The 114,442-nt window shown below is 55.4% G+C and overlaps 4 protein-coding genes and 1 pseudogene across 14 annotated transcripts; 3 read left to right on the forward strand and 2 right to left on the reverse strand.

Annotated features, from left to right (window-relative positions):
- Positions 1-1,449: 1,449 nt before the first annotated feature.
- ADD1 (adducin 1) lies at positions 1,450-57,339 on the forward strand. Of its 8 annotated transcripts, none has more exons than XM_075544623.1 (16): positions 1,450-1,610; positions 32,094-32,308; positions 34,241-34,403; positions 35,469-35,620; positions 40,096-40,176; positions 42,004-42,153; positions 43,561-43,704; positions 43,804-43,902; positions 44,537-44,716; positions 46,608-46,952; positions 49,000-49,101; positions 49,223-49,312; positions 49,778-49,870; positions 53,024-53,183; positions 53,836-53,934; positions 55,620-57,339. In XM_075544623.1, exons 2-16 carry the CDS (start codon positions 32,114-32,116, stop codon positions 55,979-55,981), a joined length of 2,415 nt encoding a protein of 804 aa, XP_075400738.1. In that variant the 5' UTR covers positions 1,450-1,610; positions 32,094-32,113; the 3' UTR covers positions 55,982-57,339. The 8 variants fall into 8 exon arrangements, with proteins under 8 accessions (XP_075400738.1, XP_075400740.1, XP_075400742.1 ...); XM_075544625.1 differs by having other exon boundaries at positions 46,608-46,859; XM_075544627.1 differs by lacking the exon at positions 55,620-57,339 and adding an exon at positions 54,475-54,524.
- Positions 57,340-57,672: 333 nt separating this feature from the next.
- Positions 57,673-60,928, reverse strand: SLC75A1 (solute carrier family 75 member 1). 2 transcript variants are annotated; one of them, XM_075544631.1, is made up of 12 exons: positions 60,855-60,928; positions 60,169-60,354; positions 59,985-60,081; positions 59,726-59,829; positions 59,391-59,549; positions 59,154-59,315; positions 58,778-59,022; positions 58,577-58,685; positions 58,397-58,487; positions 58,247-58,294; positions 58,075-58,164; positions 57,673-57,999 (listed from the first exon to the last, which is right to left on the reverse strand). In XM_075544631.1, the coding sequence occupies exons 2-12, from the start codon at positions 60,340-60,342 to the stop codon at positions 57,890-57,892; spliced, it is 1,389 nt and encodes a 462-aa protein (XP_075400746.1). In that variant the 5' UTR covers positions 60,343-60,354; positions 60,855-60,928; the 3' UTR covers positions 57,673-57,889. The 2 variants fall into 2 exon arrangements, with proteins under 2 accessions (XP_075400746.1, XP_075400747.1); XM_075544632.1 differs by lacking the exon at positions 60,855-60,928 and having other exon boundaries at positions 58,778-59,047; positions 59,391-59,508; positions 60,169-60,308.
- Positions 60,929-67,378: 6,450 nt separating this feature from the next.
- NOP14 (NOP14 nucleolar protein) lies at positions 67,379-77,735 on the reverse strand. Its single transcript, XM_075544633.1, has 18 exons — positions 77,391-77,735; positions 76,655-76,789; positions 75,192-75,333; positions 73,989-74,128; positions 73,555-73,689; positions 72,862-72,984; positions 72,091-72,216; positions 71,447-71,732; positions 71,129-71,259; positions 70,951-71,036; positions 70,458-70,593; positions 69,953-70,054; positions 69,597-69,750; positions 69,162-69,321; positions 68,706-68,850; positions 68,216-68,334; positions 67,982-68,137; positions 67,379-67,872 (listed from the first exon to the last, which is right to left on the reverse strand). The coding sequence occupies exons 1-18, from the start codon at positions 77,568-77,570 to the stop codon at positions 67,773-67,775; spliced, it is 2,556 nt and encodes an 851-aa protein (XP_075400748.1). The 5' UTR covers positions 77,571-77,735; the 3' UTR covers positions 67,379-67,772.
- Positions 77,736-77,878: 143 nt separating this feature from the next.
- GRK4 (G protein-coupled receptor kinase 4) lies at positions 77,879-113,996 on the forward strand. Of its 3 annotated transcripts, XM_075544634.1 has the most exons (16): positions 77,882-78,431; positions 84,880-84,975; positions 94,645-94,757; positions 97,465-97,539; positions 100,146-100,249; positions 101,732-101,824; positions 103,206-103,269; positions 104,099-104,239; positions 105,109-105,299; positions 106,794-106,831; positions 107,379-107,468; positions 107,947-108,155; positions 109,443-109,580; positions 110,456-110,593; positions 110,936-111,070; positions 113,077-113,995. In XM_075544634.1, exons 1-16 carry the CDS (start codon positions 78,380-78,382, stop codon positions 113,128-113,130), a joined length of 1,731 nt encoding a protein of 576 aa, XP_075400749.1. In that variant the 5' UTR covers positions 77,882-78,379; the 3' UTR covers positions 113,131-113,995. The 3 variants fall into 3 exon arrangements, with proteins under 3 accessions (XP_075400750.1, XP_075400749.1, XP_075400751.1); XM_075544635.1 differs by lacking the exon at positions 101,732-101,824 and having other exon boundaries at positions 77,879-78,431; positions 113,077-113,996; XM_075544636.1 differs by lacking the exons at positions 77,882-78,431; positions 84,880-84,975; positions 94,645-94,757; ... (1 more) ...; positions 100,146-100,249; positions 101,732-101,824 and adding an exon at positions 101,853-102,086.
- On the forward strand, positions 86,439-87,200 carry LOC142443758 (proteasome activator complex subunit 1 pseudogene; annotated as a pseudogene).
- Positions 113,997-114,442: the final 446 nt, after the last annotated feature.

A 114,442-nucleotide genomic window follows, 5' to 3' on the forward strand; every position in this document is an offset into this window, starting at 1 on the left:
TCTCCCTCCCTTTTTTAAAAACTGGCATTCGACTCTACTAAGCAGAATGTCTTTCTCCAGGGACCCATCTCTCCTGATGTCCATATGTGCATATGTGCATGCTCCTACTGCCGCCAAGCCAAGTCCATTCCGATTCGATTCATAGGACCAAACAGAACCCCCAGGGGTTCTGAGGAGCTGACTGCTTCAACTTGCTCCCCAAGATGAGCTGCTGGACCCGAACCACCGACGGCCTTCTCAGTAGCCCAGCACTTGACACCCTGCACCACCGGGCTCCTATGGGCATAGGAGCCCCTTTGAAGTCCTGCATCACCCTCCTTTGCTTTTTGCACCTTCTCTACTGCCTCTATTCCGCATGCTTAGTGCTACTTTTCTCCTCCCTGCTCCACCTTCCTTCAGCCAGTCCCCCACTGCTACCCTCTGAGAGCCAGACCAGTGCTAAGCGGGAGCAGACGTGAAGGAGACAGAACATGCTGTTTTATGAGTAAAACCAGTGACCTGGAGACATTTCCTCAAGCGGAAAGCCCACAGAGTTCCATCCAGAGCAATCATCCGTGCCCTCCTGGGGCTGGCGCCCTGCCTCTCCCTGGGCCTCAGTCTCCTGTGGAGCGTGCGAGCAGGGTGTCCTGCCACGGCACAGGATCCCTAGGGGGATATGGGGACTTAGATAGGACAATGGAGAAGGTGCTGGTCTGGACTCTGAAGATAGCTTCCAGGTCATTAACTTGCTGCCATCACACCTATTCCAACCCACGGTGGCCCTACAGTACAGCTGCCCCTTGGGTTTCAGAGGCGGTAACTCTTTACAGGAGCAGAGAACATCCGCGGCTGTGCGGTTGATGGTTTCAAACTGCAACCAACCCACTTTGGTTGCAATTCATTCTGACTCTGCAGAGGTGCCCCAGCATCAGGGCGTCCACCCCATCTGTGCGGTCTTATCAGGGCCCACAGGCCCCTCCTGCCCTGGCCCCACCCTGCCTGTCAGCCCTGCCCCCACACTCTGCTGGCCTACGGAGGGTAGCCAGCCCCTTCCTGCCTGAAATGAGGCCCGGTGGCCCCCAAACGAGGGCGTTTGGCTTGGGTGCACCTACTGACGCCCCAGGGCGACGGGGAGGCAGGCTTGCGTAGCCCATCAATCCCGTGGCTGCTTCAGTGACAGTCAGTAGATCTCAGCCCCAAATCCCAAAGTCGCCGCCCAATCGATTAGCTGGCTGGTCACCCCGGGAACCCTACGGCGGGAGGCGGAGACGTCCGCTTGGCCCCGCCTACAAGCCCCCGCCTCCACCAGGCCCCGCCCACCAGCCCCGCCTCTCTTCCGCCCCGCGCCACCGCCTGCAGCCAATGGCTGTGCGCGTTGCTCAGGGGGTTCTTGAGGCGGGAGACCAATGGGGCGGCGCGGCGTTGGGCTGCGGTGCTGCAGGCCGCACCCAGCCCGGCGGAGGGGGCGAGCGCTGAGGGGGCGGAGTGGCCGGCGGCTCCGGGGCGCGGGGCCGAGGTGCGCGCAGCGGGCAGGAGGCGGAGCCGGCCGGAGCGGAGCCCAAGAGCGAGCGGACGGGCGCGGCGGCCGCAGTGGGACTGAGCTCCGCGCGCTGCTTACGATTCGCCCTGAGGTGAGGCCCGCGCTGCGCTGGGACGGCCGAAAGGAGCGGGCGCCGGCGGGGCCTGGGGCGCGGAGAGGGCCCCCCCGCGAGGCAAGGCCGCGGGGCCGGTCTCCGGGCCCGAGGGGGCCGCGGAGGGGCCGGGCAGGCCGCCGGGGCTGGGCACCGAGGCAGCGAACGCCCCTCTGGCCTGCAGGCCAGCGACCCTAGGGCCGACTTCGCCGATCGGCGGGACGGCGTTCGCCCCCAAGGCGGGCCGCTGAACTCGGTGGTCAGGGCGCCGCCGCCTTTCGAGGAGGGGGCTGTTGGTGACCTTTGCCCTGCACCTGTCCTTTTAGCCATTTGTTGATCTTTCGTTTGCGGGGGACCGGGGTGGCACAGGGCGTCACCTTTCCAAACCACTGGCGCTCTTCCTCCGGGAATTCGGGGTCCAAGATATTTTGTCAGGGGACGTAGGTTCAGGTTTGTGCAATAAAATCCCCCACGAAACCCACCGCCGTCTGGGCTTCCGAGGGCCTTCTTTCTCGGCTGGAGCAGACGGCCTCGCCGTTGCCCTCGAACGCGGCGGGTGGGTTTGAACCCCCGCGGAGCCTGCTATGAAGTAGAATCTTTTGGGTTCGTCTGAAGTCGCCGTTGGCGTGACCCCACGATCCCGTGCCTAAGAAGACACACCGCAGCGCACGTTGTTGCCGAGAGATGTTTGCGTGTGTGCAAGAGGAATTTTGCATTCTTACCGAGGATGCGAGAGAAGGTGCTGCCCGGTGTCTTCGCCAAACGTGTGCGTGGGAGGCCTCCACTGAAACTAGACCTCGCGTGGAGCAGGCCCAGCAGGGGGGACATTGGACATTTCAGGCCCAGGGGGTGAGTTCTGCCACCATGGGGGTCTTTGCTTATGACCAAAGGGCTCAAGCCAAAAAGAAACTCAACTGCCACTGACCCATAGCGAACTGAGCACAACTGAGGAACCATGACTTTGTGGACAGCAGCGCCGAGACGCCAAATGCTAGCCGTTTAGAAGTTAATTTTTTCAAGCCCAAATTATAATAGTCTTGATTCTGACTATGGGGAAAGGTAGAATGCTGTGAACACCCCCCCCCAAAAAAAAGGAGGGGGTTGTGGTTTTTTTTGGTTTGTTTTTTTAAGGAAGTGGGTGGTTTTGACAGTGAAAGGTGCTTTGATGTGGTTCAGGGCGGGACAGCCGGTATGATTTGTCTGCTGATGGCTCAGTGCACGACGAAACCAAAGCCAGACTCGCTGCCATCGAGTCCATGCCGCCCCCAGCCACACTACAGAGCAGAGCTGCCCCTGTGAGTTTCAGAGATGGCAGTTTGAGGGGTGCAGAAAGCCTCATCTTTTTCAGGAGTTCGGCATGCTGGTGGGTCCAAACTGCTAATCATGTAACCAGCAGCCCAAGTAGCTTGCTCTGCCACCTGGGCTGCTTCACTGCAGGGGTCTAGAGTCTACCCAGCCTTCACCTTGTGGGCCTGTGTGTTTAATATTGTATTTAGATTTTGACATCACCTGCTAACAGGTGATGTTATTTTGTTTCTTTTTTTTTTTTGAGAAGTTTTACATTTTTTATTAGAAATCTTTTTCTTTTTTTTTTTTTTACATTTTATTAGGGGCTCATACAACTCTTATCACAATCCATACATATACATACATCAATTGTGTAAAGCACATCCGTACATTCTTTGCCCTAATCGTTTTCTTTTGTGTGTGTGTGTGTGTGTGTTATTGTTTGAAGTGAACTTGTTTGTCACAAGACTCCAAGTTCACTTCAGTTTCAGTTTCCTCCTTTTTTCTTTAAGCCCCTCAGACCACTGTTAGGTTTGAGGGCTAAGGAATCTGGAGGGGCCCTAATCATTTTCAAAGCATTTGCTCTCCACTTAAGCCCTTTGCATCAGGTCCTCTTTTTTTGTTGCTTTTCTTTTAATCATCAAAGGTTATTTGTTAGATGCTTATTAGTTTTTTATTCTTCTATGTAATCATTGAGTCAGAAAAATACAGAAATGGTTTTTTTAAGATAGTAGAGGATTTTTATTATATGAAACTTAGAGCTTAGAGTTTGAATTGCATTTTTACAATTTTTAAAAAACTTTTTACACGTGTATAACCAGACAGAATAGTATGTTCATATTTCTCCCACCCAGCTTCAATAGCAACTTACAGCCAATTTTGCTTCATCTGTAACCCCAAATCCCAGATGTCATATCATTTTAACTGTTAAATATTTCAATATGTGTATCCAAAAGATAAAAACTTTTAAAATACAAGTATCATCGTGTACACACACACACACACACACACACACACACACACACACGACTAATTCTTTAAGATCTTCAACTGCCCAGCCAAATTTCTTCAGTTGTCTCATAATTGTCTTCTTGAATCAGGTTCCAAATTCATTTCACATGTCTGGCCTGGATTTTAACCTGTAGAGTACCCTCCATCTTTTCTTTTCTCTTGCCATTTGTTTCCGGATGAAGCCCTGCGGCTCGGTGGGTGCAGCGTTCCACAGCCTGGTCTTATTCTGTGATGTGGTTTGCTCGACAATGCAGAATTTCTTATAGTTAGATCCAAAGGTGCATTCAGATTCAGGTTTGATTGATTTCTGGCAAGAGGATGTCATAGGTAAGTAGGCAGCTAAGGTCTTTCTTCTTATTAGCAGCCCTAATGAATAATGCCTAGAATCATCATTGTTGTCTCTGGACAATGTCGACAGTTTAGTTCCGTAACTTCTGTATTTACTAGCAGTGGTACTTAGATCAAGAGGCATTTCCCCTCAGCCACCAATTGTTGCCTTGGAGTGTAGCCCAAATGGGAAAGGGCAAATGCTTCATTTCCCTCTCCTTTACCCGGTTCAAAATAATGGAGTTGCTTCCCTAGCAGTCTTCAGAAGTAAGTTGTATGTATGTGTTTTTGTAGTTATCAACTCGATTGAATCGATTTGTTGTGCTTCAGTCCATTGTCTATGTTTTTCTAATGGGTGGTGAGCTGGTCCCTGCCTTGTCCAACAGGAGTCTGTTCACATGGGCTCCCGCAGCCTTTTGACACACTCTCAAAGTGTTTGATGACACACAGTCTCTACCAGACTCATTTTTCCACATTTTTTGTGTTAATCATTTCTCCAAGGAGACTTGATTTTTCTTCAGTGGAAAACAGTATTTAGAAACCATCATCTGGACACAGGGTGCTCTTTGCCCTTGGGTGGATTCTTCTTTCTCACCCTTTCAGTGCACAGACATTCCACCTTAAACCCAAGAGTAAGGCATTTTACATAGCCATCTTGATTTTTCACCTTTATCTTTTTTCTTTCAAACTAAACAGATTGGTTCTAATTACTAATCGTTTTAGCCCACTTTGCATGCCTCAATCCCTGAAGGATGATGCAACCTCTACCACCAGCCTCTACCACCAACCAGTGAAAACTGCTTGAGAGCATTGTTTGCCTCCTAAAGGAAGGAGCCCTAGAGGCTACTGGTTATATGTTGGGCTGCAGTCTACATGGTCAGCAGGTTTAAACCAGCAGCTGCACCCTGGGAGTAAGATGGGGCTTTCTACTCCTATAAACAGCTGTAGGCTCAGAAACAGTGTCAGTTCTCCCCTGTCCTGTAGGGTCATCATGAGTTTTCATCGACTCTATAGCAGTCAGCTTGAGAGGAGAACTTCAAGGTCAGTGGTTCAAACACCAGCTGCTCTGAGGGACAACATTGAGGCTAGCTGTTCCTGAGAAATTTTACGAAACTTCAGAAACCCTATAGAGTGATGCTTTGAACTGGAATCAACTTCCAGTTTTAAACTAAGGATACGTAGTCAATTTACTGTATTTTATAGTCTCTTGGAATAGTTCCTTGGTGTTTTTGCTATCCCTGAGCACAGTGTGCCTTGCTTCATAGTCAGTGGGAGCTGGCCCATGGGCTCCCAGGGGTGCAGTACTCCTTTTATTTATTATTCTCCCCTGGTGATTTTAGAGGCCCTAAACCCAGAGAGGAGGAGACTTCAGAATGTTCACGGGAAAATGAAACTCAAAGTAATGGAAGCCTGTGAACTTTGGAAGCTGCTTGGTATTGCTCATTCCTTCTTGTAGCTCCTGATGGTGCTTCTTTATGGGGCAGTACCATGTTGTTGTTGTTTGTATGGTGTTTGTTTTTAACAAGATAGGACTGCGTGTTAATGGAAGTTTAACTCAAAGATCGGCTAATGTGATTTTCTCCCCTGGTTCTGTGGTTTGGTGAGAATTTTCTATTGCATTCTTGCTACGTTCCACAGCTGGAGGCGAGTGCTCCTGCATTGTGCTGGGACACTGCCCTGCTGCAGTCTGTGCCCTGCAGTGGGATGCTGGTCCTCTCTTCTGTTGCCTGGACATTAGCAGCCCCAGAGGCACAGACCTCAGTTTGCCCTGGTCTCTCTTTAAAATGGTGACTATTTCTGCCCCTCTGCCAGAGTGAGAGTTTTTGATGGGTTCTAGCTGTGTCCTTTCTAGTTAGTATTCAGCATAACATCGGAAGTTCATTATTATTATTAACTAGCTTGTTAATAATACATCTCAGCCTTCTCCTTCTCGTGCTTTTACCCATTATCTATATGAATATTCACTGGCTCTGAAACATTTAGACTTTAAACCCTAAAATAACCCCGAGTTAAACCTGAGTGTAAGTATGTGACAAAGAGTGCCTGTGGCCCCGGTCATTAGTGCTGTCACCCTCATGTCAGTCTTGCCCTATCTTCACTTCACTACCCGGGACTGGGCAGCCAGCCTCTCCCTTGGGTCTAGCGCCGTTCTCCCCCCACCAACCAGGCTGATTTACATGAACCAGAAATTAGGTCAGGTTGTACCCTACTTACAGTAAAGCCTGGGCTTCTTACTGTGATCCCTAAGCCTCTACACCCCTTGACTCTCCTGGCTTCTCTGTGCTGTGCTCACAGTGGTCTCCTGATTCGGTTTTCAGTGGTTTTCTGGATCAGGCTTACAGTGGTCTCCATGGCTGGGCCAAGAGCTTCCCCCTCCAGTTAGTTGCCCAGCACAGTCTACACCACTATGCATGGCCTGCCCCGTCCATGTAAGCAGGCCCTTGTTTCAGATGCCCCTGAAAGAGCCCTGACTGATGGTTCTGGGTGCTCTTGTGTGCTCTTGTCCCAAGAACAATGTCCCATAGGCAGAGACTGTGCACTCAGTGGGTGCTGCTGTGTTCTTGCTGGAATGAGGCCTCTGAGTCGTAGGTGAGCCAGGTCCCAGCCCTGCCTCAGCGGGCCACCCTTCTGAGGGGGCCACCGCCCACACCTTCAGTCTTCACCTCTCACCCTCACCTCTTAGTAGGCTTTGGCTTCAGCTTCCCACTGCTGTCTGAGCACGATCACCTGGCCCATAGCAGATACCCAGCAAGTGACTGTGGCCTGGATGGACAATTTCCAATTTCATCTCTTACAGCTGGGGAAGCTAACTCATACCTCCGGAAGCATGGTGATGGCCAAGACCCTGTCAGGGAAAGGAGAGCAAGCAGGGAAGGTCAGAACGGTGCTTGGTGCTGTTAGCTCCAGAGGTGCTAAGGCTGAGTGCGGGAGCAGGACAAACTATGTCCTATAAAGGCCGAAGGGGAGAATTTTCATATTCTTTGGCTTTTGGCCACTATGTTTTCTGTCATGGGTTAAAAAGGCACATGCACAAAGAGGAAGTGCCTCACTCCTCAGTCTGCTGACTCTCACCCTGGGCCAGGTAATCCGAAGGTGACTCCTGGCTTAGAACCGCTGCCCTGTTACCTTGCCTTTAGGCTGCTGCCCCCACCTCCCACTCCCCAGCTGCCAAGGTTGCAGTTGATGTGGGGTACTGCCCTTGTTGGGGACAGGTGTCATGGTGAGTGGCTCTGGACTTCCCAACCTTGATATTTGTCACTTTCACTGTTTAAATGAATGATTGCCAAAAAATAAACACCCCAAACTCAACTTCATAGCGTCAGTTCTGACTCATAGCAACCCTGTAGGACTGTCCTTGTATGTTTCTGAGGCTGGACATCTTTAAAGAAACAAAACTTGACCCATCTCCCAGAACCAATGGTGGGTTGAAACCCCCGAACTTGTGGTTAGCAGCTGCCCAGGGTGTAAACCGCCTCGCTCGCTGCCAGAGCAGCTTTGCTTTTTCATTAGCACATGGCATTTCCAAAGCTCAGCTTAACACCGCCTGGTTAAGTTCCTTATGCCCGTCGTTGGGTTTTTAGGTGTAATTGCATTCCATCCATTTCATGTCCTGCTAGGTAGGTACTTTGCAGAGGGAAGAAAAAACGGGAGGAAGTGTTTGTCGAAGTTCACACAACCAGGAGTTGGTGGCGCTGGGATTCACGTGGGGGTACCTGACTCTTGACTGGCTCCTATTCCCCGCTGTGTCCCCACCCTTGATTGTTAGCAGGCAGGTTAGGTCTCCCTCCCAGAACAGGAGCGCTGGGCCACTCGGTTTTCTACTTAATGTCCAGAAATCACACACGTTGCCTGCCAGCTTCTTGCACTGTGGTTTGTTTTGGTGTGATGCTGGAAACTACCAGCAGGGTCACCCATGGTGGACAGGTTTCCGTAGAGCTTCCAGCTTGAGACACACGAGGAAGACAGGCCTAGTGATTTATTATCTACTTCCGAAGAGTCGTGCATGAGAACACAGCAGAACATTGTGTGGTGCACCTGTGCTAGACATGTCGTCAGGAGGACAGAGGATTGATAATGTGGAAGGCCAGTGGCGGCTGTGAGACCCCTGAGGAGATGAACTGGCACAGTAGCTGTCGCATAGACTCAGACTAAACAATGGTTCAAGAGCAGGCAGCATTGTGCCCTGTTGCACTCTGTGCCACCATGAGCAGGCTTGGTCACAGTTGCCAGCCTGCCTGCCTGCCTGCTGAACTCCTTTTAAAAGCTTCATTGTGAGAGGCATCATCCACGAGAGGTTATGGAAAGAGGTGTGACCCATCTGGCCTCAGAGCCGTGTCGGCTGTGTTTCTGTAAAGGGCCCGATGGTAACTGTTCTAGACCAGGCTGATGTCCTCCATTGCAGCTACTCTGCTCTGCCATCGTTTCGTAAAAACCCTAAACCCAACCACATCGCGTGGGCTCGGATTCCTGAGAGGCTGTGCAGCTTTATTGGAGCAGGCAGCTTCATCCTTCTCCAGTGTATCAGCTAGCTAGTGAGTTTGCATTTCCGGCCTTGCAGTTACCCGTTCAGTGCCTACTCAGCAACACTGCCAGGGCTCTTTAGGCAGAATTGGCCATAGATAATACAGAAGTGCATAAACATACTATGTTTCCATCAAGCTCCATTTAGAAATGTGGAAATTTAAATTCCTTTTTATGTATGCTATATTGTTATTCTTTGGATGTTTTCTTCAACCTTCCAACTTAAAAAGCCCTTCTTAGCTGCATGCCTTGTAAGAGTTGCCAGTTGCCTGGCTCTGACCTAGGGGCTGTAGTTTTCTAAACTCTATCCTAGTACTTCTGGATGTCATCATCAGATAGAGGAAGACAGGCTTCTGGGACTGCACATGCTTGTGCCCACATGGCTTGACATGGAAGAGCCTTACAAAAAGAAAACTCAGAGAAACCAAACCCGAATTGATGCCAACTCATAGCCACCAAGTAAGATAGGGTAGAACTGCCCCCATGGGTTTCTGACCAGGGCACTCTTTACCAGCGCAGAGAGCGGCTGGTGTTTTCTAACTGCTGACCTTGGGGATTGAAGTTCGCCCAGTGTGTAACCACTGCCCCACCAGGGCTGCTGACCCCAAACTCTGTGTTGGACTGCCTTGTCCAGATCATCAAAATGTGTTGTTGTTGTAGGTGCTGTCCGTTCGCCTCTGACTCACAGCAGCCCTACGCTGCCACGTCCTGTGCCATCCTCACAGCTGTTGATAGATAGGAGCTCATTGATGCAGCCACTGTTCATCAGTCCATCTTGTCGAAGGTGTCCTCCTTTTCAGTGCCCTGCTACATTACCAAGCACGATGCCCTTCTCCAGGGATTGGTCTCTCCTGATAACATGTCCAAAGTACACGAGACAAAGTCTCACCATCTTCATCTTTGTAACATTCTGGTTATCCATCTTTCAAGACAGATTTGTTGGTTCTTTTGGCAGTCCACGACACTTTCAGTGTTCCTGACCAGCACCATCATTCAAATGCATTGAGTCTTCCGTCTTCCTTATATAGCATCTTGGCTTTTCAACACCTTCAAGAGGTTGTGTGCAGCAGATTTACCCAATGCCATGTGTCCTTTCATATCTTGACTGCTGTAGCCTTGAGCATTGATTATGGATTCAAGCAAAACAAGATCCTTGACAGGATCAGGTATCACAAGATCAAAAACAAGCAATCACTGTATATACTTGAGCATAAGCCGGCCCGAATAGCAGCCGAGGCACCTAATTTTTCCACAAAAATGACATTAAAAGTGTGCTGCAAAACTCAGCTTATACTCAAGCATATATAGTATATCGATGTGCAGGAGAGGGGTCAGAGTGGAGACCCAAAGCCCATCTGTAGACAATTGGATGTCCCCTCATAGAAGGGTCACACGGAATGGACGATTTGATTCAGCCAGGGTACAGTTTAGCACCGATGAAACACACAACATTCCTCTGGTTCTTTAATGTCGTCCCCCTACTTCTCATCATGCCCCCATTTTTACCTCACAAATCCTGCTAGACTGGAATGTATATATTGGTACAGATAAGAGCTTTGGATACACAAAAGCCAGGACAGATAAACCTCTCAGAAACAGTAATGGGAATCGTGATACCATGAGAGGTGGGGTGGGGGGAGAAAAGGAGAACTGATAGCAATGACAGATGAACAACAGAAACGTGGGTGAAGGGATCCAGCAGACGGTGTAAGGTAGGGGAGAAGTGTGTGTGTGTGTGTGTGTGTGTGTGTGTGTGTGTGGTGAGTGATCTGTGTGTGTGTGTGTGTGGTGAGTGATCTGTGTGTGTGTGTGTGTGTGTGTGTGTGTGGTGAGTGATCTGTGTGTGTGTGTGTGTGTGTGTGTGTGTGTGTGGTGAGTGATCTGTGTGTGTGTGTGTGTGGTGAGTGATCTGTGTGTGTGTGTGTGTGTGTGTGTGTGTGTGTGTGTGTGTGGTGAGTGATCTGTGTGTGTGTGTGTGTGTGTGTGGTGAGTGATCTGTGTGTGTGTGTGTGGGGGGTGAGTGATCTGTGTGTGTGTGTGTGTGTGTGTGGTGAGTGATCTGTGTGTGTGTGTGTGTGTGTGTGGTGAGTGATCTGTGTGTGTGTGTGTGAGTGTGTGTGTGTGGTGAGTGATCTGTGTGTGTGTGTGTGTGTGTGTGTGTGTGTGTGGTGAGTGATCTGATCGGACCCAAACCCTGGCACTCTTAGATAGCAATGTAAGTTCCCTGGAAGGGAATGTGTCGAGATGGCTGACTTTGACGCCTAGAAGGCTGCAGCCCCAGATTCTGGCTCCACTCCTTCCTTCCTCCTTATCCCTCCAGCCCTATGCCTCTCAGCCCCTTGGGTCAGTCCCTGCCTCTGCCGACCTTGGGACTTCGCTGTACCAGGAAGTGCCCAGAGGCACCCAGTTTGCCTGTGAGCCTCTGTGTGAAGGCACTTGCTCTGTGCAGTTGCAGGCTGCTCTCCTGGTTCCTCTGCCATCGCCACTTCCTGCCATCTGCTCTCCTCACTTCCTTCCGCCAAGTCTCTCCATTGGCTCACTTTAGGAGGTTAGAGATACAAATCTAGGGCACTTGCTCTCAGGGAAGGCTCTCCCTGTTGTCTCTGGAGCAAGGTCCTTGCTTCTTTTCAGCATCTGTGTGCCTTGTGCCCTCTGGAGAGCCCCAGTGCACGTTGGCATCCATCGTCTCCTGGGTGTATGAGGTTCCCAGCACAGGGAACCTGGGTCTGAAGACTTGCTCTGCTCCCAGCTCGCTTTCTGCATGGTACCGAGGTCCTTCTCTCTCTGCTGGCCTCTCTCTTCATTTTCCTCTTGTGAGATAAGTGGTGACGCAGCCACACCCCAGAGAAACTCCCCTTATGTTGCACCAGGGCTGTGACCTGGGTCAGGGTGTTACATCCCACCCTAATCCTCTTAGAATGGATCGGCTGATCACCTCAGGTCACATAATTGGGGTGGGGGGGGCGTGATTGCATCATAACATACTGCCAGATGACATCCCTGCATAACTGCCAAACTGCAAGTCACAGACTGGGGACACATGCGGTTCTGCTGGAACTGTCAGGACTCTAAAAACGTTGGCCCACTCTGCTTCCTTACAGTCTGCTGGTGCCTTGTTAGCTCTGTTCTTCTGCATGCAACGTTTCATCTTCTTCCGGGCTGCTCTTAAGAGTTTTCTCTACCACTGGATCTAAGCATTTTGCTTTGACATTTTCTTAACGTTTTTGTTTTGGGGGCTACTGGAGCTTACTGGATTTCTGTGTTAATAGTTTTGTGTGTTTTTTTAAGTCAGAGTAGGAACCATTTTAGCCGTGATTCTGTTTCCTCCACGTCTTCTCCTTTGAGGACTCCATCGTGTAATGGGACCGTCGGGATGTGTCCATGGATCCCAAGCTTTAGCTTATTTCCTGGAAGTGTTCTTCGCCATTAGGTTTTGGCTGGTTTGTGTTGCTCACTTGATGTGATTTTCATCTTATACATTGTAGCTTTCATGTGCAGAAGTTCTATTTGCGTCTTCTTCCACCTCTCACAGATTGTGCACATATGGAATGCATTTTACTGTTTTCATGATCCTGTGAGCTCATTTTAACATCTCTCAGTTCTGGGTTGAGATTGATTGATTGATGTTCTTCAGCTGTGTTTTCTTCTCCTGTTGCTTGGTCTGGAAATCTTTGATTGGATTCCAGGCACTTTAAGACACTTTACAGTGTTTGGTTTCTAGGTTGTTTTTCTTATTGTTTATTTTTCCTTAACTATGAGTCAGAACTGCCTTTGATAGCAGTGCGTTATTATGATTATTATTTTTAATCAGTACTGTTAAGCTCTGTTCTGCATGTGTGAGGAAACTCCCCACGGCAGAGAACAGCGAGCCGTCTGACCGGATGAGAGGAAGGTGTGCTGGGCGATAATGCAGGTCTGGGAAGAGTGGCTGGGACACACGACATCCCGGAACCTCAGGACTCATGCATAGGACAGTGGGTGGAGCACACAGAGAGGGCTTCCTCTACCAAGTATCAGTTCCTGTTTACCTTCTAAAACGCAGACCTCCAAGAGTCAGCCTTTTCCCAGATTGGATGACAACCCAAAGCAGAGCTCAAGGGTATGCACCGAGTGGACTACAGCTAGAGTCACGGCCCTGGGAATGCTCAGAGCACTAGTTGAGGGACTGGTCTTAGAATATTATAAACATGGGTCCGAATCCAGCAGCATCTTATGACAAGACATTGGGAGGAGAGGCAGCAGCTTAATGTCTTCTAAGAGATGGAAGATGCCCACTGCTTAGACTTCACCGATGGACCTTTGCATCCTTTGGCTTTCTCGCTCCTCTTCGCAGCCCCTTGCTCCCTATCCAGTAACCAGCTCCTGTCAAGTCACTCCCACTCATGGCTGCCGTGTGTGTCTACTTTGTTCCATTGCACTTCCAAGACGGCAGCTGGTGGCCAGGCCTTTTCCCCAAGGCTCTGCTTGGTGGCTATGAACTGCCAACCTTTTAGTTATTAGTAGAGCACTTAACCATTGGCAGCAGGTGGGGCCTGCGAGCTCCTCTGTGTTTCCCTGTCAGGATCTGCATGGGCTCCTCCACATTGCCAGCCCTGTCTGTCTGAGCAGCACAGAGCACTTACTGGATGAAGCAGACTGCCCCATCTTTCTCCCTTGGAGCAGCTGGGGAATTTCAACAGGTGACTCTAGGCATAGCAAACGAGTGCTTAGCCATCAGCACTCCTTGATTTGTTGACAATCATTTGAAAAGGCATCGTGGTGATAGTTGTACAACATGTAGAGTATGCATATAAAGGCTCTGTCAAAATGTCCTCTCACATACTTTTCAGAGGAACAGCTCTCAGACACAGTGTTGTGCATCGTCTGTCCTCACAACAGTTGCCCAGAAGGTCCTTCTGGAATAAATAAAGCTCCAGGGGCAAAGTGGATTTAACTGACTACCCTTCATTCTTTTAACTCAAGTGTTCTGCCTGTTCAAGGTCACAACAAGCATTAACTATTACACAGTTGTGTAATAGTTTAATGTTGCACTCTGTTATTTCAAGGACATCGATGCCAGGTGTCACAGTGGGTCAAGCTTGAGGCTGTTACCTGGATTGTCAGCTAGCTGGTGGAGCCCACCAGCTGCTGGAGGGGAGGGGAGGGGGATGGCCCACAGCTTCTGTGAAGACCTAGGGCCTTGGAAACCCAATGGGGCAGCATTGCTTCGTTTTGTTTTGTTAACCTCATCTTTACTAACCCTCTGCTCAGCCAGCTGTGAAATCCTGTCTTACATTTGGTCTTTTCCCCGTGATGTGGTCAAAGTAAGCGAGCCAAAGTCCTTCTGGCTTCATTTCTGAGAAGCACTCTGATTGTGCTTCTTCTTAGACCTGTTTGTTCTTCTGGCAGCCGCAGTGCAATCAGAGTTCTGCGTCAGTGCATGTGCGTCTTCCCTTCCCTCTTCCTAATCGCAGGGCGTGATTGGAGAGACCCTGGCTCCGGTCTGGTGCATCATAGTCACTCACCTGAGAGCTTTGCTTTTCAGAACTTGAATTTTGGGACAGATTTGCCCAGTGCAGTATATCATTTCACATGTCTTGACTTCTGCTTCCAGGAATGTTGGTAGTTGATCCAAGTGGAATGAAATCATCAACAACTTCAATTTCTCCTTCTTTTGTCCTGATGTTTGCTAGTCCATTTGTGAAGGTGTTCTGTTTTTCCATGTTCAGGCATGATTAGAATTCAGTATCTAGAATATAAAGAGAACAGCTGCAGCTTAACAGCAACAAGACAGCCAGCTGGGGAAAGACTTTCAATGGACGATTTTCCAAAGAAGATGTTGAAATAGCCAATAAGCACACGCAAAGATGCTCAGTGTCATGAGTCATTACGAAAATGTAAATCAGAACCACAGTGAGATCCCCTTCATGCCCACCAGGAAGGCTATTGTTAGAAAAATGAAAAACAGCAAATCTTGGAAGGATGCAGAGAAAGTAGGACCCTGGTCCATTACTAGTGGGGTATAAAATGGCTCAACTCTAAGGAAAACAATGTGATAGTGCTTCCAAAGGCAACATACTGCCTTGTGACCCAGCCATTTCCCTGCTAGGGGCCCACCCCAGAGACCTGAAGGCAGGGACTTCAGCAGATGCTTGTACAGCAGTGTTCCCTGCAACATTATTCACCACAGCCCAAAGGGAGAAGCAACCCAGAGGCCAGTCTTTGGATGAATGGATAAAATGTGGTTTGTGCAAACAATACAATATTCTTGAGCCATAAAGAGAAAGGAGGTGCTGAGATGTGCTATGACATGGACGAACCTTGGCAGCATGCTGAGTGGAGTCAGTCAGGCACACAAGGACAGTAGCTACGTGACCCCCAGTATATGACAACCAAAAATACAAGTGCATCCAGAGAAACAGTTTTGTACTTTTTACACACTAACTGCGGTGATGCTGGTAGGGGCAGGACTTGAGGGTGGAGAACGAATATTTTATGTTGGGCTGTCAGAGTAGGAGGCAACCTTTGGTCAGAGATGCATCTAAGGGAAAGTTCGGCTAGGGGTAGAAATTCCCCCATCTCTTTGCATGGTTGCTTGCTGCCTGCTTGAGTTACTGGCCGTTCTTGTCCCCGCTGATGCTTGAATGACGGCAGTGTTATCTAAGGTTTCAGGCAGAGGGGAGGGCTGGGCCTGCAGCTTAGAGCTTGGAGAGTGGACTCCCTTTGGACTGCGTGTCTGCTGAGGGAAGGGATGTGATGTTCATCCAGGTATCTTGCAGGAACGCACTGAGCCCCTCTTCTCAGGCCCGCCCCCCTTAGCTGGGCTGAGCATCCTGCTTCATGCCAGGACCACCAGGGTCGCCGCTGTGCAACAGGGACAGGTGAGCCTGTTTAATGGATTGTTTTGAAAAATGGGGAATTTATTCAGGGAAGTATTTCTTTTCCAGCTTTTAGTTGGGATGAGCATTTTAATGTTCTTTGTCTCCTGTTAGTAAGTGAAAAGAGTAGCTTGGAAGAGAGGGAGTCAGTGTACCAGGTCCAGTGCAGCGCAGTGGGTGGGCAAAGGTCCCAAGCACACAGGCTCTGCACCTGCACCTGCACCTGCTGGGCCCCTGACTTGTCAGGTCAGATAGCCAGGGGGCCAGAGAGAGTGGCCGCAAAGGGTGTCCTTGTGGGGGCATGGAGGGACAGGCAGCTGTGCCCCAGCCACACAGGTCATGGAGCCTTCTCAGAGCATTCGCTCCCAGCCACGCAGATCATGCTTATTTTACAAAGTCAAACCGTGCTCTCTCAGTACGGCTCATGTTTTCTTAGTGAATCCTTCCCATTTTGACTACTTCATTGTGAGCTAGGCAGCTGGCTCAGGAGAACGGGGCTCCTGCTGACTAGACTAGGTAGGGAAAGTACCTAAAATATCTTTGCTGTAAAATGAGTTATTTGTCCTTTATTTCCACTCTTAAGGCCACAGACCCCAGATTCAATTGTGCTTTGAAACCAGCCACAGCCTCACCCTCATTCTCAGTAAATATCCAGACTTTGACCCGATCCGGGTGGTGCCTCTGTATGATGTCCAATTTTCTCCCAGGGGAGGTGATGGAAGGTGAACCTTGGATCATCGGGACGTATGTAGCTGTGGGAATTGTATTTAGGGTTAGGAAAGAAATGTCATATATGAGAGGGCTGCAAAAACTTGAAAATGGAATTAAAAGATAATGGAGATTTCCAGTAACTTTTGAGGCCCCTGTATTGTAATAACTATATCAATATAATGTATATGGAGCCCTGTGCACAGTGATTGGGTACTCATCTGGTAACTGTAAGGTCAGTGGTTCAAACCCACAAGCTGCCCCTCGTGAGAAAGAGGTGTTCGTGGGGTCTGTAAAGATTGTAGCCATGGAAACCCTTTGGGCATCCCTGCCCTGTCCTATGGGGACACAGTGCGTTAGAATCCACTCTGTGGCTGGGTGTGTGCATGTTTCCTCATTATCCTCCTCATAGTGGGGGCTACAGATGGGCTCACTCTCTTCTTTCTCCAACCCCTAAATGGTTGTCACTGTTCCTGTCTTCATCTGTGGTCCAGGGATGTGTGTTTCTCTGTAAGCTTTTCTTTAGACCGGTCAGCAGTTTTCATGTACAATGTTTTTTTATTTAAGTAGATTTAAATTTCCATTTGTGATTCTTCTCTGGTCTATAAATTATTTAGAAGTATATTTTGAGATATCCATGCCTATACATTTAATTTAAATGAGTATATATGTGTTATAGAAATATAAAATTCCATGTACATATGTACCTATATATGGGAATTTTAAAAAATTATGGTAAAATCCTATTCATTGCCTTTCACTTCTATTTTCCCACAAGTTTTTGAAGTCCCATCATTAAGATTATATATTATATAACATATAAATGAAGTCCCGGTCGGTAAATGCATATTGTGTGCATGTGTGTGTATATACATAAAATATATTATTGACTTCCATTCAAGTTGTTTTGTACCAAGGACATGGTTTGTTTGTTACTGATTCTCTGAGACTTGTTGAGATATGGTAAATGTGCATAGAGATTTTGTGTGCTGCAACAGAGTGGAGGGAGGTATGGAACCTGGGGAGGAATTGTGGGACTCAGGGGCACCTTTAGTGGAAGCCCTCATCTCTACCAGAGGACCGTGCGGATGCATGGGAGCTAGTCAGACCAAGAAGATTCATGTGGGAAGCCAAGGCCAACTAATTGCAGAAAGGAGGAACTTGGCCTCCCTCCCTTCTGCAGTCACTGAAGAAGGCAAGGCCAGGCTGGGAACGGCAAGCCCAGCAAGTGGAACCCACCCTCCGCTCTCCCCAGGGAAAACAACAACCTTGAGCTGAAATCCACGCAGGCCTGTGGGTCTGGTCTGTGCAGTAAGGCTCAGGAAAGTGTGGGTGTGAGGGGGTTTCAGAGTTGGTGGAACGAAGCAATGAAGACAATGGCTTTTCTCCATTTGAAGCCCCCTCGGATATGTAACAATCTACCTTGGTGATTGCTTTATTCTTTTTTTTTTTTTCATGTTTGAAATGAACTTGTATGTCTCTACAAAGCACAAGACCACTTCAGTTTTCCTGTTTCTCTTTTTCAGCTACTCAGACCGACATTTAGATCTGAGAGGTAGTCTGGAGGGCTTTTTAAGGCTGTGAACCGTCACTCTATTTGTTAGAAACAAACAAACAACTATTTAGGTTTTTAAAGAAAAGCACTCTGTATTGTACAGCCCATCCCATCAAATTAGATCAGTAACAATATCCCGTCAACCCCCCATACAGGTCCTTCTCTGTCTTTCGTTTTCACCTCCCTCCCTCCCTCCCTCATACTGTCCTTTTTCCTCCCCATTCCCTTCCTGACCCTGACCTTCTCCGAGTCTTCAGTCTCATCCTTTGGTATGAAAACCACTTTTCTTTGGTTTTCCTTATAAGAATGAAGTCATTAAATATTGGTCTTTATGAGTTTAACTAACTTTGCTAAGCGTAATGTTCTCTATTTCTGTCATTGTCTAGTGTTTAAGAGAATTTTCATTGATTTTATGAATGCATAACATTCCGTTATATTGTACCAGAGTTTATTTACCCATTCCTCTGTGATCAGGTTTTGGTTGTTTTATCTTTTTGCTATTGTGAAATTTGCTGCAGTAAGCATACAGGTGTGCATGTGTGTGCTCGTATTGTGTGCTTGACTTCTTTAGGGTATCCCACCCAGTAGAAGGATGGTCAGGGTTTGTTTTTTTTTCTGGGTTTTTGAATTTTGCTAAGTGTGTTGGTATGTGGTATCTCATTATTTTAATTTGTTTCCCTTATTGTTAATGAGCACAATAGCTAAACTGCTTTTAACTTATCTCTTCTTTTATTTGAAAACATTTTAAAAAATCATTTTATTGGGGGCTCATACAGCTTTTACATACATACATCGTGTCAAGCACAGAAAACATTTTTTAGTTTTATTTGATTACTTTTTTCAATGCCACCTCCTCATTTTTGATCGTGTGTTGTGTCTGGTCTCGTTTGTGCGTGACGTAGTCTTATTCTCGCTAGTCTGTGCCCTGCCCCAGCACCTGAAGGGCTGGGCTGTGAGTGCAAGCTGTGGCTGACTGCTTCTGATGCAGGCCACTGGGCTGCCGGACCTGCAGTGGTTTGTGATGTGCAACGGGGAACGAGGGGCCAGAGGCCAGTTCTCACCCCAAAACACAGCGGTGAGAGACAGATGGAATGCTGCCAGGACCAATGTGCAGTCTTTCTTGTCCCAGAGCTGTCTCACACACTTGGGAAATGCAAACAGGGCAGGACACATGGACAGTCACAACACTTTGTGCCCGTGGTTGGTTTTGCATTCGTTGCCTTACCTGGAATTGTTTTCAAAACCACAGCTCCGTCCATTTCTGTCTACGTAGAGATTGCATTCAATTGAGGTGTCTTCCGCTGTCCCGGCACTGCTGTTGTAATACAGACTGACTGCTGTGGGCTTACTTCAAAACACAACAGAAAGTCAGATCAGTTTACCACACAATGTATCTTTAATTGAAAGACTATTTCCATCTATCTGCCTACTATTTATATATATATATATATATATATTATAAAACTGTCACTAAAGACTCCAAGTCTATTTTAATTTTATATTTCCTGCCCTTTTTAGCTTTCTTTTTTAAAAAATCATTTTATTGGGGCCTCATACAACTCTTATCAAAATCCATACAAACATCAATTGTATAAAGCACATTGCACATTCGGTACCCTCATCATTCTGAAAACATTGACTTTCTACTTGAAACCCTAGCATCAGTTCCTCATTTTTCCCTCTCTCTCCCCGCTCCCCCCTCCCTCATGAACCCTTGATAATTTATAAATTATTATTGTGGCATATCTTACAGTGTCTGACGTCTCCGTTTACCCACTTTTCTGTTGTTTGTCCCCCAGGGAGGTTATATGTAGATCCTTGTAATTGGTTCCCCCTTTCTACCCCACCCTCCCTCCGCTCTTTTTTTCTTTTCTTTTAAGCATGCAACCAATATTTAGGTTTGAGGGCTAAGAAATCTTGAGGGATTTTTTTTAACAATTTATTGGGGCTCATACAATTCTTATCACAGTTCATACATGTACATACATCAATTGTATAAAGCACATCTGTACAGTCTTTGCCCTAATCATTTTTTTCTCCTCTTTTCTTTTTTTACATTTTATTAGGGACTCATACAACTCTTATCACAATCCATACATATACATACATCAATTGTATAAAGCACATCCGTATATCCCCTGCCCCAATCATTCTCAAGGCATTTGCTCTCCACTTAAGCCCCTTGCATCAGGTCCTCTTTTTTTTCCCCCTCCCTCCCCTTTCCCCCCTCCCTCATGTGCCCTTGGTAATTTATACATCGTTATTTTGTCATATCTTGCCCTATCCGGAGTCTCCCTTCCCCCCTTCTCTGCTGTCCCTCTCCCAGGGAAGAGGTCACATGTGGATCCTTGTAATCAGTTCCCCCTTTCCAACCCACTCACCCTCCACTCTCCCAGCATCATCCCTCACACCCTTGGTCCTGAAGGTATCATCCACCCTGGATTCCCTGTACCTCCAGCCCTCATATGTAGCAGTGTACAGCCTCTGTCCTATCCAGCCCTGCAAGGTAGAATTCGGATCATGGTAGTTGGGGGGAGGAAGCATCCAGGATCTGGGGGAAAGCTGTGTTCTTCATCGGTACTACCTCGCACCCTAATTAACCCATCTCCTTTCCTAAACCCCTCTATGAGGGTATCTCCATTGGTCGACACTTAGGTCTTGGGTCTCCACTCTGCACTTCCCCCTTCATTCACTATGGTATATATATATATATATTTTTTTTTTTCATGATGCCTTATCCTGGTCCCTTTGGCACCTCGTGATCGCACAGGCTGGTGTTCTTCTTCCATGTGGACTTTATTGCTTCTGAGCTAGATGGCCGCTTGTTCACCTTCAAGCCTTTAAGACCCCAGACACTATTAAGACCCCAGACGCTATCTCTTTTGCTAGCCGGGCACCATCAGCTTTCTTCGCCACATTTTCTTATGCACCAGTTTGTCTTCAGCAATCGTATCATGGAGGTGTGCAGCCCCACTCTGTTTATTTTACTGGATGTCCATCGGTTATTATATATTTTTGGAAGAGTGATTTGTGAAGAACAGAGCTCAATTTGTGATTTATAACTAACATTGTTCATAGGATCTGATTGTTTTAAGCTATTCAGTCACATTTGCCTTGCAGGGAAAAAAGATACTGATAAGACTGAGATTTGAAAGTACCATTACTCATTCACATTCCCCATGGAACCCAGGAATCCTTTTCATATTATGTTCTAAATAATTTTGTTTAATTGTAATATGAAAAATATAAATATTGTCCACGCTGTAAAAAAACACTATATATATTTACACAGCCTGTCTTAAGAAATGGAATCAACAATAATATCCTATTAAAACATCCATATATGTGTTTTGTTTTTAAATACTATATACCTATAAACTTTTTATTGTGAATTTGGTGGGTATTTACATTTCAGAGCATCGTTTTAATTTTCAACAACTTACCAAAGCTCTCAGCAGTGTGCCCTTTTTCTCTCTTCTCCCTCTTGTAGAATGGTGCCCTCCCTTCACCCAAGGGAGCACCTGACCCCTCCAGCCTGCTGCTTTCCTCCTCCCCCTCTCTCTCCTCTGTTCTGCGCCTGGTCACCAGCACAGTCCAGCTCTTCTGCTATTAAAACCTTTTGTGTTATGTTTTTCTTTTAAAACAATGGTCTCATACCAAGTTTTCCCTTTTGGAGTTGTGCCACTTCACTCCCCATCTCAGTCTCACTGTCCTGGAGTCAATGTAGACTCATGGTGACCCTGCAAGACACAGTAGACCTGCCCTGGGTGTCTGATACTGGGTGTCTGATACTGCAACTCTATAGTAGAAAGTTCTGTCTTTCTCCTGGTGGTATCGAACTACTGACCTTGCTGTTTGGAACCCAATGCATAACTCCTACGCCACCAGGCCTCCACATAATGTTCCCCAAGTCCATCCGTGACTTGAAGTGTTTTACAGTTTCCTCATTCTGGGGAGCATTCCATTGTATGTATGTATGTACCCAGGTATATTTCTCCATCTTTCCCTGATGGGCATGTAGGTCGTTCCCAACTTCTTGCTATTGCGAACAGTGGTGCAATGGGCATGAGTGTGCTGTGGTGCATAACAAGTAGAGGGGGTGCTAGGTCACATGGTCTTTCTATTCCCTGTTGTTTGAGGGAGCACCACACCTCTTCCCACAGTGGCTGCAGCCTCATTCCCATCAGCAGTGTGTGAAGACCCCCCAAGTCTCGCCAAACCCTCTCTGGCACTTGTTTTCATTTTTCGAGCTTTCCTCTCAGTGCAGGTGTGAGCTGGTTTTAATTTGCCATCTCTTGGGTGGCTAGTGGTCCTGAGCATGTATGTCTTCGTATGCTTAATGGCCCACTCAGGTAATTTCTTTGGTGAACTGTCTGTTCATCCCCGCTGCTTGTTTTTCAATTGAATTATTCACCTTTTTCTTGTTGAGGTCCTATACTTTTTGTAGAGTTTTAGATATTAGTCCTGTATCAGATGTATCACTGACAAATTTTCTTCCCAGAGGTTTCTATAAAGACTATAAATATTTACGGGAAGTAAAAGTCTCATCTTTCTTCTGAGGAGCAGCTGGTGGTTTTGAACTGCTGACCTTTCTGTTAGCAGCCCAAGTGTGTAACCCACAATGCCACCAAGCCTCCTTCCCTCAGAGGCTGGAATAATCAGAATATGTACCATTTATGAAGCTTCCGCCTTGTGTCCAACATGGTACCAGATGGTTCACGTTAGTTGTTTCTAACGGTTTCACGACCTCAGGTGAGGAAACAGCCAAAAAAGACAGTCAAATTTTCAAGGGCTGACAGTAGAAGAGTATGAAGCAGGAATGGGTGCTGCTGGCCCAGATGTGTAGCATGGCTGGGCCGACCAGGCGGGTGGGTGGGGCAGTGGAAAGCTGACTGGCATTGCGGTAGCAGAGAGGCCATGTGGAAGAAGTGGTTTACCAGTCCTCATGGATGGACCAATGGACCAGGGGTTTAGGGAGAAGCGGGTAGGGTTGTAACAATTCCGGAGAGACACACAAGGAGATGTTATCAGAAGCGCCTCACTCCATCTTCTCAGCCCAAAATAAAGGCTGACGCTGATGTACTGGGAGAGTGGCCCAGCCCCACCACATTATTTTTTTCAGAGATACGTTCACGTGCTTTCTGAGTAGCTATATCAGAAGTGGCCCCTGTGCACCCAGGGCCACTGGAACACTAGTTCTCTATGTCCCCACATAGGACCTGCAAGGCTGGACAGGCTTGTTTGTAGTCTCGGGAGTGGGTGGTGGGAAGGAGGGGCCACCTGATGTCCGACCAGGGAGTGAGGGATGGGGACTCACAGGGCGTGACCACTCATCCCTTAGCAGCTGGCATCTCCTGCTTTTCAAGTCCAGCCCTCAATCTTTCATAAGATAATGTTCTCATTACCCCACCCCTCCACTGATGGGAAACCGTCCAGGTAGAGATAGGGAGCCTGCCTGGGTGGGGCGATAGGACCAGCTGAGTCCAGGTGAGGCCAGAGCCTCACCGCCTCCATTCCCTGACTCTGCTCCTTGCCTTTCAGCATTTGTGGGGCCTTGGTGTCCCGACAGCGCCCGCCCCGGGGACCAAACTCTGCCAGTTACAGGTGGGAAGCTGCAACCAAGAACACACCTATTCCCGTGTTAGCAGTGAGGTTCTTGGGCTCAGGAATGGGGGAGTGAGGGAATGGAGGTGGGGATGCGGTAACTGCTTTCCAGCTGTGGGCCTTCATAGCATGCTCTCATGCTAGTCACAGCAGCTTGAGTGCTGGCCATGACCTAGTCGATGATGACTCATGTGAACCTGGTTCTAGCCAGACCCTGTGCCAGCAGACTGCCTCACCATCCATCGCTCTAGTCTCTATAGCTTTGCTGCTTTCTTCAGGGCACAGTCTCATCTGGAGAGAGTGCTGTTGGCTCATCCCCTAACCGCAGTATGTTTGTCTGCCACATCTTCATGGTGTGACCATGGGTTGAGGGCAATCCCACTGTCCCTGTGTGTGATCCTGTGCAGCCTTTGCTCCCTGAGGGCCCCACAGGCCACCCCATGGTGCTGGCGGACCTCACTGGGGAAGCAGACCCCTTACCAGTAGTTCTTCCTTTGCTCCTGATGGCATAGTGATTATGAGTTAGGCTGCTAACCTCAAGGTCAGCTGTTTGAAGATGACGCTTTCTACTCCTATAAAGAGTTACAGTTTCGGAACCCCACAGGGGCAGCCTCTAGGGTTGCTGTGGGGTAGAAGCCACTCATTGGCAGTGAATTTGGTATGCTGGTTTCGGTTTGCTGAGTCTCCAGGCCCAGCACGCAGTTGAGACACAGCTGCTTTTGCTCTATGTGTCAGCTTTGAGGATCAGCCGCATTCCTGGAGACACAACAGCAAGTACCGCAGAGACACACAGCCCCGTTGGCTGGCTACAGAGTAGCCAGTGGCAGTTTGGAGGCTTGGACGCACGCAAGCACTGGCCTTCCTGAAGCCCGTGGCATGCATGCTTCCATCTGCCACAATGTGACTGGGTGGGGATTTGTCATCCCCATGGGTCTGTGTCCAGGTCAGGCATTTGTGAGTGCCGCAGTGAAGGGGCAGACCAAGTTTCCTGCCCGCCTGTGGACGAGCCACTCGGATAGATTTGTTCAGCGATGTTCTGTTGAGTCTGTGGTGACAATCTCCACTGCAAGTCCGGTTTGACACTCTGCTCAGATGAACCTGGCTGGCCTCCTCTTTATCTCTGATCGCCACCTGCTGTTTGTTCTGTGTCCTGTGCTCTGCTTTCCTGTCCCCTATTGGCTCATCTTTGCCTTTGAGCCACTGCTCACCCTTTGATCTCCTTAAAGTAGGCTAGGCATCCTTTCCCAAGCATTCACTAAGCTTATGGGGTGGAGCCCCTTGCTCTTTCGATTCCCACTGTGAGGAAGTCACAGAGCCCAGTAGTGGCAGAGCAGGGACTTGAGCTCTCTGTCCCTGGTGAGCTGTGCAAACTGGGAGGGGGGTAGAAATGGTGGCCAGAGAGGCGAAGTTCAACATAGAGAGGTGAAATTGGACACAAAACTTTCTGATGAGAAGGGTAAGTTGTTCCTGGCTGGGAAATGAGGTGGCATGTCAGGGGCCAGGTGGGGAGCACTGCAGCTGTGGCCCCCATTCAAGGTGGTGTCTGAGGCTTTGGGAAGCCACCCGTATAGCTGGATTATGTGTTGGGGGAGGAAGAGGAGAGGTGGGACCAGGGTGCTGGGAAGAAGGAATGAAGAAGACTTGTTTGGGACAAAGGGAGTCAGAATGGCCTTTGGACTCTGGATTGCTGCATCTGCAGGTCAAGCATCCTGGTGGTGCAGCAGGTCAGGCTCTGGCTGCCCTCTATAAAGCCAGGAGTTTGGAGCCACCAAGCTCTCTGCGGGAGAAAGAGGAGGAAGGCTGCTCCCAGAAGTAGTCACCCTCCAGAAACCCTGAGGGGCAGTTCTACTCTGTCCTGTGGAGTGGAGTTAGACTCCCTTCAGTGACAGGGGTGCAGTAGGGGATTGGTTTGGTTAGTGACGCTTTAAACATGGTGATTCTTGGTTCCACTTCCGTAGATTCTGGCTCAGTTGGTCAGGATTGGGGCCCAGTCTGGGGCTTTAAATGTGCCCAGGTAGCTCTAGGTACAACTGAATGAGACCCTGGTATACAAACAGTGCCATCTCCATGTAGCCAGCTCAGAGTGTGAGTCGGGGAGGATGGGCAGCCAGGAGAGCCCCAGGAGTGGTGAGGAAGCAGGCAGCCAGGCTGTAGAGGCCCAGGACTCCCCAGGAAGCGCTTCGATAGCAGTGAGAGGGCTGACCACTAGGGGCTACCAGATGCTGGAGGTGGGGGGAGGGGTCTGCATAGGAGGCAGGCATCCTGGAAGGGAACATTTCCTCCCTTCAAGGCAAGGCGGCATGCCCTAGCAGAGGCCTGGCCACAAACATGGTAGCGAGTAGGTCCCTTGGCATGCTGTATGGTGACCAGTGCTAAGGAGGACAGGGCACTATAAGGTCCGCATGTGAGGAAAGGCTGTTAGGCCCAGTGGCTGTCGAGCAGGGGCTCTGGCAGTGGTGCCAGAGAGGGCAGAACAGAGCAGGCTGGCTGTGCTGAACCTGGGGGCGGGCGGGTGGGTGTCAGAGTCTGCTCAGTCTCTGGTTTTTAAGAGATGAGATGGATGCTTCGTCTAGATTTTGGTAAATAAGTAGGCACACAGAGGTAGGAGGAGGTTGAGGAAAGTTAAGCATTCTGTTTCCTTTACATAGAAAAATCAATGTCAGAGTTAGGATTAGAATTCATAGCTCCTGAAACCCTTGCCTGGACCAGTCAATAAACTTCATCATGATAAATGGAGAAAAAGTCAAGTTGGCAAAGATTCCATTGTACTTGGATCAACAACAATCAATGTCCATGGGCGCAGCCATTGAGAAGCCAAATGACCTGTTGTGCTGGGTACATCTGCCACAGAAAGACCTCTTTCAGGTTCAAGAAGCAAAGATGCCACGTGGATGACTAAGGTCCCCCTGAAAGTCATGGTCTTTTCAGTCTCCTCTTAAGCAAGGGAAAGCTGCATAACAACCGAGGGAGAATTGGTGCACTTGAAAAGATGCTGGCAGAGCAGGCAGAAAGGAGGTGGACTGTCAGGAGTGCCAACAGACCAGTCCGAAGGTAAGTGTACCGGAATCTGCCTTAGACGGGCGGATGGTAAGCCTTTGGCTCCCTTACTATGGGCACATTGTCAGGCAAGGCCTGTCACTGGAAAAGGACATGGTGATTAATCAAGTGGATGGCTAGGGAAAGTCAAGAATGAGCCTGGTTTATAGAGGAGGAAGCTGAGTCCCAGAGGCAAGCTAAGGAACGTGGCCAGCGGGGCCCCAAGGATTGCAGCCTTGGCTGTGACCCCACCCTCTGAGTCCTCACTGGACTGTAGCTCTCCACCACCTCCAGGTCTAGAGCCATCTTCTTCTCTGAGTCTCAGTTTCCCCATTTTTAAAACAAAGGGCTCAGACTTCATCAACTAGTTTATTAGGAGCCCCGGCCTCAGTATGTGATCACATTTGGACAGATGCCAGGGTCCCTGGGCCTGGCCCACCGCCTCCCAAGTCTTCATTTTACCTTGTTCCACAGAGGGATGTGCACAGACAGTGCAGGTGCTGTGGAAACCAAGGAGATGATGAGGAAGACAGAGCAGGCTCCAAGGTGCTGGCAGCCGCCGGCCTGGCTTCTGGCTGATTCAGAAGTGAAGCACACCCTGGTCCTGTGGTGTCACATGGACTGCAGCAGGCTCGCTGGTTTCAGCGGAGACGCTCCAGGGCTTTGGGCAAGATGGATGTGCACATGCTGTAGAGCCCACGGAGGTTCAATCTACTCTCATCAGCCTACAGCAGTTTAAAGAAACACAGTTCTGTTGGGGATAGGCTTCTTTGGAGCGGGCTGTGAGGGTCTCATTGAGCCCCATGGGTTCTCAGTGGAACCTCGTTCACTTAGCGGCTCGCCCACGGGGACCCAGCACCATCTCTTAGAAGATATGTTTTATCACCAGGGAAACGTAGGCACCTTCTCAGCGTGCAGCCCTCAGACAGGTGTGTGATGTGCGTCTGTGTCCTCTGGTCACACAGCCTTCAGGAATGCTTCTATCTTAGCCCATGTTCCTGAAGGAACTTGTTTTATATCTTAAGAAATCAGCACATATTAACCATATAGACGCTCCTCCCCTTAACACTGTGTTGTGTCCTACCTGCAGTGCTCTCTGTCTCTGCCTTTTTCTGTCTTCTTTTTGGGGAACCATCTATTCTGATTTGCGTGGACACCTACAGATGTGTGGCGGGCACGTCTGCATCCGTTGGGCTGACTGCTTACGACAAACATGCCATAGGCAGAGGTTCCGAGGTGCATTCTCGGGGTGATGGATCCTGCCTCCTTGCTCTGGGAAGGGAAGGACAAGGATGGTTTGGCACCAGCTTTCAAAGTTGCAGAATTAACGGGGTTGCGCACCTCTGCATGCGCAGAATATGCGTGTGCTGCATTTTAAGCACAATCAGCCCGAGAGTTACTGTGCCCAGTTTATTAGCCCTGTATGAATAATCTCTTCCAAGTTCCCCTTTCATCCATTTTTTACCTTCACAAATGGGAACAGTCAATTGCTGGCCTGTGGGTTCTGGGAAAAGTGTGCCTACTGATGTCCACAGGCCCTGTTGTAATCCCCCTCACCTGCAGCCAGGGAACTGCCAGAGTTCAGGCTGGATTCAGAAGAGGACGTGGAACAAGGATGTCATTACTGATGTCAGGTGGATCTTGGCTCAAAGCAGAGAATACCAGAAAGATGTTTACTTGTGTTTCATTGGCAATTCAAAGGCATTCTACTGTGTGGACCATAATAAACTGTGGATAACCTTGAGAAGAATAGGAAGTACAGACAGTGCCTTGTGCTCATCCAGAACTTGTGCATGGATCAAGAAGCTGTTGTGCAAACAAAAGAAGGGAATACTACATGGTTAAAAATCAGGAGAGGTGGGGGAAAATGAGCTGATGCCAGGGGCTTACGCGGAGAGCACACGTTTTGAGAATGATGAGAGTAACGAATGTACAAATGTGCATTACACAATTGATGTATGTATGGATTGTGATAAGAGTTGTATGAGCCCCAATAAAATGATTAAAAAAAACCAACAGCACTAATCATTGATTTGATGGGAAGGAGAACCGATGGAAGGAGAACCGATTACAAGTAAAAAACGGTACAGAAAGTTAACAGTAATCTAAATCTAGGCCCTTTTAGGCCATCTTCTAAACAAGTTATTTTCAAAACATAGTTTCAGATTTGTGGTTCACAAACGTGTGGTGGATGGAGTGTTGATGCTTTTGTTTCTTGTCAGATTAGTCATTTCCTTATGATATTTAATAAAAACCAGATGTACTTTCATTAGTTCTTCATTCCCCCACGCCCCCCCCAAAAAATCAGGAGAGGTAAAATAAATAGATAAATCATTGTAAATCAGGAAAGATGTGCATCATCAGGGTTGTATCCTCTCACCATACTTGTTCAATCTGTGTTCTGAACAAATCATCAGAGAAGCTGGCTTATAGGAACAAGAGTGTGACATCCGGGTTGGAGGAAGGCTTGTTAATAGGCTGAGGAATGGAAGTGACACAGCCAGGCTCGCTGACAGTGGGGAGGACTTGGAGCCCTTGCTGATGGAGATCAAGGATGGCAGCCTTCAGGATGGATGACAACTCAGTGTCAGGAAGACCAAGATCCTCACCACTGGACCAGTAGGTAACACCATGCTAACTGGAGAAAAGGTTGAGGTAAGACAAGGATTTCATCTCACTTGGATCCATAATCAGTGCTCATGGAAGCAACAGTCAAGAGATCCAAAGACGTATTGCATTAGGTAAATCTGCTGCACCAGACCTCTTTAGAGTATTGAAGAGCAAGGATGTTCCTTTGAAGACTAAGGTACGCCTGATCAAAGCCATGGCATTCTCTATTGCATCAAATGCATGAATAAAGGAGACCAAAGAAGAACCGATGCGTTTGAACAGTGGTGCTGGAGAAGAACATTGAAAGTACCCTGGACCAACAAAAGGACAAACCCGTAGGTCCTGGAAGAAGTACAGCCAGAGTGCTCCGTAGAGGCAGGGATGGCGAGACTTCGTCTTACATACTTCTGGACATATTTGTCAAGAGAGACCAGTCCCTAGAGAAGGTCGTCGTGCTTGGTTAAGTGGAGGGGCAGCAAAAAGAGGAAGGCCTTCCATGAGATGGATGGGCACAGTGTCTGCATCAATAGGCTTGGGCATAGGAAACTCTGCCTTGGAAAGCCACCCTGCTGATGGGGTGAAATATGAAGTTTTATTTCAGCAAATCATAAATTTTGGAAGACTCCAGAAAAACTCTAGAATGAAAACAAAGATAGTTTTTGTTGTCATTGCAGGACAATGACAGGTTAATGAAAGGGCCAGACTAGCACAGGTGGCTCACTGACAGAGCTGCTTTTTCCTCTGTGGAATCAACATGGGCCGTGGGACGGGATGCTGACAACAGCGGGAGCACCCCGCCTGCTAAGGCGGCATCTGCTCACTCTGCCAGGGAGGTGCCACGAACCAAATGCCTTCTCTCCTGCTTCCCTCCAAAAGCAAGACTTGCAGTCTGGTTTGTGGGAACTTTCTGAAGGCGTCTGTTCAAGGGATTGGTATTATTTTTTGCCTGTCATCCAGAGGTATGCACTGTCACTTGGAGTAGACCAGCAGAACAGAGTTTGTGAAACTTAGTGAGACAGCTTTACACATAGTGGGCCTGCATCTGTTACTGGTCATCTGTGTAACAGTGTGTCTGATGGTTTCCAGCCAGGTAACTGGTGTGCAAGTTTCTGCCCAGCTCACAAGTGTAGCAGTGATTCTTGTCAGAAGATAGTGAGGACTCCCTGCTGGCTCCTCCCAGTGTTCATCTCACCCTCTGCTGCCCCAGATGAGCCAAGGTCTTGGGTTCAAGTTCTGACTGCTCTGTCACTGATGTGTGGTGGGGCCTCAGGAAATTAAAACTCAGCCCCCACTTCTCCCTCTGAAGGTGGGCCAATGGTGGGGGCTGGTTGGGCAAAATGTGCCATCAGGATGCAGTGATTGCTTTTTTTAATTGTGAAGTGGGTGAATGTTTACAGGGCATGTTGGTTTTCAGTCAAGGACTCACCCACATTTTGTGCCATTGATTTCACTCCTCACAGTGGGGCGTCCCTGCGTTTCTTCTTTCCCTGCATCCATCTTTCCTGCCCACCGAGCTTTCTCCCTAGGCACATGCTGCCCCGGGCCTCCTGCAGTGGACTCTCGGGAAGGGTACTCGCCTGCCTGTCATTGGGTTGAAATTTGAGGTGGTGGTGGTACGGTGGCTTCCATCCCAGACAGACCTGTCTAGTGTCTCGGGGATTACAAACCAGCAATCCTACACATTGGGTTTTGTTCCCCCTTTTCTCCCACCTTACCCAGGACCCCCCAAGTGTGATCCCTTTCTGAGTGGTTGGTAGTGGTAGCCCAGCACCATCTAGATTTTCGGGGTGGTGGAGGCTGGGGCTCAGGTGGCCTTGCCGCCCATTGGAGTAGTTGTTTCCCTGTGTCTTTGCTTTTTCTCAATCTTCTTGTGCCCTGGGGCTGGTGGGCAGGCAGGCAGAGACCCCCAGCTGGGTGCTGGTTCCGGTTTCATTGCCATCTCCTTTGCTCTGGGGCTTCTACCTGTTCTTTGTGAACTGGCACTGCACAAGCAAGGGCACATCACTCCCTCTCATGCAGGCTTCCTGCCTGTGGCTTTGATGATGGGTCTCACCCTGGCCTTGTGGTCTCTCCTTTCATGCCCATCAGAACTCTGGTTCTAGGTGCTGGCTGTCAGCCTTGTCTCTGCCCATGCTCTTCCTGTTTACACCGGGGATAGATGGTCCACTCACAGGACTTCTCACATGGTGGCTTCAGCCACTGTCTCTCCCGCTCTCTGAAAGGGTGGACCACGCCAAATTCATTTGTATACTGCAAGTGTCCAGCACAGCTGAGCGTTGGTTTGTGACAGCAGGACGTCTCTCTGTGAGAGAAAGCTGAGGCCGTCTGCTTCCATCAGGACTCGGCCTCACAGGGTTGCTGAGTCCTCAGCAGCAGCCCGGCAGCAGGAGTGTACATTGGCGGTGTTAGAGCGCCGGTCCATAGCCAGGCAGTGTTACAGGTGACTGTCATTTGGTGGGTGTGGACTGAGTTTCAAATACAAGGTGGGGCTTAGGATGGACCGAGGGTCAGGTTTTGTTAGCTCTCGTGTGATCCTGAGCCATCTTGGCATCTCTGGCATTTTCACATTAGTCCACTTGCCATTGTTCCTGGCCCACAAAGCTGATGCTTGGCTAGGTATGTGTCCCCCAGAGATTGGGCCTGTCTGCCGGCCTGTGGAAGTGTGTGGGGGGTGGGGGTGGGGGGGGCTCATTTGCAGAGCCCAGCTGTTGCTCTGTGGAGCTGCTGTCAGCAGATCCCGCCATGGGGACTTCACGGGACAAGGGACTCAGGGGGCAAGGTGTGACCTCTGGGCCTACTTAGAAGGCTTAGTCCGTTGTATGTCTTTTGTTTGCAGAAGAACAGTGGTCAGGACACAGCCGAATTGATCATTGGCAGCCACTGAGGCCACCCAGCAACCCGCTCGCTGTGGGGAACGCCCTGGTGACATTGTCTTGGCATAACCGTGCTTACTTTTTGCTTCTGCAGGAGCTGCGAAAGACAGTGCAATGAATGGTGACACTCGAGCGGCCGTGGTGACCTCACCACCGCCGACCACTGCCCCGCACAAGGAGAGGTACTTCGACAGGGTGGATGAGAACAACCCTGAGTACTTGCGAGAGCGGAACATGGCCCCTGACCTCCGCCAGGACTTCAACATGATGGAGCAGAAGAAGAGGGTCTCCATGATCCTGCAGAGCCCAGTAAGAGCTGGACTGGGTCCTTCCCCTGAGACCACCTGTCTCCCTCGGTCTAGGGGTCTCCAGTGTATCTGTCAGAGTACTGTGGGGACCCCTAGTGTGGTCAGGCCCCTGGGAGTGTTGTGATGTGCACCGCCTAGGGACTCTGCCACAAAGGACTAGGAAAGCCCAAGGCAGGTCCCTGGGTGTGGAGTGGACGCCACCCTACAGAGTGGAGAGCTGGGCCTGTGCTTGCCAGAGGCTGGGGAATGGTTTTGCTTTTTGTTTTAACTTTTGATAGTGAATTGGATGAAGGTTGACAGAGCAGATGTATTTTCCATTTGATCAGCTCAAACACATTGTTTCAGCTCAACTGCAAGCCCCTTCACCAACCCACTTCTTCCCTCTGTTTCCTGTTCCCATTCCTCCTCCTTTCCTAACCCTCTGCCCTTTGGGTCTCACAGGGTCTCGAGTGGTTGATTGTCCTCAGGGGTGCAGACCCCCCTGGTGGTGGTGTCCTTCTAGAACCCTGCCGGTGGCCTGGCGAAAACTGAGCCAAGAGGCTGAGCGCATGTGTAGACCTGAAGGTGACCTAGGGGCAGTGTGAATATTTTGCACTCAACTCACCTAAAAGTTGGCGCTCGAAGGTCACCCAGCAGGACTGTGGAAGGAAGATGTGTTAGCATCTGTTGAGAGGAAGATGCAGAACTGGCCCATTGCTGTCTGGCCAGTTCCAGCGTATAGCAGCCTATACAGACTATAAGTGCACAGCCAGAAACCTGGGCGGTGGGGTGATTTTCTGTGTACGCCAACCCAGCCTTGCTGGGCTCTCATTTTTTCAGGTGCAGATCGCCAGCACTTTCTCCCTAGCAGCAGCTCCTTTGTCCAGACTGCTGACCCTTAACCATTGACCCTCCAGGGTTCCTTTAACCTCCCCGCCCACCCCAACCCCAACCAAGAAACCCAAACAAACCAACCACTGAGCCGATTCTAACTGATAGTGCCGTTATAGCCCCCTTTCCGCAAGGTCATCATCTTTACAGGAGCAGACCGCCACAGCGATCTCCCCTTGAGCAGCTCCTGGCCTTGAACCACCAACCTTTGGTTAGCAGTTGAGTGCTTGCTTAACCACTGTGCCCCCAGAACTCCTGTAGAAAATTTTTGTCCACGGGGATTTCATTATTGAAACCAGGGAAAATGTGAGTTTCCTCCAAAAGACCTGGCTTGGTGCAGGGTGCGTGGTGGGAAGGACCAGCCCTGGTTATTGTCAGGTTGACCACAGGAGCCCCGGGAATGCTGCCCACCAAGGCACCATGTCCACGCTGCCAGCATCAACTGCCTCACAGCAGGCAGCTGAGCTCATGGGTGTGCCTCCATGCACAAGCACCCTGTCTTCCAGGGCTTCGCTGTTGACTTACAGAGCGCTTTTGTAAAGTGTGCTGCTTTAGGGAGCTCTCTCCCTGTAGCCCATTCTGTGCTTACAGATGAGCTCAGTCTTAGAAAAACTGGCCGTATTTATCACCTTGTGTAGTCAAAGGTCAAAAGCCATTCTAGGTCATCTAACGTGTTCCTGTCTGCCATGTTTAATGAGAAGTTTATTTCAGTGTATGTAACCCAGCCTTTATTGTTGGAAATGCCTGGTTTCAGCCACCCTCTAACAAGTGATGCGGGCAAGAACCTCCTTAGCAGTAAATCTCTGGGGACATGCCTAATGTTTCCTTACATAGGACTTCTGTAGACTAGCACCCCTGCTCAGAGCGTGCTGCTTTTCTCTTGTGAGCTGACTCCCGGAACAAGAAGACACTACTTTATCCTCAGTGCCTGGTCTCCGCCTGGCCACTTTCTTTCCCAGCACTGGACTCTGAGACAGGCAGACATTCAGAAGCTTGGTCTCAGATGCTTCTCCAGGTAACAGAACGACCTGCTGCCTCACGGTTTCAATCTTCCGTTCCCCAGGCCTTCTGTGAGGAGTTGGAGTCCATGATCCAGGAGCAGTTCAAGAAGGGGAAGAACCCCACCGGCCTGCTGGCCCTACAACAGATTGCGGATTTTATGACCACCAATGTCCCGAACGTCTACCCCGCAGCCCCACAGGGAGGGATGGCCGCCTTGAACATGAGTGAGTCCTTCCTGACCGTCTTGCCGCATCTCCTCTCAGGGCTGCCTTACGCCCTTGCACCTAGGGAGTGTGCGGAACTGAGTATTGTGACACCGAATGTGCTTCAGTCCTAGAAAATCAGACTGCACACCTCAGAATCTCTAATGGGAAGGATGGCTTTTATAGGGACTAAAGCCAGGTCAGCAGACCCCACGCTTGCGGAGGAGCACATGCATTTTCCTGGCCCTCTGGCAGCTGGACCAGCATTTCTCACCCAAGCCGGAGGCCATTGGTGGGTGGGTGGGTGGGTAGGTGGGTGTGAGCTGGGCTGAGTGGGGCTTTGCCAGAACGGTTTGTCTGTGTGACATCAAGGGAGGTACAGAATGGTGTGGGGTGGCATCTGATCTCTGACATCACCAGAGGAGGAAGCAAGCTCAGTGTCAGCCCCAGCTGGTCATTTCCCGTGGCAGCCTCCACTCTCCACCCTGCCACAATGCCTCTGACACCAGCCCTCCCTCCCTTGGCTGGGCCTGATAGTACACTGCCATGGCCACACTGAGCCCACAGACAGCACTCTCGAGCAAGGCATGTACTGGGGACGCGCACAGGCTGCAAGGTCAGATTCGATTTGCAGGGCTCAGCAGCCAGTCCTTCTGGTCAGGAGCACGTTCTTTTAGCTCTGCCCTTGGTCACATGGCACTTTGGTGAAAGCTCCTTTAGTGTTGCCAGTCAATGCCCAGCCTCTTACCATCCTACAAGAAAGGAGAGCAAGGGAGGACAGGGCTTGCTGTCGGATAGTTGATTAGGTGTCCAGTGATGATCTGAAATATAAGCCCCACCTAGTTCCCAACAGGAAGAGTAGGCGGAAAGCCCCGCACAGGCTGCTGACAAGTGAGCACACGCTGGTGCTGACTGATGGCCACCGCTGCCCTCTCTGCGCCTCCACTTCCGCATCTCTTGGGGAGCCTACCTGTGACTTGTCCCAGACTGGCTTTGTGGCCCGACCTAGAGGAGGAGCCATGGTTCCAGGTTACTGTTTGCCCTGGCAGGCATGGTGGCCTGTCAGCCTTGTCTGCTGTGTTTCAGGTCTCGGCATGGTGACGCCTGTGAATGACCTGCGAGGCTCCGACTCCATTGCCTACGACAAAGGCGAGAAGCTGCTGCGCTCCAAGCTGGCGGCCTTCTACAGACTAGCAGACCTCTTTGGGTGGTCTCAGCTGATTTACAACCACATTACGGTGCGTGTGTGGGGCTTGGGGGTATGGGCGTCTCCAAGCGAAGGGGTAGACTCTAGCTATCCAGCACCTCATCCATCCACGTGGCCAGCCATGGAGAACCTGGGCCTTCCTATTCCTGACTGCCGAGCACAGGGATTTTAGCATCAGCCTCCCAGGCACCAGAGATGAGGGTGCTCGTCCCCTCCCAGGCCATTGTCTTCCTGTGCTCCCTGATGGTGCCATCACTCCTCGGGAGTTCTCAGAGTAGCCCCCTGCCCTGACCAGAGTCTTCTCTCTCTCACATACACTCATCTCCCAGCTCTCCCTGGGCCTCTGTTCCCTAAACCTCAGTCTTGCGCACGCACATGCTCCCTGGGTGTTCAGCGTACACGGGTGTTCTCCGGGTGTTCAGTTCTCGAGGTGTTCAGCGTATAAGACCAGTCCTGCCTTGGGGGCTCCATCTGCACCTCTGGCCTCCAGCTACTGCTCACCCCTAATTTGTCCAGCTTGTATGTCCTGGTCTGGCAGCTCAGTGACACCGTGTTCCACTCTTTGCCGCCTCTACCGCCTTCCCTGGGAGTGGGCTGGGGAAGAGAGCCCGAAACAAAGTCCTTGACATCTCCACAGTTCACCACAGGCCTGCCTAGCCCCTGGAGGACTCACTGCTATACGGGGCTTCACAGCAAAAGATAAAAGACCGTGGCCTTGTCCCACAAGCTTCTTGAAGCCTCCTCATGCTCTCTACAGTCCTCAAACGCCAGGCCTCCTGCATGCTTTCAAGACTGCTGGTGGGGCTTCCTCATCCCTCTCTGTACCTCCTGCCTGAGATTGAGCCTGGCCAGGCCTGGGCCTGTAGCCCTCGGGGCAGGAGGGAGGGTGGTCTAGAGCTCATTCTGTGGCCACATCAGCTGACCTCAGTCAGGGATGGGGAGCTGGCCCCCTCTCAATGCCATAGATCTGGGCCAGGTCCACCCTGATGTGACATCACCCAGCACTATACTCGGCTCCCCTTTGCTGCTTTCTCCTCCCATCCCGGCTGCACCCCCAGTCAGGAGTTACACTGTAAACCTGTGCTGCTGACTGTCCCGTGATGTACCCAGGTGGGCTGAGAGGCCCCTCGGGACAGTTGCTGAGCGAGTACTTCCTGTACCTCTGCTGGTGGACCAGGGGTCCAAAGGGCCGGCCACCCATGTGTGTCCTTCCTATGTGACTGCTACCTGGGCCGGATGCCGCATGTGCACTTCAGGAAACGCTGGCTGCCCTCATAGCTACGCAAGGAGGTGCTGCTACTGGCACTCTGGGAGCGGCAGCCTTACTCTTGCTTTTCAGTGCTCAGGGCAGTTGCTCCTGGGTGCTCTGTCACCAGCCTGCCTGGCTGCTGGGCCTGCCTCTCCTGGTGGACCTGCTCGGTGCTTGCTAGAGACCTGGGCAGTCAAGCTCCTGGGAATCTCTCCCTTCCAGGGCTCAGCTAGAGTACATCACAGAAGGTGTTTGCTTTGTACTGTTTCTGGCTTGCAGTGCCTACTTTACGATCTAAAGTAGCAGTTCTCAAACTGGGGGTCGAGACCCCTTTGGGGGTCAAATGACCCTGTCACAGGAGTCACCCAATTCGTAACAGGAGCAAAATGACAGTTACGAAGTAGCAATGAAAATAATTTTATGGTTGGGGTCACCGCCACATGAGGAACCCGTATGAAAGGGTTACGGCATTGAGGAATGTTGGGAACCCCTGCTCTAATAATGGCTTGTTTGTAGCCATTTCCCAGGAGAATGAGGCACAGCAGGGCTTGTCTATAGGGTTTACCAGGGCAGCAGGCCCTGTGTCCCCTTCATGGAGGCAGATGAGGGCCATTTTCTGCTGAAGGGATTGAGAAGTCCTTTAGCGATGCTTGTCAGACGCAGATCTCTGTATTCAGATGGTGAAGAACCTTAGAGGCGCCCTCCGAGCCCTCTAGGGTGGCTCAGTGAGCATGGTGAGCCCAGTGGACTTCGTCTGTGGGGCCTCCTGACAGACTAGTGCCTCTGTGGGCCTTCAGGGCTGAGACCCAAGGGAACGAGCAGGACTGTGTGTGCCAGAGGCACTGAGTGAGGGACAGTGCTTTCTTGAGCAAGTGGCCCTCCACGGACTGCATGCCTGCCTCGATCTCCCCCTCAGGCTATAGCAGAATTGGCGCGAGGAGGGAGGGGCGCCGAGACCGTGTGGCCACCGGGGAGGAAGCGCTGCCGGCCACACGGACACAGGAGATTGTCTCCTTTCCATGAAAACACACAGAGATGCTGTGCTCACCCTCAGAGCTGTGTCTTCCTCAGTGTGCTATTCTAACAGAGAGCTCTGAGAGGAAGATGTCAGCAGTGGATGGTGAGCGGCCTTAGCTGTTGGACAGCATAGAAGGTGATGATGTTGTCTGTGAAAACGATGTGACCCCACGGGAAATGCTCGCTGTTGAAAAGCATAAAATGTACACTACTTATAGCTGAGAAAATAGTGTATGTGACAAAGAAAACAGATGGTAGATTTTTTTCCCGTGTGGCCCTAATGGCATTAATTCTAACACTTACTCAGAAGAGCAAAAGACCAAGCCTGGCCGACACCTGAAGAACGAGGCAGGGAGACTCTTACTGGGTGTCAGGCTTCCTTCCTGTCACATGGTGGTAGTGCTCAGCAAAGAGTGGACTACTTGCCGATGGGATGGAGTGGAGTCCAGAACCGGGTCTGCGTGGATGGAAGTCGGACGCTGAGTACCCTGCAGGACCCAGAGAAGAAAGCCTGGGCCGGGGTGGGGGCCACGGGAGCCCTCCCTCTATGGGGTGTCGCACACGGAGCAGTTCCTGCGGGTGGTGATGAATGTGAAAGGGACTCCTTGAGAAGCTGAAAATCTGTGACCCGAGAAAAGATTTTTAAGACACAGCACTTTCCATCACAAAAAGAAAGATGGAGAAATTGGGTTGTGGTAAAGAATTGTGTTGAAAGTTCTCATTGAGAAGCGCCATAGAGTGGGTGAGAAGAGACTGTGCCCAGCCTGTAACCCAGAAAAGACGATGGCCAGGTGGGTGGGGGACAAGACCAGAAACCTCAGAGAAGAGGAGCCCAGAATGGAAAAAAAGCACCAAACTCATTAGTAATGGGAACAGTAGAAGAACCATTTCACAGGCATCTCCTCACATGTCTCTAGAGACCATACTACCAAGAATGGACTCTGCGGCACTGGTGGATGGGTGGACTTGATAGCGCCCTCTAGCCTCCTGGTCTGAACTTCAGCCAACAGCCTGGGGCTGGGCCAGCACTCAAAGCAGAGTGCTTTGATTTCAGCTTTCTCTAGGCCTCTGCTAGTCTTTTAGGGCCTCTCCATCTCACGCAGAAGGGTTCTCACCATGGCTTGCCCTCGCTGGTCACCACTGCTTCTGCCCTGTCGCTGTGCGCTGAGCTTGATCCAGCTCTCGGATGCTCCTCTCAGATGCTCTGCTCCAGCTTCTCTCTCACATATGCATGGCCCAACCTTTCTCCCGGCCCTGCCCTCCTCCCAGGAAGTTCCACGGAGTCCTTGTCCTCCCTCAGACCTCCTAAGGCCGGGTCAGCTCTGCACCCCCAGAGGCACCCCGTTTGGCTTGAACTTTTCTTCATTTCTCTCCACTTGAGCTCATGAGCCACTCTTGTCTCCCAGAGCAAGTCGAAGCGTCTCTTCTGACAGCCGGTTCAGTTTTTCCTTCCTGTCTGCAGTAACTATTAGCCCCCTTCCGATAGAATGTTCTCAGTGTCATCTCACAGCTTATCTGGCCTCAGTCCTTAGTGTTTGGTTTCAAAACTCAGGTGAGGTGTGCTCAGGCTTGCGACCTTTTCTTGATTCTCCACACCTTTACCCCATATGAGACTGCTGATCTCTTCCTGACTGGGTCAGAATCTCACGAAGGGAGACCGCTGGGAGAGAGCTCCACATGTGTTTGTCACTAGTGCAAGGTGAAGAGGAGCGCTCACGGGGTACGTCACACCGGCCAGCTCTCGGTGGAGTGGATGCTGCGGAAGGAAAGCTCCCTGGGGAAGGAGTGAGGCCGAGGCAGTATGGCGTCCTAGACACTTTCACAGTTTACCAGGCATTTGTGGTTTTTATGAGTCTCTTACAACATCTCTGTTGGTTTATAAAAGTCAGTCTTGGTTTTCATCACTGTATCTCTGAGGTGGTACCTTTTTGGGGCCGTGGCCTTGCATGCTAGCCGCTGGGCAATCTGAAAGGTAACTGAGCCAAGGTTGACATGGTGCGCATGCGCTCAGCGTGAGCCCACCAGCTGCTCTCCCAGGGAGAGCGGTGGCTGTCTGCTTCCCTAAAGGAGGGTGGCCCAGGTGGACTTTGATGGCCCTGGCACAGTCAGTTGCTCTAATCATAGGAAGCTCTGTGAGGGTCACTGTGCTCGGCGTGGCCACAGCAGACCCGTGAGGCATGGTTGCAGACCAGCCTGGGCTTTCCCCCGGTTGCCGAGCTAACTCCTTATTCTCCCCACAGACCCGAGTCGGCTCGGAGCAGGAGCACTTTCTCATCGTACCTTTTGGACTTCTGTACAGCGAGGTGACCGCCTCCAGCCTGGTAAGAGTGGACTTCTTGGGCACTTGGGGCAGAGGTGGGGGGGAAGCTCATGAGGCCATTCACCTCTTCAACCAGCTGACATCTAAAGCCAACCCTGGATGGCTCCATGGCTTTGTGATGCCCGCGGCCAGAGAACCGGTGTAGTGGTTCCTAGCTGGGATACAGTTCAGACGCCCCCCCCAGGCAAGGCTAAGGTCCAAAAGAATAGTGACCCCAGACAGCACAAGTCTTGTCAAAGATGTGGGGAAATTGTGCTCTGGATCGATTTTTGCTGGTGGAAATGCAAAATGGTGAGGGGTGGGGAGTGGTCCCTCACCCGCAGAAAAATAGAATGGCCACATGACCCAGCCACTCCACTCCCAGTGAGGTCCATTCCCCAAAGACTGAGAGCAGGGCCTCACAGCAGTGTGCCTTGATAAGCAGGAGGTGGGAGGGAGCCTCCCAAAAGCCCGCCCACCAGTGAGCTGGCCAGGAGCAAAGCACCGCTCAGCCAGCTGGGATATGTGCACATGACTGGGATACTGTCCTGAGTGAAAACAGGTGACCCTGTCCATCTCACGCACATCAAAAGGCCACCAACGTGGTGGCACCGTGGTTACCCATTGGGCTGCTAACTGCAAGGTCAGCCATTCAAAACCCCCAACCACTCTGCAAGAGAAAGCCAGGGCCGTCCCTCTGTTCAGGAGGTACAGTGTCAGTAACCCATAGGGCCGCTCTTACACCCAGTCAGGGTCTCCACCAGGCAGCGTGGACTCCGTGGAAGTGAGGGGGTTTGTTTTTGACCAGGGGTGGGGAAGAGGGAAAGAGAGGGTGGTGACCTTGGTGGAAGATCACATTAAGGGTAGGAGGAGTTCCAACTGATTATTGTAATTATTATCAATAAATCATACATCTAAAAAATTGTCACAGGTATATTTACAACTATGACCAAAAACACCCCGCAAATAGTAGCTCCTGAGGCTGCTTATGTCCAAGCAAACACCTCATGAGATCTAGCTCCTGGGTTTGGTGGTGAGAGTCCTGGTTTCCAGGGCAGTCTGTTCACGGCCTAGCGTCGTGGGTAGTGCTTCTCTTCCACCTCCTGGTTCCTTTGCTGCGTGGTGCCCGGGCTGTGCAAAGCCCACTGACCATGCAGAGCCCACTGTTAGACTCTGTTTGCCTGGAGCAACAGAGGAGGAGAGCTCGCTGCAGGGAGGTGGGAGGAGGATGTGAGCGTGTGTGGCCTGGCTGCCATTATAGAACACGGCGGTCAAGGGTTCTGTGGAAGAATACGGACCAAAGCCTCACATTGCCCTGGACGCCAGGCTGTCTTGAGTGACAGAGGCTGGGCATAGCTGGGTTGCTCTGGGATCATCTTTAAACATCAACCAAAAGCTTCCCCGAAGTCATTGTGAAACCACAGCTTAACGTAGCTAGTGAAACTGTCTGCCTCTGAGCTTGACGCTCAGCTTGCAGGGGGGACGGGCAGGAGCAGGAGGAACCTTGCAGAGGAGGATCAGGAGGAGGAGCATGGCTGCCCCTGGATCACCGGTTCTCAACCTGTGGGTCACAACCCCTCTGGGGTCACCCAATTCACAGCAGTAGCAAACTGGCAGTGATGAAGTAGCGATGACAATACTTTGATGGTTGAGAGGGAGGAGAACCGCTGCCCTGGAGAATGCAGTCAGTGCCGCTGCATGGTGCCCACGGGAGCCCGAGGGTGGCTGTGCGTGTTGCTGTGCACTTTCTCTGTAGCAACCACAAAGGAAAACTAAAAAAAGCATTTTTCTGGTCAGTCGTTTTGAAGCCCTCTTGACCTCTATCAAATTTTTGGTTTCTAAATTTTAGATTAAAATCAACCTCCAAGGAGACGTAGTCGATCGTGGAAGCACTAACCTGGGGGTCAATCAAGCTGGCTTCACCCTGCACTCAGCCATCTATGCCGCTCGCCCAGATGTGAAGTGCATTGTCCACATCCATACACCAGCAGGGGCCGCGGTGAGTGGGTGCCAGGCAGGCAGCTGCCTAGTTCTGTGAGAGGGGTACCCCACTGCCTCAGAGCAGCGAGTAAAGAAATGGAACCTGGCTGGACTACCAACGAAGCAGTCCGCTTGACTTTCTGGGGACGTCCCTTTGTTTTTTGTTTTTTTTTTCGTCCCTTTGTTTAAGGAGTTATCTGTGTGGTGTAACTGAGGGAGAGAACCCTGAGAATGACCGAGACGTGGCATTAGAATTTCACTGCGCACTGAAGCTAGAAAGCCAGGTGTTGAAGTGTGTTGGGAGGTGCAGAGTGGACTCTGAGCAGGGCTCCTTAGGTACAGGGGACATGCTGTGGGAAGGAGCTGGGGACCCCCTTCAGCCACTCCAGGGCTGCCCCATGCAGAGCCACTGGCACCCAGCTGGTCATGACCACGGAGTCTTAAGAAGAACCAGTTTGGAGGCACAGAGGACAGATAGTGCAGGTCTCTGAGAAAGCCAGAGTGCCCCCCCTTTCACCAGGCCTGCTGTCTCCTGGGGAACCAGCTGCCGCAGAACGACCCAGGCTTCACAGTGGTATGAAAATGGGTATTCCGACGGCTGGTACAAAGTTGCGTGGGAGCAAATCCCTTTGGAACTCAGCCTGCTGGTGCCATTCTTGAGTTCATGGACCCATTTGTGTGGCAGGTGCCCTCCATTGACTGTCTGCTTGCCGTCTGCGTGTGTGACCCAGTAGGCTGTGTTCCTTCTGCTGGTGTGTGCTTCTTAGAACAGGTGGTCCCTGCTGTCTCAGTTTTCTGAGTGGCGTCCCCTGCACTAATAGAGCGCATGCTGTCCCCCCACTGAGAAGTCCGTGCGTGTGTGGTTAAGAATCAGTCGAGAGGACCTCTGAGAAGATAGTTTAAAAGCATCTTCTGTTTTTAGTATCTTCTGTTCAGTTACAGTATGTTTTCAGAATTGCCGCCAGAACACTTTGGCATGGTAAGGGGCTCTTAGAGGATTTCAGGGTGGCACCGTCTGCCTGGCTCCTGTGTTTGGTGGGGCTGCTCGGTTAGAGCAGGCGAGCACAGGCTGAGGGAGCACTCAGACCTAAAGAAGCATGGAGAGTGATTGCATTGACTTCCTGTGCAGCTTGTGTTCTGTGCTTGGGCCCCACCCACAGCAAGACAGCAGGACTTCGCAGCTTCTTTCCAGACATGACACGACTGACTGCTTGTCTTCTTGGGATTTATAATGAGCTTGAACAGTACCCAACACGATGAGGGCTTGGGGGAGGTTGGTGACTATCCAAGGTTGTGAACAGTGCTTCTTGCTGATTGCTGGGTGTTGGTGAGCCCAACACAATGTTTGCCCAGGTCAGCTCGTGAGCACATTCTCTCTGAGAAGGGCACAGGACAAAGTGTCTATTCCTGTTCTGTCCCTTTATAGGTCTCTGCCATGAAGTGTGGCCTCCTGCCCATTTCCCCAGAGGCACTGTCCCTCGGAGAAGTGGCTTACCATGACTATCACGGGATCCTTGTGGATGAGGAGGAAAAGGTGCTCATTCAGAAAAATCTGGGACCAAAAAGCAAGGTCAGTCAGCATGGACTCTGCTGGTAAAATTCCCCAGGCTGGGAAGCTGTCATGTGCAACCTTCTCCCTGGCTCACGGTACGTGCCTGCTCTCCCCAAGGTCCTCATTCTCCGGAACCATGGGCTCGTCTCGGTCGGAGAGACGGTGGAGGAGGCATTCTATTACATCCACAACCTGGTGGTGGCTTGTGAGATCCAGGTAGGCGGTGGGTAGCCCTGTGGCATGCAGCTCCAAGGGTGTTTCTGAGTTTCAGGAGTCCAGACTGGGGGAGCTTTTAACCTCCTCCTGGAGGAGGGAGTCTTGCAGGGGTCCATTTGCCAAAGATTCACACATGGCCTAGTGAACTGACCATGTCCAGTCGCATTCTTTGAGTTGAAGTGATGGGAAAGGATTCCCCACTCCCCCTCTTAGTTGTTGTCTTCCCAGTCCACAAGCCCTCCCACGTGCAGGGTCCCCTGTCACGTGCCACCCACTCCATCCCTCTGACTTTGGGGTCTGCTGGGCACTACTGTCATGACTCCGGGGGACAGAGGGGTGGGTGGACCACCCCCACCCCACCCCACCCCACCCCCACTCCTGAATGGGCTCTGCGTGCCACACCAGCTAGGAAGTGGTCATTTCCCAGAACTGCCTCCCAGTCTATTTGCTGCCCCGTCCCCGCCATTGTGTTCCTGTTGCCAACAAAGCTTAGCAGGTGGCCTGTGCCCAGCCCACACTCACTGCCTAGCCTGTGGCTGCACTCTGTGCTTCCGGGCTGGACTTCTCCTGGCTTCCTTCTCTCTGGCTGGGCTCCACAGGGGACTCAAGCCCCGTGCTTCTTGTTTTGGAAAAGGTTCGCACGCTGGCCAGCTCGGGAGGCCCCGACAACCTAGTCCTGCTGGATCCCGGGAAGTATAAGGCCAAGTCCCGGTCCCCGGAGTCTCCAGCAGGGGAAGGGAGCACTGGATCGTCCACCAAGTGGAAGATTGGGGAACAGGAATTTGAAGCCCTCATGCGGATGCTGGACAACCTGGTAAGAATGCCCTGCTCGCCCTGGTTCTTAGGCAGGGCTAGAGGCCAGCAGGGTTCTGCCCAGGGCCATTGGATTGGGTATTAGACCTTCCTTCATGGCCCAGACTGGTCAGGCCAATCAGTCCCTGGCCCCTAAGGTGTTAGCTTGGGGAGCGGCCTCCCTTGGCTGGAGTGTGGTGGTAGCTGGAATGGGTGATTGTGTGGGCCCTGCTCCAAAGCCTCAGGGCCTCGGGCTCACGGTGGCCCAGCCCACTGGCCTGGCTCCTGTGACTGTTGGAGCCTCACTGAGGAGATGGGCAGGGTAAGATGTGGACACGTGTACTGCCGTGACTCTATGCTAGGCTCTGCCTGGGGCACGGCTCAGGGCTGCCTTTGTCGCAGATGCCCCTGAAGGAGAGGTTATGGTTTTACTAGTGGGGGGCGGGGGGTCATAGAGTTTGAGGATGAGGGGCGGGGCAGGCCCGCATTGCACCTCAGATTAGCGTCATCCACGTGTCCTGAGGAGCCCACAGCACAGGAGATGTTTGTTCCTTGTCAGCGACTTTGTTGGCACATCCGTCATTCACATGGAAGAGCAGCGATTGTGAGGGTGGTGCGGAGCGGGCGGTGTTTCCTTCCGTGATGTGTGGTGTCGCTGTGAGCTGGAGTGGGCTGTGTGGCACACACACGGGCCCTGCAATTCAGTGCTTGAAACAGATTTCAAAGAGCACTGATTGAGATTATACCACTCATTTTAAAGATGATTCTGAAATTGACTGTACAGTTCTTGATATGACTTAACAATTAAATCATGGGACATTTGGATAAAAATGGGGAGATAAGAGTTGTGCAGTTATTACCACAGTCAATTTAGAATGTTTTCTCCAATCCTGTCCTCATTATCAGCAAGAGATTTAATAACACCGGCAGTGAGTTGCAATGCTCAGTTGCTTTAAGAACCCCCACAGCCGCTGTTAGGAGCGCTGTGAGCATGTCCCCACCTGCGCTAGCACACAGGACTGAGGGCGAGGAGAGATGGAGGAAGGGTGCCCTCCGCGGAGCTGGCCTCTCCACTTGTCCCGGACTCATTGGGAAGTCAGGCCAGGGGCAGCCGACGGCGTGTTGTCCCTCAGCAGACAGAGCTGGCCTTGGTAGTTCCATGAGGAAGCGGCAGTCCCCCAGGATGGCTATGACCTTTCTTGGTGTCTGGGAAGACGCTCTGCAGGGGCTGCGGGCCCCCACTCACTCCCCGTTGGGGCAGGCCCCTGCTCATGTTCCCAGGCTCAGCCCCTCAAGCTGCCGCCATTGTAAAATAAAGTGCTGTGAATGACATGTGCCCCAAGGGAATTACAGGCAAGGCCACTCAGACCATCTTCTGGCCACACTCTGCCGGGCACAGCAAGCTTGGGTCCTGCATGGGATGGGTGTTGCACAGGGTGTGGCCTGCTGGGGAGTCCACAGGGGAAAGAAAGCTGGCTGCTCTCAGCGCTCCAGGCTGTGCCGGGTGACCGGTGCTGCCTGCACTGCGGCCAGCAGCGAGTCTGTTCTCTTCCATGTCCCCAGATGTGCGTGCAGTGTTCCCTGCGTGTTGGGTTTCAAAACAGGTCCTGGAACAGCGCTGCCCAACCCTTTCACCTCAGTGACTGGCCTTGCCCTTCACCCAGGCAGGCGCTTGGGCTGCTTTTCCATCGGCTTTGTGTCTGTGCGATTCCGGCACTGCGTCTCAGCCCTTTCTGCAGAGCTGACTGCTACCCATGCTAGGACCCCTGCTGCTATGGGTGGTGATTGATTCGAGGGACAGTCACGCTGTTTGTGACGTGGGCATTGCTGCTTGAGACCCTTGGAAAGGGCGTGCTCGGAGAGCCCCTGGAGGGCCAGCCTGCTAACCACCTTCCACTCTTCTTGGCCCCTAGGGTTACAGGACTGGCTACCCTTACCGATACCCGGCTCTGAGAGAGAAAGCTAAAAAGTCCAGCGATGTGGAGCTTCTGGCCAGTGTCGCCGGCCACTCCTTTGCTAGTGATGGTGACTCGGGCACTTGCTCCCCTCTCAGACACAGTTTTCAGAAGCAGCAGCGAGAGAAGACAAGATGGCTGAACTCTGGCCGGGGCGACGATGCTTCTGAGGAGGGGCAGAACGGAAGCAGTCCCAAGGCGAAGACTAAGGTGTGGACGAGCATTACACACGATCACGTGAAACCCTTGCTGCAGTCTCTCTCGTCCGGTGTCTGCGTGCCAAGCTGTATTACCAACTGCTTGGTCTGTGCCTCCTTACTGTTCATAGTTAGATGACGTAGAGCAAGTGGGCAGCTGGGCCCTCGGAGGCTCTGGGAGCCCGGCCTCTCCCTCAGGTCCCCAAGCTCCCTGGGGTCTCAGCCAGGATAACCCCCCCCCCCCCAAGACTGCTCTCCGCCTGAAACTGCTTAAAATGGAACGGACCTGGTCAGCCACCCAGCCTCATCCACAGGACTCACTCCCCCACCCGCCGCAGCCCTTCTGCAGGGCCTGCCAGGCACCAGGCCCGTGGGGCAGCTCCAGCTGCAGGAGCCTGGCACACGTGGGTGGGCAAGCCCAGTGGTGCCACTTGGCCCCTGGAGCCCAAATGGCCACTCCCGAGTATTCTTAAGCAGTTTCCCTGCCGACCCTGCCCTCTCTCAGAGCCCTGCCCCACCTCCTGTCCTGTCCCAGAGCCTCCGAAGGTCACAGCCAGCTGCCCCCCGCATGGACTGTGCATGTGAGTAGACGGCCATGAGTGGGCGGGCCCTCGGACCCCATGGGTGTGGCATGGCCCAAGTGCAGTGCTCGGTGACCCCTACCGTTCCCCGCCAGACCGTGGAGGGGAGGCCCGGCCCCGCCGCCCAGCTCAGACTCCCAGGAGGGCACGGGCTGGGGAAGGGTCAGCTCCGAGAAGCCGATGACTCTCAGCCCTGGTAACCATGTCACTTTTTAGGGTTATTGTTTCAAAGCTGTGTCTTCTGAGGTGGGTTTGGTGTGTCCCCGAGGGCCCCTTGGTGCGGGGGAGTCTGTTCTAGGGTGGAGACCTGCGTGAACTTGGCCTGTGGGAGCCACCCTCTCTCCTTTTCTTCCTCCTTGTGCGTTTGCTGAGCTCAGACGAGCCTTCACAGAGACGCTGCGTGCTGGTGTCCGTACCAGCCGCTGCGGTGCCGCCGGGCACGTTTCCCCACGCCTGCTGGCTGGAGCGCTGTGCACTGCTAGATGGGCTAGTCCCTGTGTGGGAGGACATGCTGGAGGCGCCCTCGCCTCGCCCGTCCGGGGCCCTGGAGGGTCCGGCCAGCGGACCCCGGGCCTTAGTCATGCGGGCACAGGCCCTGCTCTCCGCCTTGCAGACCTCTCCGGTGGGGGTTGCCAACGTTCTGACTAAAAACTTGTTTTTGACACAAAGCTGGAGTGGGTTTTCTCTGAGAAGAGAATCATCAGTGAGTATCCCACAGCTCCATGTCCATCCCATGTTTCCTGTACGGCGGCTCAGCTTTTTCCAACTTGGTTGCTTTTTTTTGAAGTTTCACAGTTTTGGCTAATCTCATTGCCTCCTGAAAAGGCTCCAGCAGGCATGACACCAGCTCTCTGAGACGGGCTTGTTCTAAAGCTCAGTGCCTCCTCTGGCCCTCAAATTTGAATTCGGTTGGGATGCGCCGTGTTTGATTGGCACCATGAGCATGAGCGTGTCCACAAGGGGCGGCAGACACTGAGCCTGGAGACGGTGTGAACTGAGGCTTACCAAGCGCTTGGAGCTTATTTGGGATATTTTTGTAACACCTAGAGTGCTCGAGTTATAGAAAATATTCGCCATTGCCCAACTCTTTTCCCCTCCTCCCCCCCTCCCCCGCAAGCAGCAGTGCTGCCCCAGGCTGAGGCTCGTCAGCCAGCCAGCCAGCCCTGCCTGCCTCCTGAGGCCCAACTCTGGCGTTGCCGCTCCACCTCGCGGTGCACCTGGGTGGTCACATCACACCGCTTCTCGCGACCCTGTCATCTCACGCTTCCACTTGGCTTGGCATCTCCTGACTCAGAGCGGGGAACCAATGGGCTCATAAGGGCTGCCCTCGGCACCTCCGAGCCTGCCCACAGGACCGGAGGTTTCCACCAGGCATCATACGCCCCTGCCCAAGACCCTGCCCTGGTGCTTACACTGCCTTGCTGCAGTGACCCTGGGGCGCGCGCATTGGTTCAGGTCTCGCTCTGGGATGTTGAGTGCATGCCCAGATGTGACATACATGGGGTCCTTGGATGTTGTGTGCCGTTTGTCCTTGTCACAGTGCTGACTTCTCATCTGTTGTTGCTATTCCAGTGGACTAAAGAGGATGGGCATAGAACCTCCACCTCTGCGGTCCCTAACCTGTTTGTCCCACTGAACACTAACCCCAAAGAGGTCCAGGAGATGAGGAACAAGGTACGTCCCCCTTGTCCGTCCCCTCCTCCAGCCCCATCCCCACATTCATGCTCACACCATAGACGCTGAGACGTGGGCCGCAGGGCCCAGACTCTTCATACGCCTATCTCCTTGTCCTCAGATCCGAGAGCAGAACTTGCAGGATATCAAGACGGCTGGTCCCCAGTCCCAGGTCCTGTGTGGTGTCATGATGGACAGGAGCATGGTCCAGGTGAGAGTTCTGCATGTCCCTAACATTGGTGGGTGGTGGCACTGAAGCTGGGAGCGTGTCTCTAAGGGCAGTCTGCAAGGCAAGCTGCTCTCTGGTAGAGGTAACAGCCACTCCGCACAGACCTGGGTCAGCACAGCATGCCCAGGGCCCGCATGCCTCGTGAGGCGGCCGCTCGAGGACTGGAGGAGGGTGGTGGCGGCTCCAGTTGTATCCAGATGGCCCGTTTATAACCCAGTGTTGCTTGGGAAAATGGCATGGGGAGTCCTGGGAACAGGAGAGGCCTCACTGAGGGCCCTCTGTGTGTGTACGGGCGCCCCTCCTGCTTCAGACCAGGCTTTGCAGGCGCCCAGCCCTGCCTGCTGCCCGTGCACGCGCCGTCTCTGTCGTTCAGGGTGACTCCTGCATGCTTAGCTGCTGCGTCTTGGGGCCCGCCTGGGCGTCTCGTGACTCAGTTTACTGTTGCAGGATGCGCCCCTCTCTGACTGTACGGAGACTATCGAAGGGCTCGAGCCCACAGAGCAGACCTTTAGTCCCGCTAAATCTCTCTCTCTTAGAAAGGTACTCACTGCCCCGCCCATCCCCGCCTGCCCACCCGCCCCTCCTCCTCTCTCTGGGCCTTGTCTCAGGAGTTGGAGCATCTCTCAAGCGTGTGGCCGGCCTCACCCTCACCCTCGCCTGCACACGCACTTGTCCGAGGCGGGGCTTTTCCTGCTATTGGTGTGTCTCTGGGCTGTTGCTGAGAGCCGGCACCCCGCGGCCTGCCTCCCACTGGGGCCACGACTGTTTCTGAGTTCCCAGTGGTTTCCAAGACCCAATCTTGGCCAGCCTTGCCCCCCTGACTTGCTTGGCTGCCGACCATAAATACGAAGAGCAATTGCTGGCATCCTCCCACTGACCGAGGCACCGGGCAGGAGGGAATGAGTGCGTGCTGCGCCGCATCCTGCCGAACTTCTTCCCTCTCACGTGGCAAGCACACTCCTGAAAGCTTCGCGGGCACCCGGAGAGGGTCGTCATCAAACCGGAAGCACCCCTGGAGCTGCCATGGGGAAGGGAAGGCGCTAGGGGCGCTGAAGATGGTGCCCGTGTCACTGAGGGGTGTCCACAGAAATGACCACGTGGCCGTCTGTGTTCTCAATGGTAACGAAGATGCCTCCAGACAGGCAGTCTCTCTCCCCCAACTCCACTCTGCCTCACACCAGCAACAAAGAGACCCTGCCAAGACCTGCTTTCCAGTGCCCTAGGGACCCAGTGACACATGTCCTTTGATGCCCCGGGCTGCCCTTTTGCACACACGTGTGTCCGTGGCAAGGACCGAAGGGGTGACGGGAAGGAAGGGAGCCTCTGCCCACACAAGCCCCCTCCCGGGTCATCTGCCACTGCAGCTCAGTACAGGTGCCAAGTCTTGCCTGGGACGTCCCCTCCATCTCCACGTTCTCTTGGCTTCTCTCTGATGGAGGTGCAGCTCCCACCAGCCAGGAATCATGGTCAGGGAGGGACACAGGCTCCACCAGTGAAGGGTGTTTACCCCAGGCCAGTGGGGCCGGCCCCGTGGCTCCAGGTAGAGCCCACGAGCACAAAATCCTGGTGATGCAGGCGAGACGGCCACTCTGGCCTTGGTCGTGTGGTAGCTGTGCTCACCATTGGCCAGCAGAGGGCCTGTGGGCAGGCTCAGCTCAGATGGTGCATCCGGGCCTAGGGAGGGACCCAAACACTGGTTTTCTTCGAGAATTTCTGTTGGCTTCAGACCCAGGTGGAGATGCTGCTCCTGAGATGACCTGCCCTGACAGAGCAGGTGTCCTCTGGGTGCTAAGGACCAGGGCTGACCTATGCTTGGACGCCTGTCCTAGGACACGCCCTCCCCGGCCAGCCATGGGTGACTGCCTGCTTCTAGTCAGAGAAGCTGAGGAACGGGCAGTGTGAGGACCAGCATGGGGGTTTTCCTGAAGGCCTGGGCCTCTCTCAAAAACTCGCGGGGCAGTCGTCCTGCAGCAGGGCTGAGTTGGAATGGACTTGGCAGCAGGAAGTGCGGGTTGGAGCCTCTGTTTGTGCAGGTTGCTGTGGATAGGCGACAGGACTGTGAGGGTTGATGGAGAAAACCACCCTCAGGACTGGCTGCTGTCACAGGGATTGGTCACAGCTACGGAGCAAGGGCAGCGGGCGAGTTGCCCAGCAACCTGCACTCTGGCAGGTCAAATTGGGGCCCACGTAGGAAGAACACACGGTATGACTGTGTTGAACTACTAGCTGCAAGATCCGGGGTTCAAACCCACCAGCTACTCCGTGGGAGGAAGTTGATTGAGGCCGTGTACTCCTGTAAAGAGTTACAATGTCAAAAACCCTACACAGGGTCCCTGTGGGTCGGAATGGATGCATGGCAGTGGGCTTGGGGGTTTGGTTTAGGTTCAGGAAGCAGACAGCGGTGCCCTGCTGGAAGATGGCGACCGATCACACCTGGACCCTCCTCCAAGCTGTGCCTGAAGCCATTTGGAGTCCTGCTCTTGGGTCCTGTGTGCCCGGCCAGGTGTCAGGACAGCACTCCTTGTGGGCTGCCTGATTGTTAGCTTGTGGGTTCTGTTGGCAGATGGAAAGTCTGGTGCCCAGGGCAGACGGTTGGGTCAGGGTCTGCCCTGCATTTGGGTGAACCACTATGGCCTGTGGGAGTCACTGACCGCCCCACCAGCCCTCTGCTCTGCACCTGGAGCACCCTTGCCTGCTGCCCTCCCTGACCCCGCTTGGACTAGGGAGCTGTGGGAGCGGAGCCCACCGAGCCTGCCCTTTGACGTCAGGCTCGTGGATATGGGAAGGAACTTTTGCCCTTTTACTGACTTGGAAGTTTGCTTAAACGGCACTGAAACATCTCTCTGCAACTCTGTAGCATCTTCTCAGCTTCACTGGATACACTAGACTTCCTAGTCGGTGGGTCAGAATGTGCTGTTTAGAGACGTCTGTAGAGAACAAGCCTTGGCCAATGGGCAGGAGGGGCTGGGCAGGTCCCAGAGCCAGCCCCTGGAAGGTGTGGCAGGTCCTCTGCTATGGAAGACACCTGTTGACCTTGGGTCCAGCGCCCCCTGGACCATTTGGACTAGTCTCTTGGCTCTCAACACAGACCTGTCCTTTCCTGTTCCCTGTGCAGCCCCCATCCTGCCTGTGTGACAGTTCACAGGCCTCCCTGGCTACTGTACGCCCCAGCCCCGGCCTGCCTGGTCAGTGCCGCCTGCTGTGCTTTGGCTTGCTGGCTGGCTTCTCTGTCACACAAACTCAGTGTCCAAGTCCCGCTGGCAGACACTGGAGTCTAGGGACATCTTGTCACCTGTAAACACTTGAGGGTAACGTTCTGAACACATAGTCCGGAGGTGAGTTGACCTCCAAGTGCCCTTGCGTGGGGCTAGGTCCCAGCTCACAGGGTCCCAGAGGCAGCGATGAGAGCTGTGACCCTCAGAGGAGAGTGCGGGAGGGGAGCATCCTGGCCCTGTATGCCTGCACTGCCTCAGCTTCTGAGCCCTGGGGGGCTGGGGGCCATGCTTCCTGGTCAGCCTCTTCTGTCAAACATGCCCACGTGTTCCTGGCTCCCTGCTTCCGGAGACTGTAGCTAGCTTGAGTCAGACCTTGGCCCAGAGCACGCCACCCTGCCCTGCCCCCTGCCCACTTTGTCCATGAGGGGTGGAGTGCCGGAGCTAGTCCCCAGCTGACCCCTTGCCCTGTTGCCTGCAGGGAGAGCTGGTGACGGCCTCGAAGGCCATCATTGAGAAGGAGTACCAGCCCCACGTGATTGTGAGCACCACAGGCCCCAACCCCTTCACCACGCTCACCGACCGAGAGCTGGATGAGTACCGCCGAGAGGTGGAGCGGAAGCAGAGGGGCTCCGAGGGAGGTGAGCACCGGAGAGTGACACCCCCCACCCCCTCCCCAGAATGCTGAGGTCAAGGGCACCTGCTCCTGGCCTGGTTAGGCAGCCCCCATTCCTCCTGGGAGCTCCAGAAAGAGGGTCCCTGAAGTGCCAGTTCTGCTCCCACAAAGCCCAGGGTAGGCAGCCTTCTCTCCCCAGGATGCCCTCCCAGGGGCCAAGTGCCCTCTGTACAGAGCCAGGTTCGGGCGGGCTGACATCTGACTATGGAGCCCCAGGGCCAAGCGTGTTCCCTGTTCCCCTGTCCTCAACTGCCAGTGCCCAGGCATCTAAACTGCACCTCAGAGCCCAGGTTGCTTCCCACCATGTCCCCCGAAGCCCTCCTAGGGTTTAGTCTGCCCTGTCCCAGGTCAGAGTGGGCATTTACCCATGTGTGCCCGGCTGCGGGTATGGGCAGAAGCCCTAGTTTCTGTGCACCACGTGTGAGTTGTATTGGGGTGCTGTTGGGGAGGAAAGCGGACCATGGATCTGCACGGCAGGGTGGGGTCTGCCCAGGACGACCCCCCCCCCCCGCCCAACAGCTGTGTGCAGGCCTCTGGTGAGCTTGAGCTCTGGTCCCAAAAAAGGCGACTGACTCCCTGTCCTCCAGGCATGGTGCTCATGGTGTCTGCCCCCACAGAGAACCTGGACGAGACTCAGGAGCAAAAGGAGAAGAGCCCTCCAGAGCCCTCTGCTGCACCCCAGACGCCCCCCAGCACCCCAATCAAGCTGGAAGAAGGTGAGCACTGGGGGGAGTGGGGGCGGCACTCATCAGCGCTATTCTAGTGACAACACAGGCGCGTGTGGCCGAGCTGGAGCCGGGATGGCATGCTCTGCCCCGACAGGTTCAGCAGGGTGACTCCGAGCCACACCTTGCCTTCCGTGGGGTACCCAGACCCAGGGGTGGGTTCCTGCTGGGATGGCCCCGCCTTCCTCCCCGTGGTACTCATGTTGCCCGTGGCCTGCACATTGCCTGCACCTCGTGTTCGAGCCACAGCTCCGAGAAGCCTTCACTGATTGGCTGTGTGGGACTGTCTGTCCGCCTCTCCGGCCCCCACGTGTCTGTGGCGTGGCATGGCATGGTGTGTCTTGTCCCTTGGTGTGCCCACCATGTCTCCTTGTCTAAAAACCTGCACTCACCTAACCGGTGGGGCCTGTGGTGTCCGTTCGTCCCACCGTCCGTGCGTGCGGAGGGCTCGCTGGCCCTGTGTCACTGGCTGTGACTGAATGCCTAGACTCTCTTGTGCTTTTTCTCTTTGTGGCTGCGCTGCTCACGCAGGAGGTGGATGTGCTAAAGAGTACCTGTTACCATAGTAAGTACCGCCCGCTCACCCCGCCGCCAGCACCAGCTCGTGCTTTGCCGCATCCTCCGGCCGCTTTGTTGTTAACTTTGTTGTTTTCTGTTTACTTAAAACAAACATAGAAACCCCCTTTTTTCCCCCTCCCCTTTTCTGGGCGGTGACCTCCTGCGGTGCTTGGTCCCCTGGGGGCCATGTGGTAGGCCTTGTGCCTCTGCGCAGGTGTGCGCACCCTCGGAGACTCTGTGCTCACCTCCTTCCTGTTGGGCTCCAGGGAGCTCCAGATTGGTCGCTCGCTGGGACATGGTTTGAGCGGGTCTGGTGGGTCAGTCTGCCTCTAGGTGCCTGGGGATTGGATTGGAGTGGATTGGCCTGGCCTGTGCTGACCTGCCCTGGTGTCATGTGACCTCTGGTCCAGCCTAGCAGAGCCCTCCCCTGAGCACCACAGGCAGCCTCCGCCCGCCACTGCTAACCAGCTTCGCAGAGTGGATTCTAACTCGGGGTGGGTGGGCCACAGCCTTCCTTGGGCTTCTGGGCTCAGGCCGACCCCGGATTCCCACATTCGACACTGGGCTTGGGGGCCAGAGCCTCCTGGGGCCACTCCCCACCGAATAGGCTGGCTGGTGTGTGAAGCACGAATCCGTTGTGGTAGGCTCCCTCTGGGCCCTGGGGAACATGGGTGCTTCCTACAGAGAGGCTGGGGCTGGCCCCTATGTGTTGCCATGTCCCAATCGGAGGAGGCGGCTCAGGGGTCCCCTGCTCCTGCTGCGACTGTCACTCGGTTTCACCTGCAGAAAAAAGACCTCTTGACAGTGCTGCCTCCTGCAGGGAGGTTCCCAGGGGCCGGGACCCCAGGTAGGCTTCATTCTCAGGCTGTGCCCGATTTTCATGCTGAAAGCTGAATGGCACGGGGTATTGCCAGCTTACTTTGGTGACTCAGGCATGAGGCCTGGGCCTGAACCAGGGTGGACAGTTGCCCACGAGTCACAGCTGCATCCTGTCTCGTAGGAGAGCAGGTGCCAAGTGCTGTTTCTGTCGCTGGGTGAGAAATGGCCTCTGGCCACCCCCACCCCCTACCCATGGGCAGTGGTGCTGACTTATCTCTCTGACCGCCCACCCCCATCAGACCTGCCACAGGAACAGACCGCGGGAGACGACAGTGATGCGGCCACCTTGAAGCCAACTCTTCCTGACCTCTCCCCTGATGAGCCTTCAGAAGCTCTTGGCTCCCCGACATTAGACGAGGAGGAGGAAGAGGGCCTAGGGGAGGCCCCCAGCCCTCAGAGCCCCACCAAGGCCCCCACAGCAGCCAGCCTTGAGTCAACCCCAGGCCAGGTGGCTGAAGAGGCCCCTTCCCCAGCTGCTGAGGAGGGGGCTGCCGCAGACCCTGGCAGTGACGGGTCTCCGGGAAAGTCCCCTTCTAAAAAGAAGAAGAAATTCCGCACCCCATCCTTCCTGAAGAAGAGCAAGAAGAAGAGCGATTCCTGAAGGCCCTGCCCCCACTGTCGTGTCTATAGCTGCCTGGTCCCCCAGCACCCCACCCCCACCCGATTGTGTCTTGTGCTGTCTTCTCTTATCATGGAATGCAGAAAGCCAGACCCTCCCATAGCTATAGGTCACCTTTAATGGCCTGGCCAAACCCGACGCAGATGGTGCTAAGGGAGCGGGTGGGAGCAGCAACCCACCCCACCCTCGCCTGCCTCTGCTCCCCTGCCATGGGGAGCACACAGTCTCCATCAGCTCCGAGACTTGCTCCCCATCCTGGTCTTGGTTGGAGGCTCCGCCCACTCGTCACAGGTTCCCTGAGCCCTGGCTGGTTGCCTCCTCTCTGCGCTGTCCTGAGCAAACGTGCGCCTCTCTGCTTCCCTCACCTTGGGCCTCAGTGACCTGTCCGACTCAGCTTCACCCACTAACCTGACCTGGCCTGACTTTCCAACACAGCCTGGTCTTCGAGAACACTCGGGGCCACCGTGAGAGGCTGGGCTGCCTCCAGGCATGTGCCCCGTGCTATGCAGATCCTAGAACTCAGTGTCTTATTCACTGGGGCTCTAGATGCCTGTCACAGGAGGGGGATGTCTTTTCTGGAATTTTCTTTTAGATGATTTACAGTTCAGTCTCCATCTCTTGACTGTGACTCTGAATGGGCCGCATTTAGTTTTAGTTGTGGCAGCAAAGCACCCCCTACCCTTTCCTGGTGACGTTTCTGGACAGAGAAGGCACCCGTCTCAGCTTGAAAGATACCCCAGCCTGGCTGTGATCAGAGCCCACTCAGTGGGCAGTGGTTCCCTTGACCCCAGGTCAACCCTGGTACCGGAGTCATGCCCCGAGAGGGCTGCAGTCGGACCCTTGGGAGAGAGACTTGGAGTGGGTGGCTTCACAGATTTGCCAGGACTGCCCTGCCCAGTGCTACCTGCTGAGGTGTAAGGCAGGGAGCCTGACCACCACTGTGGAGATGCCTGGGGGAGGAGGGTGGCCTTGGTCCCCGTGTGGGTGGGCTGAGCCCCCCTGGGGCGTGAGCAGGACCCTCACAGCCCTGTGCTGGCTGCATGGCGCTAGTGCTTGGACTTCTTGCTCACCTACAGCAGGGCCTGCCGGCCTCCCCCACCCCCCACCAGTTGCTTTTCTGAGCTGCCGAGTCAGGCTGTCTCCCGTGTGTCCTGCTCACAGCAGAGCCCACCCCACCCCCCGCTTACCATATGCAATGAGCTCCTCTCACTTTTGTAGCTTATTTGAACTCTTTGTATTACGATATGAACTATAGTTACATATATGGACACAGACCCTGTCCACCTGGCCTTCCTTCACTGTAACATTCTTTTACTCACAAATAAACAAACTTCTCTACACAGATTCCTTGTCTACACCAGATAGCAGTTGAGTGTTTGCCCCTTGAACATGGGGCTTCCACACAGGTATGTCTCCTGGCCCTCGAAGGCTCCTCTAAAGGTTTAGTTCCTGCCCGGCTGCTACCTGTCACTTTGGCCCATGTGAACCCAAAACACCGGGAGGTGGCTGCTCCCCACCCCAACCCCCGCCGCGTCCCAGCCCCTAGCTTTGCTCCAGAAGCAGGAACTGCCTCTGACCCCACTTCCCAGTGTGGGGCTTCGCAGGCCCACGTTTCTCACAAGGTGGGGTGTGGGATCAGTGTGGGGTGGCAGGCTCCACAAAGAAGACACAGGTAGAAAACAGCTGCTTTATTGGGTCCCAGAGAAGGAGGGTGCTCTTGTTACAAGACACGGACGGCAAAGGCCTCTGGTTGCCCTGCTTGGAGTGAAAAACAGTTTGGGTAAGGTGTTCTGCTCAGACTCCTGCCCCCACCCCGAGTCCATAGGAGCCAGTCCGAGAGGAGAGCCACGGGGGCCTCCTGTGGGTGAGGCGCAGCAGGGGCAGGTCCAGCTACTGGTCCTTGGAGGGGGCCGGCCTCATGCCTCGCAGGAGCAGGAAGGGCAGCAGGAAGAGACCAGCACACGCGGTGAAGCAGACGTGGGCCCCGGCCAGCCAGTACACTGTGGGGACAGCACAGCCTCAGCTCTACCCCATGGGAGCCTGTGAGGCCCAGGTGCCATGCCCAGCATGCTCACCTGAGGCGGCTGTGGCGGGCCCCACTGCCCGGGCCAGGGCACCCAGGCTGCGCAGCGTGCCCATGACGATACCTTTTTGCCCTGCTGAGCCTGTAGGTGGAAGACGCGTCAGGGGCCTACGCCCACGGCCCGTGCCAGAGGCCGCCTGATGAGGACAGGGAGGGGGACTCACCGTAGCCGGCGACTACAGATGACAGGCAGGGCACAACAACTGCAGCCGCTGGGAGGGGGCGGAGAGACTGGGCAGGTGAGGCCCACAGGGGCCACGCCAGCTGCCCCCATGGGGACCGCCCCCAGCTCGCCCCCCTGGGACCCCGCTCACCGAAGGAGTAGAGCAGCAGCCCCAAACCCAGCACCGGCATCGAGCTCCCCCAGCCAATGAGCAGGAAGGCAGGCCCCAGCAGGAGGATGGCCTGGGGAACACAGCAGGCCTCAGCCCAGGCAGTGTCCCCACCTCTGGGAGAACCAGTGTCCCCACCTCAGGGAGAGCCCAGGCCCATACCCGCTTCACTGCTACGAGCTCCCTGCCAGGACAGATGCGCCGCACGTAGGTGCCCTGAATGGTGGCCATGGTGAGGCCAATGAAGAAGAACATCTTCCCCTGCTGCAGGCTGGGGGGGGACAGAGAGGGGTGACAGGCAGCACTGTGAGTACACACACCAGGGACCAGGGCAGCCACAGTGTCCCCCAGCCGAGCACCCACCTGCTGAAGTGGAAGCGCTGGTGAACGAGGAACCCCAGTGTGAACTCCAGACCCGAGAAGAGGAGCAGGTAGAGCAGGTAGGCCAGGCCCAGGCGGCGCAGGCTGTCCAGTCCAGGGGGCAGCTCCCGCTGCTCACTGCCCCTGGTGGGGGGCTCCTGGCCTCGGGCCACCGCTGAGAAGCGGAGCAGGGCCAGGGGGCTGAGCAGGTCGGCGGTGGCTTGGAAGCCCGGTGTGATGGAGGGCGCCTGGTGGGGGTGGAACTGCAGAGGCCTGCCAGGGACGGGAGGGACCCCCACCTGCTGGGCCAGCCCGAGGACCTGCCCACCAGCCCTGAGCCCCCTGGGCCGAGTCCCACCCTAGGGGGCAGCCAGCCTACCCGCCGCTCCGGGGGCAGTGTCTCAGGCAGGAAGCACAAGATGAAGAGCAGGTTGGCGGTGGCAAAGGATAGGGCCAACCAGGGTGCCGTGTCCACAGGCAGCGAGGCACCCAGCAGCGGGCCCAGCGTGAAGCCCAGGGAGAAGGCCACTCCGATGACGGCCTGCGGGGTGAGGTGTGCTCAGTTCCTGGCAGGACACCAGGAGCACCTGCCACCACCATGGGCACTGGCACTCACCATGCCTCGGCCACGGGCCTCCGGCGAGGCCAGGTCGGCCACAATGGCTGTGGACAGGCTGACGTTGCTCTTACTGAGGCCCCCAATTGCCCGGGAGACCAGGAAGGCGGCGAAGCTCCTGGAGGCAGCCCACACAGCATAGGAGGCGATTAGACCCACCTGCCGGCCAAGAGGTGACAAGGGACAGGAGCAGTCACCTGGGCAGAGCAGGAGCCCAGAGTGGGGCTGCAAGCCCAGGCCACACCCTGGCCCTGCCCACTAGTGGCCCCAGTAGAGCGACGGACTGGTTGAAGCACCACTCCCACCCAGCCTGCACTGACTACAGCCAGTCCTACCAGGGACAGCAGCATCACTGGTCGCCTCCCCAGGCAGTCCGACGCAGCGCCTGTGAGCGGGGCCGACAGGAACTGCAGGGCAGAGTAGCCGGAGCCCACCAAACCTGAGGGAGCCAAGGTTGGGGTCATGGGTCACCCTGGGACCAGCCCCCACCGCTAGACCCCACCAGAGGGCAGACCAAGTATAGAAAATTCAGATGGGGCCCAAGTGAGATCTCTGGGCATTGACCTGGCCACTCGTGGGTCAGGCCTTATTTACCTCCAAAGAGAACGCTGTTGTAGCGCTTCTCGGCTGGCACTCCGATGGCTGAGGCAAACCAGTCCACGCCCCACTTCCATGAGCTGTAGAGGGGGTCCTTAGTGGAGGGGGCAGGCTGTTAGAATGGAGCCCAGGGCAGGGGGCCCACGCTGGATAGCGGGAAGGGGTACGGCGGCGGGCACACCTGGGCGCGGCTGTGGGCCTCCAGCAGCCCCGGCAGCAGGGGCAGCAGCAGTGTGAAGGCCAGCAGGTCCAGCAGCAGGCCCAGGAAAATCACGGCCAGCACACGACTTTCAGACACGGGTTGCGGGCGGATCGGGGGCCGCGGGGTGCAGCTTGTGCCCGTGCCCAGTCCCATGGTGCCGGCCTGCTGCAGGTGTGGTCACATGTGAAGGCGCCGCCATGCCCACCAAGGGACCTGGGCAGCAGGGGGCTGTCTGCACGGGAACCCAGCCGCTCCGTGGGCTTGGGGACCCATGTGCTGGGGAGACCTGATCTGCCCTTTGGCACAGCTTCAAGGACCGTCTGGGTTCTGAGACTCGGGGTCCCTCTGTGCTGGGGGACCTGAGCCGCCCCCTGCCCAGGCTCCAGGACCGTTCGCGGGAGGGACTCGCAGCAGGAAGCCCCGGTTGTGCAAGGAAACGGCCGGCTCTACAGTCACCAGTCGGGCGGGGACATCCGGTCCGCAGCACCACCACCACCCTGCGCCTGAGTTTCTCCACGGCCGGCGGCGGGGCTCTAGCTAGGAATATGGGGCCAAGCTGGGGACCCCCGCCCGTGGGCACCCAGCTCTGCCCGATCTCCTCGAGGGAACGCGCCCCGATCCCTCCCCGTGCGCCCCCGCCGGCGGGACCGCGCCCGGAGCCCAACCTCGGCGGCGCGCGTCCGGCTGACGGATGGACAGATGCAGAATGGAGCGCCAGGCACCAGGGCGGGGCAGGGCGGGGCGGGGCGGGCGGCGTGGCCACGCCCTGACCACGCCCCGCCGGAAGCCGAGTCTGCAGACAGCTCTTCCTCTTCCGGTGGCTCCCGGTTCCGCCTGCCCCTTAGCTGCCCCTTCAGTGGGTGCTGTAGCGCAACTCATCCCCGTCCCCGAGCTGGAGCCCGCTGCCCTTCGAAGCCCTAGTCTGGGTCGGCTATGCGCCCTTGGACTAAGTCAAACCTTCTGCACAAAGAACTCGAGCGACTAACGTTGCAGCTGAAACGGGTGGGGGTGGGAGGCCGGGGCCAGGCGCTCACTGCCTGGGTGTTTTCCTCCGAGGGTCGAGATGGGGCTTGGAGGCACCAGCTGAGTATGGTTCTGGGAGCAGAGGCAGCTGACCTGCAGGCTGCGCAGACAAGCCGGCTCCACGGCTGCCTGGTCTGTGTCCAGGCCTCCGCCTCGCTGGCCCCGGCCATTGGGGGGCAGGCGAGTGCTCTCATTGCAGGAGGACTTCACCCCTTCCCAGGAGAAGCTGGAGGGAGAGAGCCTGCAGCAGCTGCAGAGTTGAGGTTCTGCTGCTGAAGCCAACCCCCAACACACCAGCCACTCCTGTTTTCCACGTGGACTCTTATGCCTCCCTCGTGGCCCCCCTGCCCAGAAACCCATAGGAGGGGAGGAGACCCTGGGACAAGGGGTTCTGCACCCAGGCCTACACCAACCACCCCTGTCACATGACCACCCTTCCAAGTCCAGCCACGCCACACAGTGGAAGCAAAGGGCCTGCGCTCTGGTCTCGGAAAAGGGGCTGGCATGCCCCTTCGGCAAGGGTCACAGCCAAGGGAGCCTCAGGGGGGCTTCTGTCCTCCCTTCCCTTAAGGGCCCGCAGCCCTGAGCCTGGGGGGCTGGTTTGGTGCGCTCTGCTGAAGATCACAGTACAAGGTGGAGATGGGTGGGGAAAGCAAAAATCAAAACCGTAAAAAAAAAAAAAAAGCCACCTTACTGGTCTGACGGGAAGCCGGCAGAACCCCAGGGCTATGGCCCTTCCTTCCCCTCCCACCCAGATTTCCTCAGCCAGGCTGCACCCCAAAGGGGAACGTTTGTTTGGTGAGCAGTGTGTGGAAAGGCGGGGAGCGGGCTCGGTTCCGGGGATGGGTTGTGTAAGCAGTGAGCCGACGGTTGAAGGGAAAGCTGTTCATTTGGGTGTTTTTGGCTCTCCACACTTCCACCCAGATCACAGGGAAAGTTCAAAGTACGACTGTTATTTCTTAGTAGAGAACGAGTCTTAGGGAGCACCGCCCCACCCCCCACTCTCCCCTGGGCCGTGCCCTGAACCATGAAGCAACCCAAAGCCAAAGTTACTCTTCTTCCCAACATGACCTGATGCCGTGCCTTCCAGCTGACCCCGCCGGCTGCCCCAGGCCCCAGGTCCCACCGAGGGCAACACCACCCTGTCCGTCCCAGCTTCCCCAGCCACTGTCAACCAGGTTCTTCCCCTTTCTCCCTGACCCTCTGCCATGCCCACCCGCCGCTGGACCTAGTGGCTCTTGAGAACCTGCCCAAAGAGGCAACACGGGCAGCATTGTGCCGGCCTGTGACACCGTGAGCCGAAGGCCTCCACTCTGCACGGTCCTCCTTGCTTGTGCGCTGTCGCAGCGTTTGCATGGGAGGCAGAGGGGAAGTGTCACGGCGTGGATCCATGCACGGCAGGCTTCAGTGACAACACTTCCAAAGAGATCTCGTGCGGATCTGCTCAGCGTATGGTTCTTTTTTTAATTGGGATTAATACATATATCAAATCACACCGTAGTTCAATCACATCCAGCAGAATTTACATTTACTACCAGTTTCTAGACATTCTCTCTCGACAGGGACCCCTTGATGTTGTCACCCCTTCAGTCTGCCACCACCTGTGTCCACCCCCCACCCCCACAACCAATACCCTGACAGCAGTTGTTGACTCTAGGTTCATCAGTCCTGGTTTCCCTACACCCTAAAACGAGAAAACATATGCTGCAACTTCAAGAGGGGACCTAACACTCCCAAGATACCCCCTAATATGTACAATCAACAACCACACTAAACAATACAACCCCAACCCATAAGAGATTTTGGAAACGAGATCAGGTCCAGTGTGCATCCTGCCGACGAGTTTTACTTCTACAAGTCAGGTTGCTGCCTTGGCCTCCTCTGCTTCACTCACCAGTGCGCTCCATTTAGAGACCGCTTTCCTCCTGTCCCTCCGCTGTGCATAGATCCTGTAGAGCTCCACCATTGACTCCTGGGCTCCCAGTCTCCTCCATAGCCTTCTGCTGACAGATTCTCAGACTGTAGGCTCTGATCGAATCCCTCCTTCAACTTCAGATTATATGCTTCACAATGCTTCAGTGACTGATGGTGTGCTTCTTCCATGTGGCCTTGGTTGACATCTTGCTTAGATGGCTGCTTGTTCAGAGACAAGCCTTTAAGACCCCAGATGGTATTTTATCTGAGAGCCGGCACCATCTACTTTCTTCGCCACATTTTGCTACGGCACCCTCTCCGTGTTCCCTTCCTGAGGGCGAGTATGAGCAGGGCCGTGATCTGAGAACGGAGTGTTGTTTAGATGGAGCTGGAATTTCCTGAGAGCCCCACAACATTCCTGGATCTGTTTCTTTGTTTCGGTCCATTCTTACCTGGGGAATTAACCCTAATGTCACATCATTGCAATGTTCAATCTCATCAGGAATTGTTACCATTGCTTCTGTAATCACTTCCGCTTGGCTTCATCTCCCTTTTATCCACCCACCTACCCCAGCCCCAACACTCTTGTTCTACTTGTTATCCCTATAGGTTCATCCATCCCGGGGCTCATTTGTGAACTTCTTTCACAACCCCCAGAGGCTAACCCCACCCCCACTCCATAGCAGCTCTGAGATAAACCCTGATAGGAATCAACAGAAACCAAACCCATCAGTGATCGTCCCGGGCTTGCCAGAACAGCACATACCTCAGCACAACACACAGGGCATCAATGCCGCCTACCAACCAGTTCGCCAGGATGCTACAGCTGTCTTCTGCTTCCCCAGACACCTTGTATTTTCCGGCCGATGTCCTCCAGGTCTAGGTGCGTCTGAGGTAGTCCAATTTACCCTAGGGAATTCCCACGTGGGGTCTGACTGGTGCAGCCCATGGAGCATGCTGTGTGCTTTGAAGATCCAGGATTCAGTGTCCCAATGCACTGAGACACTGGCCTGGGTCTCTCAGATGCATCCAGACACCTGGCGTCATGTGGTCCATCTGGTGCATGCTCCCGAAGTCCCTTCACCCCCACCCCTGAGTGTGCCCCAAAACATTTTGTCATTCTTCCTCAGACCTGTCAGTCCCCCCTTTTCCTACCAACAGATAAGCCATTGTGCACCCCCTGGTCCGGGTGTGTTCCGTTTCCCCTCTCCTGCGTGATCTTCCTGTCCGTACGCTTTCTCTGATAGGGCTGTCTACCTGGCCCTGGGGGAACCTCGCCAAAGACTGACATGTCAGTCTCACATCACACATCCCCCTTTCCCTTCCCACGATCATGTGATCCCAGTTGAGGTCAAGTGCCCTCCGGCCTAATGTGCTTCTGAATACTTACCTACCCAGAATGCTCACCTGGAGCAGACGTATGGCTCCTGGGCCAGGCCAGCCTCTGCCACGCTGCCTGGCCTCGCACTCAATAGTCTGAGTGGACACGAATCCCAGTCTGCCACTCGCTTCTACAGCAGAATCTGCCCTCTGGTGCGTGCCTGAGTTCACTCGGCATGACTTCCAGTTCCCTCCATGTCTTGACGTGGTTCTTGGCTCCATTGTTATTTTTTAAGGATGTGGAACATCCCATTGTGTGCATGTACCAGCTTTTCCCAATCCGATCATCTGACTATTGTGCACAGTCCACACGGACGAGCAAACTTGTGTGTGACGCTTGTATCTTATCGGGAGCTCTTACCACAGTCCATTGTTTATGTGCTGCCATCAACTTTCCAAAACACTTTCTCCTGGAGCCCCTTGCATCAGCTCATTTCTCCACCCTCCCTCCCCCATGGCTCCTTGATAATTTATTTTTCATGTCTTACCCAACCATGGTCACATTTCACCTTTTCTGCTGTCCAGGCCCCTGGGAGGGGGCCATATGTCCATCATTATGATCTGTTCTCCCTTATACCCTGCCCCCCCCCCCTCCTTCCCTTCCCTTTATTGGTCCTGAGGGATCCTGTTTCAGATTCCCCGTGTAGCGAGATCTGATCTGTACCAGTGTACATGTTCTAGTCTGGCCAGACTTGTAAGATAGAATTGGGGTCATGGTATTGGCGATGGGGAGGAAGTGTTAATGAGGTAGAGGAAAGTTGTGTGTTCTGTCGGTTTGACACTGGACCCTGACTGGCTCTTCTCTTCCTTGTGGCTGTCCTGACAGGGGGCATCCAATTGACTACCGATGGGCATTGGGTCTTCACTCCACACTCCCTCTTATTCACGATACTTTTTTGTTCTGGGTCTTTGATGCCTGATACCTGATCCTATTGCCATGTCATGATCACACAGGCTGGTGTGCTTCTTCCATGTGGACTTTGTTGCTTCTCAGCTAGATGGCCGCTTGTTTATCCTCAAGCCTTTAAGGTGTCAGACATTGTATCTTTTGATAGCCGGCCACCGTCAGCTTTCTTCACATTTGCTTATGCAGCTATTTTGTCTCCAGCGATCGTGTCAGGGAAGGTGAACATCGCAGAGTGCTGTGTTAGTAGAACAAATTGTTCTTGTGTTGAGGAATACTTGAGTGGAGGCCCAATGTCCATATGCTACGGTAATACTTAATCTATGTACATAGGTCGCTTCCCCTATATTATAAATATATTTACATATACACATACCTCTATTTAGACCTCGATAAATGTCCTTTGCCTCCCAGTCTTTCCTGTTTCCTTTTACTTTCCTTCCGTTCCACCCTCAGGTTCGGCTCCTCTCTGCAATGCTGCCCTTGATCGAGGCCCCCCCAAGCATCCTATGCCCTCCTTGGCATCAATTTGAGATCACTTATCCTCCCCTTGTCCCTGGGTTTGTTGGCACCCCCTACCTCCCCCTCCCCTTCGGACTGTCCAAATAGACATGCGTAGACAATGACACGCACAGAGTAAATCGTAAGGAAAAAGACCAAAAATCAAATCAACAACAGCTAAAATAAAGACGAACAGCAGAAACAGAAGCGCCTTCGTTGTGATCTGTTTACTTCTTTGGAGGTATCTGCCCAGTCACGGTATCGCTGGGCCACATGGTATTTCCCTTGCTTCAGGCATCGCCGGGGCCTTCCACAGCGGCTGTCTGTAGTTGCAATCTCACGACACCCTCTCCAGCGTGCGCTGTTTGTAAAGCTGGGTGCTAGGTGGGTGGTTAGCTCCTGGGGGGCCAGAGAACGCATTTCCTCGTGTTTAAAAGCCATTGGAATGTGGTTCCTTGTGAACTGTCTGTTCAGGTCCTTTGCCCAGCTTCTCCTGGGGTTAATGGTTTTTTCTTGCTGTAGACTTGTAAGATGCTGCAGATTTCCCCAGTCTGTGGGCTCTGTGTCCCTGGATGGACCCAAGTGCTTTCTTCTCAAGAGGCCCCACTGTGGAGTGCCTTTCCTGTTACCTCCCTCCATTAGCCTGGATAGCCCCTGCGCTGGGCACTGCATCCATCCGGACTTTCTCATCAGTGATCTTTTTTTTCATCAGTGATCTTTTACATTCCAGTCTGACTCACCTCAGCGCACAGCTTTAGGATGGTGAAGGGACACTACCAATCCAGCCTGCACTGTTCCCGGTTCCGAAGAAAACCATGCAGCATCCCCACGCTGTCCACAGGGCAGCTTCCTGGCTCCCCAGGTGGGCTCGCACAAGCTCAGTCACGTGGCTGTGATGCGCTCCTAGCACTGTTAGCCCAGCACCAATGGTCACTTCCCAGCGTGTCCTCCGTGGCGATTAGTGTTGCTATGCTACTGGAAGCGAGGTCACTGGACCAGCAGGGTCAGGCTAGAGTGAACAGACTGCAGGCAGGCCGTCTGCTCCCGTGGGATCCGCCCCTGAAGTGTGCCTGGCTGCAGAGGGCCAGGGATGGAACAGGCTGTCCATCTCTCGGGGACGAGCCCCAGAAACCACAGGCTCTGTGCTTAATTCAGTCTGCTGGCTGAGACGCCTACTGGGCCGCCGAGCCCACTTCAGGTCACCCTCAGCAGCCCTCCCTAAGTGTGACACCGGTGTCTCGTTCACGACACCTCTGGAGTGGACACCAACATGCCGCTGGACCCACAGCTGCACAAAAGCTCAGCCCAGCCAGATGCGGTCCTTTGATCACCTCGGGTGGGGGTCACCCTCCCCCCCAGCGACCTGGAACGCAAACCTGTCTAGTGAGGTGCACCTGTTGTCCCCTATGTGGAGGACAATGGCCCCCGTGTCTGCGAGCACTGGTGTTACCACAAAAGACAAGACACTCAGGGTGGACTGCAGACTTTACTTGCCACGAGCAGCATCAGGGCTGGCGGGCTCCCCTCCCATGCCCCTCCCCATCCCTGGTGGGGCAAGCAGCAGGCGTGGGCCAGGACCTGCCTCAGGGTGACAGGCAGCACAGGAGGCCCTGGGTGGCCCCCAAGGGGTGGGTAGTGTCCCCAGACCCTGGGCGAGGGATGACCGGCCTGCAGGTGTGGTGTTCTTCAAAGTCCCATGGCTGGGACCTGTCTGGATGGTCCCCGATGAGGCTGGCTCTGCCTTGGCAAGGCCCCGGGCGTCCCTGCTGCCCAGCACTGGACCGCAGGGCCAGACATGTGCCTGGATGAACCCGGCTCCTCCGCCGGCTGTTGACAGTCTGGTGGCCAGTCACCGTGGTGGTCACCTCTTGAACTTTCCCCTCTTGAGGGCCTTCCACTCGCCCTCCTGCGTCGCCAGGCTGTTGACCAGCTGCTTCACCTTCCGCTTCCGCTCCGCGTCCCTGAGAGCCGAGCACACATGTCAGGTCAGCTTGGGAGCGCCAGGCCAGCCGAGGGGCCCCACACTGCAGCCCCCGCGCATATAGTCCTGCCCCGCAGCGGTGCACTCACCGCTCCATGGTCTCGGCCAGCTGCATGCGGGCCAGGAACTGGTTATCCTTGCGGATCTCACGCACAGCACCCTTAAACTCGCGCCGGTGCTTGTGGATCAGCCGCCGCCGCTCCTGCTCCTCCTTGGTGCTGCCCTGCTTCCGGCCGAACTCCAGGCTGTGGGAGTCAGGGGCGGGGCAGGGTCAGGGTCAGCGGAGGAGCCGTCCCCACCTGCCCCCAGCTGGCGGTACTTACACTTTGACCAGTCTCGGGGTGAACAGCTTCAGGGGCACCGGCTTGCTCTTCTCACAGACCAGCGGCCGGCAGCGCTCCCCCTGGGCCCCCATCCTGGCCAGGATGTTGCGACACATCTCCTGGAGAGGGGCACACACAGCGAGTGAGGCAAACCCCGTGAAGCCCGTCAGGTAGGGTCCCTCCTGGGGAGCCTTCAGGACCGCCTCCACTCCACAGCACCTCTTTGGGCAACACTCCTCACACAGGCAGGTCCACAGCCTTTCCAGATGCTTCTCTGAGTCTCCGAATGAGCAAGCCAGCCCCAAGCCGTCAGGGCCCGGAGCCCATCAGCGAACCCTAGCCAGGCGACCACGGGGCCGAGAGCAGGCTGCTGGACAGCCTGAGCTCTGAGTGCAGCCCACCAGCCCCACTGGACACGAGGGAGGGGGGGAGGCGGCGGCCTGCTTGCTGTCACCACACCTCTGTGGCCCGGACAGCACCCGAGTCTCACCTGCAGGACCAGGGGGTGGCCGAGGTCTAGGTGCTCGGTGAGCACCGCTCGCAGGGGCTGCATGATGTCCTGGAACGCAGGCAGGGCGCTGTACAGCATCACACAGCGGTCCACCAGGGCCAGGGCCACGGCCACACAGGACAGCCTGAGGGGGAGGGAGGACCAGGCAGTCCCCTCAGCCACACAGAAACCCCCACTAACCTGGCCCCAGCCTCCCACAGCCCCACAGCAGTGGGTGGGGCACAGCCCGGGCTGTCAGCTGGCTGTGCAGAGAGCCTACAGCACTGCTCACGAAGACGGAGTCACCCCACAGACCTTACAAAGCCCCTTTGTGTGCACGATCTTCTCCCACCCACCCCCAAAACCCAGCAGGTCCTCTCAGAAAGGCTCTGAACCCCACATGACCCCCCACTCAAGGAGCACAGAGCCCCCACTGGCATGGTTGGCTTCCGACACCTGGCATGGTTGGCTTCCGTCTCCGTGTGGGCCGGCAGGCTGTTGGCCCAGTGCAAGGGCAGGCCTCTCTGCTGCCATGTGGCCCCATCCTCTCTGTTGGAGACCAGGAGCAGCTCTGAGTGCTTCCCAAGGGCTCGGAAAGGGTGCACGAGGGTGTAACCTGGACGCCAGGCGAAAGGGCGGGGACACCTGTGAGTGACCCACCTGGGGCATCCAGCGATGGGCCCTGGGGTCTGCACGCCCAGGCTGCGCCCCGGGTCTGGGAGAGCTGTGTGCCCAGGACAGAGGGCGAGGGCCCCACCTGAGAACACAAGTGCACCCCGAGGGGGCCTCCGGACAGCTCTGCAGGAAGCCCACGACAGGGCCGGCTGTGCCCCCCCCGCCCCCTTCAGGTAGGAGGCCACCCGTTTCTTCCGCTGAGATGCTCCCGCTCACCCGGCGCTGGCTTGTCGGGAGCAGCGACGTGCAGGAGGCCGAGCAGGAAGTTGACGAGCTCGGGCACGAACCGCTGGGACAGGGACACGAAGTCCAGGAAGAGGCAGCACACGAACAGCCCCTTCACCACGTCCCGGAGGGAGAGCACGGGGCACTGCAGGCACAAGCACGGCCACGCCTCAGTCGGCGGCCCAGTGCACGGACAGACCCCGCACGTGCCCCGGCCGCCATCCCCGCCCTGGCCACGCCCAATGGAGGATGAGAGCCCGGGCCCTCGGGGCAGCTCCACACCAGGCACAATCCCAAGGTGCTGACAGATTCCCCAGATGGATGCCCCGTGGGCCCAGGGGACTGACCTTGGTGAGCAGCTGGCTCATACACACCATCGCGGGGGTCACCACCGGGTGCCAGAAGTCAGAGGTGGGGAAGAGCAGCCCCGTGATTTTCAAGACAATGAGCTGGAAGGAAGGGGGTCAGACATGGGGGCAACGAGGAAGGCCGGCCGCTCCCCTGCCCAGCAGCAAGGCGGGCACTTCTGGGCCAGTCCTACATTGTCCTATAGGGTCACTGACAGCAGCTCACGCTTCATCAAGCTCGGGGGGGGGGGGTCTCTGAGTGGGGGCAGCAGGGAGGCTGGAGGCCCAGCCCACCCAGCAGGGCCTGGCTGGCCCCCTGGGAAGGAGCAGCAGCAGGGCTGCCAGAGAACGGCCACACCTGTGTCTCAGAGGCTCTGCCGCTGCCCTGGAGACCAGCCAGCCCCAGGGGTGTGGAGCCGTGCCCACCACTGTCGGGCATGCCTCTTCTCTACACAGTGGGTAGCCCTGGGGACGCCACAGCCCACACGTGCACGGCATGACTCACCACGTCCAGGCCCGGGAAGGCAGCGCGGCCCTTGGCATCCAGCGCCTCCTCCATGTCGTGCATGGCGTCTCGGAGCACGAACCTCACGGCCTCGCTCGCAGCCCCGGGAAACAGCTGGCAGAGGTTGTATAGCTGCCTGCGGTCAGCAACACCGGAGAGGCGTCTGGGCTGGGCCGGCCACCCTCAGACACTCTCCTGGCAGCGCCGGGAGCCCAGGCTCGCAGCACGGGCCAGACCCACCCCCAGCCGGGGCGAGTGCTTCCTGGGGCAGGAGCCAGCCCGCCTGTGCTACACACCAGCCCGCGAGCTCTAGACATAGCTCCATCTCTCGACCCGGGCAGCGGGTGTCGCTGAGCTCCACATGGCCACAGTCCTCAGACCCCGACAAGAGCTCAGGCCCACGGCCCCCACCCCAACACCCGCCAGTCTCCCTAGCCCGCCTGTTCGCGTGATGGGAATTGGGCAGAATCCAGCCCCTCCTCCAGCCACTCACGGGATCAGCTTGTCAATCACACTGAGTTCCGGCAGGTCTCGCGTGGCCAAGTCCCCGACGTAGTCCAAGAGGAAGCTGAACAGCTTCTGTGGAGGCAGAGAGGGCGCACAGCTCAGGCAGCTGGCCGGCAGCGGCAGGGCGACAGATTGCCCCTGCACCCCGGGCCCCTCCTGCTCACCTCCAGCTTGGCCTTGTTGCCCACTGCTAGGCTCGGGTGGTTGCACTTCTGAATCCGCTCCACCACCAGCAGCTGCTCGTCTGCAGGCCGCCCCGCCAGCAGTGACCGCAGGGCCTCGCAGGACTCGGGAGCTGAGACACAGCCAGTGCCACTCAGGCGCAGGGCGACGGCCGCCCAACCAAGCGCAGCCTCTGCCCTGCCCTCTGCAACTTGAGCCCCGGAAGAGCCTCCTCATAGGGCTCCCCGAGGGGCTGAAGTGACCATCACACCTGTCTGGCTCCACGAGTGCCAACGCCTGGCCCGGTAGGTCTCACCTACCTGCAAACGTGTAGGGCAGCTCAGCACGGGCAGCAGCCTGGGCGTGGGGGTCTGTGCCTCCACGTCTCTTCCTGGGTGCCGGCAGCTGTCCCTCCTCCGGGCCCTCGTGGTCACCCTCACTGTCCATGTCGGAGTCCAGGTCCGAATGGCTGTCTGCACCATCGCTGTGCTCAGTGTCCTCCCCACTGGACTCAGGTTCCTGCTCCTCTTCCTCCTCACTGTCCCCGCCACTGGCACCCCCATCCTGCTCTTCCTGGACATCCCCATCCACGTTCATCTTCCCGTCCTGGGGGGAAGGGCATGGAGCTCAGCACCGCCGGCCATGGACGGCTGCTCGCCTGCTGCCTCAACACATGCCTGGTCCCCACTGCCACCTGCTGGGCCACAGGCTCACCGCCTGAATCTACCAGGACCCAGGCCAGACTACGGGCCACTGCTCGGGGCTGAAACCTGAAGAAGGGATCTCCAACCCTGAGGCAGCACCTGCAGCACCAGGCTCTGCCACGTCGAGTCCCAGCCAGCAGGGTAGATGCCCAAGGGGCTCCTGCACTGCCAGCTCTAGCGGGCATGCACAGAAACTACCCCTGGTCACTTAAACCGCTGCCCAGACACCCCCTCAATTCCCACCTCTTTCCCCAGCGCACCTTGTAGGAGAGCAGACGCCGGTCGTCCTTGTCCAGGATGAAGCCGTCGCTCAGGTCGTCTGCCGACGTGTGCTTTGGTCTCTCGCGCTGCCCGTCCTCCCCCAGCATCCTACGAAGCCGGTCAGCCTGAACCGACGGAGGAAGGGGCTGCATGACTGGGGCCCTCAGCCTGAGGGAAGGAAGCAGGCTGCCCGCGCCCCCCACAGGAGCAGCCAGAGAGCAGTGTCGCATCAACGAGAAGCTGGCAAACCAAGGTGAGACGGTAACACAGGGTCTTACTGACAGCTGTTTGGGGTCAGAGAGGTTTTTGAAAACCGGGGGTCGGTGAGGGTGTGAGCTGTGTGTTATTCGGCTCTTTGCTTTTGTAAGCGGTGTGTGTGTGGGGGGGGGAAGGTAGGTGTACGTGAATAAGCACAAACCGTAAGTAGGTACAAAAGCTGCTGCCGCTGAGCTGACAAAAGCACAGCCACCTCAGGAACAAAACCTGGGGTCCCCACGTGTGGACGGAGCCCCGGTGCCCCTGCCCACTGCCCCCGCCCAGGGCTCCTGACGTGTGTGCTGCACAGGCTGATGGCCACACCCTCGATGGGGGCGGCAGGGAGTCCTCGTGGTTCACATTTTCCCCTTCTTAACTTGCACGCAGACACCACACACACACACACACACACACACACACACATACACACTCATACTCGGCTTCCTGGCTCCTGCACACGCCCGTGGGTGGACAGACACACAGGGCACGAGTCCCGCTCCCTCAAGCCCCCGAACCTCCAGCCTCCTGAGCCGCTGCTGCTCGTCCCGGGCCAGCTCCTCCTCGCTCTTCATCCTGTCCGAGGGCTGGGCCTTCATGTCGAAGCCGAGCTCTCGCACCGCCATGTCGTAGGTGTCGGCCTGCACAGGGGCACGGTGGGTGCAAGCTCAGTGCCCTCTGGGTTCCCGCCTGTGCTGGTGGCCTCCCGGCCCGTCCCCACAGAGGAAGCCAGCCAGCCACTTGCCTTTCCCCTGAGAAAGCCGCTTGGAGGAGCCTTGAAGACCGAGAGGTCAGCGGCCAGCCAGTCACACAGGCTTCCGGCTCCAGTACCCACTCCCATGGTTACGACCCACAGGGGCTAAGCCCTGGCCCAGACGCGCATGGCCACGGCCACATGGAGGGCCGCTTGCAGAGCCACGGGTGCTTGGTGGCTGCAGGGCCTGCACAGCACCTACACAGGCTCTCTGCCGGGGGCCGCGTCTGTGCACCCAGAATGCAGTGGGAAAATCGGTCAGCCTGCATCCACGTCAATCCCCGCTCGCTGCAGCCTGCAGGACGGAGGGAGCCTGCCTCCTTCACTTCCCAAGCTGCCACCTCTATGGCTGTAGATTTGAACTGCTGCCTCTGGTTAGCAGCCAAATGCTTAACCGAGGAACTTGAGGACAGGACTGCGGGGCAAGCTGGTGCTGCCGGCAGAGAGGGGCACCCACCTGGGGTTTCTGGGGCTGCTCCCTGTCCTCCGTCCTGGGCTTCCTGTGCGACAGGAGCATTTGGACGCCTTTCCAGTCCTGGTCCAGCTTGTCAGTGAGGTCCAGAGCATTCTCCCGCTGTGCCTGCCTCTCCCTCTGGGAATGCAGAGGAAACCGTCATCCCTGGCAGTCCCAAGCGCCCGAAACACCAGGAGTGGTATGGTGTCCACAGAGCCAATGAAAGAGGGAGCTCCTGCCACCAGGGACTTGGCCAGGCCGTCCTGGCCATCAGCCTTAAATCAGGGAGAATCGGACACCCATCACAACCCCCACACTCCAACCCCCCCCACACACACACTAGAGCTCTGAGGTTAATGAGGAAAACAGTCCAAACCAAAACCGCAGGGCGATGGTGGGGGAGGCTGGGCGGTCAGCGGCCAGAAGACAGAGCCCACCTTCTCCTGCTTCGACCGGGCGATGAGCTCCTCGATCAGCTCTCGGCGGGACTTTGCCTGGTTACCCTCCTCGCCTACCCGGGATGCCGTCTTGTTGAGGAGCCCGCCACCCCCTCCAAAATGGGCTGCGGTCAGCTCAGCTGCAGAAAGACAGACAGACAGACAGAAGGGACAGTTTAAACCACGTTTGGCCGACATTGCATCCAAGCGTGGACTCGCCCGAGATGTTCATGAGAGACCCCGTGCACAGGGCCTCAAACCCAGGCAGAGACACTCCTGCGGGCCGGGAACACAGGGCAAACACGTGTCCACTGTCCTCGCAGCTCTGGCAGGAAGGTCAGTACACATGCACCCGCAACGCTAGGCTCGGGACCAACGGGGAGGGCGTGGAGGGTGGTACGTTGCGTGAAGTCAGCCGGACACAAAAGTGTGAATGTGGGCTGAGACCAAAAGTACAGAGAACAAGAAAAGGTTTTCATACCCCAAGAGACAGACTTCAGTGTTTACCGGGGCCGGGATGAGGGGGGGAAGGGGAAGACACCCGCCAGAGGGTGGTAGATGGGCGATAACGACCTAGCTAGCGACAGAACGAACGTACACTTCATGAGGGAGATGGGGACATAACAGAGCACGCCCCCGGGAAGCCTGGTAGGTTACTGAAACTGGAGAGTACAACAGCGGTGACCCGACGAATAAACCCTCACTTGACCATCAAGCGGCAGCAGCAGGAGCTGCAGCAAGGTTCTGCCGGGGTCTCCCACCCACCACCAAGTCACAGGCTTAGAGCAGACTCAAGGCAACCAGAGCCCGAAGCCCTAGGGCATTGTGGCCCGTCTGCTCTACGCTGCAGGGCAGAGGGCAGAAACGCAGCGCTGTGGACGTGCCACCTGCAGATGGAGGCGGGCTGCCTCGCCATCGACAGGAGTCGCCTCTGGTTCTGGTACCCTTGTGTGCTGGGCAGGGCAGGCAGCTTCCACAGGCCCCAGTGGTTGAGCGTCTGGAAGTAGAGGCTACCAGGCCTTTCTCCAAGGGTGCCCAGGGTGGGCTTGAACACCACCAGCCTTTCTGTGCATGGCAGAACAGCCCCCCAACCTGCCGGCACCCCCTGGGGCACGCTCCAGATAAGGGAAGGGTCAGCAGGGCTCACCGAGGGACCACGGCTGGGTTCTCATGGCCCCGCCGCAGCGGCTCTGCAGACCTCACCTGACAGCGTGCCGCGCTCCTCGGTGTCACTGTCGCTGTCCACAATGTCTTGCAGCTTCTCGATGTCTGCCAGGGACTGGCCGTAATGCGTCAGCTCCTCGTCTTCATTCAGGTTGTAGATGCTTTTCTTATCGTGCTGGCGCTGACAGACAGAACGACAACAAAAACAAAGTCAGTTTCTTGGTCTCCCCAAACACCCATCCTCTGTGGTTCTCCCACCACCTGTGGGCTCTGGACACAGAGCCCAAGAGGCTCGGCAGCTACAAGTCCACAGAAACCAGCTGCCAGGTACAGCCCCCGCCCCACGCACCCAGCAGGGCCACACCCACTGCCACTGAGGCTGCATCTAGCTGGGGTGGGGGCGCAGGAAAGGAGAGAATGTTCTGGAATCGACTGCACAACTCTTCAATCTCCGTACACTCAATGGTGTGTGATGTGTGAGTTGGATGGCAGAGAAGCTTCAAACAAAAGATATGCATCCACCTAAGCCACCAGAGGGGCAGGATTCCATGAAGAGTGGGGCACCAGGGCTGGAGGAAGGCTTGTTAACAAGCTGCTGGCGGCGAGGAGGACTTGAGGTGTTTGCTGACGACGGTCAAGGACTGCAGACAAGGACTGCAGTCTGGATGACAACTCAGTGTACGGAAGACCAACAGGTCACATCATGATCAGTGGAGAAAAGGCTGAAGTTGTCAAGGATCTTGTCTTGCTCGGATCCACAATCACTGCTCGTGGAAGCAGCAGGCAAGAGATCATTAGGACATCTGCGGCACGAGACCTCTTTAGGGCATCGAAGAGCAAGGACGTGCTTTGAGGACTCAGGGGCGTCGGACCCGCCACGGTCCTCTCCACTGCATTACCATGCATGCTCACGTATAAGCGGAGTTTTTTCAGCACATTTTTAAATGAGGTTTTTGTGGTGAAGTTCGGTGCCTCGGCTGACATCCAGGTCGGCTTATACTCAAGTACATATGGTCTAAGCACGAGAAAGCTGGACACTGAATAAGGAAGAACAATCAGGGCTTTTGACCTGTGATGTTGGAGATGAACATCAATAGCACCGCGGAAAGCTAAAAGGGCAAACCGACCTGTCTTGGAAGCAGCATGGCCAGAGTGCTCCTTAGAGGCAAGGATGGCAAACTTCATATTGCATACTCTGGGTGTGTTGTCAGGAGAGACCAATCAGGCCCAGAAGAGGCTCAGGCACAGGAACCATTGTGAGGACGGCGCAGGACCAGGTGGTGTCATATTGTTGTGCACGGGTCGCTATGGTTGTAGCCGACTTGATGGGACCTCACCGCAACTCACTCACATCTGGCTTCTGTTTGCCAAACCAGGTGAGGAGTGGAGGCGCTGCCCCAGCCTCCACTGGTGGATATGAGCCCAAGAGGGAGGATGGCGAGGAGCATACCCGGTGCAGGTGTCTGGAGCTGCAGAAGCCCCGCCCTGTGCCGTCCCCATACCTGCTGCTCCAGTGCGAACCTCTTCAGCATCTTCTCCTCGGAGCTCATGCTGCTGTTGTACTCCCCAAAGCGTTTATCTTTGAAAACATTGGACTTATCCCGCTCCTTGTACTCCTTTAGTAATGTCTGGGTGCGCTGGAAAACAAAGCAAAACAGCACAGCCAATTTGCAGCCCATTCCTCCGGATTCCCTGTATTGGGCACACCAGCGCGGGCGCTTAGTTTCCGACTCACGGCTACCACAGCCTTCACCTTTACAGAGAAAGCCATTCCAGGCCAGGGCCCCGGCATCACAGCCGCCACCCACCTGCCAGTGGGGTTTTTTATGCTGCTAAGGGTCAGAGGAGCTTCCTGACTGGCAGCCTACTTCCAATTATCAGCCATTGGGTGGGATCAAACCAATCCCGCCTACAGGCACCCTGTGGCACAGGGCCCGGGAGTCGTGAGCCTGGCACAATCTGAAACCAGGGCAGAGCAGCCTAGTGGGCGCGGTGCGTTCCCTGAAGGACAGGCTAGAGCCCGGCACCAGAGCCATCAGAAGCAGCTCGGCACCGTCCCAGTCCCCACGGGCTGGAGCCAGTGCAGGCAGGGGCCACTAAGCCCGAGCGTGCGGCGCAGGAGCCGGGTGGTCCTGCTCCGGCGGGGAGGAAAGCGGCGGAACGGACCCAGGCCGGGGTGGGGTGAGAAGGGCGTCTCTGGGGAGGCCGGCGGCAGGCCCCCGCAGCCGCCCCGCTCACCTTCTTGATGGCCCGCGCACGGGACACGCCGGGTTGCCCCACGTCGTGGCGGGTCTTCCTGCCCAGGACCTGGAACTTCTGCCGGTTGACTTTCACTTCGAAGGGGTTGGGCTTGGGCTGGGGTCTGGCGCCGGGCGCCCGGGCCCCGGGGGCCTTCCGTGCCGACTTGGCCTTCCCCATGGCTCGCGCACTCCCAGGCAGCGGACCCGGGCACGGCGCAGGCCAGACCGTGAGCCCCGGCAGACGGTCCCGGGTGCGGTGGCTCCGCGGGGACCTGACACAACGTGTGCCGGCGACCGGAGGCACCCTCCCAAGCGCCTCTCGCGACAACTGGCCCGGCCCCGCAGATATCGCGAGAACCAGACACTTCCCAGGAGATTCCCAACGCGCTCTCTCTGGGCTCCCAGAAGCGGAGCGACTTCGACTCCCAGCAGGCCTCGCTCCCGCGAACGAAACTTCCGGTCTGCGCGTTGCCTTCTGGGAGCTGTAGTGCCCCCCGCGTGACGCCGCACCGCCTCAGGCGCGGTGGCGACCGGGGGCTCTCGGGTTGCCTCTCCTGGGGAGCCGTTAGCTGCCGGGCCGGAGAGCCGGTCCCTGGGGCGGGGCTCGGCGGGGGCCGGGCCCTGAGGCGAGCGTTGCTCTCGGGGGGCCACAGCGATGGGGCCGAGAGGAGCGCGAGCGGCGGCGGCGGCGGCTCGGTGGCCGCTGTGACAGCGGCGCCCTGCAACAGCCCGGCCGCCCGCTCCCCTCGCGCCGCCGCCGAGTCCCTCTCGGACCGAGCCGCGTGGTCCCCGTGGCGCCCGTTGTGGCCTTGGTCGCAGTGGCGGGGGTCGCTGTGGGGGCCCGACACGCGCCGGGGGACAGGCGAGCGATGCGCGGACGCGGCCCCGGCGTCTCCCTCGGCCCCCTCCGCTGCTCCGCGGCGGCAGTCTCTGCTGCGGCGGCGGGGCTCGCGGCGGCGGCGGCTGCTGCGGCGGCGGCAGCGGGACATGGAGATCGAGAACGTGGTGGCCAACATGCTGCTGCTGCGGGCGCGCGAAGGTGGGTGCGGCGGAACGCGGGAGGACGGAGCGGGACGCCCCGCGGGGCTTCCGAGGCCGCAGTCTGCGGAAAGCCGCGGCGCCGCCGGTCCCGCAGAGACGCTGGGGGTTTGGACCCAGGGGATCCAGGGCCCCCTCCGGTGCAGGTCGTAGCCTGGGAGACGGGGTGGGGTGGGGGGGTGGCAGTCGCTCTCTGACACACGGGGTCACTGAGGAAGGGAACCCACTGTACGGTACCCGCAAAGATACACCGGGGCCAGGCCTGAGAGAGAGACAAGGGGATGTTTATTCTGCGCTTCCCCAGGGAGGGATTCACAGAGTCCATCAGGGAGTCAGAGGATCCGCGATGCCGGGGAGGGAGAGGAGAGAAGGGAGACCTGAACTCCCAGGGCCCCCACTGGGGGGACCTGTCTGTGGTGGAGAGGGAGTTTCAAGCTGGTCAGGAGGGGAGGAGGGAAAAGCAATGAAGGGAGTGGGTGAAACCGCAGGTGGGCAAATGAGGGAGGGGAGAGGATTTGCTGCTGGGGGCTCCAATGGGTCTCCTTCCAGAAAAATTCCAAGGCAGGGGTGGTGCTTCCACCTTCATTTGGTGGGAGGCAGATGGCTCAGCTCATTGATCTGCAGCCCTCAGGAATGATACCTCTTGGACTGATAGGGGCAGGCAGGCTTTCCTAATGTCCTCCAACCGGTACCTGACCCAACAGCAGCCACAGTCTCCATCTGGAGTCACTGAGACCCTCTCCTGCCTCCCCACCTGAAGTCCCCTTTGGTCATTTCGAAGAGTGTGGGTGCAGGTGCTCCATCTTTGCTTCTGAAGAAAGTAAACAGGCCATTGCTGGCTGCTGCCCAAGCCTGTGTTACAGGCAAACTGAAAGCCAGAGGAGAATGCACCCTGCTTCCAAGAGCAGCATCCATGGTTCATCTGCAGCTGAGACCAGAGCTGTGAAAGGGATCTGAACCGAAAAGGTCGTTGGACTGGAGCGCGGTGGGGTCTGGGAGCTCCTGAAGTAACCATGGTGATCTAGGACTTACAGACTCAAGATAGAGTTGAATGGATGGCTCGGAGATGAAGGAATGGGGAGGGGGGGAGCGGTTCTCCGCTGAAGTGTTGCCAAGATGAGTGGAGAGAGCCTAACCAGTCACAGAGCCGGCCGGCCAAACATGCTCGCTCATTCGCTCTTGCTTCTGCTGGGCCCGTACCAGAGCCCTGTTGGAGGGCTGTGTGTCTGTCTTCCCCTCACCCTGAACTCCCAAGTGGGTCACCAATTGATGTCTCAGCACAGTTAGAAGGCTTCCCTCATACCTGGACGTTGTAGACCCAAAGGGAATGTTGTGCCAAGCTGATGTGTCCCTGGATTCAGACTGCAGCTGTCCCATAGGACAGAACATAGCTAACCTCAAGGGCTTCCAAGGCTGTGGTCTCTACAGAAGCAGATGATGGCCAGGTCTTTTCCCTGTGAAGCTGACAGTAGGTTCAAAACGGTGACCTCTCAGCAGCTGGGGCTATATGTGTAAGAAAGAGCTTTATACCATGAAGTCATCATGTGTCAAGAAAACTTCCCAGCGCAGTTCAATTCCAGTCCATAAGTCTGAGACTAGTCCATCAGTCCCTCCTCAGACTCATACGGCCACAAGTAATGATGCAGAACGCAGGAAGGTGCAGAGTCGTGTAGATCCAGTGGATCCTGTGCAGAGCCCTGGCAGAGAGAGAAGGGAGGTCCCAGGGCCCTCCTTGTGAGAAGGCCACGCCCACAAGGAGGCACCATCAGGCTGGGACCTGATTGACAGGTTGAATATCACTACTTCGCCTTTTACAGATCTTTGAGTTGGCTTGACGGTATGTAGGCATATCAGACCACGCAACAGAGAAGGGGAGCTTGGTGGATGTGCTGCTCATCTGAGATCTGATGCTTCTAGATGCTGCTGCTGCAACGGTGGACACCGCGCTTTCTCGGGGCCCACAGGGCCGTCCTCCACACTTGCTCCTTGTCCTTCCAACGCCCCAGCGATGACATGGGACGGCCTTCCGCTGCACCTGGTCCTTCCATTCCATGGGTGGTGCCTGCGGACCCAAAGCAAAGGAAGTCCTTGGCAGCATCTGTCCTGTTCTCATGGTCCTGATTTGTACCCACGAGTCCAGTGGTGAGGGGTTTGTCTTTTGTTTTCACATTGAGGTATAACCTGTACAGTCTCTGACCTTTTATCAGTAAGTCCTTCAAGCCCTCCTGCCCTCAGCCAGCAGTTATTTGCTTTGTTATTTGCATATCGAAGTTTGTTAATGAGCCTTCCTCCTGTCTCATACTGTGTTCATCTCATCTAACTTCTTGGAATAATAGTTCAGCATACAAATCCGAGTCAGTTTGGTGAGAGGATACCACCCCGACACACACTCTCCCTGTTACTGAACCATACAGGAGGGGCTCTGACCCACACCTTGCCTGTTACTGAAGCACACAGATGGGGCTCTGACCCACACCTTCCCTGTTACTGAAGCACAGGCGGGGCCCCGACACACACCTTCCCTGTTACTGAAGCACACAGGCAGGGCTCTGACACACACCTTCCCTGTTACTGAAGCACACAGGCAGGGCTCTGACCCACACCTTCCCTGTTACTGAAGCACACAGGCAGGGCTCTGACACACACCTTGCCTGTTACTGAAGCACACAGGCAGGGCCCCGACACACACCTTCCCTGTTACTGAAGCACACAGGCGGGGCTCTGACCCACACCTTCCCTGTTACTGAAGCACACAGGCAGGGCTCTGACCCACACCTTCCCTGTTACTGAAGCACACAGGCAGGGCTCTGACCCACACCTTCCCTGTTACTGAAGCACAGGCGGGGCCCCGACACACACCTTCCCTGTTACTGAAGCACACAGGCAGGGCTCTGACACACACCTTCCCTGTTACTGAAGCACACAGGCAGGGCTCTGACCCACACCTTCCCTGTTACTGAAGCACACAGGCAGGGCCCCGACACACACCTTCCCTGGTACTGAAGCACACAGGCGGGGCTCTGACCCACACCTTCCCTGTTACTGAAGCACACAGGCAGGGCTCTGACCCACACCTTCCCTGTTACTGAAGTACACAGGCGGGGCTCTCACACACACCTTCCCTGTTACTGAAGCACACAGGCAGGGCTCTGACACACACCTTGCCTGTTACTGAAGCACACAGATGGGGCTCTGACCCACACCTTCCCTGTTACTGAAGCACACAGGCGGGGCTCTGACACACACCTTCCCTGTTACTGAAGCACATAGGCAGGGCTCTCACACACACCTTCCCTGTTACTGAAGCACACAGGCAGGGCTCTGACCCACACCTTCCCTGTTACTGAAGCACACAGATGGGGCTCTCACACACACCTTCCCTGTTACTGAAGCACACAGGCAGGGCTCTGACCCACACCTTCCCTGTTACTGAAGCTCACAGGTGGGGCCCCTTTGTTCTGTTGGACCAGCCACCTCTTGTTCTATGTGCCTGATCTGCATGTGTACAATATATTGTCCCGAGTTCCAGCTCGTTGCCGTGTTAGGATCTACACAGTCCAATGTTCCTGCTCAGTTGTAAACACAAGTAAAGGACTTTCTGGCATTCTCTGCTTTCCGCCAAGATCCGGTGGCATCAGCAGTGTCTCTGGCTCATGCGTCTGGCGGGTCCCTGTTGGCGCTGTGCTGGAGTGGTTTCTGAATCAGCTCCAGGATGCCATTTCCATGGTACTGTTGGTTCATTCCCGCATTCTGTGGGGTCATGTTTCTCAGAAATGGTTACAAACATATGTATCTGTCCAGAGCCACCTGCCTGTACAATGTCTTCGTTCAGAGCAGTGAGTCCCTGCAGCAGGGATAAACAGCAGGTGCTTAATTCGCAGCCAGCCTTCCATCCGTGCCTGGAGCCTGGTTTCTCCCTCTGTCTCCGGGGCGCCTTGGACTTCTCCCTTCAGCACCCTCGGTTCTGGACGGTGTCCTGCCCTGTCTGTGCAGTACAGTGACTCTGACTTCCAGCCATTTTGGTGTTTTAATCATTTTATTAGGGGCTCACACAGCTCTTATCACAATCCAGACATCCATCCATTGTGTCGAGCATATTTATACATTTGTTGCCATCATCATTCTCCAAACATTTTCTTTCTACTTGCTTGGTATCAGCTCCTCATTTTTTCCCCTTCTTCCCCACCCTCCCTCACAAACCCTTGATAGTATATAAATTATTATTTTTTCATGTCTTACACTGTCTGATGTCTCCCTTCACCCACTTTTCTGTTGTCCATCCCTCAGGGAGGGGGTTATATGTAGATCCTTGTGATTGCTTTTGCCTCTCTCCCACCTTCCCCTTCCCCTCCTGGTATTGCTACTCTCGTGATTGGTCCTGAGGGGTTTATCCTGGAGTCCCTGTGTTTCCAGCTCTGATCTGTACCCGTGTACATGCTCTGGTCTAGCCGGATTTGTAAGGTAGAATTGACTCCCGTCCATTTTCTCTGGCTGCTTCCAGCCACACTCACTAGTTTGCTCGTAGAATCCTTTAATACTGAAACTCAAAGCTTGGATTTTTTTTTTAATCCAGTTCTTTCACTTGGTAGCAGTGAGTGAGTGAGTGAGGTTTTTCAGTTTTGTTTTTAGCTTGAGATATGCTGAGCAGTTTCTTCCTTTCTGCTTTTTAAAATCCATGCCTTTCTTGACCAAACCCACTGCCTTTGAGTGGCTGTCCCTCATGGCTGTCCTGTGGCTTCCTGGGGCTGTGTGTCTTTGTGGGAGCCCATGTCCCAATCTCCTCCCTTGGAGGTCTGAACTCCCGACCTTGTGTTGGCCAGCCCAGCACAGACCAGCCTGAGCCACCGCACTCCCGGCACTCCGTTGCTCACTGATTTCCCAGGTCTGTCCTGATTCAGAGAAACCCCAGAAACAGAGTAGAAGCCATAAGTCTTTACAGGAGCACAAAGTCTCCTCTTTGCCACCAGGAGTGGCTGGTGGGTTCAAACCGCTGGCCTCGCGGCTAACCCAGTGTATAGCCCAACGCGGGCCACCAAGGCTCCCGTGGAAGGATCCAGGGCTGGGTGGGGCCTTGCCCCTTCTTTCCCAGTCTGCTTTGCAAGGTCTTGCTTCCCTTGTCTGATCTCTCTATCCTACCTGTTGGCCTCAGCTCCTTACCCTGGGAAAGCCGGGTGGGAAGAGGCCTTAGTTGGAACAAGCAGCAAGCGAGAGCTCCTTCCACATTCCTGCTGTTAGCTTCTCCCAAGAGATAAAAGGGCTCCAGTCCCCTCAGAAGGGGCCTGAGAAACAACGGAAACTTATCATTTAATGGGATTCAAGGCCAGCAGCTACTTAACTGATGACCTAAACAGAGAAAGAGCCCATGTTTTTGTGTTTTATTTCACGCGCAGAGTGGTCGGTCTAGTTACACGCACAGCGCCCTGGGGCCCAGCATCTGCCACCTTATTTCCTGAGACGAGAACAGGCCTTTTAAGCATTGTCTCTTGGGCACCGCAGAACGAGAGACCGACAGAGAAATCAAGAGATTGAATCAATTTAAATAAAATCAGGAAATAAGAGGACTTACTAGTGTGCTGTGTGCACTAATTATAAAAGTTAACTCTCAAGTACACGTGCCGAGACCGGGGCAGTATCACAGGCTACTTCCTGGGAGCGCCTCTGTCTGCGGCAGGGGCTTCCTCACGTCTGTGGATGACTGGAATCCAAGGATAATGGTGTGTTTGCTTTTTCCATGAACGGTTTGAAGCCCCTCATAGTTTTATCAACTTGAGACATCAGCCTTAAATCCTACCCAGCACTCAGTATGCGGCCATGTAGTACTAATACTACAGAGCAGTAACAGAAGCCTCCTTAGGCACTAGGATGGTGACACTTCGTCTCACGTGCTTGGGACGTGTCAGCAAGAGGGACCAGTCCCCGGAGAAGGACATCATGCTTGGCCAAGTCGGGGTCAGAGATCAAAAGGAAGTCCCTCAACGAGGGGGACGAACCCAGTGGTGGCCACGGGGCTGAAGCCATGGAGGCGGTGGTGAAGGTGGTGCGCAAGTGCACCGTGTTTTCATGCTGCCCTCCCGGGCAGATGCTGCCCTTCTGACCTCTAACGGCGGATGCTTCCAGCGTGTGTGTGCCTCACTGGTGATGCTGCTCTCTCCGAGCCACGGGGCAACTCCGTCCAGACCTAAAGGGGTCCAGGACTCTTGGATGACGTTGGGTTTTGTCCCATGTTCCCCCCGTGCCCCCCACTCTGCCCAGGGTCTTCTGTGCTTGCTTTCAGAGCAGTGAAGGATGGTAGCCGGGCACCAGCTAGGCCTCCCGGCCTCTCAGCTGTGGACACTGATGTATCTTTCCTTGCTCTGTCAGCCAAGAGACTAACGGGGTGCGTGAGTATTATTCTACACTTTGGCTCTTTAAAAAGGCAACACTTTTCTGTCCCCCCCCCCCAAATCCAGAAGGCTATGGGAAAAAGATCGGTCGCAGTAAGAGATGGAAGGAGATGCTGAAGCTGCCCCCCATCAGCAAGTGCAGTGAGCTGAGACACTCCATTGGTGAGTGGAGGAGGCCACACTTCCCCCCTGGGCTGCTGCCCTCATGTTGACCGTGGCGGGTGAAATTCTGAGCTGCCAACCGCAAAGTCAGCAGTTTGAAACCTCCTCCCGTGCAGGAGGAAGATGAGTCTGTCTGCTCCTGTGGAGACGCTAAGGTCTCAGAAACCCACCGGGGCTGCCCTGCCCTGTAGGGCGTCTGAGAGTCCAAACCCACTGGACTGCACGAAGTGTATGGTGGGATGTTAGATTCTCCAGATTCCTCCATCCCTCTTCCCCCGGGGTGGGGGTGGGGGGTGCCTTTGAGGTTCCCCTGTGACCATCGGCTTTTTCATGAACAACCAGTGTGTTAAAGAGGAGTATGTGCTCGTTGTTGTGTAGAATCGCCCCCCATGGCCGCGTCTTCATCTCCCTAACGTGCCCCTCTCCGCCGGTCCTCCGCTCTCAGCTCTCCGTGTCTTATCCACAGAGCCTGCCGGTCAGGAATGTGATGGGGAAAGGACTCCAAAGAAGCAATAAGGGGTCTGAGGGTGAAGACTGAGGTGCTGTGGCCCCAGCATTGGGGTGTCCGGGGTCTGGTCCCTCATCCTGTCTGGCTGCTAAGGGATGACCATCATTCCAGACAGCCGTCACCAGAGTTTCAGAAAGGGGCTCATGAGGTCAACACGGCACGTCTGTCAGCTCGTGGAGTACTCTAGAGCCTCGACTCTTTCATACAGTTCCTCATGTGGTGGTGACTCCCTAACTGTAAAATTATTTCCGTTGCTACATCATCACTGTCACTTTGCTGCTGTTAGGAATCAGGCGACCCCTGTGAAAGCGTGGTTTGACCCCCAGAGGGGTCGCAACCCACAGGTTGAGAACCGCTGCTCTATAGGCTGTGTGGTAGCTGTAGGTCTTGTTAGGTAGCTAGAACAGGGACCAGGTGGTGTCCACTGGACATGCTCCAAATTCAGGCTCCGACCCAGGAAGGCGGTACACCTGGGTGGGCCTCAGTCTGGGCTTAATTCATTTAACCAATGGGGTCACCCAGTACGGGGGACCATGCCTCCCAGCAGAGGGCCCTGAAAACTCCAGAATCCGGCGCCCCTGGCCTTCCTTGGCAGCTGCTGCTCAGCCGGCAGGGCTGCAGTTTTCTCTGGGCTCGGGTGGGGGTGACGCGCCCTGAGGATGCCTGTGTTAAACCTGAAACTTCTATCCTTTGTAAAACTCGCCCGAGGAACCATACAGTCTTGGTGTGAGCAGAACCAGCTGGGGCCTGTCAGGAGGGCACCCGTGATTGTGTTTTCCACTGGTGGGATTTCCGTTCCAAGGGTATGTAACGGTCCCTCATTTTGACTGGGTGCAGCTGAGCGTTTCCATTGAGTCACGGATAAACGCTCCTTCTATGTGGAAGGAGTTAGCCTTTTGTCTCTAATGTGATTATATCATAATTCTGTGTTTTAAAAAAATATTTTTAGTCCTCGCGCCGCATAAGAACCCCCTCCCCAGCCATGACCACGCTCAGGGTCCAGCCTGATGCCCAAGCCAAGGTGGATGTGTTCCGGGAAGACCTGTGTACCAAGACAGAAAACCTGCTAGAGAGCTTTTTCCCCAAGAAGATTTCCGACTTGGATGCATTTTTAAAGGAGCCAGCTCTCAATGAAGCCAACTTGAGCCAACTCAAGGCTCCATTGGACATCCCAGTGCCTGATCCAGTCAAGGAGAAGGAGAAGGAGGAGCGGAGGAAAGAGCAGGAGAAGGAAGATAAAGGGGCAGATGAAGATAAAGGTCCTCCCTGAGGCCCAGTGAACTGCAATGAGAAGATCGTGGGGCTCTTGGAGCTCCTGAAGCCAGAGATTAAAGCTGTCATTGAACAGCTCAACCTGGTCACCACCTGGTTGCAGCTACAGATCCCTCGGATTGAGGAAGGCAACAACTTTGGAGTTGCTGTTCAGGAAAAGGTGTTTGAGCTGATGACCAGCCTTCACACCAAGCTGGAAGGCTTCCACACCAAGATCTCCAAGTATTTTTCTGAGCCTGGCGATGCAGTGGCGAAGGCAGCCAAGCAGCCCCATGTGGGTGACTTCCGGCAGCTGGTGCATGAGCTGGATGAGGCAGAGTACCGGGATATCCAACTGATGGTCATGGAGATCCAGAATGCTTATGCTGTGCTGTATGACATCATCCTGAAGAGCTTCGAAAAGCTCAAGACGAAGGGCATGATCTACTGAGGCCTCCGCTCTCGCTCTCATTCTGTGGTGGGCACGGCAGAGACGCTCCTGCCTTTATTGGGGACTTGCCTCCTAAGTTTCTTCTAAGGGGTTTCCCCTCACCTTGCTGCCCAGGTGCAATAAATAGTCATGCCATTAAAAAATTATTTTAAAAATCATTTTATTAGGGGCACATACAACTCTTGTCATAATCCATACATACAGCAGTTGTGTAAAGCACATGTGCATTCATTGCCCTCATCATTCTCAAAGCATTGCTCTCCACTTAAGCCCCTGGCATCAGCTCCTCATTTTCCCCCTCCCTCCCTGCTCCTGCCTCCCTCAAACCCTTGATAATTTATAAATGATTGTTTTGTCATATCCTACACTGTCCAACATCTCCTTTCACCCACTTTTCTGTTGTCTGTCCCCCAGGGAGGAGGTTATATGTAGATCCTTGTAATCTGTTCCCCCTTTCCACCCCACCCTCCCTCCACCCTCCTCGTATCACCACTCTTACCACCGGTCCTGAAGGGATCATTAGTTCTGAATTCCCTGTGTTTCCAGTTCCTATCTGTACCCGTGTACATCCTCTGGTCTAGCCAGATTTATAAAGTAGAATTGGGATCGTGATAGTGAGTGGGGAGGAAGCATTTAGGAACTAGAGAAAAGTTATATGTTTCATTGTTGCTATACTGCACCCTGACTGACTCATCTGCTCCCCGAGATCCTTCCATAAGGGAATGTTCAGTTGCCTACAGATGGGCTTTGGGTCTCCACTCACACTTCCTTTCATTCACATTGATATGATTTTTTGTTCTTTGATGCCTGATACCTGATCCCTTCGACATTTGGTGATCGCATAGGCTGGTGTGCTTCTTCCAGGTGGGCTTTGTTGCTTCTGAGCTAGATGGCCGCTTGTTTACCTTCAATCCTTTAAGACCCCAGATGCTATATCTTTGATAGCTGGGCACCATCAGCTTTTTTCTTCACATTTGCTTATGCATCCGCTTTGTCTTCAGCGATTGTGTGGGGAAGGTGAGCACCATGGAATGCCAGTTTAATAGAACAAAGTGTTCTTGCATTGAGGGAGTACTTGAGTGGAGGCCCAGTGTCCATCTGCTACCTTAATACTAAACCTATACATATATGCACATAGATCTATTTCCATATCCTCCTATATAAATACATTTACATATGTACATGCCTGTATTTAGACCTCTATAAATACCTTTTGCCTCCTAGTTCTTTCCCATATTTCCTTTTACTTTCCTCTTGTTCCACTATCATGCTCAGCCTTCATTTGGGTTTCAGTAATTCCTCTCAGTTACATGACCCTTGGTCTCATGACCAGTGGAGTAATTTTGGTTTTTAATTTTTTGTCTTAAAAAAAAGAAATACAATTTTTGGTCTTACAGTATTTTTTCCTCTGTACAGAGGTTGTGTCGGCCTAGGCAAGATGCCTGTATCCCAAGATTATTTTTCAAAGTCCTTTTAAAAAATTTCCATAAAGGTTCGTTTTATGGAAATTTTCACTTTTTTTCACTCTCAAAATCAGCTCCAGGTGGTATGAAGAGGGTGGTAGTCCTCTCCCAGGATTAGCCACTTCCTTTAAAGGAATTAAAAAAAACATTTTTTTTTTGCATTTTTAAAATGTTTTATTAGGGGTTCATACAACTCTTATCACAATCCATACATACATCAATTGTGTAAAGCACATCTGTACATTCATTGCCCTCATCATTTTCTTTTTTTTTTAAACAATTTATTGGGGCTCATACAATTCTTATCACGGTCCATACATATACATACATCAATTGTATAAAGCACATCTGTACAGTCTTTGCCCTAATCATTTTTTTCTCTTCTTCTTTTACATTTTATTAGGGACTCATACAACTCTTACCACAATCCATACATATACATACATCAATTGTATAAAGCACATCCATACATTCCCTGCCCCAATCATTCTCAAGGCATTTGCTCTCCACTTAATAAAGGAATTTTTAACCACCTTTTAAGTGACAGTTGTATTGAGAGACAGCTGACATACATTACAATTCACCTATTGAAAGCATCCGATTCAATTCATAGTAGTATATTCAGGGAGTAATTTTGGACCATCTCAGCATTCTCACAAGAAACCCCTCAGCCCCCAGCAGCCATTCCGCTCGCTCCGTCAGTCTGTGGGAGTCATCTGCCCAGTGTGCACCTTGATGACTGGCTCCTCCACTTGGAGCAGTGCTTCAGGGCTCATCCGTGCTGCACCAGGAGCCCATCACGCTTCTGCTACTTGCTATTGCCGAGTGGCAAGTACCAAACAAACTGATCTCATCCTCGGTGGATTCTTGGATTTGGGTTGTGTCCCCGCTGTGAGCATTTGTGCACACGGTTTTGTGTGGGCACGTGTTCCCAGTTCCCTTGGTGGTGAAAACAAGAGCAGTGCATACTCACGGGAGGAGAGAATGCATGAGTTCAAAGTGTGACATAGAGGTGTTGGCTGGGCTGTGTGTCTTCCAGACGCTCTGGGGGGTCTGCTTTTTGCCGGTTTGGTGGCTGCCGGCTGTCCTTGGCTTGTGGCCACATCACTCCAGTCTTCAGAGCTGCCTTTACATTTCTGTGTTGAGCTGCACAGCACTTTTCCTGTGTGTGGCTGGTCTCCACCCCTAATCTCCAGAGCCTACGTGTGACTGCATTGAGCACCCACCCAGACGTGTAGGATAGTCTCCCTACCTGCTAATGCTCCCCACCTGCACAGGCTTTCCCCTCCCTAATGTGGCAGCAGTGGCAGCAGTGACGGCTTCCTGGGATGGTCATTGTTAGCTGCCGTCAAGTCGGCTCTGACTCACGGGCTGCTCGACTCACCGCAGGAAGCATTCACTGACCGTGCACCACCTTCCTGGTCGTCGGGCTGAGCCCCTTGTGTGGCTCCCTGGTTTTCCCTGACCCAGCATGGTGGGCTCTCCTGATGGTGGGTCCAAAGTGAGAGAGCCAGAGTCTCATCCCCTTCGCTTCCAAGGAGCTTGCTGGGTGCGTTTGATCCAGACGGACGTGTTTGTTCTTTGGGTAGTCCACCATCGCTGTGGCTTCAGGAGTCTTTGCCCACACCACAGCTGAAGTGCACGGCGTCGCCGCCCCTCGTCTTTCACCCTGGTCTAGTGCATGAGCCGATTGCAATGGCGAGCTGGCAGCAGGCCCACCTTCACTAGCAGAGTCACGTCTGTGCTTCGTGAACCTCCAGCACGCCGTGGGATTTCCTACCTGAGGTTTCCCCAAGCTCTGGTGCTGACCCCAGGAGAGTGGAACTGGTGGCAGCTGGAGTCTTCCCTCTGTGTGCCATGGCGTTGGGTGTTTAGGTGTGCCATGGTGTTTTCTCTGTGTTGAGGCCCCGGGGTGGAGCCTGTGCCCTTCCTGAGCAAGCGCTGTACCGGCAGGGCTCTGAGCTGGTGCCTTCGGCTTCCTCTGCTCCGCCTGCTGCACCGGGGAGCCCGGTGTGGGGCTTCCTGAGTGGTCAGCAAACCATTTGCCCGAGAGGCCGCACCAGTTTGATTCCCATCAGCAACGTCTGAGGTTCCATGTCCCCATGTCCTTGCCACATGCTTGCCCTTTTCCTTCTGGCCAGCCCAGAGGCCCGGCTGGGCATTGCCCCAGAGGACAGAGAGGCTGAGCGGCAGTTGCTGCGACCGTTGGCTGTATGTGCCTCCTTTGGGCCACTTGCCATTGGATTGGTGTCTGCCTTGTACACAGCACAGAAGCAGCCGTGTGAAGAGCGTCGGCCCCACGGCTGTGTCGGCACAGAAGTGAGCATGCGATGTGCCGTTCTTGAGGGCCATTTGTACTGTCCCAGAGAACCCTAACTTTCTGGGTGCGTTTGCACCCGGAAGCTCGTTCTTAGGGGGTGGCTCAGACAGCCTGTACAGTCCCTTAGTTAATCTTTAGTGAGATCTATTAGCTGACCTTCTATTGCCTTTGTTCATTTATTATTCTGAACCAAGCCCCGGGCTTGGCTCCAGAAACACTGGTTGAGAACCAGATGTGGCTGCCACCACAGTGAACCCAGTACCAGTGCCCTCTTGACCAAGGTCGCTGCCGTAATCATGCACAGTCGTAGGAAGTGTCTGAAGGACACCTCCGGACGCCAGTGGGCCAGGCTTAGCTGAGTCTGAGGTGAGACTGAGGAGGGTGAGGTAGGGAGAACAGGATAAGAACTTTGCAGGCAGCAGGGCCAGGGCGGCAGGGTCATTGTGAGTCAGAATCGGCAGTTCGAAACCACCAGCTCTTCCTTGGGAGAAAGAGGAGGTCTGTCAGCTCCTGTAAGAGTTAAAGTGTCGGAAACCCACAGGTCCAGTTCCCCAGTGCCCTGTAGACAGGGTCGCTACGAGTTGGTGTTGACTCGATGGCCGTGAGTTAGGTTTGGGATTTGGGTAAGAAAGGCCAGTACTGCTGGCACGGCGACGAAGGAGGAGACAAAAGGTGATGGTGCCCTGGAGGCTGTGTCTTACTGGAGTTGGGATGCTCAGCTCAGGAATGCTGTCAATCAGAAGCCTCGCGCTGTAGGGTGGCGAGTGGCACCTGTCTGGGTAGTCGGGGAGGGAGGGCGGGAGGGAGGTGTCCGTGTCTACATGGGATGTAGAGGTCACCCTAAAGAAAGAAGAGAGGGGGTACGGTCAGGGGCCCTTGCCCACTTTCTGAGGACGCTCACGTGGAAAGGATGAGCTGGCCAGGTGGACCAGGGAGGGGCAGCCAGATGGGCCTGAGGTGTGGGGAGGAGGGGGGTCAAGGGCACCACAGAGGGAGAAGGTTCCAGGAGGGTGGGCATGGCCAGTAGTGTCAGAGAGGTCAGGGAGAGTGATAGACAAAAAGTACCCATAGGTCTCGTCCTAAGTCCAGCGACTCCCATTCCCAGTTCTGGCCACAGTAGACACCCCGCTCCTTGTGCAATGAGGGGATGAGTGAGTGAAGCAGCACTGTCCCACGGGAGAGGGAGAGGGAGAGGCAGGCAGATGGCCAGTTCTCCATGAATAAGCTGTGCCCTTGCGGTGCATGTGTCCCGCGGCTACACTGCCTGAAGAGGGGCCTGCTGCTTCCTCTGGCAGGCCAGAGCTGTTCAGCATTCTTCGCCCACACCCAGTTCACGTGCACCAGCCCCGCCTCATCAGTCAGTCTTCCTCGTTGCCCCACTTTCCCATGCGTGGAAGGAGGGGAAATACCGAGGCGTCACACACCTGGGGATGGAATCCCGGGCAGCCCCACGCTTGCTCCCCCTGCTGAGTGTTATCTTCAGGTGTTGCTGTCAGGTACCATCGAGGCAATCCCGACCCACGCACAACAGAGAAACACTGCCCAGCCCTGCGCCAGCCTCGCCATTGTTCTCATGTCTGAGCTCATTGTTGCAGCCACTGTGTCCGTCCATCCATCCAGCCGTCTGTCCGTCCATCTTGTCGAGGACCTTCCTCTCTCTCCCCGCCCCTCCACTTGACCAAGCTCATGTCCTTCTCCAGGGACTGGTCTCTCCTGACCACATGCCCACCATACTGGAGACGACCTCTTTTCATCCTGGCCTCTAAGGAGCCCCCAGCCCTCTGAATCATGTGTCCTCCCGGCCGTCAGGGGGGACTTTGAGTGAATGACTGGTGTCATTGCCAGTGTAGTGAACCGTGACCTTTGCTGATCCCAAGGCTCACGGTCACCAAGGGGTAGGGCTCATCTTGAAATGCTCCATTTTGCTTTTGGCAAATCCCAGTCTGCCTTGGCACAGTCCCAGTTCTGATGATCGGTCGATGCTTGCCCGTTTCTCCTCGTTTCCAGTCTGCCCACCGGCAGACGAAGGTCCTGCATCAGGCTTCCCATCAGGTCACCATGGTGGACTGTGCGTGAGAAGGCAGCCCCTCCTCAGTCATTTTTAGGGCACCGTCTCTGGCAGAGTCCTGCCTCCCGGCACCAGGCCTGCGTGCCCGTCAGTGAGGACTTCAGCAGCCTCCCTGCCCCTGGGCGGTCTGCTCCAGTGTGAAGCTCCGCTGAGACCTCCTCACCCTGGGTGGCCCTGCCACTGTTGGACGTACGTCGCTTCCAGCCTCAGCCTCACAGCCCCACCCAGATGCAGCGACAGTGGCGGGCTCCTGCTAGGTACCTGCACATCGCCTGTGCCCTTTAAGCTGAGAGCATCGGAGCTTCTTACTGAAGCCTCAGCGAGCCAGTTTGGGCATAAGACGTGGCTCTGCCCCTCTTGACGCAGCCTTGCTTGTGCGCCACTGCTCGTTGAAAGGTTGGTGGTTCAGCGCCACCCAGAAGCACTGCAGAAGCCAGGCCCGGGCCCCTTGCTGCCACCTGTAACCGAGCTGCCCCGTGGCCTTTTCCTGACTGCCAGCTTCGTGCCAGCGGGTGCCCGACCGGCCCTGTGCTGCCAGCCTTGAGTTCAGAAGCTGAGTACTCACTGCAAGAACCACCCACGACCTTCCCCCGAGACCGTGTACCCCGACAAACAGAATCCATGGACCGGTGAGTGAGCCCGCAGAGCCCCACTCAGGGAGAGGCTTAATGGACATGCCGCTCTCCTGAAACGGGAGCTTCCCCAAACTCGGAGTGTCTGTGCAGTCCCCTGCCCCTCGTCTGCCAGCACGCCACAGGCGGTGGTTCCTGTGTCGCTGTGAGGCTGGAAGCAGCGTCTCCGGTGTGTCAGATGCCAGCAGGGTCACCACGTGAACAGGTCCCTGTTACCCCCTATGGTTGTGAAGGTTGGGTATTGAATAAGGAAGACCGCGGAGGGACCCAGGCCTTTGAATTGTGCTGGCAAGCAAGGTGGAAAGTGCCACGGATGAGAGAAGACAGACAGCTGTCCTGGAAGAGGCTCAGCAGGCCGACCATACTGCAGCTCACTGACTGTGGATGTGTCCTTGGGAGACCCGTCCCCGAGAGGGACCCACGCTTGGTAAAGCAGAGGGGCGTCAAGAGAGAGGACTCGACACAGGAAAGCGGTGAGGGTGGTGCAGGACCGGGTGCTGCGTGGGCCAACTGGGCATGAGGTTGGCGCCGACTCACTGGGGCCTCACCACAGCAATAAGGGGTGCCTGTCACTTTCCTCCAGGACAGAAGAGAGGCAAGACGGACACAGCTCTGAAAGTCCCGAGTCTGTCTGCCCGGGGTGTTTCACAGACATGCTCCTGCGGGGCGCTGAAAGGCAGGAGAGAGGAGTCTGTTCAGTCCCTCGAGAGGTTGGGGTGGCCCGGGGACACTGGCCTCTGGGCGCCTCTTCCAGGCCATCTGGTCAGGCTTCATGCACCTTCGTGCCTCAGTCTGGCAGCTTCTTTGGCCCTGACCGGGCTTTTTTGAATGTTCCTGCCAACACCCAAATTAGCCTGCAAAATGTCGGTTTAAACAAGCCAGCACAGAGCCAGCTGTGGGTACCCCGGGGGCTGCGGGGCCAGACTGGGCTGCGAGCGGCCCCAGGTGGCCCTGACCTGGCCCCTTTCCTCCTCAGAGAAGGATTACAGCAGTCTGTGCGACAGGCAGCCCATCGGGAGGCTGCTCTTCCGGCAGTTCTGTGACACCAAGGAAGACCTGAAGTCCTGTGTGGCGTTCCTGGATGCTGTGGTGAGTGCACCCATGGCCGCCCGCCCCCCGACCCCCTGCTGCTTTTCAGGGGTGATCCCTCAGGACACCGGCACCAGGCCCTGCCTGACAGGGTGCCGAGTGGTGGGCATGGTGTGACAGCTCCTGTCGGGTCCCAAGAGGCGTCTCCTGAGTCACTTAGGAGCAGGCAGCCTTCCTTTGCCAGAAGGTTGAGAGCCAATTAAGACCCTGCACTTCTTGAGCCTCCTGGAAGGCGCCCCCCCCTTCCCCGCCCCCCAAGCTGGATGAAGGCAGAGCAAACACACACACAAGCCCTGTGCAAACTCAGAGCATCCCTCTAGGGCAGGGTGGGCGGCCCCTGTGGTTTCTGAGAAGGTCACTGCTTACTTGCGCAGAAAGCCCCGTCTTTCTCCTAAGTCCGGGCTGCCTACAGCTGCCCTACCGTTGGGCGTTTCTCCTTCCCCAGGAAAGCCTCCGCTCTGCTTCTAAGACGTTCGGCTCCTGCAGCCAGGCCCACCAGGATGAGGCAGGCTGCTCCCTCCCCAGAGCGAGCCGGTCGTGGCTTGAGCACTTGCACAGAGTGCTGTTGTCATGAGCGGCACCATCAGTAATTACTTAACAATCTTTGACATTTCCGAACGCTCGGTTTATTCACTGCAAACACACATCGAACTATCTGATCATCGAGTTAGGTAAAAAGGTATCAGGGCTAATATCAAATATCAGAGTAACACACTGCACACATTCCTACGGCATCACAGCCCCAGTGAGCTTGCCTTCACCGGTGTGCTCACCCGGCAGAGCTGGAGAGAGCAGGCGTCGACATCTGAAAAGTCACTGTCTTTACCCGGCTCTATAGTGGCATTTCAGCTGGGCCTTTGACGTGTCCTAGAAATTCCGCGGCGTTCTCAGGGTCCCCAGACCGTCTGTGTGTTCTGTCCTGCTCTCATCCACTATCCCCACCGCCCCTCGCTGAGTGGCATCTCAGCCCTCCCAGTGCAGACTCGGGCACAGACCCTGGCAGTGGTCCCATGCCTGTACAGAACAAGTCAAATGTTGACCTGTGTGTGTGGTGGGGGTGGATGGGGGGGAGCCCAGGGGGTGTGCACCCGCCTGCTGTGGTCTGAGGCCGCCTGCAGGAGAGCCCTGCGGCAGTCTGCACTGGCAAAGGTGACAGCCGAGGACCCTGTGGGACACTTGGAGTCCAATGGGTCAGAATCAGCTGGACACGAATGGGCTTGGGGTTTTTACTCACATGGCTTTTTACGACCAGTAAGAAGAGGCGGCTTTCATTCCCGTTGGCTGCTCTGTGTCCAGAAACCGCAGGTTGATTGTGGGGCACACACAGGCTGGGGGAGACCCAGGGGAAGGCCTGGGAAGGGCTCTGAGAGGACGATGCTGTTGGACTTCTCACATCACGTGTGACTGCAGTAGCAGACCTGTCCCTGCCCCTCTGGCAAGTGGCCTTCTCCATCTTGAAGGCCGTGGCCACAGGGGATTTGATCACATGCCCCCCCGCCCACCCTGCCAGCTGGACTGAAAGCCTCTGGGCATTGTGGGTGCCACCTGATCAGCAGAGACGGTGGCCCTTCACCAGCAGGTGCGTGTGCACGTGCAGGCTGTGAGCAGAGACAGCCCCTGAGACGTGTACTTGGGGGGTGGGGGGGTAACGCTGCGTTTTAAGCCAGGAGAGGTCCATGTACATGAAGCCAGGTGTGACGCACAGAGCAGGCACAGCTGGCTGGCAGTGGCAGCGGTGGTTGGAGACGCAGGGCAGACTGGGAACACCATACAACCAGCCTGGCTCACAGTGCGGTGGTTTCCCGTCCATGTGCTTGGCTGGCCCAGGTCTGCTTCGTGTGACACAGACAGTAGGCCAGAGTTGGTCAAGGGTTGATCCTGACTGCCGGTCACTCGTGGGATTCAGAGTGGAACGGCACTCCACCCAGCTCCGTGACCATGACCTTTCAGAAGTAGACTGTTTCCAAGGCTGTTGGCATGGTGGGTGGGTGGGGGTGAAGGTAGGATACGAACCCTCAACTTTCTGGTTAACCGTTTGCACCACCAGGACTCCGGACTTGATAATGCACACATGACTAAGTAGGTGGGTGTGCCACGAGTCTCACAGTCGCAAGCTAACGTGCTTGAGATGGTAGACGTCCCCTCCTGCGCTTGCGCGTGCGCTCGCACGCGCACACACACACACACACACACACACACAGACACACACAGTCTCTCCGCATTTTCCAGAGCACTGTTCTGTTCCCTCTGTGCTCAGAGGGGCTTCTAGCCGCCCCCCAGGGCACTGGGCTCGACACCTGGAGAACAGGCAGATAGAGGGACATTCATGGGGTCGCTGAGGAAAAAAGACCACTCAGGACTCACACTAGGTCACAGTGTAGCCACTGGACCACCCTGATTTGATCCTGCCTGTCAGTTCTCAAGAGCTCCCACAAATCCAGTGAGTCTCAGGGAGTAAAAGCCAGCATAAGCCGCAGCTTGTCTCCCTGAGATGCCAACATCAGGGGGCGGTCTACGCCAGGGGGCGGTCCTCACAGGCAAGGCTTTTTGTTTCTCCCTGGCCGAGACTGACCCGTGTGGAAGGAGCTGGGAAGGCATCTTCAGGCGCTCTGGGTGCTTGATTGAGCGGTGAGAGGCTCCTTGGTTAGCAGGCACCAGCGCCCCTGAGAAGCATCCTTGATGGGCCTCTGCTCTCCCCTCTCTTCAGGCAGAATATGAGGTGGCCGTGGATGAAGACCAGCGAGACTGTGGACGGAGGGTGGTAGCCACGTTCTTGGACAAGGTGTGTGTCCCTGTCAGATGCACAGGCGGTCGTCCTGTTTGTCATGGTCTGCGATGTGGCACACATGCTGAAGTGGACGCGTTCGCCCCACAGCCGCGGCCCTCTCCTGCGTATCTTCCATTCAACACAGGCCGGTCTCTTAGAAAACTCACTCTATGGATTTAAATGTTTGCCTATTCTTAACAGAATATAGAATTAGACTCTTGCCTGCCCCCCTCCCCCTGCCACCTAAAAAATTAAGACCTGTCCCCCTAGATGTGATCATTGACCTTTGTCTCCTGCTTCCTGGCTCTGCAGGCACCTGGAGCTCTGTCTCCGGTGCTTCCCCGCCGGGATTTCCCGCTCGGGGTCTGTGGGGTGAGAACACGCATTAGCGACAGTGAGGCTCAGCGCGGTGCATGTATTGGATGGCCCCCAGGGTGCCCCCAGCCCTGGGCAGATGCCCCCTCCTGCCTGTTTTATGATAGACCGTAAGGCAGAGGGGCCCAGGGACCCGCCCCGGGCATGCAGCTCGTTGGTGAGGGGCTGACGGGAAGCGGGGAGAGCAGTGAGCAGGTGCTACAGCTTCCCCAGCTGACTGGAGCTCAGGTTACGTAGCGATTAAAACTCCAAACCAAACCCTTCCAGTCCATTCTGCCACAGAGTGACCACACTTACAGGACCAGACAGAGCCCCCCTCTCCCCGTGGAGCTCTCGGGCCCGTGCACCTGATGGGGCAGAAGGCCTCTGTCTCCCGCAGGGCCGCTGGGGGTTCAGAAGGCTGACCTTTGTGCTGCTGAGTGTGCTCTCCCAGCAGCTCCGTGTCGGGGGACGCACTATGAGGGAAGAGACGAGCAGGAGCCTCGTTCCCATGGTATTTTTTGTCGTTCCCCCTACCCCCCCCCTCCGCTCCTGGAGAAGTAACGCGCAGCCAGGGAGGTCTTCAAGCAGACAGAACACACTCGAGCAGCGGTCTCGCCCAGGGCGAGGCGGCTCTGCATCTGAGGCTTGGTAACAGCGAGAGATGCGTATGAGCAAACGGAAGGGGGGTGAGATTTCAGAGCTTTCCCACCTCTCATGCCAGCCAGGCTGGAGAGCGTGCCATGTCCTTCCTCTCCTCGACAGGGCTGCCCGGCCCGCGTGTGCCCCTAGACCAGGGCGTCGTTAGCAGAATCACTGTAAGATTTCTCTCTGCTCTTCTTTAAAAACTACAACAGTAACAACCGCTCTTTCCTCTGCATGCTGAGCACGGGGGCTCCGCGAGGTCACCCACTCACATGTCAGGAGTCCTGAGTACCTACACGCCTAAGAGTAAGGCACCATCCACCCATCCATCCATGCAGGCATGCGTCCGTCCACCCATCCACCGGTTCATGTATTTTGTGTGTCTATAGCACTAGGTGCCAAGAGAGACGGGGCCCTGGGTCTCATGAAGCGTCCGTGTACTCCGTGCGGAGTACCACTAGAAGGGATGGGAATGGGGCCAGGATGGGGAATAAGAGAGAGACCTGGGTAAGGTGGTCAAGAAGAGAGCATTTTAGAGAGCTGGAGGGTGAGGAGGCGCTTGGTCTTCTGCAGTGCTAAGCATAGCATTCTGGGGAAGGGGAGGGGGCGGCGAGGAGCATGGACGAGGACTGTGGGGCAGAAGAGAACCTTTTACTAAGGCTGGCGCCTACAGGGCAGAGGGGACACTTGTAAGAGGTCAAGCAGGTTGGAGCAATGGCTCCGTGGGGGGAAAGTAGGGAGAACTGTGAAAAGTGAGCCTGTCAGGATAGTAACTCACTGTGCACAAGGAAAGGAAGCAATCCCGCCCACAGCAGCATCACTGAAGGACAAGTTTAACAGTGGATGAGCCCGACTGGTATACGGAAAGCAGGCAAACCGGCATCACGAGGACCCAAAGACCTTCATAAATGGAAAGGCGTCCCATGTTCACGATTGGCAATACTCCTCAAGTTAATCTCCCCTTTCAAAATCCCAGCTGCCCAGAAGGGCTAGACACGACTAAGCTGATCGTGAAATTTGTGTGGAAGTTAAGAGACCCAGAATCGCATGTCAAAACGCCTTAGTAAAAGAGTTGAAGGACTTCTTTTCCTGATTCCCAAACGTGCGATTCTCGTCCAGACAAGACAGCAGTGACCCGAGGATGAGATCCCTACCGCCCACCTGTCAGCCGTCCAAGGAAACCCAGCCGAGCCGTCGGGCCTCTCCCACCTGTGTGAGGACCAGGTCCCAGCGTGCATGTGCACGTCTCAGGGTCTTTCCCAATCTGATTCGGCCTACAGCTCCCTTTCAGGAAAAAAAAATTAGCACCCACCCCTGGCAATGAAAAACTTTGATCCTTTAGGCTACAATCCAGGATAAAAGTACAAGCATGTCCTTCTAGAATCCCCCATCCTTGGGTCGTCCCAGAGCCCCCCAGTGGACCATAACACCCACCTTGGGAAACACTGGTGTAGACCGAGGTTGATCGACAGAGACAGCCAGCCACCTGTGGACAGAGAGAATGCAGGCAGCTCTCTGGCCCGCCTCCCTCACTGAGCCTCTCCCAGTGAGCATCGGTTGGGGAGCGACTGGTGGGTGATGGCAGTGCTGATGGTCGTGCATTTTGTTTTTGCTGGAGGAAGACATCGACCGACCACTTGCCCGAGATACCCCAGGACGTTGTGAGCAGATGTACAGAGATGCTGGAAGTGGATCCATCCAAAGAGACCTTCCAGGAGTGTACGCGGTGAGCTGTGTGTGGTCAGCCTGCGGCCACACCGGGGACAGAAAGCTGAGACGGGGGGGGTGGGGCAGGGCGCAAAAACAGTGTCCTTCACGCGCCCGGAGGCTGTCCCCAGGCTCTCTGCTCAACCTGAGACTCGGATACCCCACCCCCAAGGCGGTGCTGCCTCCCAGTGAGTGCCCTAACAGGACAGGGCAGAACTGCCCCTGGGGGTTCCCAGAAAGCAGTCTGATGAGAACAGAAAGCCTCATCTTTCTCCCGCAGAGCGGGAGGTGATTTCAAACCGCTCACCTGGTGGTGTCATGGGGCGACCAGGGCTCCATGACTGGGTTTAGCAGAGGACTTGTGGAGAATGTCTTTCCTGGGCAGGAACACTCTGAGCTGGGTCAGGGCGCATTCCCTACATTCCTTAGCTTCCTGTGGATGTGGAGGGATAGAGGCTTCTGAGGTGACCTAGGCTCCCAAAGTGTCCTCCTTGGGAGGTGCATGCCGACCTTGGGGTGTCACACCCCCCCCAGCCCTGCAGGTGCTGGCTTCCCTGTGCACCTCCCCGGCCAGGGCCTCCTCTGGTCTATGGTCACAGCAGAGACCACAAAAGGCCAATCCTCTGGCCCGAGGCGACGCTCGTCCATGCCTCAGGGGAGTAGACACACGCCTGCTGTCCTGGAGCTGGCTGGGGATCAGGGACTCCATGACTCCATGAGCTGCTGCGGATAGCTGCTCCCTGAGGTCTTTCCAGGAGGAGCTGCCCACCGAAAGGTCAGCGGTTTGAACCCCTAGGAGAAATATGAGGCTGTCTGCTTCCATGCAGATTGACAGCCTCGAACACCCTGAGGGCAGCTCTCCCCTGTCCTGCAGGGTCGCTGTGAGTCCGCATGGCCTTGGCCACAGGGGTTCAGTCTCCTGGACTCACCTGTCCAGAAGCAGACCTTTGCCCCACATTTCTCCCAATCCCAAACCCAGCCCAGCCCACTGCTGGTCCATGATGTGACCCCCTAGTGGGGCAGGCAGGACTGTCCCTGTGCTTTCCAGGCTGCTGTCTGTCCAGCTTCCCCATTCTGCCAGCGGGTGGTGAGATCCAACCATCTGCATTCTGTTTGCCGGAGAACGATTTAACCGCCTCACCCCTAGCTGCCTTGTCCGTGGCTTAAAAGCAGGAAGCCAAGCTCACTACCATGAGGTTGATTCTGACTGAACACTGCTAGGGCAGGGCAGGCTGCTCGCTGGGGGCTCTGAGGCTGCCAGTGCACACAGGAGCAGCCGGCCATGGCTTTCCCTCAGGGCCTGGTGGCCTGTCCACCTGTCCACAGAGAGCCCATACTGCGGCCCCGTGGGGTGAATGCCCTGTGAAGCCTCCCTGCTCGCACTGGGAAACGAGCGTGAAGCTGGTGTCGCATCGCTGTGCAGGGCCATCGGTGCCCTCCGACACCTTTTCATGTTGTAGCGGAACGCGTGTGTCATTGCCTCCCATCTGCTTTCCCCTAGAATCGTTCATAATTATTTAAGTGGAGAACCATTTGCAGAATACCAAGAAAGCCCCTATTTTTGTCGGTTTTTACAGTGGAAATGGCGTGAAAGGTAAGGTGGAATTTAAAATCCGCTGCAGCAAGTGATGCTGTCTCGTCGTGCACACTGACTGCTTTATATCCCCACCTGTCAGACGGGCCACAGACGGTTGTGGGCACTGTCACGGGCAGGCCGGCAGTTCAAAACCACCCGTGAGGAGGCGCAGTGGGGACAAACCAGCCACAGTCCCAGGCACTACAGAGCGTGGCATGTGCTACCTGGAGTGGCTCCTCAGCCGGTGACGACCCTCCCTTCCCTGCTCTAAGTGGCCCTGGTGAGCTGGGGACCTTCATCCCCAGGGGCACCCTCAGCCCAGCAAGAGGCTGTGCAGCCTCAGCCCCAGTTTACCGCTGATGTTTACCGCTGATGTGGCGCCAGGCAGCATCCTCACGTGTCTGAGCCAGAGCTTCCCGGGCTGTGAAACTGGCCCAGCCCGCCCATGCAACACCCCACAGTTGGGCGTTCAGCTCCGACTCCCCAGGCTTCACCAATGGCCGACGGTTGGCCGATGCTTCTGCAGTCACCGCTGGTTAACACACGTTCTGTATGTCCGGGGCTGGCTTTCACGGCAAGGCACGTGCATGGGAGCTGTGTTTTTGGTTCTAGATCGGACATGTCTCTCACAGAAAGGTGTGAGGTGTCTGCATCTGCTGGTGGCACGGTGCAGACTGAGCAACTCCCCCTGCTTTTGCCACGCCGTGGCCTTCCTCAGCTGCCTGGGCGCCGGGGGTCCCGTGGCGTCACTGCAGGTTCACACACGAGACTCGCAAGAGATCCCTTTGTGTTGCCACGCGCAGTTCACCGAGAGCCTCCCTGCTCAGTCTGTGTGTGGATGAACTCGGGCACTTCAGACCGACGGGATTCAAAGCTCTCCTGTACCTGCAGAGCCTGCCCACCTCCTGGACACGTGTGTGCCGTGCTTCCCACAGTGCCTGGAGCGCAGGCAGGCTGGGGGCTCAGAGCCGTTAGCTGACGCTGGGCCCATCAGCATACAGTGACTGTCCTTGTGGCGATTGTTAGGCATGGGTGAATTTTTGGTTCAAGTTCACGTGGAGGTTTTGAGACTTTGGGGTCAGTTAGGGGGAGGCCTCTATTCTGAAGTTCCTTTTCCCCAGGGTAGCGTGCTCTGCTTGTGTTTGCCATCTCCCTCCCTGGCCTTCAGCAGTGAAAGAGGGAGAGCCTGCCCCCAGCACACACGGCACGCCCCTCCCTGCATGCGGCTCTTAAAGATGAGACCCTTGCGACTAGGAACCGTGTGCATCTAGCCTCAGTGGTGTCAGCTAGCGGCCTGCGCTTATGCGGGCCTGGGCCTGGGCCAGAGCCGGGTGTGTGCATGTCAGCCTAGCAGTGCCGACTGAGAGCTGAAGCTGTCCTTTTCTCCCTTTGACGCTAGGCAGCCCGTAACGAAGAACACATTCAGACACTACAGGATCCTAGGGAAAGGCGGGTTTGGAGAGGTGAGTAGTGCTGGGCAAGTCCGTACAGGACATCCGCTTTGGCTGAGGAGCAACTTGACCAACAGCTTCCCTTCCCAGTCTTAGTCGGTCCGAGGGTGAAGACGGAGTGCCGAGAAAAAAAAGGTCCTTGTTGGTGCCCTAAGCCTCTGCGGCGCCCCGTCAGCAGCCCTGGGCCCCATGCAGTGCCGAGTCCGAGCAGTGGCACTTTCTCCTGACTTGTGGTGGGGAATTGCCACTATCCTAGTCCCAAATCTGGATGAACTTGGAGGACCATCCTGGAATTTTGTGTTTTCCGAGCATAGTCTTACATCTGCTGACTGAACAGAGTGTTGATAAGCGAGGAGAGGGTGTGTGCACACAGGCGGGCTTCAGAAATGAGGGGTACATTCCATTATCTTGTTATCCCCCTTTCCATGAGTGTGTGCGCTTGTATGTGTAAACATGTATGCATGTGTATATGTAACTATATATACCTATATGGGTGAGTTAGAGAAAACATGGCCACCAGAGCTTCCACTCCTACAGGACGACACAGTCTCAGCGCATAGCATGCTGTGGCTGGTCCTCGCCAGGGCAAGCAGGGTGTTCACGTCTTAGCCTGGGAGCCAGGGTGGTGTCGTAGTTAATCCATTGGGCTGCGATCCGCATGGTCAGCAGTTCGAAGCCACCAGCAGCTCGGGAGAAAGACTGGGATTTCCACTCCCATCAGCAGTTCCAGTCCTGGAAACCCACAGAATGTGGCACTGACTCGGTGGCAGTGAATTGTTGTTGTAACTTTGCGCCTGAGGACCGTGGCCCGTACCAAACCCCCGTGCATTCCTGTAAGCAGGTGTGTGCTTGCCAAGTGCGAGCCACAGGGAAGATGTACGCCTGTAAGAAGCTGGAGAAGAGGCGCATCAAGAAGAGGAAGGGGGAGGCCATGGCTCTGAACGAGAAGAGGATCTTGGAGAAAGTGCACAGCAGGTTTGTGGTGAGTGTCCCGGCCCTGGCGCCATGCCACGCCGCTCACGTCCTTCAGCTTTGGCAGTTCCCAGCGCTGCTGCTCGGCCTGTGTTAGGAGGGCGGTGCACGCTTGTTCCAGGCCCGTCTCCCAGCAGGACACAGGCCGAAGACGTGTGTTTCTGCACCACACGCTCACCTGCTCTGTGCCCTGGTCTGCCCGGCTTTCTCAGGCTTTGTCTCTGTGCAGGCGACTGCCCCCTCTGTCTCTCCCCTGACCGCACCCGCTGTTTGAGTTACCAGCCTAGTGATTAGCCACCAGGCCTCCTCTGTGACCCTGCGTGCTTCCTCTCTTGTGAGAGGCCTGCTCGGAAGCCTGGCGTCCATGCGCTTGCTACGAGACGGAACCGAGGTGAGGGCAACAGGAGAAGCTCACTAGGATGGCGCCCAGACAGCTGCAGGCCACAAAGCAGGGAGCGGCCGGTGTCCCTGTGTGCAAACAGATGGCACAGCCTAAGCAACATCAGACACCAGTGTGCCCGCTGGGGCCCTGGCTGAGCATGTGAACGTGGGCACAGACCTTGGGCTGCTTGCCCAGCTGTGGCAGGGAGTCGGGTGCTGCTACTCCTGACATCGGGGATGAGAGCCCTGCCCAGGGAAGATGTGCCTCAATGAGCACAGACAGGGTCTCTGCTGTGGGCAGCAGACCTGCTTACCTGGCTGGGCCCCTCTACCGGGCTCTGTTGCTGGGCACAGGCAGGTGAAGGCCTGGTGTGTGTCCTATATCTTCTGGAAGCGCCCAGCCCTGGGGTGCTGCTTGTCCATACCTCACGCAGATTCTGGATCACCTCAGCACCGGCGGTGTGTCTGTCTGGGCCTTCATGACACTGTCGTCTCCAGGTGAGCCTGGCCTACACGTTCGAGACCAAGGACTCCCTCTGCCTGGTGCTGACCATGATGAATGGAGGGGACTTGAAGTTCCACATCTACAACCTGGGCCAGCCTGGCTTCGAGGAGCAGAGGGCTGTGTTCTACGCGGCAGAGCTGTGCTGCGGCTTGGAAGACTTGCAGCAAGAGAGAATCGCATACAGGTGAGCCACTCGTGAACCTCCGCCCTGGGCCTGCTAGCCCCCACCCCCACCTTCTGGGCAGCCCACAGGGCAAGGGCGGAAGGGCATCTGGAGAGGTCACTCTTTGGCCCTTCCCTCGGGTGGTCACCAGTGCTGTTGGAAATGTGGCCATATGGGAGGGCAGCCTTGAGTTTCCAGCTCCTGTTTTAAGGTTAATGTTGTGATGTTGTGGACTTGCAGTAAGTCGTCCAGGCTGCTCAGTGGTGCAGTGATTACTCGCTGAGCTGCGGCCTGCATGGTCAGCAGTTTGAAACCACCAGCTGCCAACTCGGGAGAAAGATGGGCTTTCTACTCCTGTACAGAGTCGCAGACTCGGGAACCCCCAGGGTGGTCCTGCTGGTCCTGCAGGGTCCACTCGACAATGGCAGAGAGGGCTTTCGATGGTTCACTAGAGAGTCTTTGCAAAAAAAAAGCTGAGTTTGTATTTGTGAATTCGATCCAGTAATGATAGAGTACGCAGTGTTCACGTAAGCATGGGCAGATCCTGGACACCCTGGCAGTTCTCAGGAGAGCGGTCATGTGCGGACAAAACAAACAGCAGACCACTTACATGAATAAATAATGTGTCCTTTGCATCTTAGGGCTGGATCAGGAAAATGAATCTTAACAGTAGTCATGCTGTGTGCCTGCAGCTCCGAGAAGGCACCTCGGTCTTGGGCTGGGTCCCAGCAGCTCCCACGTGGAGCCCCGTGTCTGCGCTGGTACCTGTGCAAAAGGAGAAACGGGTGCTCTTGTAGGCGGTTGTGCTGGAGGTCTACTCCTCCTGCATGAGCTAAGGGATGGGTCGTGACAACTGCATTCTTCTGAACGCTGTGAGATCAGAAACAAAGCTCATCCGAGGCTGGAAATCTTTCCAGGAGGAAGAAGCCTGATTATTCTCCTGCAAAGTGCTTGGTGGGCTCACATCACTGACTGTGCGCGCAGCGTGAGGGTGTGTGTGTGCCGTGATAGGTGTGCCTGCAGTGTGTGGGCGTGCATAGGCAGATAGAGACATAAGAACCGTGGTGGGGATGGCCAGGGCCGGTGGAGGGCCCTTGCATTGTCCGTTGGTTGCTGTGGGTCGGAGGGGACTCAGCGGCACCTCACAACAACAAACCACAAGAGAAGCAACAGCAAACAAACCCGGGAAGTCGTTAGACCCGCAGTCTCGAAGACTTCCGTCTCCCTGAGCCTCCCCACAAGGGACAGCTGCCTCTCTGACCAGGCTGTGCTCCCTGGCCCACGCTGGGAGGTGGGGGTGATACGGGGTTGAAATGGGGTCCCCCACCCCTGAGGTGTTTTCAGCGGTTGAACACTTAACAGCGCAGTGCGTCCCTTGCCTCGGGCCTGGGTGGGGCTGCTGCCCCTGCAGGAGGGGAGCTTGGCACAGCTCTCCCTGTGGCACCGCGGTGGGGACGCGGTGGGGCTCGCAGGCTGTGCTGCGTCACTGAGCTGCTGTGGTTTCCTTCCTCGTAGGGACTTGAAGCCCGACAACATCCTCCTGGATGACCGTGGTGAGTGGGCGGGGCAGTCTCGCTCCAGGGGCATGGCCTCGGGGAGAGCAGAGAACACAGCGCCACACCCCACCCAGTTGAGTCCCACTCACAGTGTCCCACGTAGCTGCCAGGTGGGTTCACCTTGCTTCCACCACCTTCCACCAACACCACAGCGTGGCTTGTCACTCCGGGACCAGTGGAAGACCATGGCAGGGGCAGGGGCAGGAGCACCTTAGAGCAGGCACAGGACAACAGCTGGCTGCCAGTTTTTAACAAAGCCAACCTATGGCCTCATCTTGAACTGGCCACCTTTGCGTTAGCCATCCAGCACGTAAGCCAGGGCTCTGCCAGGCTCCTTCCTGGTCCTTAGTGGTGCATACATGGAATTTCCGCTCTTAGTGAAGCCGAAGGCACCCACGTCTCCAGAGGTCACGTTCAGTGTCAATGGTGTGAAATGGTGTCACCTCTGTCCCTGGTCTTTGAGACCATCCTTCCCCATTTCATATTGTTGTTGACGTGTCGGTACTTCCCACCCGGACCTGTGCCTGTGTTTGAACTCCTGCAGGGCACATCCGGATTTCAGATCTTGGGTTAGCTGTGGAGATTCCGGAAGGGGAGACGATCCGAGGAAAAGTTGGCACAGTTGGTTACATGGGTAGGTGAGCCCTCACAGGTGTCCCAGGTGGCATGTCACCTTGCCTCGTCCACTGTCCTCTTCCCCCAGAAGGCTCCCTGGGAGAGGCAGGCCAGGTGGCACGCTTGGGACGGCCTGCCCCTATGGGGTCACCTCCCCACCTGGCAGGCCTGGTGTGAAGACCATGACCAGGCAGAGCCAGCCAGGTCCGGGAGTGACCTCCTGGACCCCCAGCTGCTGCAGAGCCTACAGTTGGGCCCCGCATCCTTCTGCCTCCTGCTTTGGCTGGATCATAGGTGGCCAGTGCCCTGGGGGCCAGGTGTGTGAGGCTATCTAGCCTCCCCAGGACAGCTGGTCAGAATCCCCCTCCCCCAGGTCGGCTGCTCTGGGTGACCCCAGCTCCTGAATCTGTTTCCTATGGTGTGTGTGCTCACGCGCCATTCGGAGCGGCCCCCAGTGCGGAGCCTGACTGCATCTCCCTCCCTGCCCTGTTCCATAGCTCCGGAAGTTATCAGTCACGAGAACTACATGTTCAGCCCCGACTGGTGGGGCCTCGGCTGTCTGATTTACGAGATGATCGAAGGGCACCCCCCGTTCCGGAAGTTCAAGGAGAAGGTCAAGCGGGAGGAGGTGGAGCGCAGGGTGAAGAGCGACAGTGAGGAGTACTCGGAGAAGTTCTCGGACAACGCCAGGTCCATCTGCAGGATGGTGGGTCAGAGCGCGGTGCCAGGCCCTCCACTTCACCCAGACCTGGGGGGTCCTTTTCCAGCCTGGGGGCTTCTCTCGCGTCCTGCCCAGGCCAAGGGAGTGGTTACCTGGCCTTGCCTGTGTGTGACGAGGCTCCCGCATGTCTTCAAGACTGATTGGCCCATCTTCGAGCTGTGGGTGGCACCCTTGGGCTCCTCCCAGCCCTTCCTTCCTCTGGGCATCCTTTTTGCGTGGCCCAAGTGGTGCTTCTACACCGTAGCTTTGGCAGGTGCGCTGAGGCCTCTCGCTGCGGGTTGTGTAGCAGACGCTGCCCGCACACGCACATGCCCCAGGCACCTGAGGCTGGTTGCCGGCCCTGCCCTGGGAGAGGTGCCCTGCAGGGGGCAGAAAGGTCAGGACCCTTGGTGAGGACGGGAGCCCTGGTGGCACTGCTGCTGGCCAGAGGGTCCACGGTTGGAGAAAGAAAGGTGCGGTAGTCTCCCCTCAGCCAGACACCCGCCCGCCCACCCACCCGGTGACTAGGCCCGCAGGGACAGGCCGTCCTGCACGCCTTCTCTGGCCAGAGCCCGCTCGATGGTGTGGGCTTGTTTCCTGGTTGGGGTCCTGTGTGCGTGACCTTTGGGCATGGCTAGACCATCCAATTGAACTCCTTTGTAGCCAGGCCGGTGAGAATGCTCACAGCTGAAATGGTGACACACCAAGAACTGTGTACATCGGCCGGGGCTACGGTGAGGTCCTATCCAGCCGGCGCCAACCCACAGAGTCCCCGTGCACAGCAGAATGAAACACAGCTGTTGCTGTGCCCGAGCCCGGCGGTGCCCCTCCACTTCACCACACGCAGTGCCCTCTAGCACTCTGCCCCCCTTCTAGCACACGGGGTTTACCTAGTGAGCACCCGTCTCAGGTCTGGTACAGAGCAGGCTGAAAATATGCCACGTGTCCACCCACACAGCGAGACGTGCTTCCTGCTGTGGGCCCAGTGCTTCTGGACATGGCCTTGCTGTCCGTGGGGTCTGAGGCCCCAGTGACTGGCCACCGAACAGACCCAAGTGCTTCTTTGTCACAGGTCACCCAGTGCAGCAGCCTCCACGCCCCACGTTTGTCCCGTCCGGGTCTACTCATGGAGACCCCAGAGGCAGAGCTGCAGCCTGACCCTTCTCACATTCTGAGGGAGGGGGTGCTGAGGACCGGGGGCTGTGCATAGGGGACATGTCTGCCTGTGCCTCTGATGGTCTCTGGGGGAAGGGTGTCCGAGCTTGACCCCGTGTCTGTCTGCTCCTCACGCAGCTCCTCGCCAAAGACCCAAAGGAGCGCTTGGGTTGCCGGGGGCACGGGGCCTCCGAAGTCAAGCAGCACCCCGTGTTCAAGGACATCAACTTCAAGAGGCTAGAGGCAAACATGCTGGAGCCCCCTTTCCGCCCTGATGTGAGTGGTCCCCGCCCCTATTCCCTCCTGCTTCCTGTAGGCCAGCCACTCCTTCTCAGACCAGGCCGTCTGACGGCTGGCCAGCACAGCGTTGCCCTGCAGTCTGGCGTCCCCGGGGTGGGGGTGGGGGGACGGTGAACAAGCAGCCCTGGAGACAGGGACAGGGGGACACAGTGGGCTCGGGCACACTCTGCATGGCCTGTTTGCATTGGAGGAGCTGGTGGGGGGGAGGTACAGCCTGGGGCCCTTGCTTTGATGGGCCGAGTGCGGGAGGTGGGGGGCTTGCATGCCCTTCCTTCCACGTGCAGTGAACCTGTGACAATGGGGGTCCCTCCAGAATAGAGGAGTCCAGTGGGACAGGGCATTGGCAGCAGATTGTCCCAGCATCTTCCCCTCGTGTTCGGCCCCCCCACCTGCCCTCCCTCACCCGCCTCTGCCTATAAGTCAGCAGGGGATTCCCACAGTCCTTCACATTCGGTACCTGAGGCAGGAAGGGTGGTCCTGAGGGTGTGTGTGTGTGTGTGTGTGTGTGTCTGTGCATGTGTGTGTGAGAGAGAGATGGGGCAAGGGGGCGAGCTGGACGGCAGTTCTTGGTGCCCCTGGCTCTCAGTACCCAAGGGGAAGGGTGGCCCAGAGTCAGGGTTTGTGTGTTTGAGAAAGAAAGCAGGGTGAGCTGGGCCCTTACGATGGCCATGCCCAGTACTAGGACCCACCTTTCTGTTCTGGCTGTGTGTGTGTGTGTGTGTGTGAGAGAGAGAGAGAGAGAGAGGTGTATGCGTGCACACGCATGCGGTTCTCCATGCCCCTCACCCTGTAACCGAGGAGCCCTGGCCTGACCCCAGCGTCTCACGGTGGCACATGTGCCCTGTGCCCAGCCGCACGCCGTGTACTGCAAGGACGTCCTGGACATCGAGCAGTTCTCCACCGTGAAGGGCGTCCACCTGGACACCCGGGATGAGGACTTCTACGCCACCTTTGTCACGGGCTGTGTCTCCATCCCCTGGCAGAACGAGGTACTGCTCCCTTGCCGTGCCAGGTCTGTTCAGGCTGTCCACTTTAAAGTCGCTCTGCATCTGGTCTTCCTATTTGGGGAAGTAAACCGTGAACACACTCCCACCACGGGCTGCACCACAGGCCAGCCTCCCTGTGGACGCTGCCTCTAGTCCTGCTCGCAGGAAATGGACAGTGGTGCTGGGACCGGCCGGCCACCCTGAGACCTGCTCCGTGCACAGGGATGTCTGGGCAGCCAGGGCCCAGCGATAAAGGAGAGGCCACTCTAGTGACTCCAAGAAGACATAGGGGGCGGCGCGGGCCTGTGCTGGCCGGTCACGTGTGCGTGCCTCTCCTGCCCGCAGATCATCGAATCCAAATGCTTCACGGACCTCCATGCGAGCGGGACTGAGGATGAGATGGAATCAGACGTGGAGGAGAGAGGGGGCCCCTCCGTCAAACCGAAGAGGAGCTTCTTCTACAGACTCCTCCGACGAGCGGTAAACCACTGCGGCTTTGTCTCTCACTTGACGGGTCGCACACTGGTGGCATTCTTCGAGTGCCTCCTCCAAGCGGTCCCGCCCCGTTCACACACGCCCAGCGCCTCAGCTCCTGGCCCCATCTTTCCAGTGCCCTGTCAGCTTGGTCCCGGGTGGACAGTTCTTCAGAGAGCGTCAGGCTCAAGGCAGACCCTTTTCATGACCCTTAAAGATGACCGCAGGGCAACAGTGTAAGGGGTTTGCTTATCCGGAAGTCTGGAGCCCAGGAGGAGGAAGTAAACTTCTGTCTTACACGTCCCCCTTTTGATTAGGAGCCTTCAGTAGACTCTGATCAAAATGCTGGGGACTGGTAGCCGGGCACCTCGAGGTCTTTTGGTCTCAGGCCGAGGAGACAGTTGCTCACGCAGGCAGTGAGCCTCACACCCCGGGTCCTTCTGTGGCCGAGTGTACTCCTCCCTCGGTTGCCCCAGGGGGGCCGGGAGCAGTGGTGGTACCTTGGAGGACTGACCGCCTGCACGCGGTCAGGAGCTCAGGCCCGCTGCAAAGGAGCAGGTAAACCAGAAGGCCAGACCCTGCTAGCCCATCATGGAAGGTCACCTTGTAGTGGATAGGTGTTGGTCAGCAGTTCAAACTGCCAGCCACACCTTGGAGAAAGAAAAGGCTGTCTACTCCCATAAAGAGTTGCAGTCTGGGAAACCCGCAGGGCCAGTTCTGCCCTGTCCTGTAGGGTCAGTGAGCCGGCACTGACCCAGTGGCAGTGAGGTTTTGTTTCCGGAAACCCTGAGACTCTGAGTGCCTGCGGGTGTGGCAGGGAGGGAGCCTCTGCTGCTGCTCTGTGTGGTTGTCGGAAGGATGCTCAGTCCACTGCCCACAGGGGTGTGCACGGTGTTGTGATTTCCATAATGCAATACAGCAAAAGAATACAAATCTTTTTTTCTGAGTGCCTCTGAACTGAGACATTTTTTTATAGAGTGGGAGCTGGGGGTGCTGGTCCAGTCACACCATGCAGAGCCAAGAAGAGGTCAGGGGTCACCAGCCAGCCCCAAGATAGCGCAGCCGGGCAGTAGGGGCAGGGAACCACATGCTGCACAGCCCTAGCTTACATGCGGGTCCTCTCGGCTCTCAGCACCCTCCTTCCCGAGGAAGCCAGTGTGTTCACTGGAGCAGCAGGTTCAGTTGTGTCACGTGCACAGTCTGCATGCCCCTAAGGACACAGCCTGGGGCCTGCTAGTGTTGGGAGCTGCCGTGATTCAATGTAAAAAGCAAGCCCAAAGGGGGAAGGGCATCCCCACACAGCGGGCACTGCCATCATGGTGCCTCCTGACAAGACCCTCGGAAGTCACACCCCATCACCACATTGGTGGGGGACCAACCTGGAGCAGAGTCCACGCACAGCGCGGGGTCAGCAACGTGGCACGCCGGCTGCCAGCCGTGCAGACCCAGGGGCAGCAGCTCTGGTCGCAGGGCAAGAGGGCCTGGGGCGCCCCGTGGGTGAGAGCCACAGAGCCCCCAGCCTGAAGTAAACAGGAGCCTCCATAACCTTGTTTCCAGCTTAAAGCTCAGCGTGCCAGCAGTCGACAAGAGATAAAGCTCAGGACACACGGAACCCAGGGACAGGAATTGGATTGGCGACACCAAAAGGGGAGGGGCAGGCAGGATGAAGAGGAAGGGAGGGAAGGGGAACCGATCCCAATACACCCTCCCCCAGGGGGAAGGACAACAGAAACCAGAGGGGAAGGGAGACAGCGGTCAGTGTGAGATATGAAAAGAAAAACAATTTATAGTCTATCAAGGGGCCACGGGGCGGGGGCGGGGGAAGGAGGAGCTGATCCCAAGGGCTCATAGAAAGTGATGTCTAGAAAAGAATGATATGCCTGATACCATTGATGGACGGGTTGTTGTCAGAGCCCCCAATAAAATGATCTTTTAATCATTAAAAAAAAGGCTCAGCTTGCATCCGGGGCAGCAGCACCCTCACACGGCCTCCTGTCTGCCCTGTGTTGCAGGGCTGCCTCCACTCCAGCCCCAGCAAGAAGGAGGAGGAGCCCACAGCATTCTGAGCCTGGCCGGCACATGGAGCAGCCAAGCCAGCATGTGTGCTGGCACTCTGCACACCTGCCTCACGAGCTGCCGTCCTGCCAGCGCTCCAGGCCCGCCGACCTCCAGAACCCCCACGTGCGCCCATGGACAGGACAGGGGGCTTGACTTGCAGTGGCCCCCGGCCAGCGTCAGCCCAGCAGTGTCTCCTGCGAGGGGCTCAGTTTCTTCAGCCCGGCTGTGATGCTCTGAAGCCTTTGCCCATTGACCTTTTTCCCCACTGGGTCTCGGGACAGGCATGGTGCCCCTGGCTTTCCTCACCCCGAGGTCCCAGCCTTCCAGGTGTTTAGAGCCAAATTGAGACTTTCGCTCCCACACACCTGCCCTCTGACCAGGACGACTCAGGGAAATCCGCTCTGCTCCCACACACCCAGGAGACGGGGAGGTGTAGACAGCAGCTCCCTGTGCACCGGCCCTGGGGGGTCAGAGTGGGGTTGTCATAGTGACCCACACAACATCCCTGCGGTGCCATCAGAGAAGGAGTGTCCAGTCCTGCTGAGTTAGGGCCAGCACAGTGGGAGCTGCAGGACGTGTGTGTTGGCTTCAAGGGACAAGGGGACAGGGTGGACTTGGGAGGTGACTGACCGGGAGGAGCCTGGAGACCAGAGATGCACCAGCGCCTCCCGAGAGATCACTGCTAACACACCGTATGTTCTCAGGTCAGCGCAAGTGGCTGGTCTCAAACCAAAACTCCAACAGCCACCCAAGCCATCATCACCGTCCCCTCATCAAATTGCCCCCCTGCTGCCCACACAGTGACCGGCCATTCTTGTAAAGCCGAATAAACAGAAAATAAAGTGTGGTCAAACCCTGCCCTCCGCGTCGTTCCGTGCACGGGATGCAGCCGGGGCCCCAAGCACAGCTGTGTGTCACCTGCTGGATGGAGAGCAGACACTCGGTGACCGGGCACCCAAAGCACGGCCAAAGGTCAAAGGTAGCAACTTCTCAGCCAATGAAAACACTCCTCCAGAAACCCAGTCTTTTTTTTTAATCATTGGGGGCTCATACAGCTCTTACCACGATTCATACATCCATCCATTGTGTCAAGCACTGCCGCAGTCCAGCTGCAGCAAGGCCCGGGGGTCCCTCAAGGTGAGTCACAGCGTCGGCGAGTGGGAGACAGAAACCACAAGACTCAAAGGTTGCGGGTGACTGTTCCAGTTTTATTCGTGCAAAGCTTCAACTTATATATTGTTTTTCTTGGCTTAAAGCTTATGGCCTGAGATCATACATCAGGAAATTCTCAGGCCACAAGAGCATAAGTTACATCAATCA

The sequence above is a fragment of the Tenrec ecaudatus genome, chromosome 3 (genome assembly GCF_050624435.1).
Source record: "Tenrec ecaudatus isolate mTenEca1 chromosome 3, mTenEca1.hap1, whole genome shotgun sequence".
In the NCBI taxonomy this organism is placed as follows: Eukaryota; Metazoa; Chordata; class Mammalia; order Afrosoricida; family Tenrecidae; genus Tenrec; species Tenrec ecaudatus.

Bases quoted from the DNA above. Each gene is read 5' to 3' on its own strand.
- ADD1 (XM_075544623.1), top strand. From the start codon at position 32,114: ATGAATGGTGACACTCGAGCGGCCGTGGTGACCTCACCACCGCCGACC. The intron at 32,309-34,240 runs GTAAGAGCTGGA...TCCGTTCCCCAG, and splicing joins CCATGATCCTGCAGAGCCCA to GCCTTCTGTGAGGAGTTGGA. The intron at 49,102-49,222 runs GTACGTCCCCCT...CCTTGTCCTCAG, and splicing joins TCCAGGAGATGAGGAACAAG to ATCCGAGAGCAGAACTTGCA.
- SLC75A1 (XM_075544631.1), bottom strand. From the start codon at position 60,342: ATGGGACTGGGCACGGGCACAAGCTGCACCCCGCGGCCCCCGATCCGC. The intron at 59,316-59,390 runs GTGAGTGCCAGT...CTCACCCCGCAG, and splicing joins AGGCCCGTGGCCGAGGCATG to GCCGTCATCGGAGTGGCCTT. The intron at 58,295-58,396 runs GTGAGCGGGGTC...GCCCCCTCCCAG, and splicing joins GCTGCTGCTCTACTCCTTCG to CGGCTGCAGTTGTTGTGCCC.
- NOP14 (XM_075544633.1), bottom strand. From the start codon at position 77,570: ATGGGGAAGGCCAAGTCGGCACGGAAGGCCCCCGGGGCCCGGGCGCCC. The intron at 76,790-77,390 runs GTGAGCGGGGCG...TTTGTTTTCCAG, and splicing joins GTGCGCGGGCCATCAAGAAG to CGCACCCAGACATTACTAAA. The intron at 74,129-75,191 runs GTGAGGTCTGCA...GTCTTTCTGCAG, and splicing joins GGAGCGCGGCACGCTGTCAG to CTGAGCTGACCGCAGCCCAT.
- GRK4 (XM_075544634.1), top strand. From the start codon at position 78,380: ATGGAGATCGAGAACGTGGTGGCCAACATGCTGCTGCTGCGGGCGCGC. The intron at 97,540-100,145 runs GTGTGTGTCCCT...TGCTGGAGGAAG, and splicing joins TAGCCACGTTCTTGGACAAG to ACATCGACCGACCACTTGCC. The intron at 110,594-110,935 runs GTACTGCTCCCT...TCCTGCCCGCAG, and splicing joins CCATCCCCTGGCAGAACGAG to ATCATCGAATCCAAATGCTT.